Source organism: Malaclemys terrapin, chromosome 4, assembly GCF_027887155.1.
Source record: "Malaclemys terrapin pileata isolate rMalTer1 chromosome 4, rMalTer1.hap1, whole genome shotgun sequence".
Classification (NCBI taxonomy): domain Eukaryota; kingdom Metazoa; phylum Chordata; order Testudines; family Emydidae; genus Malaclemys; species Malaclemys terrapin.
This window is the reverse complement of record NC_071508.1, coordinates 136,465,034-136,609,212: the sequence shown is the minus strand read 5'-3', so window position 1 is coordinate 136,609,212 and position 144,179 is coordinate 136,465,034. Positions and strand designations below refer to the sequence as shown.

The 144,179-nt window shown below is 41.3% G+C and overlaps 1 protein-coding gene across 1 annotated transcript; it reads left to right on the top strand.

Annotated features, from left to right (window-relative positions):
* The first annotated feature begins 29,235 nt into the window (after positions 1 to 29,235).
* On the top strand, positions 29,236 to 124,123 carry JAG2 (jagged canonical Notch ligand 2). Its single transcript, XM_054026786.1, is given in 27 exon segments — positions 29,236 to 29,509; positions 29,512 to 29,610; positions 30,382 to 30,705; positions 68,330 to 68,384; positions 76,310 to 76,564; positions 77,845 to 77,905; positions 92,588 to 92,718; positions 93,149 to 93,268; positions 95,675 to 95,788; positions 97,190 to 97,303; positions 97,941 to 98,054; positions 98,637 to 98,683; positions 99,020 to 99,193; positions 101,981 to 102,131; positions 102,686 to 102,850; positions 103,564 to 103,677; positions 106,614 to 106,727; positions 107,179 to 107,292; positions 108,285 to 108,401; positions 109,532 to 109,559; positions 110,853 to 110,938; positions 113,472 to 113,585; positions 113,786 to 113,901; positions 116,459 to 116,707; positions 117,191 to 117,322; positions 118,394 to 118,550; positions 121,806 to 124,123. Coding segments are annotated over 27 exon segments (3,801 nt in total). The 5' UTR covers positions 29,236 to 29,449; the 3' UTR covers positions 122,282 to 124,123.
* Positions 124,124 to 144,179: the final 20,056 nt, after the last annotated feature.

Genomic DNA, 144,179 nt, shown 5'->3' with positions numbered 1-144,179 from the left:
CACGGGCAGCATTCAACTGCCTTACCCATGAGACCATCTTTCCTCTTTCCAATGCTTCATTCACTAAACACCTTCCAATTTCTGCAACAAAAGAGGTTGGGATCCTACAGACAACAGTCTCCTGTACCACGCAATCCTGATTCATTCTCAGAGCACAGTGTGTTGTGTGTACTAAACGAGGCAGGAGTGCTGAAGAACGGAGCAATTGGAAATGGCGCATGTGCTGTCAGATTGGCATGCAGGAGCTGTGAGAGTCTGGTACATGCTCAGTGCAGACAGAATCTTCTAAAAATTTAGCTGTTTTTGAAGCTTTTCTGTTGCAAAATTGCCACCTTTAAGTCTGTTACTGACTGACCAGAGAGGTTGAAGTGTTCTCCTACTGGTTTTTGAATATTATGATTCCTGATGTCAGATTTGTGTCCATTTATTCTTTCGCATAAAGACTGTCCAGTTTGGCCAATGTACATGGCAGAGGGGCATTGCTGGCACAGGATGGCATATATCACATTGGTAGATGTGCAGGTGAACGAGCCCCTGATGGCATGGCTAATGTGATTAGGTCCTATGATGGTGTCATTTGAATAAATATGTGGACAGAATTGGCATCAGGCTTTGTTGCAAGGATAGGTTCCTGGGTTAGTGTTTTTGTTGTGTGGTGTGTGTGGTTGCTGGTGAGTATTTTCTTCAGGCTGGAGGGCTGTCTGTAAGTAAGGACTGGTCTGTCTCCCAAGATCTGTGAGAGTGAGGGATTTTTACAGACTCCATTGAGAAACTGCTGAGCTTGAATTAATATGCAAACTAGATACCATTAACTTGGGTTTGACTAGAGACTGGGAGTGGCTGGGTCATTACACATAGTGAATCTATTTCCCCGTGTTAAGTATCCTCACACCTTCTTGTCAACTGTCTCAAATGGGCCATCTTGATTATCACTACAAATGTTTTTTTTTCTCCTGCTGATAATAGCTAATCTTAATTAATTAGCCTCTTACAGTTGGTATGGCTACTTCCACATTTTCATGTTCTCTGTATGTATATATATCTTCTTACTATATGTTCCATACTATGCATCTGATGAATTGGGCTGTAGCCCACAAAAGCTTATGCTCAAATAAATTTGTTAGTCTCTAAGGCCTGGTCTACACTAGGCGTTTATGTCGAAGTTAGCGCCGTTACATCGAATTAACCCTGCACCCGTCCACACCGCGAAGGTATTTAGTTCGACATAGAGGTCTCTTTAATTCGACTTCTGTACTCCTCCCCGACGAGGGGAGTAGCGCTAAATTCGACATGGCCATGTCGAATTAGGCTAGGTGTGGATGGAAATCGACGCTAATAGCTCCGGGAGCTATCCCACAGTGCACCACTCTGTTGACGCTCTGGACAGCAGTACGAGCTCGGATGCTCTGAACTGCCACACAGGAAAAGCCCCGGGAAAATTTGAATTTGAATTCCTTTTCCTGTCTGGCCAGTTTGAATCTCATTTCCTGTCTGGACATCGTGGCGAGCTCAGCAGCACTGGCAACGATGCAGAGCTCTCCAGCAGTGATGGCCGTGCAATCTCAGAATAGAAAGAGGGCCCCAGCATGGACTGATCGGGAAGTCTTGGATCTCATCGCTGTGTGGGGCGATGAGTCCGTGCTTTCCGAGCTGCGATCCAAAAGACGGAATGCAAAGATCTACGAGAAGATCTCTAAAGACATGGCAGAGAGAGGATACAGCCGGGATGTAACGCAGTGCCGCGTGAAAATCAAGGAGCTGAGACAAGGCTACCAGAAGACCAAAGAGGCAAACGGACGCTCCGGATCCCATCCCCAGACATCCTGTTTCTACGAGGCACTGCATTCCATCCTCGGTGCGGCCGCCACCACTACCCCACCAGTGACCGTGGACTCTGAGGATGGGATAGTGTCCACGGCTGGATCCTCGGACATGTTAGCGGACGGGGAAGATGAGGAAGGAGATGAGGAGGACGAGGCAGTCGACAGCGCTCACAATGCTGATTTCCCCGACAGCCAGGATCTCTTCATCACCCTTACAGAGATCCCCTACCAACCCTCCCCAGCCGTTACCCCGGACACAGAATCTGGGGAAGGATCAGCCAGTAAGTGTTGTAAAAATCTAAACATTTATTTGTAACAGAACAGGAATATTAACAATTTAAAAAATGGGTTTCTCATGATTAGTTTGATTAGCTTAACGGTTCAGTCATGGGCAGTGCAACTATTGAAAAAAAATCTAGCAATGTCCGGTTTTGCATGATTGTCCTGCCCAAGCCGCTCTACTGGTTAGTCACTGCTACAGCAGCTACAGTAAAATGCGGTCTATATGTCCGGGGATGGAGCAGAAATCCTCCTGTGACATCTCGAGGAAGCTCTCCTGGAGGTAATTGGAAATCCGCTGCATTAGGTTCTTGGGGAGAGCGGCCTTATTGGGTCCTCCGTAGTAGGACACGTTGCCACGCCACGAGACTATCAAGTACTCTGGAATCATTGCTCTGCACAGCATGGCGGCATACGGCCCTGGTCTTTGCAGGCTTTCCCGGAGCATTCTCTCTTTCTCGCTGTCAGAGATCCTCATGAGGGTGATGTCGCTCATGATGACCTGCTTTGAATGAGGTAGGGGAATGTTAGTGTTGGGACTGCTTTGCCGTTCCTTTACAGAACTGTAACCGCTGGTTTGCAGCCACGCGGTGGAGGCGGGAGAGGGGCAGCCAAAAGGGATCGTTCCCGGGGACAGCCGCGAGGGTGTGGGACAGGAGCAGACTTCCTGCTTGCCGAATTGCTGGCAGCAGGGACCGACATTGATTTCAATGTGAAATGAGGCCATTGCTAATATTAAAGTTTTAAGCTGCCACAAGTCTACGACTTACCATGTCTGCCTGCAACAGAAATTCCGTTCTCCTGAGAGGCTTCTCAAATGTGCTGTAGAAGACCCCAGGCACTGAATGCGAAGGCCGAGAATTCGACCTTGTGCTGAGTGCGCATGTGATAGGTGCTGTGCATGGTCTTGTTAACAGAGAAAGACTATGTTCTTTGTTCACAACTACATTTATCTTTCTGAGGAATTCACTCCCTTTTTCCCATTCCCACAGCCCCATCTGCGACTGTCTCACAACCTAGCCTGTCATCACACTCCCAGAGGCTAGCGCGGATTAGGCATAAGAAGAAGAGGACACGGGAGGACATGTTCTCGGAGCTTATAGCCTGCTCCAGAGCCCAGGCAGCACAGCAGACCCAGTGGCGGGAGAACTTGACCCGAATGCACCAAGCCAACATGGATCGGGAGGAGAGGTGGCGTCAGGAAGACCAGCAGGCGACTCAAACCCTGCTTGGACTAATGAGGGAGCAAACGGACACGCTCCGGCGCCTTGTGGATGTTCTGCAGGAACGGAGGCAGGAGGACAGAGCCCCGCTGCAGTCCATCTCTAACCGCCCTCCCCCGCCACCAAGTCCCATACTCCCCTCACCCAAAGTGCACAGAAGGAGAGGCGGCAGAGTCCCTGCTAACTCTCACTCCACCCCTGCAGAGAGCTCGAGCAGCAGAAGGCTCTCATTCCCCAAAATTTGACAAGTTCTTTCCTTCCCGCCTGACACAAGCCCCCGTCCAAGTTTCACTTTCCCAGTTCCATGTTTGGTTGATAATAAAAAATACGTTTCTGTTAACTACTGTTTCCATCATGTTCTTTTGGAGGAGGGGGGGATAGGGGGTTGGTAATTCGACAGGACAGTCACCTTTGGCAGGGTATATAGTCGGGGGCAGGCACAGCAGCAGGGCACATACATAGTGCAGTGATGCAGTGACTAGTTACCCTGGTTAGTCTGGGAGGTTGTTTTCATGTTATGTGGTGGGGGGTGGGTTGCTCTGTGACTTTGTGGCAGGGGAGGGCAGTTACAGATCTTAAGCGGCGGTCCTTAGGCAGGATCACAGAGCCACACAGCAGGGGATCTGTAACCGTCCTCCCCCTGCCACAAAGTCACATAGACCCCCCCATACACACAGTCCCTATCAGGAGGGGTGACAGGCTCCGTTGAAACAACCATCCCACTGCAGCGGAGCCTGTCAATCCTTGAGTTTAGAAGCTGCATTCGTGCCACTACAGTACACCCGCTCCGCACCACAGTCTGCGTCCCAAATTTAAAAAATTCCCGCGAATACAGTATTAAAGAAAACGGTGTGCTTTAACAAAGTAGAACTATTTTTATTTTGAAACGTGTGTTGGAAGTGGGGTGAAGGGGGTATGTAACTGGATAGGATAGTCAACATTAACTGGGTAAAGAAACGGGGGCAGGTTTAGCTTCTCAATACACAAACTTTAAAGTCACAGGTTACCCTGCTCACTCAGGAACTTTGCTTTCAAAGCCTTCCGGATGCACAGCGCTTCCCGCTGGTCTCTTCTAATCGCCCGGCTGTCTGGCTGTGAGTAATCAGCAGCCAGGCTATTTTCCTCAACCTCCCACCCCGCCATAAAGGTCTCCCCCTTGCTCTCACAGAGATTGTGGAGCACACAGCAAGCTGCAATAACAATGGGGATACTGGTTTCGCTGAGATCACAGCGAGTCAGTAAGCTTCTCCATCTCCCCTTGAGACGGCCAAAAGCACACTCCACCACCATTCTGCACTTGCTCAGCCGGTAGTTGAAGAGTTCTTTTTCACTGTCCAGGGCGCCAGTATAGGGCTTCATGAGCCAGGGCATTAGCGGGTAGGCTGGGTCCCCGAGGATGACTATAGGCATCTCCACATCCCCAAGAGTTATTTTGTGGTCCGGGAAGTAAATACCTTGCTGCAGCCGTCTAAACAGACCAGAGTTCCTGAAAACACGAGCGTCATGAACCTTGCCCGGCCATCCCACGTAGATGTTGGTAAAACGTCCCCTGTGGTCCACCAGTGCTTGCAGCACCATGGAAAAGTAGCCCTTTCTGTTAATGTACTGGCTGGCCTGGTGTTCCGGTGCCAGGATAGGGATGTGAGTTCCATCTATGGCCCCACCGCAGTTTGGGAATCCCATCGCTGCGAAGCCATCTATGATCGCCTCCACGTTTCCCAGGGTGACTACCTTTGGCAGCAGTACATCAACGATTGCCTTGGCTACTTGCATCACAACAACCCCCACGGTAGATTTGCCCACCCCAAACTGGTTCGCAACTGACCGGTAGCTGTCTGGCGTTGCAAGCTTCCACAGGGCTATGGCCACTCGCTTCTGGACAGTCAGGGCTGCTCGCATCCGGGTGTCATTGCGCTTCAGGGCAGGGGACAGCAACTCACAAAGTTCCAGGAAAGTTCCCTTCCGCATGCGAAAGTTTCGCAGCCACTGGGATTCATCCCAGACCTGCAGCACTATGCGGTCCCACCACTCAGTGCTTGTTTCCCGTGCCCAGAATCTCCTTTCCACGGCATCAACATGACCCATTGCCACCGTGATGTTCTCGGCGCTGGGTCCCCTGCTTTCTGAGAGGTCTGTGCTACTCTCAGACTTCAGGCCATCACCGCGTTGACGTAGCCTCCTCGCCTGACTTTTCTGCATCTGCCTCAGGGAAAGGTGTATGATAAGTTGCGAGGCGTTGAGAGCGGCCACAACTGCAGTGATGGTTGCAGCAGGCTCCATGCTCGCAGTGCTGTGGCGTCCGCGCTGTCACTGACTAGAAAAGTGCGCGAACTGATTTCCCGCCGGCGCTTTCAGGGAGGGAGGGCGGGAGTGATGGACGGATGACGACAGTTACCCAAAAGCACCCTGGACACATTTTTTTTACCCAGAAGGCATTTGCGGCTCCACCCAGAATTCCAATGGGCAGCGGGGACTCCGGGAACTGTGGGATAGCTGACCACAGTGCACCACTTCCAATGTCGACGCTTTCCCCGTTAGTGTGGACTCACAAAGTCGAATTACTGTCCTTAGTGTGGACACACACGTTCGACTTTGCAATATCGATTCCAAAAATTCGATTTAAGTAAAATCGAACTACTCTCGTAGTGTAGACAAGGCCTAAGGTGCCACAAGTACTCCTGTTCTTTTGAGGGAGGAGTGAATCCCTTTCCCTGTCTTGATGGTACTCAAGTTAGGCCTCAAGTGGGCAAAGGCTTATGCACATTCTTGATTATATGCACATCAATAGTCCCACTGACTGCTCAGATGAGTAAAGTTGTGCACATTCATAAATCTTTGCAGGATCTGCCCCCCAGTATCTATATTATCAGGGGCAGGATAAGGGTGAGTAATTAAGGTTATTTAAATGTGCATTTTTCCTTGCTAGAAATTTTGTAATGTGTAGTTTTAACTTTGCATTGATTAACTATCTGATGTTCTGGCCTTTACCCTTTCATTTACTGATATATATTTACAGCTTTAACTCTAGCTAAATTAAGCTGTTTAGCTAGGAAATTGCTGTTCATTGTTTAATGTCACCCACACATATCTCTTTGGCAACTCTGTATATGAATTTCTACAGCTAAAACAGCAGAGAGAGGGAAAGCGATAGAGACTGCGATGTTGTGCTATTGCAGCCACTTCCAATGTAACCTTCTTTTTCAAAATGTCATAGCTCAGTACATTCTCAGCTCTCCAATACATTTCCACATCCTAGTGGCCTTAGACAAAGCTCAGCTGATCTTCAAAACATAGTGAAAAAGCAGAAATCCAAGGCTGATGTTTCTGCTGCTGCTTTATCCAGTGTTACTGGCAAACTGTGGTTCAAAACAACACTTCTTAATGCGCTGCCTGGTGTCAATGCTAATTCCTGACCTGAAAAAAAACCAAGACCCAGTGTACTAGCCTTCCACAAGGCCCGAGCTCGTAAGGCATTGAAATACACCCAGCTGGCCGACACCCTGAGAGCCCAGGGCTACGAGGTTCAGATCCATGCCCTGATCGTGGGAGCCCTGGTTGCGTGGGACCCTCACAAAAAACCGGTCCTGAGACCATGCGGAGTCGGTCGGCGCTATGCCCGGCTCATGAGACAGCTCATGGTGTCCGGCACCATCAGGGGGTCCAGAGACACACACACGGAGCACATCACGGGACACCGTCAGTACCAGGTTGAGTAATTGAGAATGTAACCCACTTCCTTCCTTCCCTGACGAACCAAGGGACGCACCCCACCCATGTACTTATTCACTACACCAGTACTGACTTAGACTCTGAATGCATTCTATGGGTGGTGTACCTGAGACTACTTATCCACTGACATTTTAAAGACTCCCACACCCCAATCTGGGACTATGCTGGTTATGAACTATGTATGTATCCGGTGAACCTTGTAACCGACACTTTTAATCCCTCATAACCCAAGCCTGACCCCAGATGTACAGTTCCTTCCTTCTTAACTTGTGTAGATTTGATCTTAAACATTAACTTTAATAAAATGTTTATATCCTCCAGTAGACCAAGCAGGATCTCTAGTCAGGGCCAGCTCTGGCTTTTTTGCCGCCCAAGGCAAAAAAGCCTCCTGCCCCCTCCCCCCACCCCCGCCTCGGAGTGTGGCAGGGGAAGGCGCCGAGCCCGGCCGCGGCTCCGCTCTCCCGGGCGGCCAGAGCGCCGGGGGGATGGCGGAGAGCCCGCCACGGCTCAGCTCTCCCCGGCGGCCAGAGCGCCGCGGGGAGGGCGGCGAGACCAGTCGCAGTCCCACTCTCGGGCCGGAGCGCCGCGCCGCCCCCCTCCAGGTGCCGCCCCAAGCACATGCTTGGTGGGCTGGTGCCTGGAGCCGGCCCTGTCTCTAGTAGCTATAAGAACCTGATGTTGTGTAAGTCAAAGTAGTTTGCGTTCTGGTACAATGCTCATCCAGTTCCAGCCCAAACCAACCCCTGTGTGGTGGAGGAAAGACAGTGAATGTGACACAAGAACAGTCTGTGGAGAACTGCTAATAGACTATCTTATCTCTCTATCTGCAAAAGCCATTGGTGATCACGATTTCCCCTTCTACCCATTCTGAACTCCCATCAGTATAAACAGACTGATATGGCTCCTGGAGAGAAAATACAAGAAAAAACATGTATCTGTCTGATATTCACAGTTGTATGTATGGCTCTGAGAAGCCAGCGGCACAACATAATTTGCAAAGTGCAACTCTGCAGATGGGTTGTGAAGAGAGCTCTTAGAAAGTTGGCTTTACAGTTTAGAAACGTTCTTGGTTTTTACTCACCTCATTGTCATTTAATTTTCTTTTAGCTGAGATTGCTCTTTTCACTTCAGACTTCCTTTTAGCAGAACCATACTCAGGCAATGTCACACTGGAGAACTCTGACCCACATGCCAACTTTGGAGGGCCTCTTCCTACACCCTTAGCCAATACTTCAACAGATACTGGAATATATATACTGTTTAATTGATTTTATGCAGAAGACACTAAGATCCTATGGCGATGGGTGACAGTACAGAGCCCTAAGATCAGACAAGACATAGAGTATATGCAGCATTTTATTGTTTTGCTTTTTAAGTCCAAAGGAAAGGAGAGAAGCAATGAGGAGGAGACATGGATTTCAGCTGAGTCTTCTGTGTGTCTGTGCATATGCAGAGAGTACTGGCAGTGTTGCCAACTGCCATTTAGTGAACCAGATGGACCTTGAAAATGCAAAATATCTATAAACTCCAGAGAGCCTGTGTTATTAGAGTTTGGCCAACTGCCTGATTGTTTTCTATTGGTCTCTGTCATTGCATGGTACAAAGATGTCATAAGAACATAAGAACGGCCGTACCGGATCAGACCAAAGGTCCATCTAGCCCAGTAGCCTGTCTACCGACAGTGGCCAATGCCAAGTGCCCCAGAGGGAGTGGACCAACAGGCAATGATCAAGTGATCTCTCTCCTGCCATCTATCTCCATCCTCTGACAAACAGAGGCTAGGAACACTATTCCTTACCCGTCCTGGCTAATAGCCATTAATGGACTTCACCATGAATTTATCCAGTTCTCTTTTAAACGCTGTTATAGTCCTAGCCTTCACAACCTCCTCAGGTAAGGAGTTCCACAAGTTGACTGTGCGCTGCGTGAAGAAGAACTTCCTTGTATTTGTTTTAAACCTGCTGCCTATTAATTTCATTTGGTGACCCCTAGTTCTTGTATTATGGGAATAAGTAAATAACTTTTCCTTATCCACTTTCTCCATATCACTCAAGATTTTGTATACCTCTATCATATCCCCCCTTAGTCTCCTCTTTTCCAAGCTGAAGAGTCCTGGCCTCTTTAATCTCTCCTCATATGGGACCCGTTCCAAACCCCCTAATCATTTTAGTTGCCCTTTTTTGAACCTTTTCTAGTGCCAGTATATCTTTTTTTAGATGAGGAGACCACATCTGTACGCAGTATTCGAGATGTGGGCGTACCATTGATTTATATAAGGACAATAATGTATTCTCAGTCTTATTCTCTATCCCCTTTTTAATGATCCCTAACATCCTGTTTGCTTTTTTGACCGCCTCTGCACACTGCGCGGACATCTTCAGAGAACTATCCACGATGACTCCAAGATCTTTTTCCTGACTTATTGTAGCTAAATTAACTCCCATCATATTGTATGTATAGTTGGGGTTATTTTTTCCAATGTGGATTACTTTACATTTATCCACATTAAATTTCATTTGCCATTTTGTTGCCTAATCACTTAGTTTTGTGAGATCTTTTTGAAGTTCATCACAGTCTGCTTTGATCTTAACTATCTTGAGCAGTTTAGTATCATCTGCAAACTTTGTCCCAACTCCACGTTACTTTCTAGATTTTATGCCTGATTCTACTGCTATTAAAGTAACTGACTTGGAGCAGCCTAAACAGTAGGAGTATTGTAACCAACAACAAAACCAGAGTGCATATGATTGCAATGTTTTGATATTTGGTAAACCTTTATAGAATACTTTGTAATGCTTTTATAGAATTGTTTGCAGGGGTACATTTTAATACACAATTTTCTCTCTCTGCTTCTTTTTCTTGTTTTTTGAAAAACATGGTTAACATATGAACTACATCAGTATAATCCTGAATTATTCTATATGGGTTTTACTCAAATAGAGGTGGAATCAGTTTTAAATGTCACACTTTTGAATGTTATTGTAGCATGCAATTTGCAATAAAAATCCACAAATATAAAAGCTAAAAAGAAAAGTTGCTTCTTTCAAACATTAGGACAGCTATAGAAACAGTTAATTGGAGTTTTAAAATCATTAACACTGAATTTTAAATAAAGTGAATACAGGCTTCAGGACTACCAATTACTTTTCTTCTGCATGGATGCAAGAGATTGGTTCTTTTGCTGAAAAGGAGAATTCTGATGATTCTGCTGCAAATGCTTCCCCTTTTAAATATACTGTAACAAGACATAACCGGTCTGGGTTAAGTGCTTAGGGGTGGAGAGTGCTCTGTGGAAGCATTATGGGTGCTGGATGGCTGAGAGCTGGGCAAAAGGCTCTGTGTAGGACACAGGATGATGGGTCTTAGGGGATGGTGTCAGAGGCTCTGTAAAGTGGTGAGGGTGACCAGTGCCTGAGGGGAGGTGCTGGGTGTGTGGGGGATGCAGGGTACTAAGGGGAGAGGGGTGCTGGCAATCTGGGGGTGAAGGCATTGGTGGTGGGTACCTGCAAAAGGTGAAGGATGCAGGGGGCTGTGAGTCTAGGGGGATGCAAGGAGCTGGTGGGTGCTCAGTGTCTAGGAGGATGCAGGGAACTGGGTTGTGGATGCCTGAAAGAGGTAGAGGATGCAGGGGGCTCAGTGCTGGGCATCTAGATGGATGCAAGGGCCTGGGGGGATGGCAGATGCTTGGCGTCTAGCAGGGTTGTGGGTACTGGGTGTCTGCGGGAGGGATTATGCAGGAGGCAGAGTGTTGGTGTCTGAGGAAAGCAGGAGGTGGGGAGGCAGGGGTGCCTCCCCTCCTTCCCTGTACATCCCCCGGTCAGGAGCAGGTACCCAGTACCCAACCACAGGAACAAACTAGAATTTTCCTGAGGGGGGACCGAGAGGCATGTGTGTGTGAATGGGATTTCCTCCTTCACATTGCTGCAACCTCCCCTTCCCCCTCGTCTCTCGCCAGAGAGATCAGGACCTCTCCCTCCATGTCCCACTGTAGAGACATGAACCAGCAGGGACTTCTCCCTCCCAGGCTAAGGTCGGGGGCGGTGGGCTCCCCCCATAGTGCTTGGCTGCCCCTGACTCTTACCTGCCAAGCCCAATGAGACTATCTGCAGACAGAGGCTCTGTCTTCGATGCTGCTGCTCCTCGAGCATCAACAGCAACCAGCTAAGCAGTGGCTGCCATGTGCTGCTGCCTACAACTACCCGAGAAGTGACTGGCACCTCCTCAGCTCCTCCTCCCCCCATGCAGTGCTCATGCGCAGATGCCGCCAATTCCAAGCAAGGCTGCCTGTGTCTGACTGGAAATGAAGCCCCGTCCCTAAGCCTGGGCAAAGCAGACGTTGCAAAACTATCAACAGATTTAGTAAAAAAATCAGTTTACTGAGTTGTCATAGCAAAGCTTGGCAAATCTTTCGGAGACCTAAAAGGTCACTAGATTTAATGGCAAATCTGCTAAATTGGCAACACTACAGAGTAGGGCGAGGGGCGGGGGAGGGGGGTCCTACTTAGAAGAGACATCAAGAGGCAGAGTGTGGTAGTTACAGTACTAGACATTCTCAGTAGCTATTTCTGAAGCTGCACAGAATATTTCCATTAAGGGTAAGTAGTCTTGCAGGTTCTGCATATTTACCATCTAAGAGCTGAGCCAATGGGAGCTTAGGGGGGAAAGGTTATAAATACAGGAGTTGGAGGCAGCCCTTCGCACTCAACAGTTGACTGATGAAGGATTAAGACGTGTTGGTTGTAGCCAAGCACCGTCTACCACTTTGGATTGTGACTACAGATTCTCTGTCTTGCTAGAAACTAAGGAGACACCGTCAGCTATTAGCTCAGGGTCTGGAATTGTTGCTGGTTGTGAGGACTTTGGACTGTTGTGTTGCTGAGGAGATTCTGAAGTGTTTGGAGGGGACCTGCGGAGGCTACCATTTTCCTCAGGCTCTGGAGCATCCAGGTGACACACGAGTTTGGAGGCCACGTCATAGAGACTGAGAAATCATCGGTGTGAGAAGATCGGGGGTGGGGATGTGTTTTATACTGAAGTATAAAAGGGTACATGTTCAAACAGTGAGATATATGTATAGCAACAACATGGGGAAGTCTGTATAAGGAACAACTGTAGACTTGCTGCTACTAGTGTTAAGAAGTTACTGAAAAATATTCCAAATACCGTTTGCAAATGTTTGTATATGTATTAAATGTTCACTAAGAAATTGTATGGTACTCTCTCTGAGGCTGGCTGGCAGCTGTTGTTAACACCCACCTTCAGGGTTCTGCAAACTACAGCTCTGAGGTCTAACTCTGTGTAATACTTTTTTTTTAAAAGTCCTGAAAAGACACAACTGTGGCCTATACTTCTGCAGAGAGATAAGCGGAGATGCAGGAAAATGGGAAGTATAAGTGTAACCTACACACCTCCTGGGTGTGGTGTTTTGTCCCATCTAGTGGCACTGAGACCACTTAGCGATTAATGAGTCTGTTACAGCCTTAGCTAAGGGCCATGTGGCTTTTAGCTCATACGGTGGAGGCTCATACACTGAGGTCCCAGGTTCGATGCCACCCGGTGATGACCGGGGTCTGTCAGTGTTACATAAGCATCCCTCTAGGCCATTGCATCAGGAAAACGTAAAATCAGAGTTTGTAAATGTAACACAGCTCTTGATTCTATATGTACTTCTGGCCTGGAATGATTCCCATATGAAAAGCAGTGGAACACCATGAGTTGCAGGAAGTGTACAGGTATGAAATGCCCTCAGTTTGCAGAGATCTTGACTCTGTGGTGTTGAAACTTGGGAGTCCATGTAAATTTGTGATGGAGTCCATGTGTTTTTGTACAAGGTGCCCAAATAGCAATTGAACTGGCACCACTGGATGCTTGTTTTTAGAAAATGAATAATGAAGTGGGAATGTAGTGTGTTACCTTCCTGTGATCTAAACATAGGGGAGCAGATCTTGCCCTAGTGTAAATTCTCATCAGGGATCTGCACCAGGGAACAGAAATGGGTATTGTGACGTGTATAGCCCTTAACTTCAGGTTTGCTTTGGGGACCAGTCCCTCTAAACCAGGGGTGGGCAAACTATGGCCCACAGGCTGCTTCCGGCCCATCAGACATTTTTATCTGGTTCTCGAGCTCCCACCAGGGAGTGGGATCAGGGGCTTGCTCTGCTCTGTCCACCTGGCACTCCCCAGCCCCTGACTCTCAATTCCCTTGATGAGCACCATCTTCTGCCACACTGAGCAGGTGCGACTTCACTGTGCTGTTTCTGGGATCGGAACCCCACCCCTATGTGGCAGCCCTTCCTCCCCACACGGCAGCACACTCAATCCTCTCCCAGTCTCCTATGGCCTCACCTTCGAGAGCTTTGAAACTGCCAGGGCTGTACCCGTCCCAGCTAGGGTGCCTCTGCCCGAGGCGGTGCCTGGTACAGCCGTCTTGGTGGCACTGCCAGCAGGGCCCCTAGGAGTCCCCGGTACAGCCCCTGTAGAGCCCCCTCTGGCCCCATGCCACACCTCATAAGTCTCCCCTTCCCCCACCTTGGTAACATCCCTTATAGAGCTCCCCATGCTACACCCCATAGAGTCCCCCTCCCCCACCAGGCATTCATGGCCCCCCATACAATGTCCATACCCAGATGCAGCTCTCAGGCCAATAAATTTGTCCACTCCTGCTCTAAACGAAAAGCTTGATAACTAAGAATAAACCAGCCTGAAATGTTCCATGACATTTAACTTTGAATGGACTCCTGGGGTTGCTCTTCCACTGCTTGGCACCTTGTGTATTCCTTTGCACCTGTGAAAATTGAGTGCAAAGTGGGTGCAAAACATTCCTGCTCTGATTTGGTAGCATTTCTGATCCACTTTGCACAGCTGTGAATGATTACACAAGGCCCAAAACAATGGAGAATCAGGCCCTGGTATGAATTAATCACACTGCAGAATTTGTACTGGGATTTTGAATATCTCAAAGGTCAGGAGTGTTTGGACCTGGGGGGGAGGGGGTGTTGGTCCGTTATAAAGATAGGAGCTATTTTCAAAATCAGATTTAGGTCCAGACTGAAAAATCTCAAAGTTCTGAGGTATTAGCTTTGTTTAGGGCACATCTCATGTCATTCGGTCTGGAAAGAGTTTAGTTCTTAACCTTTCTCCGTATGCAAGCCAAGGGCCAGATCAGTCCTCTCTTGTTATTATTATGAAAGGACATTAAGCTTAGACCATGTGGTGTCTAGCCACAATGGTGATGGGCACATTAAAAATACTGTAAAAGTAAATTAGATCTGACTGTAGTAAATTGGACTGGAGAACTGAGTTATTTTCTTTAAAACAAAAAGCCCATTCAATGTTTGTGTCTGGTTTGAACATAGTTCAGAGGCCCTGTGATCAATCTGGACCATGAAAAGAACCCTCTGGTACATTTGGTGGCAAGCAACCAATAAGGGAGTTAGTGAGGTGCTGTAAATCAGTTTATCATGTAGCAACAATCATTTGTGAAAATGTCTTTGTAGCAACAGACAAGTCTATTTGATGGTAGCACTGAGTAATGTAAATGAGGATTAATTAATGATTTCCCGCAGTGATGTTGGCAGTGATGGTGCTGTATTCATGTAATTTAATTTCTATTGACAGGGCTGCTAATGAAAATGGATACAGATGGGTGTATCTTACAGCAGGCTAGTTCTTTCACAGAAGCGATTTTGCTAGCTGTTAGCTGGACTTGTTCAATGGTGGGAAAGATGTAATGAAAGGCGACCAGTGAGAGAACAGAAAATAATGGGGTTTATTGGCTGGTTTGTACCAACAGCACTACTCACTTTCTACAACTGCTTTCCTCAATGCTTTGAAAGATAGTTCAGAAATAGCCACACGTAAATGGGTCTAGAGTACTGCTATGAGGCTGCTGTCATAGAAGCAAAGGGACAGAAGGAAGTTTTGGCATCAAACACCTCACCCCTCCTACCTCGCTAATGTTGACATATTTTTAACTCTCTCTAATTGCTTCTTTGTTCTAGATAGTTGATTCCACAGATTGATTACTCGTTGAGTCAAGATATTTCTCTTAAATTTCCTCTGTTCCCAGACCCTGGTTGGCTTAACTTTGTGTTCCTGTGTTCTGGAGCTAGGAATAAGTTCAAAAAGTTCTGCCCAAGGCTGATCGTACAGTCCTTACTTCAAAAGGAGTTTTACCCTTGTAAAGACTGCATCATCAGCAGCAAGAAGATGTGACTCCTCTTTCTCTCCATTTCGTACATTTCGAAAATGTCTCTAACCAATACAAGCGAGTACTATACATTTGCACTTCTATAGTGCCTTCTCTTGATTTCAGTAAGAACTGTGGGTGTTCAGCACCTCTGAAAATCAGGCCCTTGGCATTTAAATTTGGGCACCCAAAATTGAAGGATATGGGTGATATCCTGGCCACCTTAAAGTCAGTGGGGGTTTTGCTATTGACTTCAACGGGGCCAGGATTTCTTCCCATTTTTGAAAATTTGGACTGAAGTGAGCCAAGAGTAGAGCCCAAATTTCCTGACTCCTCCTCCTGTGCCATCACAGCAAGACAAAAAAGCCTCTGGGAAGCCCAAGAGAGTCCTGGACTGAGCGAACTTCCTGGAAGCATCATTACTTAAAGACTGAGATACCTTATCATTGTTACTTTCCCCAAGCCAATTGCTCATCAGGCTGATGCTTTAAGGTACATCAGTTACCCCTACAGTTCACCCAGTTGCAAAATGGGTACCTGATCCATGGGGTTAGGGCAATCAAAGGCAGTCCAACATGACGCTGGCCACATCACTCCTTTGGATACCATGGGCTATGAAACTGATGTGCCTTATCACTGTGACAGAAGCAATTCCATAGATGACTGGAGGAGCTTTCTGGACCACCGTTTGAGAGCTGCAAATTTTAGAAAACCTTGTGTGTCCTGGAAATTAATCTAGTACCATTACAGGGTTTGTCCCGTGTTTGTTTGTTCCCTGTTTTGGATCTTTGACAAATATTTGAAAAGCCATTTACACTGTGGCTTTTACCAGGAAGTGACTGCCTGCTACCTCTGTGGTGGTGTACCATTCATGGGTTTTTTCTAACCACCTGCTGACACTTTTTCTGCTAGTTGGTAAACACTTTCACTTAAACTGTTAATCTCCTTCCAGGAGATGTGACCAGTATAACTCCTCTCACTCCGCTGGATGTATGTCAAGAACATCCATTATACCCTCAGCTTCGGAAGCACTCCCTTGTTGGTTTTATGATAATGACCGTGTGTCACAATCCACCATCAACATTCATACCCCACATAGAATTTCTAACCATACTTCAAAAAGAAGAACAGGAGTACTTGTGGCACCTTAGAGACTAACAAATTTATTAGAGCATAAGCTTTCGTGGATTACAGCCCACTTCAATAAATTTGTTAGTCTCTAAGGTGCCACAAGTACTCCTGTTCTTCTTTTTGCGGATACAGACTAACACGGCTGTTACTCTGAAACTAACCATACTTCGTTTGCCAAATGCTATAATTGTATGTTTTATATGTGGAGATATTAGAGGCAGGATGGCATTGTTCAGTTTACAGCATTTCACTGCAATTTCAATCTACTCTTTCATGCCTAAGATGTAAACAGACAGCCTATTTAATAAGCAGCGAAATTCTGTCAATACTGGTAGTTGCTATGGAGAGAATTCTGTGCTGTGCTGTACTATTTGGTCACTATAAACCGACAAAAATGTAGGTGTTTGTGACAAGATAATCTGCTCCCTTAAACACAGTGGTGCCTAGGGGTCAACCCCCCCTCATCATGTGGCATGGCCCTTTAAGATTTGGGGAGGTTTTGATGTATGCACAATCCTAGGAAATAAGAGGTATTGGTAGAAAGGAAGCAGTCTTGGGCATAAGTAATATTTGGGAGAAAGTTAGTTACTGTTTCTTTCAGGGATCAGGAGCCTTGCAGAGTGGGCGGGGCAAGGTTACCTTTCCCTGACCAATTGGGGATGAGCTGGACAAGGGGATTGGCATAGATGCTGCCTCCTCCCTCAAAGCAGGGCAGACCAGACAGGACACCAGCAGGGGATGGTCTGCCTGCTGAACCCTCCTACTATGGGCGTGAAGGACTAATTTTAGGAAAAGGGCCAGGTGGAGGAGAACCTTGCTGAGGTCCCACACCTGACCTAAATTACAACCCAGTTCCAAGGAGGACAGCTGGCTTAAGGAGGGACAGAGAATAAAGTAGAAACTCAACTCCAGGAAAGGGGGCTGGGTAGGGTTGCAAACCCTCCAGGATTGTCCTGGAGTCTCCAAGAATTAAAGATTAATCTTTAATTAAAGATTGTCATGTGATGAAACCTCCAGGAATAAATTCAACCAAAATTGGCAACCCGAGGGCTAGGGAACCTCCCAGACAGGAGCAAGAAACCAGCACCCAGAGTGGGTGTGAACTAGCGTGACTAATGGAGTGAGTTACACTTTGTAGGAAGTCTTAATCAGACCCAATGAAGTGGGAACATTGATTTAAAGGACCCAAGGGGGCACTGACAGGACCATGAGGGCCCACAAAGGGGGGGCATTTTGGGGATCAGTACCCTGTGACAGAATTTCAGATGTATATTACAATATCCACTATGCTATATTTGAAATGCATCATAGGAGATAAGCTAAAATAATCAAAATACTCAAAAAATCTAGCAACGAAGCAGTCAAAACCAAATACTTGTGAAAGTGACCATAGGAGAGTGACTCAGTGATTTAGGTAAGAGAATATGAAATTGTGGGATCAGCTGTTCAAATCCAGGAGTACTGAAGTTACTGTCTGATGACTGTTTGTGAAATTAGCTGACATTTCCAGCACAGTCCCAAGTAGATACGGCTTCACATCAAAAATTCACTAGCACAACTGTCACTAGTTGGCATTCTCCTTGGCCGTCCCAGCAGAGAGGGCAAGGAGTGAACAGATAGAGAATTAACTGCTCTTTCAGCCCCAGCGGTAGTCTGGGCAGAACAGAGTTGTGTGGGGGTGATGTTGGGTTGCTTGATCTGCCTCTGGATGTGCTGTTTCTTTTCTGTGCAAGAAAGAGTCAAGTCTCCAGGACTGTCAAGTCACCAATTTTCAAATGCAGGAAATGCACTTAATATAGTATGTTAAATGCAAAGAAAGTAAGAGGTTAATAAGTGAAGGTGGCTGGAGTTCATAATGGCTGCGGATGTTTACCTTTCATTGGTAGAAATAGAACATTATTTTGTGATTTGGCACAGAGGTATTTTAGCAGCCTATAAAAGGTAAACTTGGTATTATAGCCAGCCACTTGTACTGTACAAATAAGAGCTGTGAATGCATTCTGGAAGTAATGTCAAAGAGGACCAGATGGGAAATGAGCAACATTCATTCTAATTTAACAGACAGCTAACTCAGTACTTGCATCAACACATTTAGCATTTTTAGTCCGATTCCATTCAGAACAGATTTTCAATATCCTTTCCAAACACAGGAAATGGAAGGAATGGCTAGTCCTTTGTCAGTTATCATTCTTTGTTAATTGGAAAGGTTTGTCTTTCAAAGCCAGGTGTCACTGCACTTGTACCTGTTACGCTCACAAAATCCTGCACTGTAGCATGTGCATATTGGTCTAACTACACGTTTGTGTGCAAACATGAAGGCTTTTTGTGTGGTACCCCTATTATGCTTTACTTTGAATGTTTGTAACATAAAGACAGTCAAGATACTCAATATTAGATTTTGCTTTTAAAAATGTTAACTTACATCTGTCCTATTGCAAGATTGATCGAGTGGGACTAGTGGAAACCTGGAGGGGGAAAAAAGGGATTTTTTCCTGAATTAAACAGACTTCACCATCTTGTTATTAAACACAGACACAACTTTTCCTCCTTTTTTCTTAACTATAAAAAGGAAGTTAAATGCAAAGAAACCATGGACCAAATCTTGAACTTCATATTCACATTTTATTCAGGCCTTTTATGTGGCATTTTTAACTTCAGGGGGACTCTTTTCTGAGAAGAGTTCAGGATCCTTGTGTTAAAGTTGTGCAGTTAAAATTAAAAAAAGTCCAAACGGGCCACAGCACTATTAACTCAGTGCCATTTTAAAGCCTGTGTTTTATGGTGCTTTGGTGGTTTGCATTTAAAATAGGAAATCAATTACTTATTATGAAGAATAAAGCACAACTTTAATGTTACATTGACAAACCTATCTTCACTTAATTCTAAAATATTCTTTGTCGGGGAAATCTATTCACATAACCAACACCTGATACTTAGTCTATTCTTCTTTTAAATACTGAAGCAAAGGAAAGCCTGGAAAATACTGAGGTTAGACTGATCAGCCTTTTGGCTCCTTGTGGCCTTAAAATCTGTGAATCTGATAACTGATAGTTCCACATGCAGGTTGACATGGTACAAAAATGTTTTTCGTTTGATTAAAGCATCTGATTTAATGGGTCCTTTTAGTCCCTTAGTTTTATCCTACATACTAACCCTGGGCTTCTCCTAGGCTATTCTCCTGTTTTCACCAAAAAATCACATCGGAAGGTGCTATATGTTACCCTAGGCCAGTAATCTGTCTGGAGGCCACCACAAATCTTCTTTATCTGTCTCAATATACATAGAGTGTGTACAGATGGTATGTGAAGAAGTCACTCTGAGAAGGAGAATAGGATCTCTAACTTTCCAAGTGAATGATCTGCCATTGATCTAAAGGAGCAGCTGGGCTAACTCAGCTCAGCAGGGACTCTGTTATAGTTGGGGTAGATGGAATTCTGCAGCATTCCAGGGCTTATTTCTGCAGCAAGTGCGAGATAATTTTGTGACAGATTTTACCAAAATTTTCTGTTGTTCTGTGGATGTGCCAACATGTAACCATCTGTGATTCTGCACCCACGGATCTCTACAGCATTGCATACAGGCTGGTTTTTCACAATCCCCCATAGCCACAGAGTTAGCGAAGCAAATATTTGCCATGCAATTTATTTAACTTTTTTTTCAGCACTCTTGGGGCTAGTGAATACATCCATGGAGAGTCTATATGGGTGACTAAATGAGCATGCGTTGGATCTCCTGTCAAATCACTGCTGGTAATATCCACCTACCTGCTTCACAGTGGTGCTGTGTGCATTAAGCAGTTAGGTCCTGATCTTTCTGCTCACATAGGTAAAGTTTTGCATGTGCTTAAGTGTTTGCAAGATTGAGGCTTTAATAGTTGTACAGCATTTTGAACAATGTAATATTGTTATAGTATAGAAATGCTGGGCGGGGAGTGGTTATTGCCAGAAAAATGAGCAGGGGGGGAAAAATCCTAAACTACAATCGTGTGCACACTGAATCCACCATGGCAATGGATACAGGTTTCACTTTATGCTAACAGCCTCTGATAAGCCAAGGTGGCAAATATTTGTTGGGACTAATGTAATGAAACCTATGATATGTCTTGACATCACTATCTAAGCTGGCTAAGACAAATCAACTTCAAGCTTTACAGGAAAGCGAGTAGTAAAAAAAATGCTTTTAAAAGGCTTTTAAATAATATCCTATCCCTTAACAAAATTACAGCAGTAGTTTCCTCCTTTAATAGCACTCTTCTCCGGGGTAATCTTGTTTTAGTTATGGTTTGTGACAGGCAGACGCCAATGGCTAAATCATCTGACACCCCTAGGGCTTAGTTCACCTGGCTCTAGGAAAAGAATGGGATTCTATTTTGGGGCAAGAGACCTCAGCTGGAAGAGAGAGTCCATATTTGCATTTGCTTCTTCCTTCTACTCCTCCACCCCACAAAACTTCTTGCAAAAAGCAATGTCAGCCACTGGCCAAAAGAAAGGGCAAAGCCTGAATCTAATCCTGATGAAAGTAAGTGCTCATGGAGGCAATGGGTATAAGCAATTCAAACCAAGAATTCTTGTGTGGAAATTCATTTCTCTTAGACACACAATGGCCCCAAATAAACCCCAGAGGTACTTTAATCTATCTGCTCCCATTACTGTATGTGATTTTAAGTATCAATTTCCCATAAAAGTGACTATGTAAAAATGATACCATCTGATCCGTCAGGGCCCTGATTCTGCAGTGAGCTCCCCTGTGCTATTGAAAAAATCATTGTAGGATTGAAGCCCAGATCTGATTTTGGGTGTATTCAGAGTCCATTCTGCTGACTTTGGTGACAAATAAGTTTTTACTCATGTTATCCCCACAGATCTGAACCAGCTAGTTTCTGTTCTTTCTTGTGCTTTAGGAACATAATTGCTTACTCAATTCTAGCCAGTTTCAAGCCCTTTGATGGTAACAGGATGGCACAGATGTAACTGAGAGCCTCAACTGACCATTGATAATTTGGCCTGCAGCACCTTTATTGATGGTGATGCTCTATGAGAAGAGGGAACCCAACTTGACTTGCAGATCCCATGTGGACTTTGCAGGGCTGGCAGTTTAGATAGAAAGATATTTTAACTGTAAATTGAGCATATTTTACACAGAAATCACCTAGACACAATAAATGTGGAAGACCGTGATACCAGTTTTATAATCAAAATAAAAGGGAAGGATGTGCAGAAGGGAGAGCAGAAAGGTCACACAAAGGTGCACATTAAATAAAATTATATGCTGGACACCAGCTTCAAATAAATATATGTTGTAACAACAGGTACAATGGGACACAACCTAAAAAAATGTCTGGCATTACTTGTGTGTGTGGGGGGGAGGAGGGTTCTATTATACACCCTTAATAGCATAGCATCTGAGAGCCCTTCCATTAGTGCATTATGTGATATCACTAACTTCTGTCACGTGTGACTTATTCTCTTGCTCTCATTCTCTCCCCCGGGGGAGAATCGTGGGTGCAGAATAGTGTTTCGTTTTGGGAGGATATATTTAAAAACTTTTAACTGTACACAAAGGCAGGTTGAAGCACTTGGAGAAGAAGACGGTGAAGTTTGTGATGTGAGTTTGTTCCACAGTCTGGGATAAGCCAGCAGGACAGTTCTGTCTTCTGCAAGGACAAGCTTTACTCTTATGGGAGAAAGTTCTGTTGTGCCTGAGGAGCAGAGCGGTCAACTGTGAAAGTGTTTAGATATCCTAAACTTGGGCCATTGAGCATCTTGATGATAAGGACCAAGACCTTGAACTTGATTCGATTTTCTATGGGAAACCAATGTAGGCAGTGGGGGACAGGTCTGAGGTGGTACTTGTATCCTGTGTGGTTGAGGAGATGCACTGCAGTGTTCTGTACTAGTTGCAATTTCCTACGGGTGGATGGCTTCATGTCCAAGTATATTGCATAGCTATAGTCCAGACAGTGACAAAGATGTGTGTAACCACAGCCATGTCATCATCTGCAAGGCTAGGATAGAGTCTCCTAGCCAAGACTCGAGTATTACTTGAGGATGCTGACATCTGAGAGCTTCGTGTCAATAAGGAATCCAGGAGCATTTCTAAACTTTGGACTGAATTGACCAATTGAGGGTGTTTGCCTTCAACCTAAGAAGGTGGCACTGTAGCTGTACTGTACTTTGCTGTGTTCACCAGCATAACCTCCATCTTGCTAGGGTTCAGCTTCAAGCAGCTGTTCTTCATCCATGAGCGTCTCTTGTCCATCTTGGTGCTAGTATGACTAGTTGTCCTTTTTGAGGTACAGGGGATCAGCACTTTATACCATCCTAGTCCCACTTGGGTGAATCTGGTCCCTTGTCTTGTGTTAGTAACTCCAATCAAACAATATCCTTCAAGTTCAGGCTGCTTTGTTTCCATGCAGAAAGATGCTTGTAAAAACACTAAATGGGCCAAACAAAGTCCAGGGATAAGACATAGTTAGATTCCGTCATGTCCACAGCAAAGCTCAAAAGTGTCAAGCCAAGTTTCTGACAGGAAAAGAAATTTCTCTCCTCCCATTACCTTTTAACACCAACTGTCTTCTTGAAGAGCCTTCCCCACTCTTATTAGTAGACTCAGCCCACCACACTTTCCTCTGGGAGTGTGCTGGATGATGAAGGAAGGAATTTTTCAAGCTGGTTCTGTCCTGCAATTTTCTGCGCTTAGGACAAGAAACTGTGGTCCTCCTTGTACCCTGAAGGAAAAGGTTAACCCCTTCCCTGCTAAGCTTTTAATGGAGTCTATATACATCATCGCAACTTCCAACATGCTCCTCCTGCCCTTAACCTTCCCAGTGGATAAATTCTGGCTTGGGTTAATCCTATGAGGGTTCCCATTTTACATACAACAAGACAAGTGAATAGAGTGAACACTGTCTCCTGTGTCTTCATAGGTGCCAAGTTTTCTGCAGCTCCATGTCACAGCTTATACAAACGATTTAATGAGCCAATGTGCACATTTGCAAGTTATTTGCATATAATCATAAAAAAAAAGTGTGAGAGGCCCAAATCCTGCCCCAGAGCATTGGGAGCAAGTAGGAGCGGAATCCCACCCTGTCTTGAAGGAGTTGGTAGCTGAGCCCCTCCTCTGCCACAGGAACCAATGCTCTCTGGTTTCCTTTGGCGTGTAGAATGCATAGATGCCAAATTTAAGTTTAAAACATGTTTAAATAAAGCACAGTCTCTCCCAGTCGCATTTCCACAGGGGTTGTGCTGCTTCCTTATACCGTCCATAGCTCACACTTACCAGTATGGATTGTAGGTGGAATAGGAATGAGCCAATGGAAAGAGGCTGAGGGAGGGGAAGAGACTGTGCATTGAGATGTTAAACCTCAGCTCAGCAGCCACTGATTCCACAAAGAGAGGGCAAAGAAGGGGCATCTGGGAGCCTGCGTCTCCCAGAAGGGAGAAGCAGAAGAGGGTGCAGGAGGGAAGGGGAGTCCCAGAGCCCCCTCCCCCAGGCAGAGCGTAGGCGTCTCTTGGCACAGATCACCGTGCTCCAAGCACTGAGCAGACAGCATACTGCCTACCAGCCAGGTGCATGGCCTATTAAGGTGAAGGAGGAACCAGAGGGGTGCAGTTTAATGAATCTAGGGTGTTGGTGCCAAGGCCAGTTGTGTGAGTGGTGAGGGAGCTATGATGGGTAGCTGCAGGGGTAAATGGTGTGTGGAGGGTAGTCAGATAATTACTCGTGCTGGGGTAAGTAACTGGAGGAGCAGAAGTTGGTGATGAGGGTAACCTAGGCCCACAAAGGAAGCCCCCGTTGCTTCCCCACTGGGATCCAGCAGGGGGAGTAGCAAGTTGGGAGACAGAAAGGGCTGCCTGCTCAACAGGCACCACAGCCATGTGGAGTAACAACTGTGAGCAAAACACCTGCTGCTGCTTCTCTGCAGCCCAGCCAGACACATGACAGTCAGGATAAGAGGTAGGATTGGGTGACAGTCAGGCTGGGTTGCAGGGGTGTGTATAATGTGAGGTGTGTGACACTTGGCAGAGCTGTGCACCCTTTCACCTTGGGTTCTGGGTTCAAATCTAGTCTGGGACCCTAAACACTGCTCCATGTGCCTTCTCAAGCAGCCTGCAGGATCAGGGCTTGATCAAAAGTGACTGAAAACTGTTACCCTTTGGGGGTAGATCTTGCTGTTATGGCTCACCTAAAACACCCACTGACCTTAGCATGCTGTGTGAAAGAAACTCCCAGGGCTGTCCGATACCCTTTGGTACATGGATTTTGTGATCTCAGTACAGTTCTCAGGGGACACTTGTCTGCATCCCAAAAACCACCACCACTATTGGCTATTTCAGGAGAGAAGACAATGAGCAAATAGGACTCACCTGCCTCCCTTTAGAGGTGGTCTCTCCGGGCCAGGTCTAACGCACACTATTTGAGCCATGAGGACGCTTCCTCTGATACTGCTTGTGCAATACTTGTTCTGTGAATAGCGAGCGTCCGAGCCCAGGGCTGGGAACAGAGCACATTTCTAAGGAACTAAATTCACAAATGAAAAACATTTTCATCAGCACCTCTGTGGCATGTGAACATTACCTTCACCTGCTCAAAAAACTAGCATTACACACACAAATGTCTCCGTGTAGAAGAAGAAAGTGAAAAGCTATGGCACTCTGAGAAAATACAGTTTGACGCAAGTTCATGCTCAATAGCTACAGTAAAATACAGTAAAATCAGGAAAACATGTGATTCAGGCTGCGACGCAATAGGGAATAGTTAAAACTGTGGAGAAAGGCATAACCAGAAAAGAAAATGAATTAGGAAGTAGCTCATCTCGGTCTGTTCTGTTTGAAGTCTGGTTATAGTTGAGAAAGAGATTTTTAAATGGTGTCATATCATTGCACATCTTCTCCCCTATACGTGTCCTTTTGCCAGACTATCTGATCACCTGATAAGAGTTACCCCTGGGGAACAGAGGCACAGAAAGTAGAAAGATGAAGCAACTTGCCCAAGGCAGTGAGTGACAGAGCAAGGAAGTGAGGCGGGGTCTCCAGAGTCCCAGGACAGTGCTGTAACTACTGCACCCTCTTTCCTCTTTGTGCTATATTTTCTTTGCTTAGTGATAAAAATACATGTATTCTTTTCCCACACGCATACTGGCTTTAGAATGCTGAAATAGATGTGTGATACTTGTAATGATGATATATACAAATAGAATGGCCTTAGCATTTTGCTGCTCGCCACTTCAGTATAACCAATTCCCAGCTACCATGCTCTCATCACTAGACAGAGAGCAGTGCTTAGTACCTCTCCCCAGCAGCCACGGAGAAGCTTTAAAGCTAAATAACACTTTCCCCTTCCTTTTGGAACCTGGGAAGGGAAAGAGGTGGGAGGATGGGGGTTAGTGGAGGTTTTGCCTGGCAATAAAATGTAATAACCTTAAAATATCACTGACTCTTGTTCCTCCTCCAGCTCCCCTTTGCTGAAAATTACCCTATGCCTCTTTCTAAAGATAGCATTATGTCTTGAGGAGGATTTGTGCACACACCATAGATAAAAGTGCCAAGGCTATCTTAACCAATAGACAGATGGATGCAGCTATGATGAGGGACATCTATGGGGGGTGGAGGGGGAAGGGGTCGGAGAGCATAAATGAAAATGAATATTCATCTCTTGAGGCTTGAGCTATTTTAATTTAGAGGGGAAAGTAGAAAATCAGGAGTAACTGGCGGATTGAAGGAAGCTTCCTGAAGTCAAGTCAGGTGAGTAATGATAGCTGTGGGGGTGGCTGGGTGGGTCCAGAACAGCAGGGCAATGGGTACCTGTAGCAGACTCTGATGAGTGGGAAAAGGGGTGGCGGAGGAGAAACAGGCCTATCGGTGGGTAAGCAGAAAGGCACAGCAGCAAAGGAAGATGGGGAGGGCAGGAAGACTTTGGTGAGTGGCTGGCCAGCTGGCATACATATCGCAGCTGCTGTTGTGTCAGCCTAGGGAAGAAGCTGCAGCTGCGTGCTGGCCATGAATAGTGGAGAAGTGGTGCACTGGCTGGCTGCTGGAGGGAATGAGGAGTCAGGCTGGGTCTCTGCAAAGAAAGGAGGAGGTTTTCAGCACAGTGGGAGTGCTACAGCCCTTTGATTTCTGAGCTGTTTGTTCCCAGTAGTCCACTTTACTGGATCATCAGTAATAAAAGGTTAATGTGAAGAGGAGTGGCAGAAAATGTTAGGGCCTAAAGGTTGAGCCAGTCTTCTATAATGTATCTGTAACACACCGGAGCTCTGTGGTCAGAAGAAATCAAACCTGCTATTTTAGCACCAAAACCTCTGCCCCGGAGCTAAAGGAGAAATCCTCTACTGTGCTACTCTTATCGCAGGCTCTTACACTTTCTTGAGCCAGCCTCTAGAGGAGGACAGGATCACACCACTTAGTCATCTGTTCTATATATTATAGGCTGGGCTAGCAGCATCCCCCTTTTATTAAGGTTGCCCAGCCCTTCCCATTATAAGACCCTGTTTTCAGTTGCTTGTAACTTTGTGAAACTTTAACCATTTTGGATGGTTTCCATGCTGGGTATCTGCTTCAGGCTGAACTGTTCTGGAAAATTTCAGCCAAAGTGGTTCAGGTCTACACTACCGCTTACGTCAATCTAACTTACGTCACTCAAGGGCGTGAAAAAGACATCCCTCTGAGCGACCTACGTGCTGTCCACACCGGTACTATGTCTGTGGGAGATGCTCTCCCGTCAGCATAGAGCATCTTCACCAGACGTGCTACAGCAGCTGTGCCGATGTAGCGCTTCTAGTGTAAACCTGCCCTAAGAATGAGGCTAGGGAAAAATACATTGTTTTGCCCATGTTAAAAAAGTTCTTGAGACATTTTCTTTGAACAGTGCTCCCAGGCTTTCTGAGATGAGAGGCTGGGGGTGGAGACTGGGTTTGGGAGCCAGTGGGGGTGGGGAGGCTGGGAGTCAGTGAGGGAAACTGGAAAAAATGGAAGCCAGTTGGCCCGGGGGGGGGGGGGGGGGGCACAACACTGAAATCAAAGAAGGAGCTGGGGGAGGGGCATATTGGGCCTGGCTGGACAAAGAGACTGGGACAAGGAGCCAGGGAGGTTGAGACTGGATGAGGAGCCCAGCAGGGGGAGAACTAGGACTGGGTGGGCAAGGAGACTGGTGACAAAGAATTTGGATGAGAGTTGGGGAAACTGGAAGTGGGATGAGAATCCTGAGTCGTGGAGGGTGAGATTGGGTAGGCAGGGAGAATAGGACTAGGATAAGGAGCTAGGAGTAGGGAAGAGACAGAAACAATTTTACAGATTGGGAGCTGAGGCACAGAGATTAAGATCAAAAATTGCCACCCATTTTGGGTGCCCAATTTGAGATGCCTAGGCCCTGATTTTTCAGAGTCATAACATTTCATGTGTTTAAAGCACAATTCCAATTGACTTCAGTTGCAGCTGTGAGTATTCAGCACTTCTGCAAATCAGACCCCAGCATTTCTAGTCAGGCACCCAGGAAATGAGGAACACACAATCAGTGACTACCTGTGAGAAGTATGGTTGAAGTGACTTGCCTAGCATTGCACAGGAAATCTGTGGTGCAGACAGGAATAGAATCCAGTTCTCCATTCAACTGCTTTAACAATGAGGCCCTCCTTTCTCTTCCTACAAACCTCTGACTCATTCATTCAACACCTTCCAACTTCTGCAACAAATGAAGTAGGGATCCTACAGACAACAGTCTCCTTCTCTCCAATACCCTGATTCATCCCCAGAACAGGTCTGTAGCATACGCAGAATAAAGCAGGGGTCCTGCGGAAAAAAGTGACCCCGCAATTAAGGACTGTGTCAAAATGCATGGGCATAAGGGGGCCAAATTAAGAGTGCACAGGCAACTCTACTGCCTCTGCTGTTCTGAGATTGCTCAAGCAGAGTGAAATTAACAAAACTCTGCTCAGTTTGGTCGGTACTGTTCAGAACCATGTAGAGGGCAGTAAAAGGGCAAGATTCGTGTCAATTTCACTCTGCGGCGGCTGCTGCTTGGGAAAGCTGTGGACAACAGCAGAAGTCGGGACTATAGCCATTCAGAAAGGAGGACGACCACAAAAATGGAGGAGCAGAAATTGGAGTCGCCCCTTTTAGTAGCTAGGAGGGTGGTAGATGGGGGGCAGAGCAGCCGGCCTTCTCCCAGCTAGCAGGAAACTTGGGAGAAGTAGAGTAGTATCAACGTCTTCCCCGCGGCCAGGGGCTCTTGGGTGGTGAGTAAGACAAGGAAAATCCATGTTCCTTTTTATCAGCCAGAGGGTAACGTCACATGTCTCATTACCCAAAGGCGGATTGAAGAAAAAAAAAGGGGGGGGGACTCCCCGAACTTCCTCCAGCCTTTCCCTTGCCAGCAGCAGGTGGGGCCAGGGAAGGGAAGAGGACTGGGCCGCTAAGCGGTGCATTAGCCCTAGCTGCTGTCTTATCGCTCCCTCCCAGTTTGCTCTGGGCTTGCTACGGTCTGGTAAAGTTTTCCACCCCCAGACACACCCGCTGGACGATTGATGGCGCACCTCTCACAATCCACAGGGCACGCAGCTGTGACCGCGCCGTAGTGGATAGGGCACCCCCGGCGCGCAGGTGGCTGCATGTGCGCGCACGAGAAGTACTGGTGCGTACAGCGCGCACTCCCGATCCCTGCGGCTAGTCGGCATGCACCCCTGGGCTATGGTTAGCGCGCACGCCCTCGGGCTGTGCCCATCTCCGGCGGTCTCCCAGTCCCCAGCCCTTTAAGAACAGGAGCAGCGCCGTGTGGCCACACCCGCCTGCTCCTGGGTTGGGCCCGTCCCCCTCATTAATATGAAGGCAGAGGCGCCGGTGACTAATGGGTAATGAAGCTGTCACTCTGGCACCTACTTGTTGGGTGTTTGTGCAGTGCGGGCGCGCAGAGAGCGAGCCGAGCTGCCTGCGAACCAGCGCTGCTGCTGCGGCGGGAGCACTCTAGGCGGTCCGTGCTGACAGCCCATGCCCTGCACCTCTCGGGGCGGTGGGGAAAGCTTCCCGGGCAGCAGAGAGCGCACAGGAGGCTCCGCCTTGTGCATGTAAAGACCTTCGCCGTCGATGCTCCGAGCAGCGGCCGGTCCATGGCTGGTTTCCTCGCCCGTCTCTGATCAAGCACCATTCGGCTCGGAGCAGCAGGCATGCTGGGTTCTAGCAGGCGGCACTGGGCTCCCCTCACAGCAGCACTGAGCCTGGTGTTGCTCCTAACTTTGTGGGTGCAGGTAAGAAGATTGGCGGTTGCAGAGTGGTGGGGAAATGTCCTGGGGGCTGCAGCAGAAGGCTTTCCTCCCTGAAAGGGATTTACCTTCCCACCAAATGGGGTGCGGTGGAGGAGAGGGAATGCATTTAATGTCGTAGGCAGAGGTATCTGTCTTTTTAGCATTGCCCCTTTTGGGGCATGGCTCCTAGACCTAAAACCCTGATCTCATTGTGGGGGTTGCCATGGCTTCTTTCTGTCTGTGTAGCCTTTCAATCAGTCTCCTGTTCATGGCATTAGATCCGTGGGTTTAAACGAGGGGGGAGGAAATCAATATGCTGTGTTAGAAGAACATCTACAACTTGCAGCTACATGTCCTTCACACCCATTTTATTTTAAGCGGTTCTGTATGAAAACGAAGGATTGCATTTGCAGAGATCATAATTACTGTTGTATTTCAGGAGTTGGGTGCTCACTTCTGTATACATCTCCTCTTCATACCTTTATCAATAATTTATTCAGCCTTGAGGGATTTTAAAATGTCTATATCCCTTGCAGTGGATTATTTATGTACAGTACTTTTGCAGTGCAGTTACCTAGTGCAGCTGTTTGTATTGCTGCAGTAACAGCTATACAGTTCTAGATGTATTATTTTATAGGAAATAGAATTTTAATAGCAAAACGCTTTACTGGAAGGCTTGGGAGGAAACCTTGTATTGGCTGATTGCAAACTTCCATGCACTTTCCCAAGACGCTATAGTAATGAGGTTGACTCCCCTTTGATTTTTATTTTTAGGTGTCCCAATCCACGGGCTATTTCGAGCTGCAGCTTAACGCGGTGAAGAATGTAAACGGAGAATTGTTGAATGGGGAATGTTGTGATGGCATGAAAAGTCCCCAGAACCTGAACTGTACCCGGGATGAATGTGATACTTATGTGAAAGTTTGTTTAAAGGAATATCAGGCCAAGATCACGCCCATTGGACCTTGCAACTACGGATCCGGATCTACCCCAGTTCTCGGTGGAAATACTTTTTATTTGAACAGCAACAAATATTCTCATCAGGGCAAAAATCATGACGTGGGCAGGATTGTTATACCTTTTCAGTTTGCATGGCCGGTAGGTTGACTCTCATCCCTTTTTCTATAACATTTTAATTTCCTCAAAGCAAAACCCTTTTTCTTGGTGCATTGAATAGGCTGGAAGGAATAAACTAGGAAATAGGGGGTTTTCCCCGATGGTTGCTAATTGATGGCTGAACAGTTATGACCTCCCTGTGTTCGTTTCTCCACTTTCTAATTTAAGTTGCCTTTTTCCTTCCACCCTGCGCTGCAGTCCCTCTAGTAAACTACTGAAGGGAGTGTGTGCTCTTTGCTTGTGGAGGTTAGAGGAGGTATGGAAGGTGATGGTTACCCGGTTTAATATTAACGCTTGCTGTTTGCATGTACATTTGCAAAGCTGGGGTTTCCCCTATTCACCAGCAACGATTTCATTGGTCTTGCAGATCGGGATCTATAGGGCTAGGGGAGCTGTATTACATCCCTTATGTGATGATAGGGAGGCATTCGAGAAACGCTTGCAACAGGCTGCAGTCTAGTGACTCGGAGTATTTGTGGCAGTAGTAGATATAAAGCACAGGCTGCAGTGTAATAATAAATAAATCCCATAAGTACCTACATAAGGGTGTTTCAGTCCTGCAGGAGCAGCTGGGGAATCAGTTGCGTGCCCGCTCCTGCTTTTCGCAGATTCCAGGTGTGGGCACTAAGCCATGCAAAACGCATTTGCCTCTGCATGGAAGGAGATACGTTGTTTTTGGCTGCAGGACCTGCAGCTTTGCACAGACTTAGAGCCTCCCCTGTTTGTGGCGCAAGGTGCCGCCTGCTTGTAGTTAAATGGGGCATGCATTGAAGGGAGCCTCCCGGCAGGGGGCGCGTGCACCACGGTGAGCCTAGGGCGTGGGGAGGCGAGGCGGCAACCGCTGCACTGGCCCCAGGCTATGGGGAGTGAGTGGAGAGCGCGTGCGGCGGCTCGCGAAGGGCGCGAGCTGCTCGGCTTCTGGAACTAGACCGGCCCCGGGGGCGGGAGGAAGTGGCTGGCGGGCGGCCGTTGGAGCAGCAGTGGGCGGGGCCGAGGCTGGGAGGGGAAGCCGTTGGCCTGGTAGGCGTGTGGGGTACGCGGCGCCTAGACGCCAGGAGCCCTGCCCCACCCACCTACCGGCGGAGGCTGGGAACCGTCCCCTGTGGGCGGGGCTGAGGCAGGGCGGTGGGCTTGGGCCGGTCACGCCCCCCCCCTCCCCGGGAGCTGCCCTCGGTCTCAGGGCTCCTGACAGCGCCCTGCCCGGGGGTGTGGGGCTGCAGCCGCCAAGAGTGACGCTGCCTGGCGCTGAGGGGGGGGCGCGAAATCCAAGGACGGGCCTCCCTGGCGTGGGGGAGGGGAAGAGGGGTCGGTGTCACGTGGCAGGGAGCGGGGTGAGTTCGGGAGAGGCTGCGAGCAGGGAGCCAACTCCAGCCTTTCCGGCCCGCGCCAGGCAGGTGGGATCCTGCAGGCCCCGCTCGGCAGCTGCCAAGGGCAGCTTTGCTGTGGGGGTGCGGCTTGGCTAGTGTCGGAGTTGTGGGGACTCGTCATGGCAGCGTGTCCCAGGCTAGGAGCCTCACACTGGAGGATGAACCCGGGCTATGGCAGTTCTCGGGCCGAGCACATTGTTGGTACTGAACAACAAAGGACTGGATCCATGCTTGCCTTGGGCTGTGCAAAGCTTGTAAGATTTTCCTCTTCTGGAAATCCTCAGGCGTTGGAAGTGTTAAATGATGAAGCCAAGACTGGTCATGCTAAAGAAATAAGTCCCACACCATTTAAATCCTCAGTAGTACTGAAGACTCATCCTGCGAACAGTTCCCACTAATGGGGGAGCTGGTCAGTTTTAAACAGGCTTTTTGTAGTGCAGAAGGGAGAGGGGATACTTCAGATTAGAAAGATACTTTAACTTTTCGCTGTTTAAATCCACATGAAGAACTTTGGAATGGATACAAGCTCTTACATGTTGATCTCTGTGTACAAAGTGGCTTAGCTTCTAATGGCCAATGCAACTCTTAACTCTTTCCTAGTCTTCTATTGAATTATAAGGCTCCCTGCTGATGGACTATGGTGAATACTATATAAATGATACTTGGGATGACTGAACAGCTAGCTGAAATGTGATAAAGGATTAAATAAAGATGCTTTCTGTCTTAAAGTCAGCTGTAAAATACAGGTGAGGTGAAATTATAAACTTGGCTTTGAGTAAGCTAAGTGAGCAACATTAGCACCTGAAAACGTTTTATATTTGAGGTGCATGAAGAAGTAGAGGTAATTTAGCTCATTATTTTATTGTGCCAGTTTCAAGTACTACTTCTTGAAACTGGCAGAGAATTGGGTAGTCTTCATAATACAGGTTCTGAGCTCAATTCTCTGTTTGTTGTCAAAATAAGCGCATTCCTATCTTGCAGCTACCATCTACTGTGTTTCTGTATCCTGAAGAAGTCCTAAAATTTAACAGGGCTTTCTACTTCAGACAAACTTAGTACAGTACTTCCAGCACCCAAGTAATATCTGTCAACCATTAAATCCTTTACACCACTACCCACACCACTTTATGGAAGCACTGAAGCTGAAACACTTGGTGTTTCATTTCCAGTGTGTCTTTGCAGCTGTTGCAAAGCAACCCGTAATTTATTTAAACAGTGCAACCAGTCACAAAATGCAGTTTGGTGGGTGGCTTGCATTTTGAGTTTAGAAGGAATAAAGTCCTCTCCCTGCCCACCCTTAACTCTAAAAATAACTGTAGACTGGCTGTACTACAGCTTTAAAAACTACCCAAGCTGTTTTATATGCTGCATTTAAACTGGTATGTTGTAGCCTCATCACGAGTGTCAAGCTTTGAGGAAGGTATTGGGAATGCCAGACTTCCGTGATACATTGTACAATTAGACCTGTGATGAACAAGAGTAAATTGAAAGACTTCCCAGTTCATGTAAGACTTTTTTTTTATTTTAACATAAATGCTAGAAATAACTGCATTTTTGAGCTGAATTGTGTTCATTGGTGAATAGTCCTCAAGAAGTTGGCTTTAATGACTCAAACATCAAATTCTTAAAACTGCCATTTTCAAAACAAGTCACTTTGTGTAAACTCTCCATATTGGCATACCTATCACTTGCTGTACTCTTATCATGAGGCTAGTTTTATGCACATCAGTGTGCACATACTCATACCAGTAATGAGTAATGTCACTTACTGATCAAGTTGGAGGAGATGCCACTAAAGAGGGCAAGAAAGCATATCCTTAACTTACATAAAATGCACTTGGTTTGGCATCTACTGTCACCAAGGGACTTGAAGCCTAAAACTTCTTGTGTAAGCCAGGGGGAAAAAATATAAAAATCTTTGGATAAAAGATCACCTAATATTAATAAATTGGTATATGTGCACTTACTGGTCAGCATATTACTGGCCACTAATTGAAGGCTTGGTTGCCTAGTTAAGGAGACTGTTTTTAACTTCTTAGTATTGATTAGGACAAATTGAACACTGAGGAAAACTTGTCTCTAATATTCTTCCCTCTGTGTAATCTCTTAATATCGCAAATTAACAATGGCTGTAAATGAAATGTATATAACTGTTAATAGAAACACCCTTTTCAGCTGTTAAGATGCTTTATTGTAATAAAACATACTACTTTTCAATTAGATTTGCATATTTCAAGTCTCTTTTAAAAGGACAGTCTTCTTTAGAGTAGTCTGAGGTATGACCACTCTGTTCTATAAAGCTGAAACACCTGAGTTCAGTGATCCCTACAAGGTGATATGAAGTGTCAGTTGTTGCTCGTTTCCTGTTAGGGGTGTGTGGTTTTTTTTTTATTATTATTATTAAACCTTTGTAGCTTGATCTGTTTTCAAGAGAAGGTTGGGATATTGCCAAAAAGTTCTTAAAATTGCTACCTTGGGATATATATGTCTTTTGCAGAAATTTGGCAGTGGGAGAAATTGAGGAACAGCTAGAACAATACAGCTGTCTTCTTCACCCACCCACCTCAACTCTCCCCTCCCTCCTCTAAAATTTGAGAAGCTTAACATGTAAAAGATTATCAATAAACAAATTTAACTTCATTAAAATAAAAGTACTTCTCAAGTTAAAAGAACTACATAAAATGTTATAACTGAAATATTAAAGATTCATAAATATAAACTGCATAGATGGCAATAATTGCTTCTAAACCACTGTCATCTTATTTTGTGTTCTAAGTATAGAAGTGTCAACATTTGACTAAAATACTACTGAAAACTGACTTCATTGCAAGGCATGTTGAAAATCAAAAGTGTTCAATCTTGAATGCAATTGGGATGCTTCTGTATGCAGAAGTTCAGCTCTACTGGATTTTTATATTTAAAAGCTCACATTCCACAAACTTTTAAAGTGGTAGGTTCTTTGCCCAATGCATTGTGTTAACCTACATTACTGGGAACTGTCTGCATTAAGAGATCATGAGAAACGTCACATTTATAGTTGAGTCTAATCTCTTGCTGCAGAACAGGCTCTTCCTAAATTGATGGATTGATTCTGGAATAAGTTTGCCATGGCAACTGGTAAGTGACATGTAAGAAATAAGTGATAGGTAGCTTTCAGACTTTCTGAAATAGCCCCAGTTAAAGAGATACTATCAAACATCTTGAAGATGCAGGAATATAATAATTGGTCCTGCATTTCCACAAAATGCATAGGCTTCAATTAATTTTAAAAATTGGTTTTGTACCTTGATCAGGAGAGAAGCATTGAAAGGTGTATTATATATGAATGGGGCTAACCCAGCACAGCCTGTTTAACTGGTGGAGTATTGACTAATGGTTAGAGCAAAAGGTTGGGAGTTGGGTCACTTAATACTGACTCTCCATCACATTGGTAAGGCTTAGTGTTTGGAAGGAGCTCCTAAGAATCTTAGTTGGAAGATACACATAATCATTATCAAAATAACCAGTATCTAATTATCCAAGGCTAGGTTCTTGCTTAATATCGCAAATTAACAATGGCTGTAAATGAAATGTTTATATTTCTCAAAAAGAGGGTCTGTCTTCTCTCTGCCCCCCCCCCCCTCCACCTACCTGTTAGGGGCTTACTTGTGTCTGCTCTGTAAGAGGTCAGCTCCTCTGACAGTCAAGCTGTATGTGTAAGGTCTCTGCCAAGAAGATGGGCATGTATGCCAATGTTTTGCAAATATCTTGTAGGCTATTGTGCACAAAAAAAAGTGTAGCACCTTAACACACTAGATCACATCTTGACCTATCAGAGGGCTAACTGATATCCTAGAATGGTGACCAGGACTTCTCCACCTGTGGGTTGCAACAAAACAGTGTTGGGATTGCTACCATTCCTCTGTCCTCTTATGAAATAGTATTTCAGCCCCTATGGTGGCAGAGAACCTTGCAAGTGTGAACCAGTGTAAACCGCTGCAGTGATTCCTGGCTGAAACAATAGCTCTAAAAGGTGTGAACTGTTGCATTCAAGGCTTCATTGTGTCTGGTCTTCTGTAGCCATGCAATCTCGCACCTCTTCATCATTCCATGAAATGGTGAATTCCATGGCAAAAATGTTTCACTTTTCTGCACCAGGCACTAAATATATTGGTACTCTATCTGGCCGTGCAGTTGAGTTAAACATGCAGGTGTATTATACTGACCGGTCTTGAAGTTGAAAATTTTGAACAGAGAGAATGGAAAACCAGTAGTTGCCCCCCCCATTTTTCAGACCCTTGAATGTGATGGTCAGGTAAGAGCATATTACACCAGTGTGCTGTCAAACTCTCTAGGTAAAATTCAAAGTGCTGATTTTGTCTCCAAAATCCTGAATCCTGAGTGGTTAGGCTTTTTTCTATTTGTTACCTCCAGGAACTTGCCAGAAGTTTAGTGTGCCATATGCTTTTGGAATGTGGCCAGGATTTCCATAAGTGTTTCAGCTCTTATCTAGCCTGTAAGGGTCCTTCTCAGTCAAAATTTTGTAGGACTGAGGGGAACTTTCAGGTATTGGATCTTATGTATGAAAGTGTGGTGTTTTTTTAACTCTTAAGTTTTATATGCTGTACCCAGATACTAGGGTGATCCGTCTCATCCAGATGTCTGGAATTGTTTATGCTTTAGATCAAGTTTGAACTAGAGTGTGGAATATATCCTACCCAAAAGTGTTGAAAGACTAACTTGGCTGCATCAGTACATCTAAGATCCATGTGACACTACACCTTTAATATATAATTTAAACCTGTTCTTTAGATGTTCTCTACTACTTAAGCATAATCCTGCACATACAGTTAGCTCAGGTAGACTCCCCTAACTCAAAATCTGAGAGCTGCATGGTTGTAGCAAGGGCAGAATTAAAGATTGGAAGAGATTGGATTGAAATTTACCTGGACTCCTTGCTGCCTTTTGGGCACCCAAATAGCTTTGGTTGGAAAATGCCTCTCCCACCCCTGGCTAGGAAACTGCATCCCATCTTCTCAGTTCTGAGTCTGGCTGCAGTGAGCCATTCTTTTGTCGCTCAGGCACGGATTACCATAATGCAATGAACTTGGGATCTCTGATCAGCAAGGCTTTCTTCACTGGATTCCCATTGATTACTGGATCAAATTCAAGGTCATGCCATTTTCAGTCTTCCATGGGACCAGCCCAAGTTAATGATGCAAACTAAATGCCTTTCGAATGAAATGTAAAACCTCCTACTTTTGACAAGCTGTCTCTTAACCCCTTTGACACTCAAGTTTTAAAACAACAAAACTTGATATAGAATAGAGTGGGTGAGGGGAAAGAGAGAAAGTGAACATAAGATCATCTAACAAACTAAAGTTCTCAGAGATAGGTGCAATATAAGCACATTATATGAATTAGGCCAGTATAACAGGAAATTAATATGAAAAATGAAGTAGTTGGTAGCTACACATTGGTTGCAAACATAAAATATCTATGCAACTTAACTTGACTGTAGCTTTTTTTTAATGGAAGTCTGTGCTGACCATACAGTTTCCCTATAAACCAGGGGTGGCCAAAATTACTGACCCTCCAAACCACATGACAATCTTCAGATGTTCGAGAGCCAGGGCATATCTGCTGAGGCTCGGGATTCAGCCCTGTGGGAGGCGTCTGCCAGGGTTGGGGTTTCAGCCACACTCCTGCTGAAGCCCTGAGATCCCCCTCCCTGCTGCGCAGAAGCCCTTACCCCACCACCACCCTGCTGCAAGGCCGAGGCCCCAACTCACCCACCCAGTCTGGTACATGGAGACTCGGGGGGGAGGGGGCGGAGGGACGGGGGCGTGAGGGGCTCCACGAGCCGTACTTCAACTGTAAAAGAGCTTGTAAGCCACGGTTTGGCCACCCCTGCTATAAACTCTTAAGACTTGCCACAAACTGTTCATATTAGTAAGGTGGGTGTAAATCTACTCTGTGCTAGCCTGCTGTGCATGTAGTGTTGAGGTGGACACTACTGCCCCTCACTAAAAGTTCCCTAGTGTGCATCAATCTACTATTTCGAAGCAGAATAGATCCAAGTGTGGTAGGGAACTTTTAGTGTGCAGCAGCAATGTTCACATGGACACTTAATGTGGGGTATATTTGCACCCCAGCTTGCCACAAAATAGGTGTTTGTGTAGGCAAGCTCCTAGTTTAATAATCTTTCAAATGAAATATTTACTCTTAAGTGCCTTTTTGTGGCACTTTGGCTAGGCAATTTGAGAACCTTCTAGTAGTACTGTAATAACCATCACAGAAAGTTTTCTGACTCTAAAAGGACATGCTATGCTAATAGCCCAAAATGATACTTCCAGATAATCATAACTTATGGATGTGCATCAGAAATCATCCCCTGCAGCCTCTCTGCTATGCATTTATGAATACATAGACTGGGGTGTACAAGGAAATCTTGCTCTGTTTCCTATGGGTTAGTGGATAAATGCGTTTGGATAAATTTCCAGCTGCTTAGTACTTGTCTTCACAGCTCTTACTCCTCTTGGGATTGTGTGTGTGTGTGTGTGTGTGTGTGAAGGACTATTTCAGTATGTAAACAGTATCCCTTCTGTATTAGATCAGAGAGCTTTTGAGTTAAATCTTGCATGTTCACTGTTGATGATAATATAGCAATGATCTAGGCTAGGGGTTCTCGCATCAATTTTTTTGGTGGCCTCAGAGTGCGGCCACCAACACACTGACACTTTTTCCCCCTAAAATTATTTATTTTTTTCCTAAAGTTAATTAAGTAATAGGCACATATATACTTTTCACGTTCTTGTTTTTTATTATTTTTTATTTATTTATTGTTTCTTTTGCTTTTTTGGTAGAAGTGGGTGTCTGTACAACAATTCTGAAGTAAATTTGAAAATGCTTTGACATAATAAGTCCAAATAATAATTAAACATGTCTGGGAAGGGGAGCGGAGGGGAGGGGAGGCATGGCTGTGGCATTGCAGCTTGCCCAGAGTAGAAAGTATGAAGAGAGAAGTTTTGTGTAACTATAGAAAAGTCCTCTCTTCCAAATTTCAATGGAAAGGTAACCCTTGATGTCCTCTGCATATTTCAGACATAACTGAACCTATTATTTCTTGTAAAAATAACTTGCAGTGCAGAGAGATTAGTGGCCTGCCAGCTGTTCTATTATACTTTCTTAACCTTTCTTCCTTCATATGTCCTTAAGAGTACTTTGAATAACTCTTCAGATAGTAGTAATAGAAGGACAGTTTAAACTTAGTCCTGCCTTAGTGCAGGGGGCTGGACTAGATGGTCCCTTCCAGTCTTGCATTTCTATGATATCTGTGCCTCTGAAAGCTTATTTAATTCTAACATTTAAAACTTCTTTGACACACCAATGTTTTACTAAAGTTCTCTTCTGTAAGGATACTGAAGCTTAATTCAGACTATGCAGGCTTTAGTATTATAGATGTGAAAGAAATTCTGATTGCCAGGTATCCATCCATTTCAGAAGGCACTCCAGGCAGTGCATCAAGGAGATCGTTACACTCTTGTTGCAGTATACAGGACATGTGCATTGATCCGTTTATTCTAATATATAGTCCATCTGCAATCAAAGAATCCTATTAAAAAAAATAAACCTAGGATAGAGGGAGGGGAAGGAGGTTCTTATCGGTCACAATTTATTATTGTAGAAGCTCTGTATCATTTCCACTTATAATACTGTCTTGAGCAGTTTGACCCTATTATGAAGTGTGAAGCCACTCTGGCTATGTCTACAGCAAGAAAAGTATTTTTACAAGGAGATAACTATAAAAGGTTATAAAAACTAAGCATAGACAGGACAAAATGTAGTTTTACCTCAACCAACTTTATTTTAAAGTAATTGTGACTAGATGCAGCACTGTCCTTTGATCTGCCGATAGTTGTAGATACTCTTGTGCCTATAAATTTCTCTTTCCTCTGCCCCGCCCCCCCCCATCCCCAAGTAAGTGGAATAAAACTAATGATCATATGTCAACTTTGTGTAGATGCTGATTGAAAAGTCCTTGGCAGAAGCAAGCAATGATGCTACTCCATGGGCGGGGGGGATGTGGTACAGTAGTAGAAGAAAAACTTACTTTCTGCTGTTTCTTCTTCTTTCCCCACCCTATTGGTTTACTTAAAGCAGCCAGGAAGCTCCTAGGTTGAAAGAGGAAATATTTTTTTCCAGGAATGGGATGGGGGCAAGGGTGGGGCTTCAAATGTATCAAAACTTAGCAGAGGATCATCTAAAAGATGGAGCTGCTGAACAGGGTCTAGAGAGAGCACCTCTTCAGGAATCCTGCCATCCTGCTCCTTTCAGTGGAGGTGTGTCAGAGTGCTAAGCTTCGTACTAGTGAGTTGTCCTGGCCCTTGCTCCTGGTACCACCATTCACTTCTGGTTAGTAGGTATCTAAATCATTTTGATTGTTGCTTTTAATTTAGTAGGGATCAACTCATAACAAAATGTCATATGGAACATTCTTGGGTGAATTTTAGAATAGAGGCCATCAGAAATCCACTGAGACTGTGTTTGTGGGTCAGTTCAGTCCTCAGTGGCATATATCCAAATTCCTACTTGGATAATTTCATTCTTGCTACCTAAGTTAACTGCTTTTTAATTGGATACAACATACTATTTAGTCTCAACTCTTGCCATAGTGTTGCTCTGCCAGCAGTGTTCCACATTGAAATGGCTGCATTTTATGGTGGATAAAATAATCCTTTTACCCATCTCACAAGTTCTGGGGGCTTAAATACTCTTGGGGGATCATGAAGTATAATCTCCAAATCCTATGGTTTGCTTGGAAACATGTCCGTACTGCTGCTTGCGGTATAAAGATGCTTTTCTTATATAAAGTCCTACTGAAGACCATTCACTGTTGCAAAAATTCTTGTTTTGTGAACCAGGCTTTTACCTCTTTATAGAGTCTGACTGGAATGGACCAATGTGATCATCTCCTTTGACCTTCTCTATAGTACAGGCCATAGAACTTCCCCCAAAATAATTCCTAGAGCATATTTTATAGAAACAACATCCAGTCTTGATTTTAAAATTGTAAGCAATGGAGAATCCACCATGACACTGTAAATTATTCCAGTGATTAATTACTCTGATTATATAGTGACTTTCTTCCCAAAGGATCCAACTACAAACACTTAGCCCCTAGTTTGAGTGGTTTTAGCTTGGCAGTTCATCTAAACAAATTGAGGGGAAGAAAATGGATTATTTCAGCAGTCAGCATTTCAGTTGTTAGCTAAATGAAATAAAGGGAAAGGCATATAGTGAAGAGCTTTCCTGATCTCTGGCATCAGAAAGAATTCTCAGCTGAAATGTGTAGTGAGCATGGATATTATCCATGGCTAAAACTATTATTTGTTGCCTAATAGCAGTGAGAATCCTCTATTAGATGAAAGGGGCATGGCATTTCAAGGATAAATGACAATCTTGGCCTTACTTGATTAGAGCTTACAGAGGTTGCTAAGAAACAGACTAATAGTTCTTGAATAACCAATTATATGCCCCTTGGACAGATGCACAGGTGCTTGCTCTCTGAAGTAACTTTTATTTATTTATTTATTTAAAAACTTGGGATAAGACTGGCGTATTAAGCAGGCTGTAAATAGATTGCAGTTTACTTAAGTTTTAAAGTGTATATATTTTTAAAAAATTGTCCCTTGTTGCACATCTTGTCTGGTGGGTTTTTTATTCCCTGTATTATTCTTTAGACTGTACTGTATTTAGCATTCATGTATATATTTTTTATTTTCAAAGGGGAATCTTCCTCTTACCTTTTTATTCCCCCTGAATAGTCATCTCTGCTGCTATAGTTTCTAACATGCTTTTTGCTTTAAGATACTGGAAATTGTTCCAGTCCCCTATCTTAGGTTTAAAACTAGATACATGTGAAACTTAAATTTCTTGCCCTTCAGTGTCTACTTGTTATGACTCGTCTCTTCACTAATCTTCCTGGGTAACTATTGCTTGTGTACTTCCTTGGACTGCTAGTGCCCTTTTTCTGGGAAAGGGTCTCTTCTATTATTCGTGCAGAGCAAACCAGTCTACCTTGCTTTTTTTTTAATAATATCTGATAAAATCTGCCCCACATTCTGGAAATAATTTTGTACAGTGCAAGTGTTCTTAGGGATTAATTGCAATTTGAATGGTGAGCTTTGTCTTGCTGGGATTTCAATCCATAGTGTCTTTGCTCATATAGTATTTGCCCTTTTGGATTTTTAACTGTTGTGTATATGAACACTGCATAGGTAAAGGAATGATGTAAGTGAGGTTTTATGGACCTACATTAGAGTTATGAACTGACTGGTCAACCACACACCTCATTTGGAACTGGAAGTATGCAATCAGGCAGTAGCGCAGAGGAGAGGAAGAAGGGGAAAAAAAAGCAAATACAGTATAGTACAGTATTAAACATAAACGACTAAAAAAATGTAAAAATTTGACAAGGTAGGGAAACTTTCTGTGCTTGTTTTATTTAAATTAAGATGGTTACAAGCAGCATTTTCTTCCACATAGTAAAGTTTCAAAGCTGCATTAAGTCAAAGAACAGCCATAACGTTTTGTTCAGTTACAAACATTTCAGAGTTACACACAACCTCCATTCCTGAGGTGTTTGTAGTGCTGAGGTTCTACTGTACTTAGTTTCTGGCGATCGGGATAACCAACTTCTAGGTCCTTTTTGATAGCCCATAGTGCTTCCACAGCATTACCTTTTAACTGGAAAGGAAGATGCAAATATTAAACATTTAAAGTACAGCTTCAGTTAGCAAAGTATACATGTGTATTCCTTCTCAAAATAAGCAATGAACAGCTTTTCCAATATGAAATTCACACTGACTACAGAATGAATTTTGGTACAGTAACATTATTTCTAAAGTCTTCTAATAGCTTGTATTATAAACCATCATTTAAGAAAAATGTGGTGGTGGGGCGGAATAGGGAGGTGAGATCCGTTAGCCTTGTGCAGCTGTAAAGTCATCTAGAGGGGGGTGGGAAATAATTTACACTTGTGATCCAAGAACCGCTTAATGCCAGCTGGCAAAGGGGCACAGAGGGGGTCAGGGTTGCCAGCCCTCCAGGATTATTTTTAATTAAAGATCATCATGTGATGCAACCTCCAGGAATATGTCCAATCAAAATTGGCAACCTTAGGGGGGTGCATAGAGTTTACAAGTATTTTCTGAGACTGGTATATTACATCCTGGTTCACCAAAGAACATCCTGTAGGATATCAAAGGAAAACAGCAAAAACGAGGAGTCCTTGTGGCGCCTTAGAGACTAACAAATTTATTTGGGCATAAGCTTTCGTGGGCTAGAACCCACTTCATCACAAAAGCTTATGCCGAAATAAATTTGTTAGTCTCTAAGGTGCCACAAGGACTCCTCGATTTTGCTGATACAGACTAATACGGCTACCACTCTGAAAGGAAAACAGGTGTCACTGGTTAGGAATATTGTCATAAATTTTATGTACTGCTACTATGTAAGGAGGGGTGTGTGTGTGTGTATTTTATACTTTACACACACACACACACACACACACACACACACACACACACACACACTATATTTATATATATATATAAATAAATAAAAAACTGGTTTCCTGTCAGAGCAGAGATGTTTATCCGTCTGTTGCAATGTAAAGTGAGTATTGTCTCACTCGCAATCATCAGTCTGAGTGAGCTAAATGCAGATGAAGGATTGAGGAAGAGAAGGAACAGCAGGGGAAAAAAGCCTTATCTGAGGGTGCATGTCAAAGGTTTATTGGACTATAACTAGGGGACAGGTAAAGCACCCTGTTATCCTGCACCTAAGAAGTGAATGGACCTCATGTTTACAATCAGCCTTTTGCAGTGTTTCCAGCCAAGGCTAAGCATAAGAAAAGGCTGCTCTAGACAGGAGGTTAGCCTGTTTGTTTAGGCTCTAGAAAGCATGTATTGATTTTGTTCTATATGTAACCCTTCCATTTCCATTATCTTCACTCATTCTCTTGAATCCTGAGCTTTGATGATAAACTTGCAGTTTTCACTATAAATATCTGTGCTGTGGCGTCTGTACAAGGAGCTGATCGTAAATTGAACTAATCAAGAAAGTGTGTGTGCTGTTCCCACTGGGGGCAGCAGACCTAGTAAGTGTTCAGTGAATGAGGGGCTGTCCACTTCAAGGGAATGCTTCAAAGGGTTTTGGGAACTGAGGTGCACCTATTGTTAATTTGTGAGGCAAAGTAAGGGCTGGCATAGCCCAGAGAGGATTATTTGGGTGACTAGCAGGCAGGAGGTGTCAGGGAACTGGCATCTAGTTAAGCACAAGCTAGTCTCACTGGAGGCAGGGGGTAACAAGGTGAATCACAGTCCTGAATATCCTGAGAACTATCACCATATTTATATAGTGCCTTTTGTTTGAGGCTTTCAAAGCTTTGTACTTCACACTGCACAGATGTGCTATGAAGTAAGGCCGTATTACTTTTTTTATTACAGAGAGGAAAATGGGGTGCTAAATGACTTGCACATTTAAAAAAACAAACTTTGGAAGAGAAACTGGCTCTCTGGACTCAAATCCCTGTGCTTTAACCACTAGGTCCTGCTGCCCCTCATGAGAACTACCAGCCAAAGTATCATGGATTGTAATTGTCACAAATAACATCAAAAGCTGCTATTCTGCAAAATCAAGTATTCCTACTTATTAGCTTGCCAAGAAACTGGATTGAGCAACCATGAATAAGGAAGCTGTGACAAACTGGACACTTTTTCAGCTTAAAAACACACTACTTTTTTTTTTTTGTTTTGTTTTAGTGGTTGCATGTTTTGCTGTTACTAATTGTGACCAATGCTGTGCTAGGAGTGCGTGGAAATAGTTTTTAAGTTATAGGACTAGATTTAAAAAGTGATGAAGAGCTGTTAACATCTTGATGGTTGTAAGTGGCTTCATTCCAGTTCTTCACTTGGCCATATCACAGAAGCAGTAGCAATTGGTACTCTTTTAGGAACTAGCTTGAAGCCAAGGATTGGGGAAAACTCGTTCAAATACTTGCCCTTTCAAAATAGGGGTGATTTCATATTGATAGTACAGAGTTTTTGTTTTTATTTTTAAGCTGCTTACATAGGGACATGTCCGGTATCGCACGTTTGAATGGATAAATGTTTCATCTTTTAGCAGGAAGTTCTAATTACTTAAAAACAGGTCTCTTGTCTTGCTGGATGTGTATGTAGAATGAGGATTTGTTAAAAAGCATACATCTAACTTTTTTGTTTAATATTTGTTAATTACTTGTAGCACTGTAGTTTAATAGCTTAACACTTTATTTTAGAATATTAAAATTGCTAAGAATTAAAAAATAACTCACTCTTGCAAAAATGTTTGCCATACATTGGAGAAACTATAAGACATTTATATTTTGATTATACGTTTACCTTTTAGTATACACAGTTGCAATACAAAATACAATGCATGCAGGTGTTCTCTGTTTAGAACAGTAATTAAAGTACATTATTACATGGCTAGTTTAATTCCCTCTTGACTTGAAGTTGAAATTATAATGATGCACAGCTTGAAACACCCAGAGGACCTGATAATATCCATGCCACATGGAGCATAGGGGGGAGGGGAAGAACAGTATTAATTACTAGTTCAGCTCTGAATTCTAAATATCGGCATGAAATAATTATGTAAACCATTAATGGCTCTTCATGGTCATTACATACACTTGAAAGAGACAATTTAGCTTCTTTTTCATCAGCATAAGAAGAGAATGCAGGAGGCATGTTTCCCTGTAACAGCTACAGGTCATGGAGAACTTGCATATCAAAACTTAAAGTGACTTTTGAGAAGTGAATAGAAGGTAGATGACCCTTCATGTCCACAACAGGTCAAAAGGATGGTAGTAAGGCTGGAATTTTTTTTTTTTTTTGAATATTCAAATATTTGAGTAAAAATGGTGTTGACTGCACTTCACACAAGACTGCATCACACTTGTTTTGTATTGCAAGTTTTCTAACTTCATAGATGCTTCATTTATATATTTCTGCTATTGGCGCACTCCATGTGAATTCCTGGAAATGGCTTGAAGCTCACTTCAATCAGCTGGCATGGAGAGCACTAAATCTTAAATAATTGTGTAGTCATGAAAGCATCTAGGATGGAAGTAGAGAAGGAAATTGCTCTAGGCTGTTATGACCAGGCAAAGAGCATGTCTATTGTCTTCATCCATCATGTCTCTCCTCTGAAGACAATATCCTCTTCAGAAAACTAGTGGAAGGAGAAATCTTTGGCTGTGTCTGAAACCAAAGTTCAAAGTGGTTAAAAAGATATTAGCATAACAATTTTAAAAACACTTTCTGTTGAACTAGTGACTATGATTTCTTAAATTAACTTTAACATGATTAACTATATATATAAAAAGATTGTTTCTACTTTGAATAGTAAAGAGGGACATAAAAATTAACTTTCTGTGACCACTTTAAAAAAAATTAGATGATACATTTCAGTTTTTGTGTGCGCACACTCTCCTCTCACCACTTCAGAAGTATTTATGAAGAGTGACATTGGGGGAGGATTCACAGGATTCACTCACTTAGGAATCTGATAGAATAGAAAAAATTGGAGTCATGTGACTTAAGCCTATTGATGAGCTTGAATCCCAGCTCTTTTTTAAATTTGGAAATAGAAGTTAAGTTTGAGGGGACAAGGATGTTACTACTTGTATGGTGGTAGTCCTACATACAACAGCTATTAAAATGTGTGCAATTCATTGGACCATCAGTTTTGTTTCCAGCAACTTGCACTAGCATTTCTAATATTGGTCAGCATCCTTTCTGAGGTGTAAAAAGAAAGCTTTGTTGAATTGACTTATACCCTCATTTTTGTTTATAATAAAAAAGCTGTAGTTTGAGATTTTGGGCTGACTTAAGTTAGCTATTTACTATGTTGCCAAAATATTAAGTATTCAAAACTGTTATAAAAGATTATACTTAAGGATGTTATACAGAAACATGACTACTTCACTATCCTCTCATACGAGTACAAGTGGCTTTTACTTCATTAGCTAACTGAAGGAAGATCGGGGGTTGGGGGCGAGGCTCTAGTGTTGCTTTCCCAAACATATATTTTCTTGCTGCATTAGCTTTGTTTCCTGTTCTGGCTCCAGCAAGTGGAAGTAATTCTCATGCTGTCTCCTGGCTTTGTTTTGGAAGCTGATAAGTGTTAAGCCTGGGAAATAAGGCTATGTTTCAGTTTGTACCTTAGGGCACGTCTTTGCTACCCGCTGGATCAGGGTATCTATCTATCTATTAGGGATCGACTTATCGTGTCCAGTGAAGACACGATAAAATCGATCCCCGATGGCACTGCCATCGACTCTGGAAATCCACCGCAGCAAGAGGCGGAAGCGGAGTCGTCGGCGCAGCAGCGGTCGACTCGCCGCCGTCCTCACAGCCAGGTAAGTCGACCTAAAATACGCAACTTCAGCTATGTGAATAGCTCCCCCCCCCTCCCCCAGTATAGACCTAGCCTTACTTTGCTTGAGTAGCTTCTCTTTCCTGACATCACACACAGATTCTTCACAAGTGCTATGAACAGTGTGTCCTATTTCTCTGACATCTGGAAGAAATGGCACTGCAGGGGAGGTTCTTGCTTCTTTTACAGGAGGAGCTCTTACTCCCGATGCATGCAGCTTACTAGGGAGCACTGGTCCTGCATAGTGGACCTCTGAAGGCATGTCCATGTCTCAGGCGGAGTCAGTCAAACACTGCCCCTCAGGCTGAGGACATACAAAATGTGGTGGGATCCTGCTCTCTTTAGTGGAAGAAGTGTTTGGCATTACTAGATGTGAATGCTGAGTTCCTGGAAATTTCTCCAGCCTCTGAAAGAAGCCCCTGAGAAGACTGTTCCTCACAGTACCTGTGTATTAATCAAAACCTCTCCCAGCATGATAGTGCTTATGGCTTTACTGAATAATGTGACTTCTTGGAATTTAGTACAGAAATGTTAATCTAGTTGTTTGAGAACTATAAAACCTGGGGTTAGGCCTCTGTGCAGTCTTGGATCCAGAAGGCATGTATTTCTCCTCCCCCAAATGTAATTGGGTTTGGCTTCGGTCTTGACTCATTATTATTCCCTCCCTGTCTCTTAATTCTGAAGCTGTACTCTGACCTGGCCCTATTTGACAGCTGATGCCAGGTGAACCCTCCTGGGGCTATTCTTTGGAATGCATCTATATCTGCATGACTCTTCTTCTTTTTTTTTTCCCCCCCCCTTTAATTTTATATTGTTTTTTGTTTTTAATGTGGCATGTACTGAATGAAATAAAAACTGGCTAACTGATCTCAAAATGTAACTGTAAACAGTTAGTAATTGGCGTTTTGAACAGGGCCTCACAGGATTCAGTTGTTGGCCTTATGTTTGTTTTTCTCAGTGACCTGGGAAATAAACCATAAAATCATCACTGAAAGAGTTTGCAGATGACCCAAGAAATTGTGAGAGTGGTAAATAATGAAGACAGGTTACTAATACAGAACAGAGAAGAGCCATGAGAACAGAGAATCGTAAGACTGGAAGGGACCAGGAAAGGTCTTCTAGTCCAGTCCCCTGCATTCAAGGCAGGACTAAATATTACCTAGAGCATCCCTGACAAGTGTTTGTCTAACCTGCTCTTAAAAATCTCCAATGACAGATTCCACAACCTCCCAAGGCAATTTATTCCAGTGCTTAACCACCCTGACAGGAAGTTTTTCCTAATGTCCCACCTAGACCTTGCTGCAATTTAAGCCCATTATTTCTTGTCCTATCCTCAGATTAAGGAGAACAATTTTTCTTCCCGCTCTTTGTAATAATCTTTTTTTTTTTTTTTTTTTTTATGTACTTGAAAACTTATGTCCCTCTTCAATGGTCTCTTCCAGACTAAACCAACCCAATTTTTTTCGGTCTCCCTTCATAGGGTCATGTGTTCTAGATCTTTAATCATTTTTGTTGAAGTGTGGTTTGAATGATTGAAGCATGGGAAAATATGTCCTTATAGTGATCAGTTAAAGAGAAGGTTAGGGAGCTCAGTCTAAGTAGCCTTAAGCAGTGGCTTGATCACTCGGTAGGTGCCTACATGCGGGAACAGAAATGAGATGGCAGGCTCTTCAGTCTAACAGGTAGCAATTCAGGCTATCTAATGGCCCCTGCCAGGAATTCAGGTAATCAACCCTTTTCCTTCAGGAAGAGACTGGATAGAAAAATATTCCCTGGTTGAAGTACCTTGGGCTGATTCTAGGCACTTGTTAAAGTATCTGGAGACTTCATATTTATGGATGACAACACTTCAATCTGTGACTGAAGTGGTTCATTAGGGGAATTCTCTGCCATCAACTTCTGGGATGCCTACATGCTGTTTCTAATTTAGCTTCAAGGTACTATCAAGTTTGTCTCCGTCACTGGAATTTCCAGATTGTCCTAGTGCCTCATGACTTCAGGTGATGAGTTCCTTGCCAGCCATACTAAATTGTTCTACATAAGAACAGCCATACTGGGTCAAACAAAAAGTCCATCTAGACCAATATCCTGTCCTCTGACAGTGACCAATGCCAGGTGCCCCAGAGGAAATGAACAGGCAATCAAGTGATCCATCCCCTGTTGCCCATTCCCAGCTTCTGGCAAACACAGGCTAGGGACACCATCCCTGCCCATCCTGGCTAATAGCCATTGATGGACCTCCATGACTTTGTCTAGGTCTTTTTTTGAACCCTGTTGTAGTCTTGGGCTTCACAACATCCTCTGGCAAAAAGCTTTACAGGCTGACTGTGTGTGAAGAAATACTTCCTTTTGTTTGTTTTAACCTGCTGCCTATTAATTTCATTTGGTGACCCCTAGCTCTTGTGTTATGAGAGGGAGTAAATAACACTTCTGTATTTACTTTCTCCACACCAGTCATGATTTCATAGTCCTCTGTCATATCCCCCGAGTCGTCTCTTTTTAAAGCTAAAAAGTCCCAGTCTTATTAATCTCTCCTCATACGGAAGCCATTCCATACTCCTAATCATTTTTATTGCCCTTTTCTGAACCTTTTCCAATTCCTCTTTTGAGATGATGCATGCAATATTCAAGATGTGGGCATACCATGGATTATATAGAGGCAATGATATTTTCTGTCGTCTTATCTATCCCTTAATGATTCCCAAACGTAGTTAGCTTCTTCTTTTTTTTTTTTTTTTTTTTTTTTTTTTTGGACTGCCACTGCACATTGAGTGGATGGTTTCAGAGAACTATCCACAATGACTCCAAGATCTTTTTGAGTGGTAACAGCTAATTTAGATCCCATCATTTTATATGTGTAGTTGAGATTGATTTCTCGTGTGCATTACTTTGGAGTTATCAACTTTGGGCAACAAAATGACAGGTGAAATTCAATCACCCAGTTTTGTGAGATCCCTTTGGAATTCTTTGCAGTTTCCTTTGGACTTAACTATCTTGAGTAATTTTGTATTATGCAAATTTTCCCACTTCACTGATTACCCCTTTTTCCAGATCATTTATGAATATGTTGAACAGTACTGCTCCCTGTACAGCTGTGGCAGACACCACTATTTACCTCTCCATTCTGAAAACTGACCATTTGTTCCTACCCTTTGTTTCCTATCTTTTAGCTAGTTACCAGTCCATGAGAGGACCTTCCCTCTTATCCCATGACAGCTTACTTTGCTTAAGGGCCTTTAGTGACAGATCTTGTCAAAGGCTTTCTGAAAATCTAAGTACATTATATCCACTGGATCACCCTTGTCCACGTGCTTGTTGACCCCCCTCAAAGAATTCTAGCAGATTTGGGAGGCATGATTTCCCGTTACAAAGGGGAATGTTGACTCTTCCCCAACAAATTATGTTCATCTGTGTCTGATAATTCTGTTCTTTACTATAGTTTCAACTACTTTGCCTGGTACTGCAGTTGGGCTTACTGGCCTGTAATTACCAGGATTGCCTCAGGAGCCTTTTTTAAAAATTTGGTGTCACATTAGCTATTTTCTAGTCATCTGGTACAGAAGCTGATTTAAATGATCATAGAATATCAGGGTTGGAAGGGACCTCAGGAGGTCATCTAGTCCAACCCCCTGCTCAAAGCAGGACCAATTCCCAACTAAATCATCCCAGCCAGGGCTTTGTCAAGCCAGGCCTTAAAAACCTCCAAGGAAGGAGATTCCACCACCTCCCTAGGTAACGCATTCCAGTGCTTCACCACCCTCCTAGTGAAATAGTGTTTCCTAATATGCAACCTAGACCTCCCCCACTGCAACTTGAGACCATTGCTCCTTGTTCTGTCATCTGCCACCACTGAGAACAGCTGAGCTCCATCCTCTTTGGAACCCCCCTTCAGGTAGTTGAAAGCAGCTATCAAATCCCCCCCTCATTCTTCTCTTCTGGAGACTAAACAATCCCAGTTCCCTCAGCCTCTCCTCCTAAGTCATGTGCTCCAGACCCCTAATCATTTTTGTTGCCCTCCGCTGGACTCTTTCCAATTTTTCCACATCCTTCTTGTAGTGTGGGGCCCAAAACTGGACATAGTACTCCAGATGAGGCCTCACGAATGTCAAATAAAGGGGAATGATCACGTTTCTCGATCTGCTGGCAGTGCCCCTACTTATACAGCCCAAAATGCCATTCGCCTTCTTGGCAACAAGAGCACACTGTTGACTCATATCTAGCTTCTCGTTCACTGTGACCCCTAGGTCCTCTTCTGCAGAACTGCTACCTAGCCATTCGGTTCCTAGTCTGTAGCAGTGCATAGTATTCTTCAGTCCTAAGTGCAGGACTCTGCACTTGTCCTTGTTGAACCTCATCAGGTTTCTTTTGGCCCAATCCTCTAATTTGTCTAGGTCCCTCTGTATCCGATCCCTCCCTCCAGTGTATCTACCACGCCTCCCAGTTTAGTATCCTCTGCAAACTTGTTGAGAGTGCAGGCCACACCATCCTCCAGATCATTAATAAAGATATTAAACAAAACCGGCCCCAGGACCGACCCTTGGGGCACTCCACTTAAAACCGGCTGCCAACTAGACATGGAGCCATTGATCACTACCCGTTGAGCCCGACGATCTAGCCAGCTTTCTATCCACCGTACAGTCCATTCATCCAGCCCATACTTCTTTAACTTGGCGGCAAGAATACTGTGGGAGACCGTATCAAAAGCTTTGCTAAAGTCAAGGAATAACACATCCACTGCTTTCCCCTCATCCACAGAGTCAGTTATCTCATCATAGAAGGCAATTAGGTTAGTCAGGCACGACTTCCCCTTGGTGAATCCATGCTGACTGTTCCTGATCACTTCCCTCTCCTCTAAGTGTTTCAGAATTGAGTCCTTGAGGACCTGCTCCATGATTTTTCCAGGGACTGAGGTGAGGCTGACTGGCCTGTAGTTCCCCGGATCCTCCTCCTTCCCTTTTTTAAAGATGGGCACTACATTAGCCTTTTTCCAGTCATCTGGGACCTCCCCCGATCGCCACAAGTTTTCAAAGATGATGGCCAATGGCTCCGCATTCACATCCGCCAACTCCTTTAGCACCCTCGGATGCAGCGCATCCGGCCCCAAGGATTTGTGCTCATCCAGTTTTTCTAAATAGTCCTGAACCACTTTTCTCCACGGAAGGCTGGTCACCTGCTCCCCGAACTGTGCTGCCCAGTCCAGCAGTCTGGGAGCTGACCTTGTTTGTGAAGACCGAGGCAAAAAAAGCATTGAGTACATTAGATTTTTCCACATCCTTTGTCACTAGGTTGCCTCCCTCATTCAGTAAGGGGCCCACACTTTCTTTGACTTTCTTCTTGTTGCTAACATACCTGAAGAAACCCTTCTTGTTACTCTTAACATCTCTTGCTAGCTGCAACTCCAAATGCGATTTTGGCCTTCCTGATTTCATTCTTGCATGCCTGAGCAATATTTTTATACTCCTCCCTGGTCATTTGTCCAATCTTCCACTTCTTGTAAGCTTTTTTGCGTTTAAGGTCAGCAAGGATTTCACTGTTAAGCCAAGCTGGTCGCCTTCCATATTTACTATTCTTTCTACACATTGGGATGGTTTGTTCCTGCAACTGCAATAAGGATTCTTTAAAATACAACCAGCTCTCCTGGACCCCTTTGCCCTTCATGTTAATCTCCCATCTGTTCCCTGAGGGAGTCAGTCTGCTTTTCTGAAGTCCAGGGTCTGTATTCTGCTGCTCTCCTTTCTTCCTTGTCAGGATCCTGAACATGACATCTCATGGTCACTGCCTCCCAGGTTTCCATCCACTTTTGTTTCCCCTACTAATTCTTCCCTGTTTGTGAGCAGCAGGTCAAGAAAAGCTCTGCCCCTAGTTGGTTCCTCCAGCACTTGCACCAGGAAATTGTCCCCTACACTTTCCAAAAACTTCCTGGATTGTCTGTGCACCGCTGTATTGCTCTCCCAGCAGATATCAGGGTGATTAAAGTCTCCCATGAGAACCAGGGCCTGCGATCTAGCAACTTCTGTTAGTTGCCGGAAGAAAGCCTCATCCACCTCATCCCCCTGGTCTGGTGGTCTATAGCAGACTCCAACCACAACATCACCCTTGTTGCTCACACTTCTCAACTTTATCCAGAGACTCTCAGGTTTTTCTGCAGTTTCATACAGAAGCTTTGAGCAGTCATACTCCTCTCTTACATACAATGCCACTCCCCCACCTTTTCTGCCCTGCCTGTCCTTCCTGAACAGTTTATATCTATCCATGACAGTATTCCAGTCATGTGAGTTATCCCACAAAGCCTCTGTTATTCCAATCGCATCATAGTTCCTTGACTGTGCCAGGACTTCCAGTTCTGACTGCTTGTTTCCCAGGCTTCTTGCATTTGTGTATAGGCACTTAAGATAACTCATCGATCGTCCCTCTTTCTCAGTATGAGACTGGAGTCCTCCCCTCTTGCGCTCTCCTGCTCGTGCTTCCTCCCAGGATCCCATTTCCCCACTTACCTCAGGACTTTGGTCTCCTTCCCCCGGTGAACCTAGTTTAAAGCCCTCCTCACTAGGTTAGCCAGCCTGCTTGCGAAGATGCTCTTCCCTCTCTTCGTTAGGTGGAGCCCATCTCTGCCTAGCACTATTCCGTTCTTGGAACACCATCCCATGGTCGAAGAATCCAAAGCCTTCTCTCTGACACCACCTGCGTAGCCATTCGTTGACTTCCACGATTCGACAGTCTCTACCCAGGCCTTTTCCTTGCACAGGGAGGATGGACGAGAACACCACTTGCGCCTCAAACTCCTTTATCCTTCTTCCCAGAGCCACACAGTCTGCAGTGATCCGCTCAAGGTCATTCTTGGCAGTATCATTGGTGCCCACGTGGAGAAGCAGGAAGGGGTAGCGATCCGAGGGCTTGATGAGTCTCGGCAGTCTCTCCATCACATCGTGTATCCTAGCTCCTGGCAAGCAGCAGACCTCTCAGTTTTCCCGATCGGGACAGCAGATAGATGACTCAGTCCCCCTGAGGAGGGAGTCCCCGACCACCACCACCCTCCTCCTCCTCTTCGGAGTGGTGGTTGGGGAACCCGCATCCCTAGGACAGTGCATCTTTTGCCTTCCAATCGGTGGAGTCTCCTTCTGCCCCCTTCCCTCAAATGTGTCCTCTCGTCCACTCTCCGCATTAGTACCTATAGAGAGAACATGGAAACGATTGCTCACCTATATCTCCATTGCTGGTACATGGACGCTCCTCTTTCTTCTTCTGGAGGTTGCATGCTGCCAAACTTGCGCCTGCTCTGAATCTTCAGAACTTTGTGGCCATAGAAGCATCTCCTGACGTCTGTCCAGGAAATCTTCATTTTCCCTTATGCAATGCAGAGTTGATATTTGTTTCTCCAGACCTTGAACCTTCTCTTCCAATATGGAGACCAGCTTGCACTTTATACAGACAAATGATAGGTTGCATACCACCGTTAATAGGTCTGCAATTTCACATTTGAGTTCCTTCAGAATTCTTGTGTGAATTCCATCTGATCCTGGTGCCTTATTACTGTTTAATTTATCAATTTGTTCCAAAACTACCTCCTAATGACAGCTCAGTCTGGGACAATTCTTCAGATTTGTCACCTAAAAAGAATGGCTCAGATTTGGGAATCTCTCTCACATCTTCCGCGTTGAAGACCAATGTAAAGAATTCATTTAGTTTCCCTGCAATGGCCTGATCTTCCTTGAGTGCTCCTTCAGCATCTCGATCTAGTGTCCCCACTGGTTGCATAGTAGGCTTCCTGCTTCTGATGTACTTAAAAATTTCTCTGCTATTTTTGAGTCTTTGGCTAGCTGTTCTTCAAATTCTTTTTTTGGTCTTCCTAATTATATTTTTACACTTCATTTGCCAGAGTTTATGCTCCTTTGTTTTCCTCAATAAGATTTAACTTCCACTTTTTAAAGGATGCTTTTTTGCTCCTCTATCTACCCTCACTATCTGGGTGACAGATTGGTAAAGGAGAAAACAAAAGAAGTAGCTTTTGTTTCCTGAGACTCTTTAAAATAGGAGAAAAATCCTTGGATGAAATCCTGGCCCAGTCGAAGTCAGTCAGGCCTGTATTTCACCCCTGTTTTTGACTGGTTACAGTGATGTGAAGGAGCATGGCTGTCTGATTAACAGTCCTTGCAGAGTTTGGCCTCAAGATTAGGTTTGATATTTGGCTCAGCAATATGGGTATCAAGCTGGTCCCAGGTTTTTGAACAGACTGACAACCCTGGGTCCAATTACTGAGTAGACTGAGGCTGGGGAAATAACAGTTAACCTTTAGCAAAGCCTTGTCATGAAATTGTTCAAGACTATCATAACAGGATAGTTACAGTTTAAGGGTGCATGTCTACAGCGAGTTTCTCAATGTAGCTGTTTGAGTTTCCTCTTTCTGTACACTTATTTTTCTCCTGAGACCTAAAAAATGGAATTTTGTTGAAATTACAACAGACTGGTAAGTAAGCACATGTTTAGTTTAGTTAGTCTCTTATTTTTGTATTATTGTAGCACCTAGGAGTCACACTCCTGGACCAAAATCCAATTGTGCTAGGTGCTTTATAAACAGAGAACAAAAAAATCCCTTCCCCTAGGGGTGCTGCATAAACAGTGAAACGGATGTCTCAGTTGATGACACAAATGTATGTTGCTGGTGGACAAATCTGCATAAGATGTTTCTTTTAATTTAAAACAAAAAAATCTTCTCTTAACAAAACACTGGTTGGTTGGATCACCTTTCTGTAATGTAGATCCTGACTAAGTCTAGACTTGTCTTGGTGTTAAACAAACAAACCAAAAAATAGCTTTCCTGGTTATGTGGCTAGCTGTCAATGGATGATTGTCCATCTAGATCAGTGGTTCCCAAACTTGTTCCGCCGCTTTATTCAGGGAAAGCCCCTGGCGGGCCGGGCCAGTTTGTTTACCTGCCGCGTCCGCAGGTTTGGCCGATCGCAGCTCCCACTGGCTGCGGTTGGCTGCTCCAGGCCAATGGGAGTTGCTGGAAGTGGCGGCCAGTACGCCCCTCGGCCTGCACCGCTTCCAGCAGCTCCCAATGGCCTGGAGCAGCAAAGCATGGCCACTGGGAGCCGTGATTGGCCGAACCTGCAGACGTGGCAGGTAAACAAACTGACCGGCCCACCAGGGGCTTTCCCTGCACAAGCAGTGGAACAAGTTTGGGAGCCACTGATCTAGATGAACTTGTCTTGTGGAGAAGTTAATCATCTGCATATGAAACTTCCATTTCTTCTTTATTTTCCTTTACATGTAGTAAAGGAGCCTCAAATTAACAGTTCTAAACACTTCCGGCCTTATTCAGAGCTTGTGTACTTAGTCAGTAACTGTATCAATCCCACAATTTTTTTTTTTACTATTTATAAAGTCTGTTTTCAGCTCTTATTGTGATGTATTTTAAGTAGCAAAGCCAGCACCCTCTTTTGCACAGACATTTTTACAGGTAACTACCATTTAGTGGACTCCTGTACACATGCAGTGCACTCTGGTTTCGTATGGTGGCTTTTACTAACTTTAATGGTGAGAACATGTACATAGCCTTACAGAAATCACTGTAATATCAAGCTGCTTTGTGACTTTGTTCTGTGTCATAATTACCTTTGAATTTGTTGGGGGTGGGGTGAGGTGGAGAATCTTTTAGTATCTCAGACTGAAAGTTCCCTTCCTTAAAAGTCATAAATACAATTCTATAACTCAGAATTTTCAAAACTTTACTTAAGGATTTGACTAGTTTGGTGTGGAATAAACTATTAGCATACTGCAAATGTCTCTTTGGTTGGGTAAGGAGAAAAGCAAATCTCTGACACCACCTGGTCAACCATGGGATTGGTAGTTAGTTTGTAAGCACTACTTGCTTTACCACAATGCTGGCATTAGCAGAATTTAAGGTATAGTTTGTTCATGGAACTAGATAGTCAAACTTTGAGACAAGCATGTGTTTTGACAGGCAAAAATTCTTAATCTGAAGAGGAGGAAAGTACTTGCAGAATTAGATGTGGAAACATACCTAAAGTCATACAGGATTACGTGAGGTATTTTCACCCAACCTAGAAATGTAGTTAAACGTATAAACTCAAGTTTCGGATGATGATTTCAATTTGGCCACAGTCTTATTTTGAGCGACAAATGTAAAATTGACTGTTAAAGTGGGAGTACAATAGATTGCACACACAGCTGTCAGAATTGCTGTAGAAAAGTAATGAGAAGGATTAACTTTGTGTAAGTCAGTCTAGAAAAGTTTTAAATAGACTAACCTCTTGATTCTCTGGCCCATATAATCAGAACACTGTTAAATTTATTTATGAGCTACTTTACACAAGTGTTTTTCTACTTAAATGATTCTTCAAGTACATGACTGAAGACTCTAAGATCATGCCATGTTGCCACTATGAGGCTAGTCTATAGGGTTCATGATAAACTAAAGAATTGCCTTTGTTGGACAGGTTGGAACTCTGAATACACAACTCTTCCAGCTAGTGTCATAGACATCACCAGTCTAACAGAAAGGAAAAGAGTCAGAAGGGGACAGCTTGGACTGTACAATGAGTGTTTGTCAGTCCCATACCATGTCTCTATATCAGACAGCCTCTGTGGAAGAAAGTATCACAGGGATCCTCGTATCTGGATAACTCAGAACATCTGGGATTGTCTAGCTTAGTCAAAGTGTAGGGAGAGGATACAATTAAAAATGGACTTCCAAACACTGATGTCCAAATTGTAGTGGCTAGAGTTGTGACCGCCTGGAATCAGGAGCCCACATACTTGGAACTTGGCCTGTCCAAGAACAGGAGTTATGTAAACAGGCTGGAGATTACAGCCTAGACACGGAGCATTCTTCTCTCTACTTCCTGTCGCTCCCTCAGGAGTGCACTCTGTCCCATGTGAGCTTTTTGGTTGCCATGTACTTGGCAGGAAAGGAGAATACTTAATGATGTAATGAGTCTCCTTGGTTAATCCAGAGACCACTCATAAGGATTTGGGAGTGAAAGATCAGACCTTCCTCTAGGGAGATGTTGGGAGGGAATCTCTTTGCTATTGGACTAAACAAGAAGCTAATGTCTGTATTCTCATGGCTCAGATAAAGAACTGCATTAGCAAGGGAACATGTTCTTCAATCACTGGAGAAGGAGGCTGCTATATGCCTTTGCACCAATTGCTCTGGCAGCAAAGGTACTGGCAAAACTGAGTTGAAACAAAATTTGATCCTAATATCCCTATACTGGTGCAGACAAGTGTGGTTGTGAACTGTTTCAGATAGCAATGCAAAGTGTCCAAGCTGTGATTCAGGCCTTGGATCCCTCAAAACTGGGGTGCCTTACTTCATCCCAGCCCCAGAGTCTTCGTTGATAGCTTGGCTTGTAAAGGAGTGTGTATAGATGGAGGAAATTGTGTTTCAGCGCAGGTGAGTAATGTCCTTCTGGTGGATGCCAGAGGGGGGACAATTGCCAATGGAAAAAGCTTGCAGACCAATGTGGAGTCCTCTGTTCCCCCTGTGCAAAAACTGAGTGATGGAGTACTTTAATTTTTGAGCCTAACTTTAAAGGACAGCTCTCTCCAGACATTTTGGCCTATCCTGAACTTACTGAAAGTAGATCAGTGTCTGTGGCTTAAAATAAAATGAATCCCTGTCCTATAAGAGATTAATGAGGTCCTAACAAAGTGGCTAAAAATGCCTCTTCTTCCCCCCCCACCCCTTGAAACTCTCTGAAACAGTATGTCTTCCTGACCACTGACTGACTTGCATAGTGAGTTTCAGGCTCTAATTATTGAACCATTGACATTGAATATCGGACTTATGGTAATGCAGTGCTATGGATTTGGCATCTTGGAGGGAAATCTACAATATCACACTCCATCTTTAATGCGTCTATTTGTCTGACTGTGTTCTTCCAACTAATGTATGCCCATCGCTGTGCATTTGATGAAAGATCTTTTTGGTGTGCTACTTGGAATGGACTAAAGCACTCAGTTCCTTGTTCATGTATATGTGGTGGTTTTTGTTTTTTAAATACCCATTTAACAGCATTGTCCAACAAAGTGCTATGTCTGCGTAGATGTCAGTGTTTCACATTGTTACCTCTGTCTTAAAGTTACATATGCTAGCCCATCATTGTGGCATCTGAGTACCTTCCGCATACAATTAATATCAGCAGCAAAGTCTGTGGTGGATTTCATGGAGCCTCTGGATCGCCTCTTTTGGAGTAAAAATTCTGTTTGGGTGTTTTTTTGTTTGTTTTGTTTGTTTGTTTCAAGATTTTATTTGGGTAGATGGGTGTGTCAATATCATTCTTATTATGGTCGAAAGGCTTATTTGAAGAGGAAGATGCGTGGTTTTGTTTGTTTGTTTTCTCAACACTTTTCTTAGATTGATGAATCCAGAGTCTGAAGAATTTGACCTGGCCATGGACCTAAGTTCCAGAGCCTTTCAGCTGGTTTTTTGTTTTTGTTTTTGTTTTTTTTTTGTATCCGCCAAGAGGCACGTAACCATCTTTGTAGTTCTTGACCTAGCTTGAAAATAGGTTTTAACAAAGCTTGTTTAAAATTGAGGTAAGGCTGCTACCACTATCTGTTACAGATGTCTGTAAAAATAGCTATTTGATCCCCCTCTTAATACACAAAGTATAATTGCTTGGCTTTGGCTTCCAAAAAGGAATCTTTATTTGGGACTCCCAGGCCTGGGACTTTTTTCCAAGGTAAGGGGAGTGGTGGTGGTTAGGATGTTCCTTCTCTTCAGCTGGCCAAGTCTTGCACGTAGGGTTTGTTGCAATTTTAACTTCACATCTAGAACATCCATAAAGTTTCTTGCTTTCCAGGAGTGATACGAACAAGACATGTTTTTTTTGTATTCTAAGCGAAGGAAAAAGTTACTTCTCTTCAGTTTATCTGAAGAGATCACTGCAGGATTCTCTAGCCTCAATTCTAACACCACTTTTTTTTTTTTTTTTAATCTAATTCTTGCACCTTGTTTTTTTTCTCTTGGGCACATCTTATCAAGATCTTGAACTAGCTGTTCTTTGCCTCCCATGCGGTTGAGTGAACTAACTGGATTGTTTTGGAGAGCAGCATCTGTACCCAATCCCCTTGCTATCGAACAATGAGTAGGAGCCTGGATAGTGTTCTGTCTCCCTAACCTAAAGGGTTCTCTTAAGGCCTCTTTCCCTCCCACCCCATTCTTAAGAGCTGAGAGATTCAACCATACTGCACTGGATTAATAGGTCCAGCTGGACAGGAAGCAATGGTGAGAGGTTCTTTCTATTAGTTCACTGACCCTTGGTAACTATAGAGTCAGAATAATACTGCTCTGTGAAGTGCAAGAGGTCTGAAGTGAGGCAACCAAAATGATGGAATTGAGCATCTCTACAACATAAAAGCATCTATTTTTTTTTTCTTTCCTTTGAGGCATGCCAGGGATAAGTGATGTTACTCGATACTGGTGGGATTTTGCTTCACTGAAGATTGCAGACTGTGAAACTAGAGTAGACAATGCATACAGAAAAGTGCTAATTTAACCATGGAACAGAAAATATACATGTTGTAACATTTGGATGTAGAGAGGTTCACTGGTCAATCTTTTCCATTTTATAATGCATTCATTGTTTCCTCCAACCTTCTGATCCTATTAAAATATTGATTAAACTGTTTTAGTGACAGAATCCCAAATGCAGTTAAAATACCATTAATTAAGGGTAAGTCCCTTTTAATATACAGTGGCTTGTTATGGAATCTGAAACGGGAAACAATGCATCTAGTGTCACTTCCAGCTAACAGACTTAAAATTTGCAGTTGTACCAAAAAAAAAAAAAAAAAATCTTTTGAACGTGAGGGGGAGGGGTACAAATTAGCTAACAACTTGAGGTTTCAGTCTAATCTGTGGTGTGTACATCAGCAGGCTAAGTATGATTGATTGAAATGAATCTTTCTTGGTATGTTAATGTCCTTGAAATTGGGATTTGATCCATTGTGTGGTGGTTGCTTTTTGAGAATATATCATAAGTGTTAAAGGTTTAACCCATGAAAAGACATTGCCAAACAAAACTAATTTTAGTTTTGGGTCTGTTTAATGAAAATCATTCAACAAGTGGATTTGGTCAACATGAAGCCATAAAATCATCCTGAAGACATTGATTCAGTTTTATTTAATGCATCTCTTCAGAAAGCTGAACAAGTAGTCAGTTCTCTAGTTCACAGACGGTAGTATTTCTTGGAGGAAAATAGAAACTGAACATTTGCATAACTGGTAGCCTTTGACACATTCTCAGTTGCTTCATTCACGTGAACACTTGATTGGGTTTAATCACTTTCTTCTTGAAAGAGAAACTTGCACATCAAAGTCAATAAAAATGAGACTTTACTTCTAGTGCTATCAGCTGTTCATACCATCTTCATATGTCAGTAACTCACATTAGGTGTTGATTTGGGGGGAGGAGGAATTGTCTTCTAGTGTACTATTTGCTACCACAATGATGAACAGTAAATGCTATCTGATATCAAACAGCTTCCATTAATTGCTTCACATAACATACAAGTTGATATTTTATCAGTTTTTTAACTTCATACTGGTTAGAAAATGTGCAGTAGTTTTGACTTTTTTCAAAGTAGTTTCACTAGACCTATTGCTTCTGAGAGGTTTTTATAATTGCTTATTTAGTAAAATATTTTAGAAAACCTAAGTCTCTATGCAAGAACTGACAGGTTGCATTAATAGGGAAATCTTGTCTAGACTACTAGCTGACATTCTAATTTAAAAGTAACCCTAAATCGCTTGATCTAGTTCTGACTTTTTGGAGCTACGCTTCTGGCTGGTGCTTTAATAGTGTTATATTAAAATCCCCTTTTAAAAAGAGATCAACTGTAAATAAGGGTTGGCCTGTGGGAAAGAGCCGTGCTACTACTGACTTCCATAAATCTCCCCCAAATTGTTGCCTTTAGAAATACAGAACATTGTTTGCTATAAAACACCTTGTATTGGAGAAGGAATTTTGCCTTGCATATGGCAGTATATACCACATTTATATATAATGTCATTAATGCAGTCACATGGCTACTGAATAACTTTTGATAGTTGGGCTATAATCTTAGGTGCCTGAAGATGCAGCATATATCCTTCAGAGGTAATTGGAGGGTGTAGTAGCTCTATGTATGTCAGATGGATATCTGCTGTTATTTTAACTGGGGATGCAAAAAGGCTAATACAAAGTTTATTTCATAGAATAGACCCATTAGCTTGAAAAAAGTGTGTGTGTGGGGTGGTTTGTTTTGCAGATGTTGAAACTGTAATAGTTGTATGTGCACTAAATTGAGGACTAAGTTATGGAGTTGTCTCTTGTTTTAGTGTTAACTGTATCCTAGATGAGACCTCTTCCCACCACAAAAATTAATTCCTTTTGTTTAAACATATTGAATGTTTGGAGTTGAGGATGGGGTTAGAAGCTGAGATGGCCATGCGTATTGGTATATTTTTCTAGAGAGGTAGAAGAGCAAACACCGAGTTGGAGCATAGTTTGATTTGTAGAGGCTCTGATACCACACTCATAACCAAACAGCTGAATAAAATAATGATTATGCAGAAGCACTCATGCTCTTGTCCACAGCCAAGTAGAAATCAGGAAATTTCATAACTGAGAACTGCCCTAACTGAGAACGTCATTTTAGTATAATGAAAGAACTATTGAAAGAAAACTACAGATGAACAAATGTAGTACTTGATAGCATTTTTAATATGAAACTTTTTGGCAATGCCTTCTAATATTTCATATACTTACATAGATACAGTGGTAGTTTAAAAAAAAAAAAGACATTCATAATCCAGCTATTTTGTATGAGGCAGAAGTAGATCTGAAAGACCAGTTGAGAGTGTGGGATACCAGCAAGTCTCCAAATTTAATGGTATTGGTCCTTTCTTCATCACTTTTCTGGCCCTATTTATGTCTTGCGTTTTGAGAATGTCGCTTTTAAACATCATTTTGGGGCGGTGGGGCAGGGAGAAAGTACTTTTTAATATAGTTCCTCAGTTTTACAAGACTGTCTTGCACCTTTCAATTGTCTAAATTATTAATTAATACAAATATATAAGAATGTTAAATTTGAGTCCAAAACTTAAGTTGCACATGTAGGATCATGCAATTTGTGACTGTCAAATAAAACTATATACCATTTTTCTGAACCTTACATGCGTAGCATCGTACAATTTCATTCTTGTATGCTTCTAATTTCCTTGTCATATTGGTGTGGCATATCTTATTTTAGCATTTTGGGCACCTCTGTGTTATAAATTTTTTCTCTTTAGCCAACATGCAGCCTTGCCTTGGTGCAATTCAGGGAATGAGGCAGTTTGCCTAAGCTGATTTTGGTGACCTGTGTATGCCAGGAAATTTCTGTTGCTCCAAATATTGTAAATACTGTGTGTGTGTGTATATATGTATATGTGTGTGTATATATACAGTACAAGAAGCTGCAAGTTGATATAAGGTTGTTACAAAACTTATGGATTTTTCATTACTTTAGAAATCTTATACTACTGTGTAAGTATAGACTGGAGGCACTGCACCTTCAGCTGTGGGATTCCCTATTACACACAGTTTTAAACAGCTAATAGATTCTATATTGCATCTGAAATACAAACCTAATTTGTGTCAGAATCGCTACCACTGAGTATCTACCTTGTATGAGTTGGACTCTTAATAATCATGAGACCTTTGGGTTCCAATGGACTTGACAAAGCTATTGCATACTCTCATTTTAAGAAATGTGGAAGAATAGCATATTGCTAGTTTGAGGTCTGGAATTGGGGATGTTAGTGTATGCAGGTTAATAATTAGTGCACTTAATGTAAGGACAGTGATTCCTGGAATGGGTCATGCTGAACACATGTTTGAAATAAAGATTCAGAGAAGCTGTAGAATAACTAAACTGGACTTTACCTCAAACTTTCCTAGAATCTAGACTAAACTGTAGCCATCTGAATAGATTGCAATTTAAAGAACTTTTATGGACAGCAGAGACTACTTTTGAGTAACATTCAAGATGGGTGGGGACTTTGCAGAACCCTTTTCAGATTGGTGTAAACAGAGATCATTGTATATGCAGAAGGCACCTCTGGGTTACTGCATGTGCAAAAAGTGAGACAACCTGAACCTTTAGTCTTGACGGCCTAAAAATCAGGCCCTAAAACATGTAGCCCATTGTTTTAATGCAATTAAAACTGGATGTAATGGCACACTAATGGTAGGAAGACCTTTAAGAGGTAAAACTATAGACTAGAAAACTCTGATCCCTTACATTTTTATGTAATATAAATTAATAAAAGCAGGAACCTAAGCAAAATTCTGAGTTGGGGTTTGGGGGAAGGAATAGATGTTACCAAGCAGGGCCGGATTTAGGGGCAGGCAACCCAGGGGACCACTGAGGGTGCTGGGCTTGGGGTGTTTTTTTTGTTGTTGTTGTTGTTAGTGACAAAAGGGAAAATGGAATGTTTGTTTCAGGTATTCTGTATGTGGATTCATTTTTCACTAACCTCCGAATGTTCTGGACCTCTGTAGAATCTCATGGAACCTTCCAGACTTTCTGAGAATTACGCCTTCCTTGAACCTCCTAGAATGTTGTCAGCCAGACCCTTGTGGGCATACAGGGATGGGGTGTTGCCAATTAGTCAATGAGGTATAAAAACAAAGTGAGAGTCCAGCTGCAATATTGTGAACCTTGTTTTATTGTGTAATTGTGAAAGTGTACACTTGTTTTAAAACTCGAAGAGTTTAAGTAGCAACTAATAAAGGGCATATTTAATGAGACACCAGAGATATCTATCAAACTCCTATCTATGCAACAGTATTTCTTTTATACTGTTACATGGTAAGCATGGCAAAAGAAGTAATGTTTGACAGTCGCGAGTGGGGAATGCAACTTTTCAAAGCTCAGGCTCATTAAAACATATCTTTGGTGGATGATGACTAAGAGATTGACAGCCTGCTCTTTTATTCCTTGAAAATGCAGTTGGCCAGTCTTTGGAGCGCTCTGATTCTGTGCTTCAGTTCACAAGGGTAAAGGCGAGAAAAGCGACCTTCTAGAACTAGGGTTAACGTTCTAAGGCTGTCGCCTACTGTAACACTATTTAATACTGGTCCACCCGATCTTGGTGCCCAGTTAAATTTCTCGAGGTTAGTACACTTCAGTTATTATTAAAATGTTTCTATAATCTTAGAGGAAAACATTTTTACTTGCTTATATATGGCATGAATAATAGAGTTACAGATCCTAGTGTGCAAATTTATCATCTTAGATGACAGGGATAAATTATGCGTGCAAATTGTGCATCAAAGTTGTGAAATGGGCCACAAATGTAATAAAAAATAAGGTATTCAAAAGTTTAACAAAGGGGGGGGGGCGATGGGGACTCTGAAGATGCTCCTCACCTGTAGTGCCATTCGATCTAAGACCGGTATTTGAGCTCACATTCAAAAGCAAGAGAGCAATAGAGAAACTATGTAATACATCAAAGATTATAATATCCTTACTAGAATAACGTTCAGTCAGAGGGCTGCCAGAATATATGCTGAGAATCTCTTAACCACTAGAATACAACTTTCATGGAGTATTTGTCTATCCCTGTTGTATGTAGTTTCTGAGATTTTACATTTATACTCCAAATGAATAGTAGCCGTGTAAGAAATGTGCGTTTAGATAGGTCTTAAAACTTTGAGTAGCACAGCTACATATCATTTCAACTGTTCCTCACAGGATCCTTCTTACCACCAGTTTAATAATAATTAATAAAAAGGGGGTGGGGGAAGGTCTTTTGGAAATGTAATGGCTGCTATTACGCTTTGAACAAGTGATGAATTGTCTTTTTCCTAGCTATGCTCTTACCAGCTGTCCTTTTCCAAAGCAATCTCTCACAAAAAAGATCCACTTCCCTGCCCCACACTGTTGTTGTCCCCTTGTTACTTCCTCCAGTCAGAAATTGGGCTAACTCTTTCCTGGTACTTTGGTAAATGAAAAGTTATTTATACTAAAATTATCAGTTGACAAGCTGCAAAGTGCAGGAGTCTGCAGAATTCTAGAGAGACCCCTCAAACCATAACAAACTGCATTTTTAGCTGAAAGTGCATGAGGCGCATTTATTCAGAGATTGTAACCAATGTCCCCAATATTCACATAACTCTCAGCATTTTTGTATCTAAGAAATGAGGTCTAGAAGATGCATGTCTAAATAGGCTCTGCTGACTTCTTGTAGTATACCTACAGAAACCAAAACAATTGGCATTTTTTAAAATACTCTATTTTTATCTTCTAGGGGTGCTGCACAAGTTATGCTTTTAAAGCATGTAAACTTTGGAGTCTTAACAAGCTCTTTTGAGAGGGGCTAAGTGCTAAAGAACTATGGTCAAACACTGGTATACGTCTGCTAATGTAAAGGTAGGGTAGCCCTAGATAGCCTTCCTTGCTGCCTCCTTCCAAAAATAACCATGTAAATTGACCCAGATCCCTTTTCCTAACAAGGGGCCTTCTATTTGAAAACTGAACTTGTCCAGGTCACTTCAACTCTGTAACTGCTGTACTTAAGGAATGTTGCACATACTAAATTTTGTACAACTAAGTGTGGTATATGAGAACTTGAGACTTTTTTTTATGCCTCTAATTTATGCATAAAGTGTATGAATATTGTATGTTTCCCATAAGAGTTCTGGGGTGCAGTTGCACAGCTGGTTTTGTTTTAGTTACATTTATATGAGCACTTCAGTTTGATGTAAACAAGACTGTAAGATAATATAGTATAGATAAACAGCTATTCTCAGTTGAAACTAAGATCTAGTAAATATTTAGACCTACAAATAGGACTCTAGTTTCCCTGCTGAGTAAGTACAGCACTTAAATGTGCTAGACAGTTATGATCCGACTAATTAGATACTGTGGGTGTAAACAATATTCAAGACTGTTGAAAGCTTTTAACTTTAAAGCTTTCTTCTTCCCCACTGCTGCCTCCAAACTATAGCTACTTCATTCTAGATCACAAAACCTGGGAAGTGTTGCTTTCACTCTTTTTTTTCCTAGAAAGGGAACACGTTGTTCACCAAAGAATGTTTTTTTCCCTCCTTCCCCCACCGCCCCCCATATATGCTCTGTTTAATTTTGCTGACGAGCCCTGCCTTTTCTAGGTGCATTCTTCACACTTCCCCTTTTATGAAAAGATCAGTCAAAATTTTTGGTAGGTCTTAATAATGAAACACTCTAAATCTAAATCAGGGATCAGTTTAGAATATTGGATTTTTGGACATCTTCATGGTGGTTTTCCTCTTAATTTATTTTTTTTAGCCTAAACACTTATTCGCTATTTCTTGTAGCTAGTAGTTCCATACAACTGAAGTGAAGTGTCTTTTTGGTTTTGTTTTGTTTATTTATTTAAAATAGGATTAATTTATACAGTTGTGGTGGTCGGCCTAATTGGAACTAAAACTTACGTTGGCTATAGAGGGTCTTCATATGTGTTTTGTTTTAGTGCTGTTTTATATTGCTTAAACCAGCTCTGCTTCACAAACTAATGCTGCTAATGCAATATTTTAAGTAGTATCTTTGAAGAGTTTCACATTCCAAAAAAAGTGAAGTTTTTGAGATTGCTTTGCTTTGAACCTTGGATCTTTCTTGGCAGTAACACACGCTGTTTCCAAATCACGGTTTCTGGCTGGCTTTGTAAATATGGATGGGTGGGTGGGTTGGTTGGTTTTGTTTAACCGGTATCTAACTAGTGTTTTGTTTCTTTTCAGAGATCATTCACATTAATAATAGAAGCTTGGGACTGGGATAACGAAACAAAAAATGGTGAGTGTTTATGAAGAACTTCCATATTTCACTCATCCAAAAGTGTATTTACACAATGTACAGCAAAATTGTGCACGTTTGAAACTGGAATCTTGGATTTGGGAAGCATTTTCTGAATGCATGTGTCCTGGGATATTGCATTGAAAACTGGAAGTTTACCAGGGAAAAATGTAGGTTAATAGTCACTAAAACTTCTAATGTGGCTCATTGTTAAAGGTAAATGAAACCTCTGAAAGCATAATAATCAGGGGCAGACATCCATAAGCGCACGCACACACACACACACACACACACACACAATGAATAGTAGTTCTCTGTGATAAGTGGAAAACTTGTTAGAAGCCTGATGGAAGGAAAATGTGACTCCTAGTTTTGTCAAGCTATTTGAGGGACTGGATGATGGCAAGTGAATATATTCTAGTCATTGGTTCCTGATGCCCTGTAGTTTTCAATTGTATTTCAAGACTTGCTTGTCTTTGAATGCTCTTGTTACTATGGAATTGTGCCCACACAATTGACCCCCCCCCCCCACACACACACACACACACACACACTCTCTCTCTCTCTCTCTCTCTCTCTCTCTCTCTCTCTCTTTTTCTTTGATCTCTGCAACTCCTACTTAACTAACTCTATTTCTCTCATCCTCCATCCATCAAAAGAAAGCTTACTTAAATATGATTGACCTCTCTAGCTAACGTTCACCATACTTTTGTGGTGTGATTTTTATATTTATATATAAATATTATGCAATTCCTTTTCTACGTTGTTTTTGCCCTATAATTTCATTAGTACTTCGTCACTCTTTTTGGTTTTTTAAAAAAAAAAAAAATTATTTACTAACTGGCTGGTGCAGACAACATGGGCAGGATGTCCCCTTGCTGTTTCTTGAAAAATAGAGCGTACTGTAACATTTAAAATGGACTGAGTAAACTGGTCACCATTTCTTCTCCCAATAGCATAAAAGAATCTAATTTGAACACCCTGTTTAGGAGAACATATAAATATGATACCCTGTAACTTTTTGTCTTGATTAGTGGTGCTGGGTTTTGAATGTTAAGAGTAGTTAAAGCTTCATGACTTCTATGATGGGTACTGTTAAAGCTGATTTAAATTTAGAGGAAGGTAAAAGAGAGAGGTTGGAAATCTCAAAAACTTTGGCAAAATATTTCACTTTTCAGACTAGCTCAGGGCTCCCTCCCCCCCACTTTTGTATCAGCCCATTTAAGAGGACAACCATGATTATTCAAGTAGTAGATGGATGCCTTCCTAAATGAGACCTAAAGCATAGGTTCTAGTTAAGCTTGGGTAATATGATGAAGTTAAGATTTTAGAGTAAATGCTCTAAGGCTTGATACAAACCTTTTTGCTCTAGTAACAGATATTTAAAACTCTGTGCTATATTGTATAACAAAACTAAAAGCACTTCAGCTGCACTAAAGAATGTAGTTACAAATCAAAACAGTGGTTTGATAACTTTATATCTGGGAGACCTATATTAGGGTAGCTGGCTTGCCAACGTGAACCTGACCAAAGAGAAACACTTGTCTGTTTCAGATATTAAACACTGAATTTTGTCTTGCACTGGTATCATTCCAGAATGCACTCAAAATTGGATATATTTTGAGTGATTGGATGCTAAATTGTTTTGTGCTAAACTGAAGTAATCTACTCTGTTCTCTTGGATTGGCTCTTGTGAACTTGAAACCACTAAGAATCCAGCTGGTAGTGGCACTAATAGCAGTCCATACCAATGCATTTAGGAGCATAATTAGATGTTCATTTTTTTTTAACTTCCTTAGCATCTGTAATAAGTTCATATTTGTAAGGTGCTTTGAGAACACATCTATGCGAAATATCTTTGTTAAATTCTGGCAGAACTATGTTGCTTATAGAATTGAAAATAGAATCAAGCTGATTTTAAAACTTTATATTTTGTGCTACTAGCACTAACTAAGCCAGGTTCTGCTACTAATCTGTGCTAACACTACGGTCTGTGAAAGCTCCCTGTCCCCTCCAGGTTCCAGGGATGACGACTGGAGTAGGCAGTAGTGCAGCCTGAATGGGTTCAGCTCACCTCTATCTCTGGACCATAGCTCTGTGCAAAATGGAGGAATTCAAGTGCGGTATAAATCCAGTCTCTACTTTTGAAAACTTCAAAAGATACATTTAAATCTCTAGAAGGAACTGAAGTAGCAGCCATGCAGTAAAGCTTCACACTAGCATACTCAAATTACATAGTGCTATCTGGCAAATCCCCTCAGAGGTGGAGAAGGAAAGAACTATCCATTGAGCATGCATGGAGCCCTCTACTTTCAGAGGGGGAGATGTGGTGTCACATCTAGTATACATTTGACGTGTCTTAGATATTTATAAACATGAGCTGATGAAACCTCAGTGCTTCTGTGACACTTTTGTAACTTCTTGCAATGTCTTGTACATTCAGAACTTAAAATGACTTTGAATTTTAAAGGAAGCTTAGTGGAAAGGTAATCGGTGGTTTTGGGGCCTGAGGGAATGGCTGATGTTTTTACAATCTTGTAAAACACATATACAGGAAGACTTTATTATAATAAACTTCATTGAGTCTAGAAAAACACTTGTGGACTGAGCGATAGTCCATAAGCATTTTTTGGTATCTGTCAGTGATGGAGTTTCATAACCTGTAGAAGACCACAGAATTGTCAGAATACAGTTTGCAGCGCTAAAGAAAGTGCTAATGTGTAGGCATACAAGTGCAGTTGAGTAGAGTAAATTTCCTTCATTCTTGGGTGCATGCTAATGTAGTTAGTTTGACTGACATCTGAAACCCCAAAACAAAACCTTAAATCTGAATTTGTGAAGCCGTTATCAATCCCATAACCTGACAAGGCACCAATTAAACAAAATACCAGATTTGTGAAGTGAAGCTATTTATCATCCCCTTAATGTTGTAACTCTGCAATTTAAGCTTGCTATTTTAGGGTTCTAGGAAAGACTCTTTAACATTGGAGGTTTTAAAGAACATTCTTTATCTAATGAGGCTTAGAGACCCTATTTTATAAGCAGGCCAAAAACTACCAGATCTTCTACTTGTACTTCCTGTCTTTTTCTCTTCCATCCCCTTCCCTTTTTGTGCTTTGTTTCTCTTCTGCTTCCTCTCAAATTTTCCTAGCCCAGTATCTTGTTAAAAAATTGATGCTTCAAAGAGTTGCTGTAAGCAGCATTACTTTACTTGTGATTGGAAGAAAGTGGATGTGCTGAGGTTCTTGGGTTTTTTGTTTGTTGGTTTGTTTTTTGGGTGGAAGGAACGGACAAATTGCATGGATGTAAAACTGATGTATAGGTCTAGCTTAGCTTCTCTCCTCTCAGACATAACAGGCCCTCCTGTCCACTTTCCAGCTGTCATTTGATTTAGTCTTGTCTGCAAAGGGATTAAACTGCATTAATTGTGTGCACCCTCTCATTCAGAATTAAAGTGGCCTTAATTCAGTAAACCAGTTATCATACAAGTCCCACATGGGGATTTAATGCAGTTTAACTAATCTACTTCTAATTCACACCATTAGTTAATTTGGATTAAATTTCATGAGTGGCCTCAAGTAGACAAGCCTTTAGATAGAATCATTTTCTTTTCTACTAGGAGTGGGAAGGAAGGTTGTCTTTGGCCCAGCGTAGGCCCTTAGGAAAGCAAGCTAGTGTCTGCTTGATAAAGTAGTTTGGAATTTAACTACCTGCCAGCCTCCTACTTGAGGGTCCTGGCATATTTCCTTCTTTACTGCAAGCCTCTGTGAAGAGGGGATAGACTCACATTCACTTTCCTCTCCTATAAGATCAGTCATAAAATATAAGAAGGCCAGAGGCAAAACACTGGCTGTTGTCTTCCAGATCCTCCCTTGAAGGGCTGCAAGGTCTCAGCCAGAGCCTGTGGAAGTGAGTGGTTCAGAAGAGACTAATTTCTCCAGAACCTATTTTCTGATATGGCAGAACCGTATTGAAATTAACAGCAGGTTTCTGGGTATCTATTTCCTTGCAGATGTCTGGTAGGTGGTGTCTAGGCACCAGCCAGTAACTACATTTTTGTTAATGTAAAACCCATGACAGCGGCAGATCTGGGGATAAACAGGGAAATCATTCTTCTGTTTTTTGTTTTGGTTTCTTGAGTAGGTAGAATCTATGGCACAGCTACCGATTGCAGATACAGCTATGGCATCTCTGTCAAAGCCATCTTTTGCGGGGATTCCTTTCCTAAAGACCAGGTGGGCTGCGAGGTCTAATATTAACTCAGAAGAAACTCTAAGAGCATCAGCTGCTATCATGCAAGCCTCTCTGCCACCTTTATTTTCCAAAGAAATAGGCTTATGGGAAAACTGATTTCTGATCACAGAAAAAAGTCCAATTACTATTGAGTATGGTGTCTCTTGTTTGTCTCTGTCGCATACACTTCCTTTAACCGGTAAGACTTGCAGCAAGATAAGTTTCTTAAATACCCTGCCAAGTAACCCTAGCTCAGAACTAGGAAAAGTCCCTTTTGCCAAATTTACAGAAGTAAAGTTTCGTAGGCTGCCTGGAGACTGGTTAGACAAGGTCATAAAATAAACTTTAAAAGGCAACTCCTTGATGAGATACAGGAGTTTTTGGCCTAGCAGTGGAAGAGCCATGTTAGTATTCTTCCACCACTCTTCCTTTGGATAGGCCAGCTCCTGACTACATATCGCAGTCCTTGTTTTAAAACACACATGGCATTAAGGGGCCTTCTTCATCTCTACTCTTGAAGTAGACTATGATCCTGATAACACCGGAACTCTGAGAGCTGATTAACAACTTTTTTCCTCCCTTCCCCCACCTTACCTCCTCTACTTGGCCCAGAGCCAATTCCTTGTATTTCCTAAATAAATACTTATCTAGGCTTCTAAATAATCTCTCAGGCAGGAGCTCCAGGAAGAATTCCCAAAAATGAAAATATTTTCCAGGATGGCTATAACTTATTCTGAAAGAAGGCAAAGTGGGGAATTTGGGGCATTTGAACCTCACTTCTGATTCATGAACAAAGTTCTGCATGGAAATGCTAGCAACAACTCTTCCAGAAATAATCAATATTTTAATGCCTTAACTGAATCTAATGAATGTGCACTAGCCCACTTATGTTTAATGAGGTTTCATTACCAAAGCTACTCCTTTTAGTTCAGGCCTTAAGTCAGGTGGATAGCAATACCTCGGCAGGTTTTTCCAAGAGTATATGGTGGTAGTCATTGCAGCTCTTAGTTTGTAGACACTATGTAGATTTCTCACACTTGGAAAACAGTTATCAATGCATTTTTACTTGAGCCACCATGATAGTCAGTCCTTGGGGTCATGTAGGTTCTTAACTGAGGAAGAGTGCCATTGTACTAAGCTGAAGGATAAACAACATAGCAGTTGGAGTGGATTCTACATCCTTCTACCACTTGGTTCTGTTCCTGCAGTTTAAATAAATTAAAAAAAAAAAGTGTAAATATATCTCCATGTGTACGTACTCATGTATATGTGGAGATATATATATGTGGATCTCACTGTCACTAACTTTTTCACATGTAATACCCCACACTAGGTTTTAATATGTCCTTATTTGGCTTTGAAGTTTCTTCTTTGCAGAGCTTTAGGGTGGCCCATCCGAGGTGTATATTCTGCCTATTCTGATCTGTCCATGTGCTGCAGCAGAAGAAAAAAACCCACGTAAAAGGACTTATGGGCATGTCCTTAAAGAACAGCAATAGGCAGATATTTGAACTTGTCTATCTTATAAATTCAATTTTTAATACAAGCCAGTCTCAACAGACTTAAATCGCTTTCTTGTGTGGATTTTTACTGTTTCAGATCTTCCTACTTTTTATATTTACTGCTAACTTTTTAAAAATATTTACTGGGCTGGAGGAAGTGAGCATAACTAGCCCCAAATCCTACTGAAACTTGAGCGCCTTGTCATGCTTGAACTAAACTTGCATAATTCTTGCATCTGAATTCTTTAATTTTTGAAGGGAAGATGTAGATGTCATACACTAATGACAGAACTTAAGAGGAAATGCTATTACATTGTTTTTTGGGAGGGGGCAGGACTTCTACTTCCAGAGACTATACTTCTATAGTCGTCTTCTTCTAATGTTTGAATGTCTTTTATTTGAAAAATGTTCATTCTAGTCCCACTGAAGTCCTCTAGTCTTTACCAAAGAGGTATAACTATGGCAACAGACATACAAGAGGCCCCATACTGTCACAGTGTGCTTAGCCATGATAAGGGCAACAGGGTCACAGGTCTCATGTTCATCTTCTAAGACTGCCAGCAAGACTGTTATGCTAATTATGATTGTCTATTAGTAATGGGATAGACAACACAAACCTACTTTGCATAGGGTGCTGAAACCGTGTAGTAGTAACAGTGTCATTCACTACCAGCTAGGGTGACTAAACAGCAAGTGTGAAAAATCGGGATGGGGGTGGGCGGTAATAGGATCCTATGTAAGACAAAGACCCAACAATCGGGACTGTCCCTATATAATTGGGACATCTGGTCACCCTACTACCAGCCTGGGCTGGGCTAGGTGTGAGCCATAAACCTGGAGATATGGGATTTGATCTTTCCATGTGGAAACTGTCTACTCATCTTAGCTTTCCTTTTGTGCTTTATTTTTATTTATTTGAAACATTTGGTGTTCAAAGAAAACAAATGCTAAAGTATCTTTATTTAGCACATTTTGTTATGTATGAAGTCAGTACATTCATGACCACTTCAGGGGTTGTTATAACCTCTTCACGGGAGTAAAAGTAGTATGTGCAATTTTAGATGACTTTTTTCTAGATTAACTTCAGTAAGTGATAATACCATGTGATTAACCTTTCATTTTAGGATTTTATATACATAACATCTGGAGTAGGGGAAGTAATGCTTATTATCGTTTCTAAACACTGAATGCTAGCTAAAGCTCTCTTCTGGCGAACAAATACATTAATTTTTTTTGTATTGCTTATGAAAACTTTCAATGCTGGCAATCATTAAGTCTTCTAACTATATAATATGTATAATGGTAGCAGTTCCTTAAATCTGTGTCCTATAACCCTCTTGTCGGGTGAGACTACTTAAGGCATGAAGTCCACTCAGTCCTTTAATTCACTGAGATTGCCACCTGCCATGCTTTTATTTATTTATTTATTTATTTATTTAATTTATTTTAGACTCTCTTTTCCTAGAGAAGAATATGAAAGTTACACAATGGTGAAATGCTATTCATTTAACTGTACTGGAAAAAATGAACAAGTGATAAAGTAATCCTGAATATTCCATATATTACCTTGAGTTTACTCTCTCTAATTCTAGATGTCTTGCTTCCAAATAACACATGCAGTCTCACTTTGGCACTTTTTAAGTCCTGGATTTCAAATTTTGGAGGGAGGTTCCATGAGGTGGATGAGCTTTTTACATACATAAAACAGGATTTATTGAGGGATACAATTGTATGCACCTATTTAGAGCAACCTAGCTGAACATACTATGGGCTTTTTTGTTGTTGTTTTTTTTTTTGTTTAATTACTCGTATCAGAGAACCCCTATTCCAACAATTTATTTACTGGATTTATGCAGATTTTGCAGTTTAAGAATAAAGAACAGAGCCTCATATGAAGCTAAACTTGTTGATTGACATTGTGTGAGTATGGTGTATTTGGAAGCATTGACAAAAAGCCATTTCCTATTGATTATATTCTATTTCTTAAAGTCCTATAACTTTGCGAGGCAGAGAAATAAATTTGGGGTTAGTAGCCCTTTAGCAACTTAAGTGTTTTTTGTTTGTGTTTTTGGTTTTTTTTTGTGTGTGCTGAAGGTCTTTCTAACAAATTAATACAGGAAAAAAAGTAATTTTGCGTAGTGTGCATCCGGCTTGCAATATATTAGGGTTTTTGTTTTCTCTTTATAAAAGATGAAGAGCTGTTAATAGAGAGAGTGTCGTATGCTGGTATGATCAACCCTGAGGATCGGTGGAAGACACTACCATTTAAGGGGCATGTAGCTCATTTTGAAGTGCAAATAAGAGTGAAATGTGATGAGAATTACTACAGCACGCGGTGCAATAAATTTTGCGGACCTCGTAATGACTTTGTTGGTCACTACACGTGTGACCAATATGGAAACAAAGCCTGCATGGAAGGTTGGATGGGAGACGAATGTAAACAAGGTAATACTTTGTTTACTATTTTACATAATTGTTGTTGAAACAAGAAGTCATATTGAGGTTGAATCTTTTTTAGCATGCTGCGCCAACTATACTGCCATGTGCACTAGCACAATACAAATAGATTTGCTTTGTTGTTAGAGCTGGGCAAATAATGGGTTTTTCAGTTTGCTGGCAATTCCAAAAAAATCATTTAGAATTGAACCATAAGCTAACTTGATCATTCTCTTTTCCTGGCCCAATGCCTATTCACTATCCCTATGAATGACTATGAATTGCCACTATGAATGCAAGCACTATTTTGTTGCTGGACGCTTCTTTTGCTTTTAAAAAACAACAAAATAAAAAAACCCGACTTGCTCTAGTAAGAGTGAAGTGAGACTCTTGGGCAGAATCTGATAAAGGGATCCAGTTGCTGTAGAGAGGACTTGTCTGCCTATCAAATCAGGTCTTTAAACCAGTGAATTAAATGCCCTTTTAACTTAAACTGAAGGTACTGGTTAACTTTGTTCAAGGAGCTAACTTTTTAAGAAAAAATGATACATTATAGCTTAATAACAGATTTCTAAACTGAAGAGAGCTTTAATAACATTTTACAGTACCAGATTCAGTAATACTATGTACGTTTTTTCCAGTCCTGGAAAAATGTCCTTGTAACTCTTGAAAATGAGGATAAAGCTGTTTAAAGTTTAATGTATACAAAGCTGTTAATGTTCAAGTGCAGTCCTTCTTAAATATACCTGGAATGTTCAATTTAGTCCCACAGCAGTTTTCCTCCTATCTTTCAGTGAGTAACTAGCACTAAAATTGTTTGTTTTTTCACTTATGACAGAATTAAAGTGATGAGAGAACACCAGTTTATAGCTATTTTAGCCAATATTGTATAATTTTTGAAGGTGTACTGGTCTTTAGTTCTACATTTCTTATTTTAAAAGGTTGAGTAACTTAAAATGTCTGAACCCATGTAACAAATCAAATTAATTGGTATAACATTAAAACTGTAATCCATGTTTTGTAGATCCATGCTAAACAAGAGTCTACCTCAGTTGGTTTTATAAAAACAGCTAGCTTGAAGAGCTAGAATTTTTTTTATTTTTATTTTTTTTTAAATAGTTGTGCTGTTGATGTCTGGAAGAATTAATTGAAAGGAAAAGGATGAGCAATGAATAAGCTACTCCATTATGAAATTGCTTTAATTGCTGGACTAGGAGCTAGTGTTTCTGTATTAACTGAAGTCTTACTGCCCATACTAACTGAAGTCTAAACCTTTTTTCTATTCACAGCTGTATGTAAACAAGGATGTAATTTACTCCATGGGGGTTGCAGTGTACCTGGGGAATGCAAGTAAGTATATGTACTTGGCTATTTTAGTGTGAAGGAAGAACACTGGCTTTCCAGGACTTTGCTTTTAAGAGTGATTTTAGCAATTAGGCAGTGTACATAAAATAAAAATTGGCTGGATGGGTATAGATATGGATTATATTCCGTCTATGCAATATTAAGTTGCATTTATTTCAGACTTTTAGTTTCACAGAACTTGTTACTTTCAGAGGTTGTCTGCTTCTGTGTTTGTGACTGAAGGGATTTGCCAAAAACACAGTTGGGATTAGATGAGGCACTTCAAACAAGAACCAGCACTGTGTTCTATTTAAAGATCACCTGCAATAGCAGAAAATTTATTAGCCTGCTCTAACTTTGAATATTTCTAGGTCTCCCATAGGTCTCATCCAGGTCTTCTGGAAAAACAGACAGTCTTTCACTTCAATTGGTTTTTATTTATTTATGTTTTAAAGAATGGGTTGTATGGGTAGATGGTATTTTCCCAACTCCAGCACAAAAGGTACATTCTGGATCAGTGCCAAACTCAACCCTTTTCTTGAGGTCCTATTTTTCAATTGAGATAACACTAAATAAAACACCGCCTATGCATTCTACTCCCAGCCAGGCCTGTTCTTAGTGTTTCTTGCAGGTATGTCTCAGACTCTATTTCCCTCTGGGTTGAACCACGTAACTCTACTCTGAAAATAAAAGGAAGGTGAACAGGTAGTGCCTGCCACAGTGGACATGAATTGGTTATCACTTCCATGCAGGAGTTCTAACATCTGTTAACAGGGTCGGTCAAGAGAACCAGTGCTACCTTATTGCAGCTGGCTTTGTAAATCTACTTGTCCCAACTCTTCAAAACTTGCCGCTTGTACAAGTACTCAAAAATGTTTGTGGCCAAAGCATAAGCATCAGTCTATTCTCCTGTAATTATGTACTACTTGCCAGCTTATCAAAACACTGAGTTCTTTGTTAATTAGACACATTCTTTATTTGTTAAGAAAATATCTTGCAGCTCTCAACATGAAAGTCTTGGCTGACTGAGGTTAGTTCCTGTTTTGTGGAATACAAAGAAAAAAAAGCTTGGGAGGGGAGTTATATAACCTACTAAACTTCCCCTCCCTCCCCCAAATTTTTTCTTTTCTTTTCTTTTTCTCCCTTATGACTGGAGAGGTGTTAACAGGCCGCTTACCTTGAAGGGTTCCTTGAAATATATTTTAACTACCTATGCTAAAGAATCTGTTCCACTTTGTATTTAGCTGTGATGCTCTGAGTTCTTTTCCCAGACCTGAAGAAGAGCTCTGTATAAATTCGAAAGTGTCTGTCTCCATCAGAAGTTGGTTCAATAAAAGATATTACCTCACCTATCTTGTATCCCTAATATCCTGGGATCAACACCGCTACAACAACGCTCCATACAATGTTATAAAATGCATTTATGACTTCACTGCCACCAGTTCAGACTATGACTTTGACTTGGGAAAATGACCATCAGCTTATATTGGGACTGTTCCCCAATGTGAAAACTCTTGAGGAAGAAAACTGAGCAAGTACTTTCCTGAATTTTGGTTCAGGTGGGTGGGGCATCTTCAGAGCCTTATTGATGTCCAGGTAGTGGTGGGATGTGAGAAGGCATCTAAGGGAATACCAGTTGAGATGAAAAGACAATACAAACCTAGGCTAGGTCTCCCATGTAGCTGCTCTATGCTGATGGGAGAGAGCTCTCCCATTGGCATAACTACCTCCCCCTCAACAAGCGGCGGTCGCTGTGTCGGCAGAGCATTGTCCACACTGGCGCTTTTGTCGGTGAAACTTATGTTAGTCAGCGGTGTATCTCCTCCCTCCCCCACCAACAAAAGTTTTACCAAAAAAAGTACTAGTGTAGACATACCTTGCTTTGCCTAAGGCTAATACCTTTTTTTACAAGGAGAGAGAAAAGCTAGACAGATAACCATGTAGGAGAGGTAGTGTCAGTACCCTCCTCTTGCTGAAACAAATAAAGGCTAACAGGAATGTGTTCTAGCAGAAGAGAGTGAAAGAAAATACCTTTGAAAGATTCAAAGGGGGAGAACACTTAGGACCCTAAAGATTAGGTTGAGGCTCCCGAGAGACCAGATGCTTTTGAAGGGGGATTTTTTGAAGGGGTAGCTTTAAAACTAAAGGAGGGAATCCTGTTACATATCCCCTTGGTTTCTAAAGAACATGAAGAGCTGTTTCCTTAATATTTGATATCTGTATGGCTCTTCTAAGATACCCCAGTTGAGTTAAATTTCAGAAAAGTAGAATCCCAGTTTCTTTTAAGGGCCCTGACTATAGGCTCTTCCCATTATTCTGGTCGGTCTAGTTAGTCACTCCTATATATTCAGGAAGTTTAAACAGCAGCCTCTCTTTTTCTGGAATAGAAGATAGCAGAAGACAGTTTAGGTGTAAAAATACTACAGTTGGATTGTATTCCCCCTGCCAGATTCTGGACAGATGTGAAAATACACCTAAGGTCTCAACAGAAAGTGGCAAACACTACCAATTTGGTTGTCTTAATGTACCCTCTACCCACATGCACCTCATTTGAAAGCTGCTTATGTCTACTATAAGATGCAGTATGATGTGGAGCTATCAAGTGGTGCCGTTTCCATAGAAATGGAGATAAACAATGACACCGTCAACACATGCAAGTATTTCAGTGGTCCCTTTCATTTGTTTCTTAGTTTAATGACTCTGTATTATTTCAAGACACGAAATTGGATTTCTTTGACCTCAGAGCATCACAATAACTAAAGAGTAAAACAAAATCTAATAATAAACTTGAACAGGTATCCTGGAAATGTAATAACATTGGTGACATTTCTAGTCACCATCATTATTGTCATTTTGTTTATCGTTATGATCTCTGCTGAGTTACCAAGTCTTTATTGCTTGGCACGCACATATTTCTGTGCAGGAAATCTTGTTCTGACTACAGACCCAGTTGATCATGCAGCAATTCCCTACTGGTACAGGCACAAATAAGGTCTTGTAGAAACTCAGATTCTATTGGGCCCTTGAAGAATACATGAAGTAGTTCATCACCCACACTTTTCCATCTATGTTGCAATGATTTATCTATGTGTGAAGATATCCCAGTCTTTGCCAAGATGCTCTCTTGATATAGTCTTCAAAACTGTCCTCACGTGGTGAGTGTTTGGCCAGTGACTTGTCCTTGTTGATGGCTAGATTGAGGCGCAAACAATTCAGATTTCTGTGGGTCTCCTTTCCTTTCCTGCTCTAGTCATCTACCAACTTCCTTGCTGCACAAATTGCAGCTTATCCATCACCCTCTCCCAGTTTGGCAAGATCTCTGAAGCAGTGGGCTCTTTGTCATCCCTATTTGATATTGGTGGGGAAAAAAATTCTGTAATGTTGTCAAAACAGTCACATCCTGTTAATACTTGTACAGCAGGAAGCATGTTACAGAAGTCAAGAGAGTGCTGCACAAGTTGCATGCACAGATGTGAAGTGATGCATGTCCATTGTGCTGGTAATGGCACCTATTTCAATCCATGTTATGTATGTGTTCTATTTTTGGAAAGTAGTGAACAGCAAGGACCAAAACATGTGTATCACATGACCTAATTACCATGGTTCCTTTGGTATCAGGAGACCATACTTGCACATAAAGTATGCAGAAGCATCCTTATGACCGCTTCCTGTTGAGTACCTTCTTGGGCTTCTTCAGCACCTCTGCTGATGATGGACTTTGCTGCTTTACAATTGGAAAAGCCTCCAGCTACAAGGAGTATTTGTGTTCGGTGTGCTCCTACATTATCATGTGCATTTAAACCATATATTCATGAAGGAATTTTACAAGTGACTGCTTGTTGAATGCCATATTTAGGAACTCTTTCCATGGAGGCACAGGGCGTCCACCAATCACCTGGTATCTTTTGTGGCATCTTTAGATCCTGTCTGGTGTGGTCTTTCCGCAGTTTTCGGTTACTTTGTCATATCTGTCAAAGACTTCAGTTACAGAATTAGCTTTGTCAAAATCTTTCAGGACCTGCCTCAAGTACTCAGCAGCCAGTTAATCAAATGTGTGGAATTTCTCTGGCCATCATTTGTATAATAGCCATGGCATCTCTGATGTACACCATGGTTTCTTTGTTGCATACTCCTAGCTCATGGATTCTTCCAGCTGATGCCCTAATTGAGTGTCTGGTATTCTTGTTGGTTCATCAGCATGGAAGAGGTACATAGGCACAGGTCCTATTGGGTGACTTAGAACAGTTGCTATTGAAACATAATCTCTGCATCTTGCTAAGGACAGGGCTCTGTGGAAGACCATTTTTGGACTGATAGCTACTGTGATTGTCCCTGTCTTGCCAGACTTGTATTTGGTGGTTTTGGCCACGGCAGCAAATGTTGTGATGCCAGGTTTCTTAACTGTCTGAAGAAGCTACATGTCCCATCAGAATCAGCTGTTCCTCTCTCTCAAATCTCTCCATTTGTTCTTCACCAACATCTGCTATTTTAGTAGAGACTCTTCTATGTCTGATGTCACATGCAGTCCATTAGATATGTTGATAAGCACCTTTTTGGCTGTGACTTCGTGTCAAATGGGTTTGTCATATTGTGGATGACATGGTTGGGAAGAGGTAGAACATTCTTTTCATCCCCTCTTCAGTGCAGAGTCAAGGACTTTTTTGTAGATGTATGTTTGCTGCTACTTGTTTGGCCATTTCTTTCACAGGTTTTGCATATTCATAATATAAAGCTGTGTACGTTCATCTCGAACACTGTAGCTGACCCGTACATAAGCATAACTGAATTAAAAAGCTAGTTCCTAGAATATTTCAAAGACTAGTACTGAATGCAGAGCCAGCTACAAACTAAAACCTTCTTCCAGGCAGACTACATGTTACAATGTATGTACAAAAGCTTACAAATGGAGAAGCATTACATTAGGAATTCACATACATTTATCTTCCCACTGTGCAGTACAAACTATGGGCATGCAATCTATTGCTACTGGTGCACAATCTTCAGCGTAAGCTTGATCTAGTCAGCAAATTTCAATTGGAATACAGACGCCCCCCCGATTTACGCAATCGTTCCATTCCAGAAAGCCTTGCGTAACTCAAATTTTGCGTAACTCTGAAACGTATACCGGTACGTTACACACAAATTTCTGCAACTCGAAAATCCTATTTCTGGCTTACGGAACTTTTTCCGTAAGTGCGAATTTGTGTAAGTCGGCTCTTGCGTAACCCGGGGAGCGTCTGTATAAAAAATGTTTTCCTTGCAAAATACTTTGCTAATTAAGAATATGCCATGTGAAACATTTCATGTTAGTATATTGTAAAATGTAGATATTTGCCTTTTTTCTGTATGTTAAACTTGTAATACATCATAGTTTTGGCACCTTAAGGGGTTTGGAATTAACTTAAATAGCAAAACTGTAGTCATAATCATGTTGCAGTATTTCTAGAACTTCAAAAACCGACCTTTTCTCATTTTGGATACCATTGTTTCACCTCGCCTACAGTTTTACAGCACCACTTGACAGCTCTTCTTCTGAACATACCATTGGAAAGCTTATTTTATGTATATGATGGAGGGGGGTGAGGGTGTAGATCTGGCCCTCTTTGGAGACTTGCCTCAGACCTACAACTGATGGCACCAATCCATGAAATTGGTTAGCAAATAGAGAGACTGTTAAAATCAGCGAAGGTATCAAAGATTAGTAGTAGGTCGATACTACAGTTTTTATACCCTGTTTTTAAAAAAAAAAAAAAAAAGTTGCCCTTGATCTGCATGTCCATCAGAGATATTGGACTGATCTATAGAAGTTAATACAATGACACTAAATCTCCCATTAATGCAACAAGTCTTGAAATATGTTTCTATAAATGATTTGTTACTGATTGGACAAGCCAACCTCACAGTTGGTACTTAGTGTACCTCATTCTTGCATGCTATGGCAGAAATCGGTGTATGTTAGAAAAGAACACTTTGACTAGATGGTAGAAAATTTCTATAAAAAAGTGGAGTGAATTTTAAACAAGGCTTGCAGGCGTGACCTTTTGTTGTTTACAGCCTTGCAAGGAAGACTATTTGTTTAGATGTACTTGGGATAATTGTGTTTGGAGCTATTGAATTATAATCTAAATTCCTTCTTCGGATTTTTGGACTATTGCCACCCTCATTTAACAGGTAAAAACAATGACTGCTTTCTAATTCTAAAGGGAAATGAAAAATGGGAGGAAGGCGAATGGGTGTGAGAGGCGTGGAAGTCTGCTGGTGCCAGTAGTCTGGCTCATAAACTGATTTGCCTTATTCTCAAACTTCACAATTGTTTTTATATACAGAAAAATTGCAAACTCTGTTTTTCATCTCTGATTTAGTGTGAGGATTCTAATTACAGCTTTTTACTGAAGTCGTTTTTTTGCTTTTTTTACTCTTGATATCAAGTAATTCAAAGTGATTCCTTGGACTAAGTGCTTCTGTAGAGGCAGACATTAGAACTGTAGCGGTCTGATGTAGCCATTCAGCTGGTAAATAACTAAATTCTCAGTTATGCCTTTGGCAGCAGCAGGACTGTCATCCTTATCTGCTGGAAAGCTTTCTTGCCTCTGATTTTTTTTTCCTAAGTCCTTTTGTTGGTGTTGCTTACGCTATTTATCAATGTATCTTTCTGTCTGGTTAGCAAGGTAGGGAGGAAAACAAAAATACAGGTCTTCATTTTAACTTGTTTTGGGAATCCCGATAGCAAGCCCCTGTAAAAAGTTATCTTGAGAACTAATGGTCTGATGTGTCTTGTGGTTGGGGGGTGAGGAAGAGGATTTTTCAGATTTTTATTTTCTTCTTCTCTTGAGAAAGTGGTTATTATGCTGGCACCTCATTCTAGAATAAGTGTCAAAATGGAGTTGAGCAATTTTAAAATATTTTATAGGGCATAACATATATGCAGGAATTCTACTTGGTAAGGAATGTGCTGTGCTTCAGAAATGTTTTTCCTCATGTGGGGGTGATTTTACTGCAGAGTCAGTTCAGAAGAAACAACAGTGAAAAGCTTGCTCAGATGACAGGCAAAATGACATTGATATCAAACCAATTGCTTCTTGTATAGACCGGAATCCGCTGCTAAAAACGGATAAAATAGCTAGATTTGGGACCACTAATCTGTTTTAAAAACTGGGTTTTTCTTAAATTGCAGATTAAGTGGTCTTGTTGATCAGTGACTTCACAGTACCTTGAACTGATTCACATCACAGACCATTGCTTAAAAGTTCAGGTGGTGGGGGGCAATTTGTTTTCTGGTCTGTGTGGGTGTGTGGTGTTTTTTTACAGTTTGGACAACAGCAGATCTTCAATACTAGATTGTATTGTTTGTGCTACACAGCAACGGGTTAACTTTGATGTAACAGTTAGTTAGTTGTTGAGGTAACCTTTTTCAGAGTAACTGGGCTCTGCACACCACAGTGATCCTGGATGGCCAGAGATATGGGGGAACCTAAAGGCTAGTTCTTCGAGATAGGTTATCTGAGTCTTTTGGTACCATTTTCAACGAGTTGTCAGTACACTTAATAATTTAATCTCTCATTTCCTCATGATCCACTTTGGCACGTGTTTGGAGAAGTTCCAGGTATCTCTAGTATCCGAGCTACATTGTTCCCATCTTGCCAGAATGGTAGTGCTGTGTATAAAGTTTGTGTACTTTCCTTTTGTTTGTTTTAAGCTTTTACAGAGAACCTTGCTTCAAAAACAATTTAAAGGGGCCAAATCTCAGTATTCAATATGTTGTTAAAGTGAAACTTTATCAGCATAGAACTATGGTAGGTGTATATCATGCATCTGTTTAAAAAAAAAAAATAATTTCTAAAGGATAAAGAAAAACGTGTCCTATAGAGGATGTTTAGACTGAGTCAAATGGACTAGAATGAGATTTTGGCCAGCATTGTTTATTGGGGTGGTGTCAGTGCCCCAGCTACACTTGCTTCCCCTATCCGAGGGATAAAGAGCAGATGGGCCCAATCATTCTTCATTTCCTTCTTACTGCCTGTGATTATAAGAGGGAACCCTTGGCAGTGTCCAGTGCTTTTTGCACACTATGTAATTTAGGTCCTCTCTTTGTGTGTATATGTGTCGGTATAATTAGTACTAGTGTAAATAGTACAGTTGTAGTTAGTGTAGTTTTAGGATTAGTTGTTTAAAGGCTGTTGGCTAATACAAATACAACAGTAATAATAATAAAAAAAAAGTGTTAGGGCCTTCCCTCACACCGGGGTTTAGAACCTCTGACTGAAGCAAAGTCTCCCAGGCTTCAAAACTTTCCTCTTTTTAATGTGGTTACCCTGCTGCATGCCTGGCGCTCAAGGTGCCTTTTCTGTTTTGGGGTAGAGGACCTATTCTATAAAATAATAATTAATAATAAATTCTCAAGAAGTGTTCAGTTTGGCATTCTTTCTGGAAAAGAACTCAGAAGGCGAGGGAGGCCCAATTTAAGCTCCCCTCCCCCCTTGGATCAGTCAATGAGTGCCCCCCAGATCTGGAGGGGAAAAGCCTCTAACAGACCTGAGCAGACATCACTGAGCACTCCTCATTGAGCTAGTACAATAACAGGTCTTAAAATGTGGATCCCCAATTCAGTGTCCGCTTCTAGTAACTAGATCACATTGTCTCCTAATATATAACAATTTAACTCTTAAATTAAGCAGACTCTTTATATCTATTTTAAGTAAATAACTATACATGACTATTGTTTTGGCTTGTGCAACACCATCCTGTGTACGTCATCAGAAAATTTAGTGGATTTTTTTCCCACCCACTGAATGATGCATTTTGCTTCTGTCATTAGCATCACTGAATTGGCTTTGTTTTCCTGCCATGAATGTTTTGGCTAAAATTTCTAATTGAAGTGTAAGTGCGGGAGGAGTTCTATTATTTGTCAGGAAGGTTCTGTAGGGGAAAAAATACACATGTGAGTAACAGGACACAGTTGTGATGTTTGCTTCTGCCTTGCAGGATGTAGGATTTTTATTTTTGGCTGAAGTGTTTCAGCTCAGCCTTTAGAAGCGTCATAAGTTCCTTCCGCTTCCTTGAACTGCTTTAACCAAAAGAGTGGTAGGAGCCTAATGTTCCCCAGCCAGCCAGGATACATGGTAGTGGGATATTGAAGTATAACTGTAGTGGAGAAGTACCTGTTAATGCAGATATAAGGAAAGGAATCCAACATATTGTATTGAGGCGTTTTATCAGTCTATAGAAGTGTGGACTGCAAATTGGCATAAATCTGTGCCCCCAAAAAAGTGTGTGTGTGGTGGTGGTTGTTATTAAAGCCATTCAATTCCATGTTACTCTTTTTCCTAAAGAGAGACTAATAAAGCAAAGTGGTGGGACTCAAGATCACTAGATTCAGCCCACTTGTGGTTAATTTCTTTTAGAGACAATTAGCCTTTAAGGTGGGCCTTAGCTCTGAGTGCAAATACCTTTTTTCCTCATCTTTGTTTTGAACATTGATAATAGAGATTTGTTACCACCAGTACTTGACATATTTAGCCAGAACATGAAGCCTACTAGCCAAAAGTAGATGCAAAAAATTAATTGGACTCCCCAAGGGAGGTCCATATGCAATTCCAAGCCCAGCTGCTTTCAGTTGTTGAGATTCCTGTCAAGGTGCTATCCCTGGATCCTATGCATGGAGTCTGACTCATGTGACAGTCTGACATCTGAAACACTCCCCTGGCTTCTGCAAGGGAGGAGCTCTCAAAATTAAGATGTCCCTCTTTGTAAGTCAGTTTCACTGCTCTGGCCACCCAGACCTGAAGAAGAGTTCTGTGTAACTTGAAAGCTTGTGTCTCTTGCCAACAGAAGTTGGTCCAATCAATAAATAAAGTGTGTGTGTGTGTGTGTGTGTGTGATATATAAAACCTCTCACACTTTTTTCTCTCTGGTCAAATGTTAGTTTTGTTCAACGGTACCGTATGTTACGAGTTTTGTCAAGTGAAACTTAAGCTCAGCTACTTCTCTTATTGGGAAAGATCTGTGCAGCTAAATCCTGACTTCCTGCTAGGTGAGAAACTGATAATTTTTAACTAATTCCAGTGTACAATAGGCTGTTCTATAGCCTCAAAGTCATTGGCCTATTTTAAACACCGGTAGGAATAACCTGATTGGTAGGTGGATAAGAGGGGGATAAGATCCAAGTGACTTCAGTGAGTCTACTTTGCAAACACTTACATGAAACAGCCAAGTGAACAGGATCATGCATTGGCAGCTTTATAATTCAATGTGCTTAACCTAGAATCTGGTTTTGAAAACTAGGAGCCCAATAATACAAGATGCAAGCACCATCAGAGAGGTGCCAAGAACCCTTAACCCCTACTAAGGTCAATAGACTGAGCACATCTTGGCACTTTGCCAGATCAGACCCTTCAACTGCATGTGGTTACTAAATGTCTTGTTTTGGTAAATACTGCTCTTCCACAAATGAAGGTTTGAAAAAATTGGGTCTTAACTTTGTATAGTCTTCACACTTTTAAAACTAATCTTTGTAGTAGAATATTAAAACTCCAATTAAAGAAACCTATCTCAGCCACATTGTCACCTGTTACTGCCTTTCAATGCTTTTTGCTGTTGTTTCTGAATACAATTTGGGGCTGCAGTGTGTACCAGATGCTATCTTTTTATTATTTATTTTTATTTTATTTTATTGATTGACTCTTGTGGGATATCTTGACCTTGTGTCAGCTGTTTCAGAGAGCCTTAATGCACTCAGACTTGGCATTTCTACAAATGTATTGGCTGTAACATCCTCATTTACCTATTTCATGCCACGCTTACTAGTAATGTGGTGGTTAGGGGTTGGACTAGATAACCTCCTGAGGTCCCTTCCAACCCTGATAGTCTATTATTCTAATCTGAACAAATATTTTATACAAACTTAAATATATTGATGATACAATTCTTGCTGATATATCTTAAAATAACTGAGTGTGTGGTAATCTACAGCACAATTGTTTCCTTTGGTTGCTTTTATTTAGTTTGTGAAATTTGATGTCCCTACATGTTTTGCTAATATTTTGTTCTTTAAAGTAGCCTACTTCAGCCTTAATCTAAACTGTAGGTTTCCATTGTTACCAATCCCTCTGTAGTCTAAAGAAAATGCAGCCCTTTTCATTTGCTTTTGAAAGCAGCTAAGCTAGGTTTGTAGAACTGTTCATTATTTTTATGGGCTTTTTAATTAAAATTACTGAAGATCATTCCGATACGTGCCTGTTGCTCTCCCTTTGTTGATCTTAAACCTGACGTAGCGGACCTGTCTGATCTGAGACTTGATGCGTATGCTGCAACCTTCCTTCAGGAAATCACTAAACTAGAACAATCTATTTATGGTAACTTCCTTTGTACTGTTAGTAACCCAGAAATTTAGATTAAGCTATCTGATTTGCTTTTGCATAGCCATGATCATAAAGTTAGTGCTAGTAAAATTGGCAGAAAAGGGAAGGGAGAAAGGGACAAGAAATTAACCCCAATCAAGAATCTTGGATTTTCTGAGTCTAGGTTGTTGTACAGGGTGAATTCCACTTTAAATAGGAAAAATGGTTTACAATATTCATAATCGGGTTCAAAATTAATCCTAGGATTATGGAAACTTCAAGTATGCTTTTCCATTCATAATGGCAGAAATTTAATCTAGTCCACTGTTGGCTGCATAAACTGCTTCTCTTTAGGCTTTGTTTACTGGGGTGAAATAGATTAATTCTGTTTTTTCTAAATATAACTCCACTCTCCTCTAAATCTTTGGGTTTTTTTTATCACGGTGAACTGACGTTCTTATCCTTAATGCTTTGACATGATTTTCTCACAAGTTTCAATACACAAGCTGTTGAACAAGTTTTTCTTTTTATCACATTTTGCTCTAGGAGTGAGCAGAGATCCATGTAAAAGTTATCTTTCAAGAAGGAAGTGGAATTAAAGCTGTTCTAGCACCTGCTAATGTAGGATGCGACCAGACTTCCTGTTTGAGAGGAAATCCTAATTTATTCTTCCTTGTAAACTGAAGACTGATCAGTTTACCACATAGTAACCTTTTGACTCGTAAACATAGTGTTCCTTTGGTTGGACTGCTGGTAGCTTGTAGAAATGATTTCCCTAGGGCTATTATGGTAACTCAACTTACACCGGAAACAAAGTTTACAGTTAATGTCATGAACAAGTAGTAACCCTTTCCTACCAAATAAGCATTTTTATGTGTTCTAGCAGGGGCTAAAACCACTTTTTTTAATTCCATTTTTCAGAAGATAATTTACATTGCCCTCTCCATGCTCCTAGAGCACTATCCCAATTTCTCGTAGCCCATTTAAATAGGAATTACTGAAACACACTTTCCTGTCCTAAGGACAGGTATCAGAGTAGCAGCCATGTTGCATCCGAAGAAGTGGGCTGTAGTCCACGAAAGCTTATGCTCTAATAAATTTGTTAGTCTCTAAGGTGCCACAAGTACTCCTGTTCTTTTTCCTGTCCTAGTCGCATTGACATGCCACATTTGTCAGTAGGTATTTATTCTTTGGATTAAAACAGATTTTGTGTTGGCAATAATGAACCAAGTTACAGAAGCTGAAGTGTGTTGAGAATGCACTTAAATATCAGAATTGTATTCTCAAAATTTAAAACATTAAAGAAATCATGCATGCTTTACTATAAGTAGGTATCCTAGCATTGGAAACAGCTGTACTCTGTGGCTATGTAATTGGTACTGCCTAGAGGAAAGAAGATGAATTTTTAGTATGAACTAGCTTTCTAATTATATTTCTTATTTCACTATACAACATTTTAACACAGGAGGAGAGAACTGCTATAGAGCTTGTATATTCTACAGATTCCTGGCAACCCCCATTTATCTGAATCTTTTCATTATCTGAATAAACTTTGTCTCCTGAAATAAGTAGATAACTGTTTACTATTACAAATTGTGGGGATTACAATGTAAGTAGGAAGTATCAGAGCAATCTCTAGCACTGTCACTTGCACAGTATCGTTCACGAAAAAAGCTACCTTTGTAACTAAATACAGAAGAGCAGAAATTCAGAGCTTTAAGCAAGGAGTAGTTTGTGTTGGTATTAACACAGAGGACAGCATTATCATGCTGCCAACATATGGTCTCAGAAACCACAACCCCTTATTAAACAGTCTAATATATTAGTCCCTAGTGAATGGGGATTCCCTGTTTGAGTTTCCTCTTCCACTCACAAGATGGCTACAAATGTTAGTGCCATTCTTTTACTGCATTCCAAAGGGGTACTGATACTGAGACACTGACATTGATATGAAAAATGTAGCTTCGTTGGCTGGCACTCCTCCCTCACAGAGCATATGGGGATTATATCCATACAATGTAGTCTAACAGAGATCTTTCTAATGAGACTTTCTGGATATAGTGAAGCATATTTAACAGCCAGTTCAACAGACAACCAGTTTAAATTAACTGTCAGATAGGATTGTATTGGAAGATTTAGATGGTCCTTTTTAAGAGAGTATCTGAGGTAAGGAAGGAATTCTTGCTGTTTTTGTTGGTGGTAATTTAAGATAAGTACACCTGCTCTCTTGGGGCAGTCTCTTTAATGCTAATTCAGAGAGTTTCCTTCTGACTTAAAGCCATAACTTCTGTTTGGAGACTTAAGTTTGTTTTTTTTAAAGAGTAAGACAAAACTTCCCTATAGAGCACACAGGTATTTTTGTTAACAGAATTCTGGCCTTGTAGTTTTCAGAGTAGCAGCCGTGTTAGTCTGTATCCGCAAAAAGAAGAACAGGAGTACTTGTGGCACCTTAGAGACTAACAAATTTATTAGAGCATAAGCTTTCGTGGACTACAGCCCACATATGCATCCGAAGAAGTGGGCTGTAGTCCACGAAAGCTTATGCTCTAATAAATTTGTTAGTCTCTAAGGTGCCACAAGTACTCCTGTTCTTCTTTTGGCCTTGTAGTATGTCTCATTGTTACAAACAATCCAATCTGAAGGGAAAGGTTTTTGAAGAAACCTAGTTTAAAGTTTTGTTACCAAGTGTTAATTGCTTTTAATTTTTGTGTATTTCTCAAGTGTTCATTACTTTATTTTGTCTGCTCCAAGTAAGGAGGACACTAGAATAAGCTGCTAAAGAACAGTGGGAACATAACAAACTAAATCTGCAGAAAGAGTTCTTAAAATAACTCAGAGAAAATTGACAAGACAGCTGCATCTTTGATCACCCCCAGGTCTTGAAATAAGTGTCGTACTCTAGAACAAATTAGCTAATCTCTCACCAGCCATCTTCACAAAACAAAAATACAATGTATGCCTCTTTGTCCACTAAAAGAATTTGCAGTCTTCATTTCTAATAATTAAGTTATGCAGCCCATCTTTACACTACCGTAAGGCATGATAATTTCTAACTGTGTAGGGGCTGGATCTCTTGTGAAAGAACAGGTATGTATGTGTGCGTACTGTTTAGAATAAGTTACTGTGATATTTTGGGAGTTTGCTTTCTTGTTCCTAGTGAATTATGGTAAAGAGGCATACCACTCTTCAACTAGGCAAATTGCAGAACAAGTTCTAAAAGAGAATAACACTTCAATATTCTGTTACATTTATCATTCATTATTTAAAACAAGTGGATTGTTCAACATGTAACGCTTTGAATACCTGTACTGCAGATAATTAAGCACGTTAAACATGTGCACTTACTTCTTAGGTGTCATTATGGTTGGCAAGGACAGTTCTGTGATGAGTGTGTCCGCTACCCAGGCTGTGCTCATGGGAGCTGTAAAGAACCATGGCAGTGTAATTGTGAAACCAACTGGGGTGGTCTGCTGTGTAACAAAGGTACTTAATGTTAATTTACGGGAAAAAATAATAAAATTGCTTGATTAACTGGTAACTTATTAATTGTTTGCAATGTGCAGTTATCTGAACACATCTGTCACTAATCTTTTTTTGTGGCGGATGACTGTTCAACCATCATAAGAATAAAACATTTTAAAGCCAGGGGCTCAGAATGATACATTTTACCCTCTTACTGATACAGTTGTCCCTTGTCCATCCTTTCTTATTCCACGGAGAGCAATGGGATGACAGGCTTGCTAGTGATTGATGACTTGAAGTCAAAATGGATTAAGGGGGAGGAGGACATAATGTTATTCAAGCCAGGAAGGCGTTGTATGTCTGCCTGTAGTCTCTTGACTGTGAACTAAAACAGTAACTTTGGATTTATGTTACACCTGTCAACTGGCATTTTCTTTTCTTCTGTGTCCAGATTTAAACTACTGTGGAAATCACCATCCATGCTTGAATGGCGGAACCTGTATGAACACCGAACCAGATGAATATCACTGTGCTTGCCCAGATGGTTACTCTGGAAAGAATTGTGAAATTGGTACTGATGACCATTGCATGCATCTACTTGAATTTGAAGCTATGTTAAGCAGTTGTAGAGAGGAATGGAAGCTGTGTGCTCTTGGTGGTGGTCTAAGCAGCCTGCTGGTTTCCCTGCAGTGATACATCTCTCCCATCTAAGCCACATATGGAGAGAGGAAGGAATTATTTCGTACATTTAAAGCTACCTTCCCTTTCAAAGGGAGTCATCAAAAGATCCCTTCCAAAATCCCATTTTTTTTTTTTCCTTTCTGGGAAGCAGGAAGAGGATTTCTCCACACACCTGCAAATTCAGATCCTTGGAGGGAGGGGTACAGATGACGCTAGGTAGCAACAACCTGCTGTCTTCCTTCTTAAAGGTCTAATCCAAAAACTACTGAGGACAATGGAAAGTCTTCTGCTGGCTGCAGTGAAGAGGCCCAGTGTGTCTCCTTTCTTACCTTTTTGTTTGTTTGGGTTTTTTTGGTTTTGTTCTTATGCTGCCTCCCCTTCCTCCCCCCAATATTAAACTGTACCATGCTATTTTGGGAAGGGGTGCAGGTGCACCTTTTTCTGCTGTACTCTCTCCCTCTCTTCCTCCTGTGCACACGTGCGCATACACACCTGGATCATCTTAAGGATGCTACAGGCGTTTGTGAAAGTCACTTCTAGCTCTGACCCCTGTAGTAAAGTAGACGTCTACCTGGGCAGGTATTCTAACTGTGATCAAAGAAAAGGGAGGAAGGCACTTAAATATTTTTGTTTAAAATATTACTTTTAGAAAGTCAAAAATTAGCCACTTATTCTCCTGACCCTCACTTTGAAGAAAAGAAACAGCATTTCCCACAAAGGTATATCGCAGTTTGGATCCCATTCCGCAGGGTTAAACTACGTTTGAAAACTCTGCTCAAGGCTGCTAATGAGTATTCTCAAGAACAGTTGATACTAAAATGTTAGTTACAAAACTATGTTCATGGGAGCATAGAGTTTTTCAAGCGTAATTCTATTGCAATCTCTTCCCCTCTAGCCTCCCTGATGTCAGTCTCGCAGCTCTGAGCCTATCAGATTCCACTCTGAAAATTACTTCCTCTCCCACAGTTTCATAGATACGCTATATTTTCCTTTATTCTATCTTCCCTGGCTTTTTGGCTGTTCATGTTCAAGACTGTACTGTACTATGGTCAGTTTATCCTTGAATCTTCTGTATACATCTCATTTCTTGTTCTTACCATTGACCCCTGTACTCTCATCCCTGCCCATTTTAATTGATGGGCTATCACTCTGCTCACTGAATTCTTCAGACCACTCTGTAGACCTCTTCTTTTTGTTGCCAAACATCCTAAACCCCTTCAAAAATCTCACTTCAGCTGTTGTTCCGCTGCTAAACTCCAGTGCTCACCACTGGAGCTTCCAATTGCTACTCCAGCATCTACTCTCAATTAGAAGGCGGCATGCGAGCTGACTTTCAGTGGCACTCACACTGCCCGAGCCCTGGCCAGCGGTCCAGGGGGCTTTGCATTTTAATTTAATTTTAAATGAAGCTTCTTAAACATTTTAAAAACATTTTTAAAAAAAAAAAAGTAAATAAACTTTACATACAACAGTAGTATAGTTATATATTATTTGACTTCTAGAAAGAGACCTTCTAAAAACGTTTAAATGTATTACCGGCACACGAAATCTTAAAGTGAATAAATGAAGACTCGGCACCCCACTTGCTGACCCCTGACCTAAATGATCCAGAGTTTAACTTGATTTTAAAACAACTATTTCTCTGGTTGTGATAAACCTTCCAAAAATAATCCAGTGCATTGCTGTCCTGAGTTTGCAGGCAGCTGTACTTTATAGGTTCCAAGGCCAGAAGAGAGCACTGTGATCATTTTAGTCTGACCTCCTGTATATTATCAGCCATCGGACTCCCCAAAATAATTCCCAAAGAACAACAGCAGAGTGAAATTACTCTGTAAATGAGACCTTTCTCACTTGAACTGTTGCTGTTTATCAGTAGAGAAAGGCACTGGAGCAGTTCAGAAGTGAAAGGTCAAAAAGCAGAGGCTGTGGAGAGAGTGGCAGGGAGAAATAGATTAGTGGAGATATCTCTAAGTGTCGGGTGGTTCTGAGACATTAGTTGGTCTTCCTTTTGCTTCCTAGCAGTTATAGGAGGTGAGAGGCTGATTTGAAAGATGGTGCCCCTGAGCAGGGTCCAGGTTCAGTCCCCCTGATAGGAATCTAGCACCCTTCCCATCACAGCAGGTAAGGATGGAAGAGCCTGAGCTTCCCATCTGTGCAGGCATCCTTCCTTTTTATGTTTCCGCTGGCTAGTGAGTTAGTTTTGACTAGAAGGTGTGCAATAAAAATAATCTTAGACCCTGGTTGAGGTGTTCCTGTGTAATCATTCTACTTAGGAAGACTTTCTTTTCTCTTTTAGCTGAGCATGCATGTGTATCAAACCCTTGTGCTAATGGTGGAAGCTGCCATGAAATTTCATCGGGCTTCAAATGCCATTGTCCATCAGGGTGGAGCGGACCAACATGTGCTGTTGGTAGGTACAATTCAGCTGATTTTAGCATATTGGGCTTGAAGGATTGTTGTACACTTTGCTGAATAAGCCTGCCACGTGGTAAAGTGGGTAACATGCTGTACCAGTTGATTTTTGTTCAGTAGTTGTGAATTCCAAACTGTTTTATCATGTATTTCTATGGCATTGTTCTTGAGTTACTTAGAAAAACAGGAAGGCATTGAAAGAAGCAGCTATTTTTGCAGTATAGGACTAAAAGTTAACAAAAGTCTAACTAAGGACATGTTTGCATTACAAACGTACATCAGACTTGCATACAAACTTCATGGGTGTGAAAGATCTGCACGGCTGATCGACATAGTTATACCGTTCTAACCCCCCACGGTAGACAGTGCTATTCAACAGGAGAGCTTCTCCCATCAACATAGCTAGGACCTCTTGCAGAGGTGGCCTAACCATGCCGACAGGAGAAGCTTCCAGCAGCATAGTAGCATCTTCACAAAAGTGGTACAGCGGCACTGCTGCAGTGGTGTGTGTGTGTGTGTGTGTGTGTGTGTGGACAAGCCCTAAGTCTAACTACCCACTTTCTGTAATGGTGTATGTATGTTATGCCCCAAGTTTCCTTGCACCTAAATAAATCAATCTTCCCGCATTGGAATAAACGTTATGAAGTGTTTCTCTTCAAACTGCTTAACTTATAATTTATATGTAAATAGTTTGTACTCCATTCTATATGGGTTGCTAATTAGTGATGTTTTAACTCCATAACCACACAGGAGCACCACTTAAATTAACTTAAGAGCAGAATCTGTCTTGTTGCTGACTTCATATTAGAGATCTGAAAGCCTTTTTAGTTGGAATACGTGGAATTAACCAATTCATAGTGGGTAGAGTGTACTAGTTCATCTGCCTTAGGGAATGTTTTGTTCGGTTTGCTTTAACTGAAGGTAACCTGTGAAGGAGTACCTAAACCTTTTAATCTGTGCTAGTAGATTCCGTGAGTCTTTTTACTTTAGGAGGGCAGAGATCGTCCTAAAACTTTTGGAATCATAAATTTATAAACAATGGTGTACACAGCACTGTACAGTGGGAGAACTGTGTTTAAATGGCAGGCTTCAGTCCCCAAAGAGATTTTAGCTTTATTGGGATATAGTGGGAAAATACAGAACAGTATACTACCAAAACCAAAAAAGATCGCCGTATGTCACAATATTGAGGTGTCCTAGATCACAAATAGAAAGTCCTGAAACTTTTTTCACATTTGAGGTTAAATAAGAACAAAGGTTGAGATTTTCTAGGCAGTGCAGAGGATTTATCCACACTGTTCACTTAAGATGTGTGACTAAATCCCCTGCTCACTTTTGAAAAAAACTCAATTCATACATTTCAAAACTGTTTTATATCGGCTACCTTTTCATTTTCCAGATATTGACGAATGTGAGTCTAACCCTTGTGCTCGTGGAGGGACCTGTGTTGATCGTGTTAATGGCTTTGAATGTATATGTCCACAACAGTGGATTGGAGCAACCTGCCAGCTTGGTAAGTAATTGCTTTTTATGGCTCTTGAAGACCATTCCACACTTTGCATTTACTCATTGGGTTTTTTTAAAGGGTTTTTTGTATTCAGCTCTATTATGTCAGGATAGATATTTCGGTGAACTTGTAAGATATGGGTCATTTACTCTTGATGTCTTGGTTCCTGCTTAATAGTTTTGGTAGCAAAACTGGACATGAAAAGCAAACACTAGTTCCTATAAGCATCTAAGCCCAGACCTACATACAATTGTAACAGATATTCGAGGATGCCTGTTAACTTTTCTGATTCAAAATACAATAGTGGTGATGGTAGCTCCTTCTTAATGGTGGCAATGGCTGATTTATAATTAGCGTGACAGTAATTTACTCAGGGAAAAGCCTTCTCTCACTTCCATAACTAACACTATCTGTGAGATTTGTCGAAGGGGAAGATGTTTCTTTTACTAGGCATGTAAAAGAATGTAAATGAATTTGCATTGAAAAGCTACAATATAAAGATTATTTTCTTGGCATACATAGGTAAAATTCTACTGTTTCTTGTAACTGGTGCTTGGATTGCATGGAGGCTTTGCTTGGTGCAAAGGGGATCTGTTTCTGGGTTTGTTCTTTACTCTCTTCTTTCTTTTATCTTGTTTCACAGATGCTAATGAGTGTGAGGGGAAACCCTGTCTTAATGCTTACTCTTGCAAAAATCTCATTGGTGGATATTACTGTGACTGCATTCCAGGATGGAAAGGAGTAAATTGTCATATCAGTTAGTATTTCTTCTTTTAGTTTGTGTACATATATCGACCCCAGGATAACTTGGTTCTTTTTTAAAGAGCATCACACATAATGGTAGCATAGTTCTAAGTGACTGAAGGGAAAAGAACTTTTATGCTGTTTCAAAATGTCTCTGTAGCTTTCCTAACTTTTGGCAAACTAAACGGAGTGCATATTGAAGTCTATAGAAATGCTTTATTTATTGATATAAAGCATTTATTGGATCTAAAGCGTTTGATTTCCGCTGTGGAATTGGACTAAAACTGTAAACATACAAACACACCATATACTGGGTGATATAGTTTAAAATACAATCTTTCTGTTCTACCTTAGAAGAATGTTGTATCAAATAATGAATGTAATTGATATGATACTTTAGTTTGTATTCTGATTTAAACATGAATGAGTTTTAAGGCAGTCAAAAATTAAACCTATTTACCCCTAAGAATCCTGTCAAAATCCTTCCCTCAAAATAATTAGTACTGACTTTTTAAAATTATATTCTGGACCTTAGACTTCAAGGGGTCCAACTTCTGCTGTAAATCTTAATGTCTTTGTATATTTTTTTCAATAGATATTAATGACTGTCATGGACAATGTGAACATGGAGGGACTTGTAAGGTAATCTTTCCTTATAAAATATATTAATCACATTAACTTTTGTAAGGGAAAAGGTGCTCATCTTTAAAATCTTAAAATCAGAATTCATATTAATTAGCACTTGTATGCAATATATGTATCTACAGATTAGTTCAATAAGAAGCAGGAGGAGAGACTAACTGCTTGTGTATTGCTTAATTCATGAGTTAGATTTTGGCTCCATTAAAAGATATAAATCAATCTGTCGATGCTGTTTGTAAATACAGTATTCAAGCTCAATCTTGAAAATCTGAGGTACACCATACTTTACAATAAACATTTCTTTCCAATCTTGTCCTTTCCTCCCCCTCTATGTAGGATGAAGTGAATGGTTACCATTGCTTATGCCCTCATGGTTATCAAGGGAAAAACTGTGAGACAGAAATAAATGAATGTGCAAGCAATCCATGTCAAAATGGAGGACGCTGTGAGGACCTGGTCAATGGATTCCGTTGTCTATGTCAGCAGGGCTTTGCAGGAGCTTTCTGTGAGGTGAGAGTGATGTTGAAACTGCAGTAATAGCTTTGATGGATTGAGTTCTGGAAAGAAACGTATCTCAAGTTTAAATTAGAGCAGCCCAAGGCCAGAGCATTACAGATTAATGCAGCTGTTACTTGATACTCTGTGTGAATAAGCAAATTTAGTGAGTGGTATAGTGGCTGTAACATTTAAAGCTACAGCCTAATGCGAGTAACTGTAAAGCGTTGTAAGCACATGTATTGGTGAATCTTTCTAAGTGTTTAAGAAATAACGAATCTTAAAACAAGTCTAACAATTTTGCTCTGAATTTCTTTCTGAAGACCTCCTGCCCTTTTGATATACTAAAACATATGTATTTAAGCCTGATCCTGCAGACACTTAAGCCTGTTCTTAAACTTACTTGTGAGTAGTCTTTTTGACTTCACTGGGACTATGTGCTTAAAGATAAGCATGTGGGTAGGTGTTTGTTTCATAGAATTATAGAAATGTAGAGCTGGAGGTCATCAAATCCAGCCCCCTGCACTGAGGCAGGACCCAAGTAAACCTCGATCATCCCTGACAGGTGTTCGTCAGCATATTTTTTTAAAAAGCACCAATCATGGGGGTTCCACAACATTCATTGGGAGCCTATTCCAGAGCTTGATTATCCTTATAGTTAGAAAGTTTTTCTACTACCTAACCTAAATCTCCCCTGCTGTAGATTAAGTCCCTTACTTCTCGTCTTACCTTCAGTGGACTTGGAGAATAGTTGATCACCAGCTTCTTTATAACAGCCCATAACATAGTCTTCAAATATTTTCCGGTCCCCACCTCAGTCTTCTTTTCTCAAGACTAAACATGCCCACTCTTTTTTTTTTTTTTTTTTTTTTTTTTTAATTTATTTATATAAACAAACAAACTTACTTCATAGAATGGTTTTCTAAGCCGTTTATCGTTTTTGTTGCTCTGCTCTGGACTCTCTGATTTGTCCACATCTTTCCTAAGGTGTGGCACCCAGAATTGAATACAGTAGTCCTGCTGAGGCCTCACCAGTCCTGAGTAGAGTGCAGAATCTGGATCTTAAACCTGATATTGCACCAGAAGTGTGTGGAGATGATGCTTGCAGCAGGGTTTAGAACTTTCATACAAAAGCATGAGTAAGAATTAAAACAGCTCATGATGCTGAAGATTTGTTTTTGTGGGGAGGACACTCAGCCCTTTCTAAACAAAACCTAGAATTCTTCCCCTTAACATCCAGTATCTAGTTTTTATTTTCAGTCGTGTGAATTTCTGAGCAGTCACACAAGCATTGATGCAACTGTAGAAGAGCAACATCCACCAGTGAGGGTAGATTAAAATTTAGGGATAGGGTTGCGCCAGATTTTTTTTCATGGAGGATCTCTGTTCTTCAATTTAATAAAATATTGCAAAAGTAATTCCTCTGCTTGAAATACAACTACTTTACAGTACCAATACCCTGTCTTTTCTTCTTTAAAATTTTAAAATGAGTTGACAGTAATAGCTGTGGACCAGTTCTTAAACTGATCCGTTAACTCACGGCTCAGATGCTATTTCTGCATGGTCTGATCATTTGAATGCTATTCCTTTTGCATGGTTTCTAGTACAATGTATAAGTTTATCCAACCTGATGAATAATAGAGGGAGTTGGCTGACTGCCATGAGTGTTGCAGGAAATCTCTACTGCTGATTCCAGATGCTGAAGTAGCAGCTACTGAACTTGAATTGAGAAAGGGAAATTTACTCTAATGGAAGGAAACAAATGGGAACTTCTGATAGAACAAGATCTGAGAATATCTTTCTCAGAATCTAAATGCTTTTTGTAGTCTGCATGAAATGCTCTCTAAAAGAATAGAGCAAAATAGCTTGCTGAAAACTCTAATTTCAGTTGCACATGCTGCATTGAATTGAAACACGTCTACGATATTTGAGCCTTTACGTTTGTTTACTTTTTTATTATTTTTTTTTTGGCTACAGACCGTTTTTTCAGACTCTCTATAAAGTTGTCAGAATTACATGCAAATAATGAAAACTCTGCAGTGAAGCTAATAAATCTCCTTTTTTTTCCTTTTTCTTCAGGAGAACACTAAAACAGGACAGGACTTAGCTTTTCCTAAAGAAAAACAGGCCCTTGAGAATAGCAGTTAGTAGGAGAGGTACCATGGTATAGGGTACTTTTGCTTTCACTGACATGCAAGGGCTGTTTTAAGCAAATGTAGCAGACATAAGACGACTGTATATTAAGATGAATCACTTCCTTAAAAGGATGTGTCTGTGTAAAGGTTTACATGCTGAGAGTTTTTTGTCTAAGTTTGGATTTTCATCCTAATGGTAGTAACAGACACAGGATTTAAGAGATCTTTTAAACCACCTCTCTTAAATATGCACATTCATGGTTATAGTATTGAGTATTAGAGAGCATACATAGAGAAATAGTAAAGGGTAGCAATCACATATGACATTTCTTGAGTTTAAATTTAGTATTTTAGTTATGCATCATTTCGTACCCTTTTTTTGCGCATTCAGCTTGTTGACAAAACTAAACTATTACAAACAAGTCCTTGTTGAATCTTCAAAATGATCCTTTATAGTAGTAACAGAACTGCTTTGCAGTGGACTTGACTAAAGTAACTTGCAGCCTGTATCCAAGCTGTAGAATGGCATGCAGTATAGACAACTTATAAACATTGTGTTTAATATTAATTTCCTGATAAAATACTTCATCTGTGTCTATGGCAACATTGATAATGCTGCTTACTGTGCTGGGAAATAGTTCCTGATAGCAGATTCCCTTTATTACAGATGGATATTGATTTCTGTGAACCTAACCCTTGCCAGAATGGGGCTAAATGCTATGATCTAGGAGGAGATTATTACTGTGCCTGCTCTGATGACTATGATGGAAAGAATTGTTCTCACCTCAAGGACCACTGCAAGAACAGTTCTTGCAAAGGTATGTGCTGTCCCCCAGGAATTCATTACTTGGGCAGTCGTGTAGAACACAATGGGAGGAAAAATGCAGAGGATTATAGGGTGGCAGGGAGTAGTGTCTCTTGTCGAAGTGCTATAGTTAGACTATGTATGCAGTGTAGCTGTAGCAGTGTCAGTTCCAGATTATTAGAGAGAACAAGGTTGGTGAGATAATATCTTTCATTGGGCCAGCTGCTGTTGGTGAGAGAGACAAGCTTTCAAGCCACACAGCTGTAGAAGAGCTGTGTGTGGCTCAAAAGTTTGTCTGTCACCAGCAGAAGTTAGACCATGTCAAGTACGTGATGGCTGGGGGAATAGGAAATATGCTTGTAATCTTGTGTATTACTTGCAGGGTGGTGCAAGATAACTTTCTCTTAATATTATAATCTTAGAATGTGCATAAAATGTCTTCCAATAAGATATGAACAATGTGTTCACTACTCTAAGATTAAAAAAGCCACAGTTCTTGGTTGGCACAATCTTTTCTATATATAGCTAATGCTGTTAAGAATAACTGATTTACCTTTTTATTCTTAGTAATAGACAGCTGTACAATAGAAGTATTCACAAATGCTACGCAGGAAGGTATCCGTTTCATTTCATCGAATGTTTGCGGGCCTCATGGACGGTGCATTAGTCAGCCAGGAGGGAATTTTACTTGTGCCTGTGAGAGGGGTTTTACTGGAACGTACTGCCATGAAAGTAAGTGGAAGTCTGTCCCGTTTGTCTGTCTTTTTAAAGAGCTTGAAGGCTTAGATTTTTTTTTTTTAAATCATTAGAGGAACATTGCTTTGAAATTTTCTTTTAAAAATGGACAATTAATGTTCTACAGAGTGCTTCACTTCTAGGTCACTTGTTCAAACCCACGTCCCCTTGGTAATGACTGAAAGTCATTATGATACTATTTTAGTTTTCTCTGTAAAACGAGTTGTGGTTTTAATCCAGATTTTAGGGAATGGGTGTCTTCATTACAAATGGCACCCTCATGGGCAATCCCTTCACAGGAAGCTATGGATTCATTAGACGTAGCGTGTGAACTTTCTTGGAACAGGTTTTGAGGCATGTTGGTGAGGCAGCGTAAGAGAGCCTGCTGTGCACTGTTAGCATTTTTGGTACCGTGACTTAGAGTATTTGCCAGATGGAAGGAAATTCCCAGAATCAACAGTGAGACTATGATTAGAACCATTAACAATTTTTGAAAAGTGTAAGAGTGTGTATGTGTGTGTGTGTGCGCGCAAGTGCGCCATTTGTATGTAGACAAATGGAGCACATAAGTTCCAGAGCTGTCAATCTGGCACACACTCTGTTGGACCTAGCTCTTTAAAATGTTTAACACGAACCTGAAACTGTCTTCTGCATTTAATGCACTGATTAAAATAGTCCCAATTCTAACCCTGTGTTGACTTTCTCTTTAGATATCAATGATTGTCTTGGAAAACCTTGCAAGAATGGCGGGACTTGCATTGATGAAGTAGATTCATTTAGGTGTTTCTGCCTAAGTGGCTGGGAAGGAGAATTGTGTGACACAAGTGGGTACAACTAAAAATTTCCAGCTTTAACATATTTTTTGAGGCATTTAGTCTGCAGTTAATAATGTTGGAATTGAGTTTCTCTGACTATTCTATAGAACCATGGCATTTCCTATTCCACTTGCCAAACGACTGTTTAGGAGGCTTTAAGAGTGCAGCTTCTAAGGGGATCAGTTATTTAAATGTGAATGTAACCTGATTTTGCAATAATGTGCTTTTTGATAAAAGCTTTCAGTAATTATCACTCTTCATCCTGTTAACTAACACTTTCTAAATAGTTAGAGGAAACCATATGCTGGTCCTTAGAATATTCTTGCAACACAGTTGTCACCATACCAAAAGCAATCTGATAGTCCAGGTGTAGTAAAAATCAAACAAACCTGTGATCTGAATCAGTTTTTTATGGTGGTATGATGGAAATCTAGATTAATGCCCAGACTTGGACCACAACTAAATCTTAAGTGCTAGAGGTTGGAAGAATGGAATAGCTCAAACAGTCTGCATTGCAGAGATGTTCATGTTTTCTTCAATTAAATTCTAAAATAGGATCATAAATCCTCCTGCTGATGCATCCAGAAGTACTATTAGAGCACAAACCAAAATATGCCAGCCAGAGGCTGTCTAGGATAGTTACTTGTAATTGATGTACTGGAGTATCCTGGGTAACTGCCCCAGAGCAGGGGTTTTTTTGTTTGTTTGTTTGTTTGTTTGTTTTCCCCCAAGGACTTCTGCTTCAGAGGTATGCCATCCACCCCACTAATGAGAACCCAGTGAGTCATCTAATACTGTAGATTAAATATATAGCAAAAATTGAACTAGCATATTTTAAAAAAGCATAACCATAACAATTTGATGTAATTTGAGTTTGGAAGGAAAGAACTAACTTAAATATAACCTAGATTTTAGAAAGCAACAGAGGGTCCTGTGGCACCTTTGAGACTAACAGAAGTACTGGGAGCATAAGCTTTCGTGGGTAAGAACCTCACTTCTTCAGATGCAAGAAGTGAGGTTCTTACCCACGAAAGCTTATGCTCCCAGTACTTCTGTTAGTCTCAAAGGTGCCACAGGACCCTCTGTTGCTTTTTACAGATTCAGACTAACACGGCTACCCCTCTGATACTAGATTTTAGAATGTACTATCAATTGTTACCAAGTTATATCCTATCTGGATCTTTTTCCATGAGGGGAAAAACTTCCCCTCTTGAATGAGTAGGGCTTATGTTCCTACCACTTTGGACTGATGAACGCGAAGAGCGTAATATTTGATCAGTACTTGGGTGGATTACTGCAAAGGAGAAAGGAGTTTGTATTTTAGTAGATCTCTCTTCCCTCTGAATTAGAAAAGCATTTCTAAACCTTGGATTTAGGGGCTTACTAGGGTATTGCAGGTGCCATCTTTCAGATGAGATGTGAAACAAGGGCCTTTAACCCTTTGGTCCTTTTGCAAGACATGTTAACGTGGTGTCTTGGCTAAATTCCATCTTAGATAATTGTTCTGCCTACAAAAATTTGCTCCTGTTCAACAGAAAAAAGCATTCTTCTCTTCCTGTTCTAAAACTCCCAGGTAGTATTGATGGTGCCAGTTGATGATTTTATCTCATCCAAAAAATTTATCAGAGGGGCCAAGTATTTAAATTAACAAATACTGAACACCACTTAGAGGTCTGGGTTGAGGCCCATTGGTAGGGCAGCATGGGCCTGATCCAGAGCCCCATGAAGCCTGTTGGAATTTTCCCACTGATTTCAGTCGGCTTCAGATCAAGCCCTGTGTGAGGAAGCTTGCTCTAACGGTGCCTGTGCAGTACCTGTTCTATGGGTAGTAAAAGCTCGGTCTCCAGATTGGTCAGTATAGTACCTTCCCCAAAATTGTTTTGAATCTGAAATATCCTTAAAGGAAAATTTCAGAGTAACAGCCGTGTTAGTCTGTATCCGCAAAAAGAAGAACAGGAGTACTTGTGGCACCTTAGAGACTAACAAATTTATTAGAGCATAAGCTTTCGTGGACTACAGCCCACTTCTTCGGATGCATATAGAATGGAACATATAATGAGGAGATATATATACACACATACAGAGATATATGCCATCATGTGCCAGCAATGCCCCTCTGCCATGTACATTGGCCAAACCGGACAGTCTCTACGCAAAAGAATTAATGGACACAAATCTGACATCAGGAATCAAAATACTCAAAAACCAGTGGGAGAACACTTTAACCTGTCTGGTCATTCAGTGACAGACCTGCGGGTGGCTATATTACAACAGAAAAACTTCAAAAACAGACTCCAAAGAGAGACTGCAGAGCTAGAATTGATATGCAAACTAGACACAATCAACTCCGGTTTGAATAAGGACTGGGAATGGCTGAGCCATTACAAACGTTGACTATCTCCCCTTGTAAGTACTCTCACACTTCTTATCACACTGTCTGTACTCGGCTAGCTTGATTATCACTTCAAAAGTTTTTTTTTTTTTTTTTTTCTCTTAATTAATTGGCCTCTCAGAGTTGGTAAGACAACTCCCACCTGTTTATGCTCTCTGTATGTGTGTATATATATCTCCTCATTATATGTTCCATTCTATATGCATCCGAAGAAGTGGGCTGTAGTCCACGAAAGCTTATGCTCTAATAAATTTGTTAGCCTCTAAGGTGCCACAAGTACTCCTGTTCTTCTTTTTAAAGGAAAATGTAAACATCTAAGGCCTCTTTAATTCATGGTTTTCAGTCTTAAACTCTTGATTCTCATGTCATCTTTTTGCTGCTGTTTGTGCCAAGGTCTGAAGCTTTCTTTGCAATTCTGACCCGTTCTTATCTCTGTCTGGAGACATTTTATCTCTTTACAAAAGACAATATACGGTACCTAACTTTTAAAAACCAAAACTCCTCTATCCTAGTCTACTGCATTTTGTTGAGCATTTTGAATTTTTTTTAATAGATTTTAACGACTGTTCCCCTAATCCGTGTCACAATGGAGGCCGATGTATTGACTTGGTGAATGACTTCTATTGTGAATGTAAAAATGGTTGGAAAGGCAAAACTTGCCATTCACGTAAGTGTTTACTTTGTTCATATTCATCTTTTGTGCACATACTTGTATTCTTTCTCCTGTGGAGGGGGAAACTACCAGTTTTCTGAAATGGATTTGAGACCGCACCTGTGGAGGAATCAAAGTCCATATTCATAATCTCCTTCCCAGTCCAAAACTGAACCTTTTAAAAAACAAACCAAAAAAAACCCTCTTGTGCAACATGTTAGGCTGTTGAATCAACAGTGCAAGAAAAAGACATTTCCTTGATTTCATTACAATACCAGAGCAAATGGAACTGTGCACTTTTCTTAATGGTATTTACTTTATATTTCAAAGTTTGTTCTAAAAAATAGAAATCAAACTACATCCAAACATCCTCTGCAATGTCTGTCACAGAAAATGTTTAATATCTTGGTTAACTTCCATTCACTCTTGATGTGCTGCTTAGTTCTTGTTTTGTTGTGGCTCCTAGGTGAATATCAGTGTGATGCCAATACCTGTAGCAATGGAGGAACATGTTATGATGATGGAGACACTTTTAGATGTTCATGTGCTCCAGAATGGAAAGGGAGCACTTGCAACATTGGTAAGCTTTTAACTTTACTCACTGATGTGTGGTACAGTCCAAAATGGCTGAGCCAGAGAGGATTCTAGATGGCTCTCAAATGTTTGGTAATTGGGAGGGGCTAGTTCAAGTCCAACCCAGTGACCATATGCTTTTAATACTTTTCATTTCATGTAGACCCTGAATATGAATTTTGTCACTTCTATCCAGTATTCAGTAGAATGTCCATATAATAAAAAATATGTATTACAATTAGCACTAAGACGCCTACCTACTAAGATTTCCAGGAAAAGATGGAAAGAGCATGGAGAAGCGTGGTAGAAGTTCATTGGGAGCAATGTGGGAAAGCTTGCATTGCTGCGTTGGGTGTTTTGTGTGGGGCTGGGTTTTCGTTTTGTTTCTTTTTTTTTGGTACCGATGATGTGAACAAATGGAAGATGTCAGTCTCCGTATCTAAAGAGCTGTTTTCATGAGTACTAAACTTCCAGTAGGAATGTGAGATGAAAAATTAGATAAAGACAGCACAGTTTTAGTCATTCCATTGGGCTCTGGTTCCATTTCGTATATATCGTACTCATGTTTAAGTTATAGAATTTTAAATCACAGCTTGGCATTCATATTTACCACACTGTGTCCTTAGATGTTGACACAGGAAGAGTATGAGGCCAAGCAACTAGCAAGACTTTTGGATTGGACACTTATATGGATAACAAGAATATCCAGAGCTAGTCATAACAAAAATTTGAAAGGTATATTAAACCTCATGCTTAAGGCAATCTCTGACTAATAGAGATCAGGATCATACCTAAGATGGGGATATAATATTCTAGATCTACCTACTTCTAGGTTCCTAAACCTTCCCTTGTATCGTCTGGTACTGGCCACTGACCAGATGGACCTGGACTCTGATCCAGTATGGCAATTCCCCATTTTGGTTGGTTCATAGGTTCAAAGTTTGAAATCTAGATTTTTGATACTGGTTTACATAATTGTTTTGTTTGTTTAAATCAAAGCTCAAAACAGCAGCTGTATTCCTAACCCTTGCATGAATGGGGGAACATGTGTTGGCAGTGGCGATTCTTTTTCTTGCATCTGTAAAGAAGGATGGGAAGGACGGACATGCACACAGAGTAAGACTTCACTTTTTTTCCACTAAGATATTAGGAGTGTCCGGTACAAAGCCGTTTAAAAACCTGCTTTGGTTTAGTTATGTTCAGGTGCCAACATATATGAATCATTCAGGCTAGAGGGGACAGAGCTTGTCTAATGAACTGAGAACTTGTTTGTTTTGCATCTAATTTTTGCCAACATAAACGTTTAATTTCCTATGAGAAATGATCTTTGAAAGTTTTTATTTCCAAAACTTTACAAAGATATTTTTTTTTCTCTCTGAATATTTGTCTCTAAAACTAGTAGCAGGTGGAAAAGCAGACTAAACTATATATCCTGTTATGAATGCTAAAATGGTTGGCTTTTATTTTCCTTTTAGTATAACATTTCACTATTTTAGTGACATACCAACAGGATGATTTGTTTAGGTGGGGCAAAGCTTGCATTTCTGCTGCTTCAAGACATAACATGAAGAAAACATTGCATCTGAACTACATTTTCACCTTATTTCAACTCTGAAATTATGTCTTGATTAGATTGTTCAAAGTTGAATATACTGGTGGTATTAACCCTAAAAACTCTGAATTTGCTTATAATTGCAAAGTTTTGTAAAATAAATGCAATAAAGTTTAAAAAAAAAAAAACTGGCTAAATTGCAAACATGCATATGAAAGGTCAAAGGAGTAGTGCTCCTTTAAGAAACTAGAGGCTGGTTTAATTAGCAATAGCCAATACCATTATAATTGTCAATGTAGTCTTGCTGTCTGTTCCTGAGTTTAGCTGCTATCCCATAGCACTTTAATCTCTGAAGTTGTGATCTATCCAACTGAGACAAGAGTTCAAAGGTCACTGAATTAAATGGCCAGATAGAATCTTTAGCATTTGTCACTTTTATATTGTATGTAAAAGCTAATATTAAACCATTTTACTGTTCTGTTATGGAGTTTCACCTGAAAACAACCCTTTTTGTAGTTAGTGTATTCATACCATATTACAATTCCTTTATTGCAGATGAAAATAAAAAATTCTTTTGGCTTACTATGTTTTTTCCTTTAGGTTTTTAGTTTTATTATAGATTTAGTTTTACAGATTATAATTGGCATGCTACATATTTTAAAATTCATACAATTCATTTACTCTTCTATTATAGATACCAATGACTGCAACCCCCATCCATGGTAAGCACTAAAAACCTTCTGTTCATTCTTTTATTTTCATAGCACTTGAACATATTGTTATGTTACTCTTAAAAATATTCATACTTCCGTGAATCAAAATTGCACTCTAAACATAATTAGACCTGGGCTTATAAAGAAAACATTCTAAACATTCTTGCTGAAACTTCTAACAAAATATGCTTTTTTGTGCTCCTTTTTGTTTTTGCTTTCTGCCAACAATAGAGAAATTTAGAGTTCACTGGTGAAAATGTTTATAAGAATTAATTTCCAAGTCTTGTGTTAGTATTCATGCCAAAAGTACTTTTGAAAGCTCATCCAGTCAAAAAATAGAAGTATTAAATAGCATTTTATGTAGTGAATCTCAACTAAGAGCAAAATTAAAATATTTGCTATCAAGTTTGAATGAAAAATGTGAAGATACTCCCTGAAAGAAGAATGTAGCCATCACAAATTTTAGTCCACCCATATTATTCATTGAAAATTATTTGCTTAGCTCTTACTATAATATATACAAGAAATTTATATCCCATTTAAGATCAAATATTGGTTCTGAATCTTCTAAAATGTCTTAGTGAAATTTTGATCAGTAGCAGGATATTCATACACACAATCTCTCGACACTGAAAATACAGGTTCCTTTGTCCATTGTCTAACACATTTTGCTACTAACAATGCTACTCCCATAACTTTTTGTTTTATGTAAAATCTAAGTTTTTAAAATGCAGACATCTGGGTTAAGCAAACATCCAGGAAATCTTGCAAGTTCTCATTTTCTGATCCAAATTCTGCATTTTGTACACTTCCAAACAAACTGGGAGAAAAACCTTCAATTTCTATTTTACATCTTGTGCACAGCCATTGTCTTTTTCCTGAGTTGTGTTCATATCTTTATAAATGTTCCTAATTATACTTTTTCCCACAGTTTCTATAATATTGTTTTTTCAGATGTGTTATTAAGCAATATAATTTATCTAACAGTATCCCAGATATCCTTTCTCTTAGTGGGAACAGATCATCCCTTTAAACAGCAGCAGAAGGTTTAATTAACAAAGGTTTAATTAGAGAGACCAGCAAAACAATGCATATGGTTTATTAAATAGACTCATATTATGAATTAGCAAGGATTTTTAATTCCATATTGTTGAACAGTGAGAAAATACCATGAATAGGAACAATAGAAATTTGCATTTGAACAGACTGTTATGTGAAAGAACTAGGGTTTTTGCTTATCTTTAGGTTTGTGAATCTACCCTGAGAGCATTCATTGTAATGATAGGTTTATTATTTTTACAGTTACAATGGAGGCATCTGTGTAGATGGTGTGAATTGGTTTCGATGTGAATGTGCTCCCGGGTTTGCTGGTCCTGACTGCAGAATTAGTAAGTACCTGTATGGCTGAAGGACTGAGAGGTCATGCCATCAAGACCCAAAATCTTTGTTATCTTGACCCTTTGACATTTCATGCATTAAGCTTAGGTCAGCTGTACCCCAAATAATGAAGCAGAAGCTAACTGAATTATTCATAGACACTGATCCTCACCTTGTAAATAATGGGCTCTTTTTGTCTGGGACAGAATCCCTTTATTCATTTGATAAATGCAACTAAAATGACTTGGCTTAAATAGTACTCAAAAGATCTGTTGCTGGATTTTATGTAGGTGTTTTGTTTTGGGTTTTTTTTCCTGCCATTAGCTTTGTAGTGAGAGAGAACAGTTTAGCATATTTTTATGCTTAAACCATAACAAATGCCTTCTTTGTGGTAATAACTTTGGATTCCTATTGCTGATGTAATGGGTTGGAAATTTCATAGCTAACCGAAATAAAAAGATGAGGGCAGAGTATAGTCACATAAGGAGTAACACATGGAACATGTAGCACCACATTTACAAGCTTATCTTAAGGACAGTTTTTAGTGCTATCCTTCAATACGGACCATGAGAACTGTAAAAATTAAATGATGTGTTTTGTGTGGCTTGTAAAGTGAGGAAATGGAAGACCAAAAGAATATGACCCTTGCATTGAAACATTAACTTTGTAGTTAATTTAAATAAAAACCCAAAATCGTTAATACTGTGTAACCCACACTGATAGTGTGCCTCTTTCTATATGTGGTCTTGCCACGAAGAGGGACACTGTCTCTGTACCTGTGCACCTGGTCCTTCAGCTCAAGCAATAGAGATTCATGCCTTTAGGCCCAGAATTCCTGGGTTTACTCTCTCAAGATGATCCAACAGGGGGTGTCAAGTGTGGAGCCCGGTGTTACCTTGACAACTGTCACCCCACTTATAACGATGCCCTTGGTTGGATTTTCTGCAGATATTGAACCTGGGACATCTGTACCTAAACGCATGAGCAGGTCCATTAGCTCAGAGGCTGAAGTTATGGGGTGGCCTAGTTATGGGTGGGGGATAAAGCTATACTCTAGTAGCATGGTTACAGCTGTATCTGTTACAGGGTTCCTGATTTGCACTCTTCCTTATTTACTCTGTAGTAAGTGAGAGAATTGAACCATAAATCTTTCTTCAGGGTGACAGTGGTGGTACTGAGTGAATGCTGATCAACATATATATGGTGATTTGATAGACTTAACTTTCTGTTTGAAAGGAACAAGGAGTGGTAACATACTCTACTTGCTTGGTTTAGGTACTATTATATTCTCCTAAAACCCCAACCAACTGTACGATTTCGCTAAGAATCTAGCACAGAATGGTAAACAACTCCCTTGGCCCTCCAGGAGGGCATCAGAGACAGTGAGAACTACATGTACTTCCGCTGTCACTTGTCATTTTCCATTAGCTATGCTGATAACTATCATGTTGCTGTTCCATACCACTTTCACTTCCAGTTACAAACTACAACTTAAAAACCACACTCGCTTATATAATGATGGTGAATCTAGGGAATAAATTTGTTTTATAAGTTTAAAATATCGTTTCGAATGTTTGTTTGGGAAAGGGAGAAATGCTGAGAAGACACCGTACGCGTTTTCCTTTCCAACAACAGTCAAGTCTACGCTACAGCTGCACTGATGCAGCTGCGCTGCTGTAGCGTGTCTGATGCAGACACGCTCCGCTGACAGGAGAGCACTCTCCTATCGGCATGAGTACTCCACCTCGGCGAGAAACATCCGCTATGTCGGTGGGAGAGTGTCTCCCGCTGACATAGCGCCGGTATGGACAGCACACAACTTCCATCGCTTGGGGAGGGAGGGGCGATGTAAGTTAGATGGACTTAACCGATAGTGTAGACCTTCCCTCACTGTTCATGGTTTTGCAACTTTAAGTATCTGCGTATATCCTGATATTAAAGGACGTGTTGTGTAAGTGACAGCTGTTAGTTTCTTTAGCATTACAAAAAATACACTTCCCTGTGCATCTACATATGCATTTGATTCCTAGCCCTTTTTTTAAAGGGGTGGATTTTTATGGCCAAGCGTATGAGTTTCTTTTCAGAAATCCTTGCTCTGATTGCAAGAGAGATTCTAAAAATCTTTTTAAAGTAAGATAATTAGCTCCACTTTTGTTTTCCTCTCCTGTTGACATTAACAGAAGTTACATGGGTGTATGGGGAAGAGACTAGACTCATCAATGTTACTTTTCATCGTTTGATGGGCCAAATTATACTAACACAGTCCATTTGTTTTAAACACAGCCAAGCCAATTTACTACTTAGTGCTTGAATTCAGATGCCTACATTAATGGACATGCGTTTTAATAAGGCTCAGCGTGCTGAGACTAAGCAGCTGTTGCATGTAGCACAAAAGTCAAATTATTTCTTGCACAGACCCACAGCAAAACATTCCTTCCAAGTGAGGATGGCAGATCTTGTCCTGTTTGATTGCTTGTAATTAGGCATATCATGAAACATGCTGAATCTTTGCCACTGATTATTTTACTTGTTGATTTTGTTTAGACATTGATGAATGCCAGTCCTCCCCTTGTGCATACGGTGCCACCTGTATAGATGAAATAAATGGATATAGATGCACCTGTCCTCCTGGAAGAGTTGGCCCTAGATGCCAAGAAGGTAACTTTAAAAAAAAAAAAAAAAAAAAAAAAACTATTAGAAGATTAACTCAGAAAGCAACTGAGTATTTCATAACTAACACAGTTTTTATAGTTTATGCTATTCGCTCTTCTTGTAGATAAATCAAATTAATTTAGATCTATTTAGTTTTCAGTTCAGTGCTTAAAAGACTAACTGTACTTTAATTTTTTTTTTTTAAGTAATTGGTTTTGGAAAATCTTGCTGGCTTAAAGGAATGTCATTTCCTCACGGCAGCAGATGGGATCAAGAATGTAACAACTGCCACTGTTTGGATGGACATATTGACTGCACCAAGGTATAAATATTCTTCTGAAATACTCTTTTTAGCTGTACTTTTGTACCTGGATTTCTTCATGTGCAAGTTACTAGTCTTTAGTCCCCTTCCTTCCGTATTCTTTCCCCATGTACATTGCCCCTACTATATACTATAATATATGTATCATATTGGGTAAGGTAATAGTGGTAAAGATGCATGATAAATTCAATTTGAGTGCATCATCTGCCCACTAATTTGTCTCCACTGTGCTATATCTAACATTCTAAACTTCTGAGCTGCTTTCAGACTATCACTAGAATACAGTACGTGTGTTCAGGACTGTACAGTTGGACTTGCAGTACTAACACAGACTGGCTTTTCAGCTGGAGAGCTATGAAAAATAGTACCAATGTTGCTCACTGCTTGTGAGTTATACAGCTAATTTCAGATGAGCACCAATAATATCTGCAAAAAGAAGAACAGGAGTACTTGTGGCACCTTAGAGACTAACAAATTTATTAGAGCATAAGCTTTCCACGAAAGCTTATGCTCTAATAAATTTGTTAGTCTCTAAGGTGCCACAAGTACTCCTGTTCTTCTTTTTGCGGATACAGACTAACACGGCTGCTACTCTGAAACCAATAATATCTGTAATACTAGACCACAATATAGTCTCCTACAAAATTTGTAGGAAAAAAACCAAGTTTTTTTTTTTTTTTTTAAGATTGCTAAACAGTTTGCAGATTGGTTCAGCAGTAAAGCTAGCTGCCTTTATATTCTTTGTCCAGCTACACATGCGTCAAGGGCAAAGAAATTATAACTAAGATTTTCTAGATCATTTTCAGATAGTTTATCATGTGAATTTGAGATCTGATATATTTTAAAAACAGGATGATTACTAGCTTCTTGGAGGCTCATTATGATAGTCCTAGTGAAAATTAGTGGGTGTAGTGCAAGTGAGGTGATCAAAGGTGCACTAAAATGGAATTTATCACAGTAAATAAACAGCTTGTTTTTGTGGCTCTTTCATACATAATGGAATAAAATATATGCTTCCTTAATATCCAGAGACACAAGGTGGGTGAGGTAATATCTTTTACCTAAAGAAGAGCTCTGTGTAAGCTTGAAAGCGTGTCTCTCTCCTCAGTAGAAGTTGGTCCAGTGAAAGATATTACCTCTAACGTCCTGGGACTGACATGGCTATGACAAGACTGCCTACATCCTTACTATCCAGTCTAGACTTCCGAGGGCACCATATGTGCTCCTAGGAGAAGAATCTGTATAACATTAGGGTACATCATTTACAGGTGTATACAGTTAAAATGTAGCTGTGCTTGAGGTGTTCTATACCTCCCAGTAACTGTGTGTGCCTATAGTCTTCCTTCCTAGGAAAACGGACTGAAGTGTGTTAGTGAGGTAGCAGGTACTTATTCACCCGAGTGTCTCTTCCCACCCCAAAGTTAAGACTGACTGAGATGTTATCAGGAAGAAGTAACATGACCCAATGCAGCGGTTCTCAACGAGGAGTCTGGGGCCCCCTGGGGGGCCACAGGCAGGTTTCAGCAGGTCTTCCAAAATAAATCCGATTGCAGGGCCAACATGAGACTCTCTGGGGCCCCAGGGCAGAAAGCTGAATCCTGAGCCAAAGCTGAAGCCCGAACCCTTCCTGCCAGGTTGAAGCTGGAGCCTGAGCAACTTCGCTTCGCAGGGCCCTGGGCAATTGCTCTGCCTGCTAACCCCTAATGTCAGCCCTAGCTTTTAATCTCCTGGAACACAGTTGTGGCATGGGTGGGCCATGGAATTTTTATAGCATCTTAAGGGGGAGGGAGTTCAGAAGGACAAAGGTTGAGAACCCCTGGCCTAGTGGATAGAATACTCCTCAAGCTTAGGAGGAGGTCCACAAAATATCTGCAGGACTAACTATTGTCATCCTTCGAATTCCTCCTTAGAACTCTTTGTAGCTATCGCAGAAAAGATGTGACACCACATAGGCTGCTGGTGTGCTGAGCCTATTGCCCATCACACGGACCAAAAGTGTCTCACTGTTTCCTTCCACTTCCCTCTCTGTGTGTTCTGTTTCCATCGGTTAGTTTGTAAGCTCTCTGGAGCAGGGACTCGCTCTCTTGTTCTGTGTTTGTATGGTGCCTAGCACAATGGGGTCCTTGTCCTAGGAGCTATACAAATAATAATCGCAGCTCTGCCACTAATGTGCCGGATGACCTTGGGCCCCTGGGCCTCATTTTCCCAAAAATGTGGTTAATGATACTTAGCATCTTTTTTTTTTTAAAGTGCTTTGTATGAAAAGTCTTGTAAGGCTGTGTTGGTGATGGTATGATCATCATTGTCACACTAGGAAAACATGGCCAAGCTTTTATCATGAGTATAAATCTGAAGCACACTATTAAAGAGAGATACAGTAGTTAAAACTACAGCATATGACGTGTGGAAATAACTGTTTTTCAGTAAGAATAAAAGTAGAGTTTCATCATTACCATTTTCTGTGGATTACTGTAATTCCTGTAAATTCTAGTTATAATGCACTATTGTAGCTAATCAACAATAACTAACAGAAGTTTTCATCTCCTTTAATTTCTAGGTGTGGTGTGGGGGTAAACCATGTTTACTACAAAAACATCAGGATCATGCAAATAATTGGTGTCCCATTGGTCAAGAATGCCAAGAAATAATGTATATCAAATGTTTTCAACCACCTTGTACCAACTGGGGAGAATGCAGCACATCAGAGCCTCTACCTGTCAATATCAAGTGTCCGCCTAGTTCTGGATATTTAGACAATAATTGTGCCAGAATTACTTTAATTTTTAACAGAGACAAGGTACCCCAGGTGAGAACAAAATTGTTATACTTGTCTAATAGTATAGAAACACTGGATTCTGGTGTATATCCTGTGTAGGTGCATATAAAACATACTTATTATCAATGTCTGATACTGCCGTCTGTTTACAAAACTTTTATCATGTGTATAGCAGTACTGTGAGAACTTTGCTCCATGATGATGTCATTCAGCCACAGTGCACGCAAAAAACCCCACTGTAATTTGGAGGGCTAAATAAGGCTTATTTTAATATTTCTCCTTTAAACATGTATATAAAACTGGGTAAGTACTTACCAGTATATGCTGTTCAAACTGCTCTGGTTCTGTCCAAATATTGCTAGAGCAGACCAGAGAATCTGTCCCATGCTTGTTTTTGCCAGAATTCATATAACGATGTAAAATAAATTGATGATAAAGCTGTATACACCAGTAGCCTTTTAAATGCAAATTTTAACTTGCACTAAAAGATAAATCATATCTTACTTCTAATAGGGCACTACCATTGAAAACATTTGCTCTGAAATTCGATATTTACCAGCCACTCGGAGTGTTTCTAGGGACAGGACTTTGATAGTATTGTGTGATCTATCCTACTCCACAGAGAATGCAGTGGAAGTTGCTATTGTAAGTACTAGACTGTTCTCCTGAACTAAACATGAAAATTGTTTGTCTAGTTAGATTGATTTGAATGTGTTTTATTTACTCTTCCCATGTTCAAACACAGAAACAAGTATCCATATTAAGGTTTCACTATAATTTTGTTTATTACCTCATGGGTCTGTATTAAAACACTCAGTTCTCACATTGGCAGAAAATTGCTGTTATCTTATTGTTTATGCTAAGTTGTCTATTTGAAATAAGTTCAGTACAATTACTAGTGCATGGTGACCCAAATCACAAAAACAATCACCTGGCATGATTATTGACAATCTCAGCAGAGACACTAAGCTGTCCTTGAGGGCAAAAAGTTATTGGTGGGGCACATAAGCAGAGTAAAGAAACTTTTCATGACCGCCGTACGTTTACTGTGGGTAAAGAGAACTTCAGCCTCCAGGATGCTCAGAGGAAACACTGAAAACATTAGTGGAGGGAGCCCTGGGGGCGATCTGTCAGGGATATGAGTCAGCTAAGTGGTAATTGATTGACTCAGATCTGCTGAACTATTTGATTCCTTGTAAGGGAGTTTGGGCAGGATCTTTTTTGTAAGTTTCTTTTAGGTAGAAGCACAGTACATGCAGCCGGAAGGTGCCGTATCAGACTATCTTTGCTTACCAGTGCCAGTAAAAAGCATACTGAGCTATGATGCAAATAGGGGGACCTGTAAAGTTTAAATATAATGGATTGTCATTAGTGCAAGCTAATATCGAGAGATCTTGAAACCCTTTACACCATGACTAAGTTTGGCTTGGTGGTGTAAGCAATATAGAGGTCTGCTGCCTTTACTTGCCATATAGCAGGAGACAGTGTCTTCCTGCCATGTGACCGATTTAGAGTATAGTATTGTCCTAATGTTTGCATAATACTTCAAACTGAACCAGCCACCCTGTGGAAATAGTAAATTAGGATGTGCTAAACTGCTTCCAGTGTAACTATCAATCTGTACGTCTAATTTAAATTAAGATTAATCATTGATATAGAGAAGTGTCGATCTGGAATTATTATTAAAAAATGATTTTGTCATTTTTCCCCTCTTAGTCTTTTATCCCACACCAAGATGAGCAAGACAACAGTCTAATACAGAACGCTGCTAATACAATAGTAAATGCAATCACCAAACGGCAAAACAGCACTGCTATGCTGGCAGTTACTGAAGTCAAAGTAGAGACCATAGTTGTTGGGCATTCGTCATCAGGTAAGGGGAAGAAACATTAGTGTTTTAAGTATACTCCCTACTCTGACGTTACCAGTTTTATGACTTTCTTCCTATGTCCTGCCAGGAGGGCAATAGCAGTCAATCATAAAGAAGCTGTTTTGTCACCTTCTCTCTGCTTCATTTTTGTAGCAGGATCCCAGTTTCCTGCCTCATAACAAATGTGTTGTTTAACGGCACCCTGAATTGTCCGTCTGTCTCTCTCTGTCTGTCTCTCCTCCCACCCCCAGCTTGTTCTAGATGACAAAACAGGGGAAAGGGCACCAGTGGAACATATATTATCACTTTCAAAGCCTCCATCCCAGGAGCAGAAAATGTCATGATATGAGCAGCCTTGCAAGATGCTGAGCATCCTCAATGCCTAATCACGTCAATAAGAGTTAAAGCTACTCGCGCTTCCTAACATCTGGCCTGATACAATCGGTCATTGCTCTTCATATTCATTTGGACCGTATCATGGTTCTCTGCCTCTAGGGATATGGCACAGCTGCATGGATCCTTCACTTGGCGATACAGCCCTAAGCCTATGTGAGGGCAGGTGCAGAACATCTAGATGCTAGGTGTCTCACACCAGCAGTCCCTCCCAGCACAAGAGACACATAGGAAGCAGTTGTGGAAAATCCCTAATGGACTCTTTCCTCTCTAACAAGGAATCCCAGAATGGGAGCCTTACGGTGACAGGAGATATACCCAGTCTCTTCCTAACTTCTCCAGGGTCTCATCCAAGGAGTCCTTCTACCAACAGTCTTGGTCAGTCACATGTATGACCTCCTTTCTTTCACTACTGGGGTGGGGAAGGGGTTATGTTCCATCCTTGAAAAATGTCTCAGATTTCTTGCTCATGTATTCCCTAAGTCCTGAGGTGCCCAAAAAAACAACTGCATACTTCATCTCTTTCTTGGACAGGAATTCTCTAGAGGAGGTAGAATTGGATCCAGACTCTGATCCCAGGCTGTCATCTCCTGCTCCCAGGAGAGTCATTCTTGAGGAATGGGATCACTTAGTCTCCCACATCTCCAACAGATTAGAAAGCCCCAGAGGATGAAGCCAGTCTAACTATAAGAGGCTCATCAAATACTCCCTCCCATCCTTAAAATGGTCAGTGCAGTGTGCTTGGCTCCTGATTGCTCCATCTCTTCCTAAGAACATGCATGGAATCTACAAATTAAATATTGCTGTTTGTGGTCTTTGGCCTACTTTAAAGTTAATTTGGCAACAGTATCCCGTTCTTAACTCAACTGCCTCTGAAAGCCAATATCTCTATCCATGACTATCTGAATCATAAGGTATATGGGATGATAAGGCACATCTTTTTGAGATAGGAGATTCTGAGCTAAACACTTCATCTACCTCTCATACACTTAAATCTAAGCAGGCAGACCATCCTGTGGCTAGTCATGGGACAGAGTCACCTACCTGAATGGGGACTCCTTCCAAGACCTCTTGTATTCAGGTGACCATGGGCACAACCCCCTACTTAAGTGGTGACTCAACATTGGTCGGGCGGAGGGAGGAATGAGAATGCAAGCTTAATATCCTCATCTTATCAGTGAAGTTGGTGGGAATGGCCCTCCTCTCCTTGAAGTATTCTGCCTTCAGCCACCATCTAATTGAATTTCACAGCACAGCAGTGACTTCTTCCTCTGTGACCCAGGGAAAAGAAGCAAAACTCTGTAGAAGTCTGTCATTCTCCAAATGGATGAAATATAATATGGGCCCTCTACATTCCAAGTTGACTCAACCCTCCAGTCTGAATGGCTAAGCTGCATTTGATGTTCTGATATGCAGGGCAGATTCGCAAACCCTCCTCATTGGCTGCCTCATTCACAATAAACTGAAACTGAGGCTTTTACATAAGAAAATAGCTTGTCAAAAAAAAACCTTCTGAACAAATTTTTTCTTTCTTCGAAAAGGCAAGACAAACATGCAAATCCATCTCTTTGGCATTTGTTTAAGAAGGAAGTGTGTTCCAGATCTTGGTGTAGCTAGGGACCATGGTCATATAACAGTTATCTTGGAGAACACTCACCCATAGTCGTGAGTGTTCTCCATGACTTAATTCTTCCTGATCTTAAGTTTATCTAAGGAAACTAACGGCATGGTATTCCTGCTACTGGAGTCTGACTGCATAGTGTTGGCTGGCATAGGATATGACTAGAATCTTGCATGATCATTCCCTAGCAATACCCCAGCTGTCAAAGAAAAGCACAAAGTATCCCATCCTTTGAATTCTCTTGAAACTTCCTCTTCTGTATTTGCCTCTAATACTGCTTCCCTTCCTGACTTTGGAGAAGTAAACAGAAAATTATCCTCCATTGGATGTAAAAGTAGCTAGCAAAAATACATTTCCAAAGCAAATGATCTCCCAGAGGTTGATTTTAAAAGAACCTAGTTTGCAGGGAAAATAGCCTGTTCTCTGCCATATTTCTGTATTCATGTAGCTGTGGAAGCACTCACTGGGGCTTGCTGGAAAGGGAAAGGAGAAACTGCTACTTTGATTGACTGTTACCTTTTTGCATATCACACTACAAGGTATGTTTGTACTGACAGAATGCAGTCACAGCAAATATCAATAATTAACTTTGAACAAATGAAAAACTTGTACTTTTTTCTGCTTGTTAGTTTTACTTCTAAGAGTGCTAGATGTAATGTGTTTTTTAATTCACATGATCAATGTTCAGGGTATTAAGCAAGCAAGTTTTAAAAGAAACCAACCATATGACACATTTGAAAAGAATATAGTTTCCGTTAACTCAAGTGAGGGTATACAGAGTGCTTTATCTATATACAGGAGTATTTGGATAGTTACATTTACTAGAAAATAGCTGTATCATCAGTAGTACATACGTTCATATAAAGCCATGCAGTAAAGAGAGAGAGAGAAACCATGAATACATAGTTCATATGTAACTTTACTTCCTGAAAGGTAACTGGAAGAAAGCCAATCAGAGACCAACTAATCAATGTAGTGCTAATAGGGTTTCATACCACTGCTATACTCTCATGTAGCAATGTCCAGTAGAACAGAAATCTCCTCTGATTTTCTGCAATCCTATTTCTCAAAAGGACTAGAGTTTCAAGCAGAAAATTAACTTAATATATTGTGGCAATTCCATCCTTTCCAAAAGGATTCTGAGAGGGATGTACCTACAGCATATGTATGGATATTTCTTATTGCAGATGCTCAGCATTGTCTAGTTTTAATAACCAGGCTTTCTGTTTTGGTTTGTCCCCTAGATTATCTGGTTCCAATACTCTGTGTAGTTTTTAGTATTGTATGGCTGACTTGTATAATCATCTGTGTGTGGTGGACTCGAAAGAGAAGAAAAGAGCGAGAGAGAAGTCGCCCACCTAGAGAAGAGAGTACCAACAACCAATGGGCACCTTTAAATCCCATAAGAAATCCTATAGACAAACCTTACAGTAACAAAGACATTCGTTATGAATGCAAAAATTTTATATCTCCTCAAAAAAGAACTTGTGATGCAGTGGAGGAGTATGTAGAGTATGAGGAAGAGGAGGAGGAGGAGGAGGAAAGAGAGGTCATGGAAATGGACAAATTCCTCACAAATAAACTCACAATGCCTTTGTCAGCAAAGGCATCTGACATGTCAGAGAGCAGTCCAATAAAGAGATCCCATCATATAAGCAAAATGGACAACAGATCTGTAAAAAATGTGAATGCATCAAACTTTGAAGGCGGTAGAGGCTAACTTGTATTCAAAACATAGGCGTACTGTGCCTACACTTAATGGGGAGGGGGAAATTGACATCTCCACTTTGCATCAAGGACTAAAATATCTGGAGTCAAATGTTCATAGTTTCTTTATTTTGCGTAAAAAAAAAAAAAAAAAAAAAAAGTTTAAATAAATAAAAATAATAATAAAATAAAAAAAGTTTATTTTGTTTCTTTAGCCTTGTATAAATTATTCAATGACTGTCAGATGAAAAAGAGTAATCTTTGATAGTTGCTATTTTTGTAAAGTTTACTTGTAATACACTCGCTGTATGGCAGAGGAGAGAGGTTGTATTTTCAATATATGTGTAAAGTTTATTACAAGAGACTGTACACTGTTTACAGAATGTATTTCTTTTTATTACTTGCTCTAATTTAATGGTGGCTTTAAAACCTCCTGGTTGAGGAAATTGTGTGAACTTAAACTGTTTCTTGACTTCAAATCTCTATTAATGGCAGCTCACTGCACTTGTTACGTTAGTAGCTTCTGTAAGTTTATTTCAGATTTGCCTTACACACTTTGTAACAGGAACAAAAATTATAGAGATCTTTCAACTGTGGTTTAAAAGTGGCCTTTTTTATTTTTTGTTTTAATTACTTTAGAATTGCAGTATTGAAGCATGTGACAAGTGCCTTGAGATTAAACTTTTTCTATAGCAACTGTCAAAGACTGCCATACCAATATAGTTAAATTTTGAGAACTGTTTCCCTAACTGACATGGTTTATTTTGTAATTGTGAAAATGCTTCTTTTGTAAATATGTATATATTAAATGAATCACTCTGTATATTTGATTTAATAACTTAAAATATTTTGGTCTTTTTTTATGTCATTCCTTTTAATTTATGTTGTCGAAAGGGAGGTTTTATGGCAGTTTATAAAACTTTTTTTTGTATTATGTCCAGATTAGAAGAAGATGTTAGTTAATACAATCAATGTTAGGAATCTGTTGGTCATTTATATTTACATTGGAACACAATCATTATTACGTGTAAATAGGTCCAGAAACGTTTATTTTACCCAAGTTCTTCCCATCTCAAGAACACTAGAGGGTGCATATACTGTACAGTACAACATAGCAAGGCATTGTTTTTCTTTTGTGAATGTTAATTACATGTGGTATTACATATTTTTTGCATTTAAATACAGGCCTAATGAAGGGAACAATATTTTCCTCATTCTTGTTTCTGTTGTGCTTATTCATCTATCGCTCTAAGAAATAGGTTGGCAAAGTCAGAAGATGGAGTACCTCAAGAGAAATGGTTGTTCATAATGGAAGACTTGTGCATTTTGTTTTTGACTTTTTAAAAGCTTTATTATTGCTATAACTGGGCAAACTATACGTTTATTTTTAATTACTGGAAAAACCATAACACTACATACGCTTAGTTATCTTACCAGTGAGAAGAGCGGATGTTTATCTGAAAGTATAAACCCTGGCCAATGAACAATGTAAACATGAATGTTTTTGAAACCAATTATTTTATACATGAACGCAGGAATTGTTTTGCAGGATCTTCTGTTTAGTACATTTTGTTTGACATGTTCTTAAATAACTTTCAGAAGAAAACTATTTATTAAAGCATTTTATAACAATGTTTGTTGTAACTTTTTTTACTTTGTGCTAAATATTCAAAACTTATTTTGATAACCTGGTTTAGAAGGTAGCTTTAGAAAGGGTACTATCCTTCACATGTTCCCCAGTATAATCCTAAGTATTTAAACCAAAAATACTTTTTCTGCTACCCTTGTAACTTTTTGTACTGTAAATGCTGCTGTCTTCCACAATCTAATAAAATGATTCCCTCATTGTGTGTAATATATTTTAAACTGTGTTTGCTTTCAAAATGCATTCTATACGCTCATGGTTCTACTGAACTACCACATCAGACTTCGAAGGGCAGAGTAGTGGGTTCAGTTTCTATTTCAATAAGTCTGTTTTACTTTGCTTCTGCAGCAGCACTTTCAAATTTGAGTCCGGCGGGAGGTGAGATTAACAAGGAACCAGAGTGCTGCTTTAGCTGTGGGTTGTTCTATAGCCATGAGTAACTGGCTTCCTGTGAACATCTGCACACTTAGCGCAAGATACTGCTACCACTTTTTCCTGTCTGATTGGCTGCCTTGATGCTCCATCAAAATGGAATACTTTACTGTTCAACATAACAGCTAGCTCTAGAAGCGGAACCTGGTGGCACTACTGTATCCACCTTTAGCTTTTAGATCAAATTCCAGACTTCATCCTTGGCCATCTCTATTTCAGAAGCACTAAGCCTGCTTTTAGCTGATATGCTACCTATCAGGACTGAGCACCGTATGGAGGGGCTCCAACCTCCACTGTTGGCTAATGTAAACGGCAGCCTTTCTACTGCTATATTCCCCTGCTTCCTCAATTGAAGATGGGAGACTCTAAAACATTCTACAGTGTGATGCAAGTACTTGCAGTGAATGTAAAGCTTTTTTTTCTTTTTTAAAGAAAGCGAAAAGCTACTCTCCTAAACAGACCTCCATCTCTCTGCAGCTGTCCAGTCCTTGAACTAGACACCATATTAGTATATGGTCTGCTTTAGGTACAACTGTCTCCTTGCCAATTGTAATAACTTACATGGCTTAAACCTAGGTGACTTATTTGATTAATGCAAACCGATGCCTCTAACATACTACAGTAGAACCTCACAGGTATGAACTGACCAGTCAACCGCACACCTCATTTGGAACTGGAAGTACACAATCAGGCAGCAGCAAAGACATGTTTTTAAAAAGCGAGTACAGTACTGTTAAATGTAAACTACTAAAAAATAAATGGGAAGCAGCATTTTTCTTCTGCATAGTAAAGTTTCAAAGCTGTATTAAATCAACGTTCAGTTCTAAACTTTTGAAAGAACAGCCATAACTTTTTGTTCAGAGTTACGAACAACCTCCATTCCTGAAGTATTCCTAACTCTGAGGTTCTACTGTAAATAGTTCCTCGACTGACTATTTCTGTAGTAAAATATGGAACTCAGTGTTGTTTCCCTAGCACCTGATCTGGGGGTAGGGAGAACAGGGGCACTGGAGTCTATAGATCCTGAAAGTTCATCTTTCAATCTTCATACAGTTAATACATTTTCACTGAAGAACTAATATTGTTTGACTTAAACTAGAGCTGTTTCTGAGATACTTCAGGAATTATCTGCTTTTACTTTAGGCTAATAAGCCTGATTCCTGCAGTGGGGTGCATGAACCCTACAAATTTGGTTCCCCAAAAAACATCCAAAGCTATAATGAACAGACTTCACTCCCCTTATGACTTCTTAAAGCCAATCTTTGGTTTTTCCAGAATTTCCCATCTGCTAGAAGATATCCCTGCGCCACATCAGTTGGGGATCAGCACTAGCTGCATATGACTGTCCAAGAACTCCTTTGGGAACTCCTACCAATGTCTGTGGCTACCTGCTGCAGAGGGCGGGGAAAGACTTCTGTATTAGAAGTTAGTGCTGATCTAATAATTGAGGGGGTGTTTTTACTGGCTGCTTTGGATGACTGATGTCCAAATACAATCGCAAAGACTTTTACAACTGCAGCAGAATGAGAAATTACATAGTATTTTATATGCCTCTTGCTATCCACCATAGAGCTTGGAGTTGGGTCTTAACAAATGGTATTTGTAAAGCTAATTTTGCTTATTTAAATAATGATGTACCATGCCAAGTAAGTAGACAATGTTTGAGATCACTAAGCAATATAAAACATTGCATTTGACATACAAATCTAATAGCTCGTGTGCCTACCAGAGGTAAAAGTTGCTAGTGTTTTGAACAGCTTCATCAGGGTAGGGTTCACTTTACACATTCCAAAGTGAAAACATATCCGTGCCAAAAAAAGCTAGTGCATTTTATGTGCATAAACGATTATAAAGAATGAAACAATGAGGTGGGAGAATTACAAGACTGTTTCCAATATTCCCCAAAACAAGTATTAACCTAGTGTCTTGTATGTTGCCTGTTTATAAATGAGACTGTAAAGGCTGGTAGCAAGTTAATATTAATTGAAATACCTGACCTTTCCTATATTTAGAAAAGCTTCACTCTGGTATTTTCTTCAACGGGCCAATGTGACCCAATACACATCCACCCCAATATATCTAGGGTGTCACAGCAAAATATGTGGTGTAGACTATTGGTGTTGCTCTCCATCTTGTTCAAGGAGCACTCCCATTTGGGTATACTTCTTGTTTTCCTGCATGATTTCAGATTGCATGATCTAGGTGATCCATGCTAAACCTGATGGATTCCCTACTACATAAATGGCATTGTTCCATGATACTTGCATGTGGTGACAAGACAGATTACTTGGAATGAGGCACCTGGACAGAAAGGAAGGAAGAGGAGGTATATTTTTGAGAATTGTCTTTTAAAGAGGAGAGAGGGCTAGCTTTTAAGCTTTATATTTAAAATTTGTTTTAGTGTTGTTAAACAATAGAAATCTGTAGGAAACATAAAGGCTCAGTCCACTTTTAAGGATTTTTTAAGTTGCATCTCTTCTCCCCCACCCCTTCTAAACTCCTGTCTGTCATCTGTATTGTTTCCTTGTATTTTAATCTTTCACATAAATTTCTGCAGTGTGCCACCAATGTGTTTGCTACTATAGATATTTTTTTAACATTATGCCAACATCACATTATTTTGAGTAAAACCGCTAAAAGTGATCATGTTTTAGTCTCATCGGTGACCTATCTGTGGAATGAGAATTTTGTACTGCATGACTTTTAATATGTAGTCTTTCAAGTATATTCATAGGGAAACCTTGTATACATCCCCTTTTGGGGTTTTCTGAAAGTAATTCCACTTTTATGCTCCAATGTGCTTCTGACCTGGAACTTACTGAGTTTTGTTGCTTGTGGTTCTTTTGGCCATTTGCCGTCTGCTGTTTGTTTTTGTTCTTCAACGGGCCAGTTAATTAATCCCCTTGAGTTCAAATTGTGCTTGAGTGAAAAGTTGATTGTAGAAAAATAACTTGATGTTGCCCTTTATTATATTAATGAACTACATGAAATTTATGGAAGGGCATTTCCCAGTAAATGCGTAGAGTAACCAGACAGAGCATAGCTCATGACATGGGGCTCTGAGGCAGACTTATTATTTATATATTTATGTGCCTCCTGCAGGGGCAGCGTAGAATCTCTCCCAAGAATGAGTAGCTTTCTCATTTATACCTTTGACTGCTAATTGCCCAAGGTGTAAGGGTCCACAGAATGATCCTAATAAACAGTGGGTGAGCACGGAGACGGTGTCTTTCTCTTTCCTGTGGCTGCTGTAGAGTAACAAAGCTGCTTCAAACTACCCAGACAGTTAAAACTCCTAGTAAAATAGATGCTGGTTGTGATCTAATGTACCTTACTTTGTTGGGCATTCGTTCTGAGGGTTTTTTGGGAGGAAGGAGGTCTTGTACTCCACTTTCCCTCCCTTCTCAAAGGCGAACTGGCAGAAGGGAGGTGTAATTTGAATGATCGTTTTTGGATATCACTTAGGTCTCTTGTATTTATTTTTAATGCTACTTTTTAAACATCCATATGTTCTTGTTAAACTTTTTTTTTATTGTTGTAGGGCTCAGAATAAAGAAGTAGATAGTAAAATAGTTCAAGAATAAGGACATAGTATGAAGGGCTATAACAATTTTGACATAACCTTTTACCACTACCTCACATATCCACCCACACACAGTGCCTAATTTTAGAAAAACGACATTTCTTTCAACATAAGTCATTGTCAAATAACTTTTTTTACAAATCTGCAAAATCTGCTCTTCTGCTTTTCTTTCCCTGGGGTACTAGTCTAACAGACATTTAGTAAAAAGGGGTATGTGAGTATATGAAAATGTGGGTAGGTATTGTCTTCCTAAATGGTAAAAAAATGTCAAGGCATTACAGCTCCGCTTCCTGTTGGAAAAGAGATCTGTGTTGCAGACTCAGGATATTTTCTTAGTGTAGCTTTGTATGTAAAACAATATATAGACCAGTCCTGGAACAGAGCTACTCACAAATGACATGTAGGCAATCACCAATGCCTGGCTCTATAGGATCAACTCTGCCCTAAAAATTGACAGATTAGGCAAATTAAAACAGAGAAAACAGCTCCCCCCAAAACAATCTATTACAAAACTAACAATGCAGCATTTTTTCACACTTTTATACAATTTTGCAAGTTATTTAACAGCACCATCGGATTTATACTGTTATGGCAGGAGTCTACGTTCCATAGTTAAGGTTGAGTTTTACACCTAAAGCAGGGATTCAAATACACTATATTCTTCATACATAAAATATCCTCCCCCAAATTGGAGTACTTACTCTGAGTAAAGAACACTTTTTTTTGCAGAATTTTCAGGTAAATTAATTAGCTTGAGTAAAAGTTAATTGGGTCATTTTAAGAAATTTACCACTGGGCATTGGACAGTTTTTTCTCCCAAATGATATTTGCAACAGACTAACAAAGCCACTTCAAACTTCCCTTACAGTTAAAACTCACTGAAAGTTTCTGCATAGGTTATGTTTGGAAAGGCTTCCGTGTCTTGGATTTGTAGCAATTATTTTCCCATGACTCTTCATAACTGAAAGCCCTGAGAGACACCAGAGAAAAGAAAAATTAACATTTGATTTTTCTAAAAATCCATTTAATATGGGATCAAAAGTGCAATACTACACTGCCCCAATCATGATCTTATAGTTGTGTGTTGGTGTCACTATAGGAAATAATTAAGATTGTTTGAGTGTCCGAACTATGGATTTCCATACCTGAAAGAAATACAACATGCCTGGATTTCAACCTTAACTCTGAATTTCATGGGTTTATAATGCTTGATTTTTTTGGGATAATTCCGACATTCCTGTTGTGTGTATTATCCTAAATTATTGATATGCACTCTCAATCTTCACTCCATTTTAAAGTAGTTTTTGTCTGGAAATAGATATAATTGAGGGTACGGCCGCACAGCTCTGGATATGCAGGACTTCTTGTCAGCATGAATTTTGGATGGTTACATTACTCATATATTCTAAAGCCGAAAGGAAGTTATGCAGATCCCCTCCTACAAGTGCCAGTAAAATTTACTTGCATATCACACTACACCATCAGGTGTTCTTTATATACCATATATGTAGGAGTTGATAATCTCCACTTCACAGCCTATGCAGGCCTGTGAGTTAGCACAGGTGCAATACATAAAGCAGTTCCTGAGCTAAGACTCAATTTTGCCTCTTCCAGGCCTCAGACAGCTGTAATATGGAGGGGTGTGTGTGTGTGTAGAGCTTTAAAATAGGCAGCTGTTTGAAGCTGCTTGGTGGTTGTAATGTTGGAATGAATCCTGGGGTAAGGCAGTAGGGGACAGAACAGGTGAGGCATTCAAAGATGCATGTTAAATTAGTTTATCACATGAACATAACCTCCCCAGATGTAATTTCCAATGTGTAGGTGTATATAGGTGTTTATATATGAGAGAGTTGGGCCCAACCCCAACTGTTTGGGTCTGTAGCTCAACTTCTTTGTTTAATCCAGAATTTTTGAATCTAGTTCAAGTGACTGTCGTGATTACTGAATTACTCCAAACAGAGCACACATCAGGTCTATGCTAAAATGCCCTGTTATTTCTGTTACTCTCTCCTACTTCCCTCCAATCCCCTACCTGCTCGTTTACATTGTCCACAGGCTATGTCTTACCATCATTATCCTACGCTGGTTGGAACAGGGACCATTGCTCACTCCAGGTTTGTAGAATACTTGGCACAATGGAGTCCCAACTTGGTCAAGTTCTCTAGGTGCTGCTGTTGCTTGTCACATCCTCCTACTGCTCCCTGCCTCATTTGTGCACTTGTGATTGCCCGATCATTGCACACAGCCAGGCCACTAGAAGTGCATTTGTGCTCAAGCAACTGTCGTAGTGGGAGATGCCTCCTATTTGAGGATGTTTGTTACAGACAAAGGTAGTGGGGCCAGTGATGTCCTCCCAGTTGATCATCACAGCTGTAGACTGGCCAACTCCAGTGTGGAGTCGATTTTTAAGGCAATGCCATATAGTGCAGAGCTGAGCTGCACTGGGTGGTATGAGCTGGGCTGGCAGGAGCTGGGGCACACGGGCTATAGGATAGTTCCCTGCTCTTCTTTGCTGTAACTGAACCCTTGTCTGTTTGGGTGACAATGTGAGGGGACTAGCGGTGGCCAGAGAACTTTGTTGTGGCTTCAGTTGACTCACATAGAGGAAGAAGTCTTGGATCTGCACATTGCCTTATGCGCTCAAATCTAGTAGCAACTTCCCAGCGCATATCAGGAGGGAGTAATACCTGCAAGGCTGTTGACGTGGCTAGGCTTAAGCTATCCTGTAATATAGCAGCAGACAATGTAAAGTACAGGGTCCAGCTTCTTTGTGTGAGGGGATTCTGCCCACACTGCACAAACATATTCAGCAGAGGAATAGCAACGTTCCAGTGCTGTTGATCAGAGTGAACAGGTCTGCTATCCACTCTGATGTAAGCAGCTCGCTGAGAATGCTTCGCATGCTAACCTCGGCTTTAGTTTTTGCTATGTGAGCTCTAAAAGAGATTGTCTGGTGAAGACTAACATCAAGGGATATGAGATTTGTGGAGTGAGTAAATTTCATCCCAAGCCAGCTGATGTTGAGTTAGCATTTGGCCTCTTGGTTTTTGAGACTGAATGCACTGAATTGCATCTTTGCTGGGGGAGTATGCAGTTAGTTGGCTGCATAGTACTTGTCTAGGATGTTAAGTGCATTCACCAGAGTACTCTGTAGTATACCAAACTCCTTGCACTGGGTCATGACCCACAGGTCATCTATGTAGATAAAGGTCCTTGTGCTGGGGTAGCTTGGCTACTCGTTTGTATAAATATTAAATAATGTAGGCGCTAAGACACTTCCTCATGGGATGCAATTCTTCTGTCATGGCTTTCGGCTCCGTTTGCCACAAAAGTTCACGAAGAATCTTCTGTTCTCCAGTATGGTCTGTATTAGCTTTGTGAAGTGGTGGTTCTTCATTACCATAACTATCTTGGCAAGGAGTCCACAATGATTGACTGTATTGTTAAGCACCTGAGAGATCAACAAACCCCGCTCCCATAATCAATCCCCTTTCATATCAATCTCTGATAAGTTGTCAAGTTCAGAAGCTGTCCAGTATGACAGACGTGGATGAAAGCCAGCCTGTTCGTTGATACAAAATGGTGTGATAGCTGCTAGAAGGCGCTATAACAGTAGTTACTTAAACAATTTTAAAATATCACACGGGAGTGAGGTCAAAAGGTTTTTGATCAGATGGTTCTTTCCAAGCCTTCAAGAGGGCCTTTGCTGTGGCTTGTCCGATTTTTGGTATGTGGAGCTAGATGAGATAGGTTTTGAATATACTCAGGAGCCACTTCGTTGGGGATTTGAAATTTTTTGATGTAGATGCTACTACATTATGAATAGCAGTTCATAAGTTCAGGACTTTCAGATTCAGGACTTTCAGATTCAGGGCTGAAGTATGGTAATGTTCAGGTCTGGGTTCGGGTTCAGGTCTCTGTGTAAAACACACCCACCTTATTGATGATTACTGGGATCTGTGATATCCTGCTTCTTTCAGCTGGTGGTTTTTTGAGACTTTTTGAAGAAGAAAATACTGGCATAAGGTGAGGCTCTCCCAGGTACTGCTGGTCATACTTGAGCCCTCCTACTGTCCCAATATAATTTCCTCTCGTCCCGCAGAGGTACTGAGCACATACACCTCTTATTACAGTGAATGGGAGCCATGGGCGCTCAAGCCCCTCTGAAATTCAGTTCTCTGCAGTCTCCTTCAAGTGGAGATGGTGCTGTGTGAGAAACTAGCAAATACTGAGCCTGTCTTGAGTCTGCCCTATGGCGGTCTGTGACATTGTGGCTCAAGAATGGTTTTCAGTGAGAGTTTGGCTGTAGCCCTGGCTGGGAATTCCTGTGAGTGTGTGCCATGTAGAATTTTGAAGCCGAGCTAGATGCTCTCTTTTTTGGAGATGTTGCTGCTGTTCCATCTGGTGCTGCACATTCCCATCAGTGATTGCACAAGACTCTGCAAGGTTGTAGGGATCTCTTCAGGGTTGCATTTATTGATGTACTTATTTGGGTAGGTATATCTAGTATGATTGGCCATTTACTCCAGCAGAATGAGCAGGGAAGGGGGATGACATGGGCCAGGGTTTGCCCCCTTATTCCTCTACCTTCCAGTGGAGTTCAGCACACAGGGACCCAAGATCTATTGGAGGCCTGATCATCTGGCTGGAGGCTCAATGTGTCACTGTTTGCCTTGGGGAAGCTTCTCAAGTCCTAGCTCCACCTGGGAGTTAACAAAGCACTTTGTGAGAGTGGAGGTCAATCATCCTACTGTCCTGTCCTCCATTTTGGACTTTTTTTCCCCAAACAAAGGTGCTGGTGCAATGAGTTTTGAGAAGCAGATAAGAAACTAGGAGAAGTACAGACGGGCTGGGGGTATAGTGAAGGGAGCCACCAAGTTACTGCCAGCTGGAGGTGGGGGAGCGGTGAGGGACAGCATTGGTGGGGCACAGAGGAGGGTAAAAGCAGGGATGATGGTGTATAGGCTTCTTGTCTAGCTTCTCCATGCTCAGGGTAGAAAGAAAAATAATTCCAACTTCCCTCCCTTGGAGTTCTCTGAAACGTGGGAATAGCTGAGGGCATTTTCAGGTTCTCTGACACATGTTCATGTCAGATTTATTGCTCTCCAAAACGTACATAACACATGCTGTTTGCCAGCCTGGCAAAAACAACCACTTTTGATACCACCCAAGTGTTTTTGAAACCTCTTTAGGACCTGGGAGAGAGGGGGAGCCAAAAAATTGCATTGCTCAGCATCCCACTACTATCAGATCGAGTCCTGTTTGAGATAGAAAAGTGACCAAGTTGGAACTGCCATTGGAACTCTTCCTATGTGCAGAAATGGGTGACACACCAAGGAAACCTTTGGCCAAAAGGTTGTCTAGGATCAGTGTTTAAATTCTTCTAGTTCACTGCAGCCCAGAGCTAGATAATTTGAGGGAATCATTCACCATCTCTCACAAATGTGCTGTCCGCTCACCTTCATTTTTGGGACAACCTTTTCTTTTGAAGTGCCAATTTTGGCAACGGCCTCATTACTTGTACAACAGGCTCAGGAATGTAGGTATGAGCCAAGGTATGGTGGTGTGGTTTGAGGGTCAGATTAACTCTGATCAGATACTCCTTTTATTCAGAACACTGCTAGACTTCAGCCTATCCACCCCTGATGATGCAAGGATAATGGTCAGGTTTAAACTGCCATCTATTGTTTAATTGACTAGCATGTCAAGTGCCCCATGGGATTTGACTTTGGAAGGAAGGATGCCCAGTAGTTAGGGCCATAATTTGAGGCTGGAGAGATCTGGGTTTAATTCCTGGCTCTACCATGGACTTCCTTTGTGACCCTGGGCAAGCGGATTAGTAGCTCAGCAAGCTGAGGATAATAGCCTTGACTCACTTCACAGATGTGTTGTGAGGAGAAATGATGATCAGATTGTGAGGCAACCATATAAACACCTAAGAGATGTATAGAAATTGCTGAACCTCCAATTTCTACAGCCTACTGATTTTTTTCAACTGTTTTCTTCAATATTACAGATGATACACAGCTTTCTAATTCAGTTTCATATTACTTTAAGATACTGCATAAGCATTCCTAATCAGTCTGACTGTTTTTCCTCCCTAGTAAATCAACTTTAAAACAAGACGTCATGCTACAGTGTTTTCTAATTGTAATGAACGCATTTATATGTTAGTAGTAGTATATTTATCCCAATATGACTTTTACCATAAGCCCCGCATTTGACTGTGAGCACTCTTACAAGAGTTTGTGTTGTACTGGAAAGTGAATTAAAAACAATAAGCTCAAGGAATAGCAAAATCCATCCATCTGTCTGAAAAATATTTGGGCGCGTCTTCTAACGTTCGAGTGACGTGCATTGGTCTCCTGTTCTGATCTGATTGAAGTCAATGAATAACATTCCTGCTCCTCAGTCATCAGTAATAAATAATTGATGCCCAAACGTTTATGGCTCTCAATGCCATGTAATCTGGCTTCTCTTAAGGCTTTTAAAAGCCTAATGCATGAGCTCTGCAGCTCTTTGGTCTTTTAAACCTGAGTTTAGCTGGTAAGCATTTTAGTGTGTGAGATGCCCTGACATGGATAAATAGAGGTGATTTCAATGCGAATGACCCCTGGAGTTGGGTGAATGCTGCAGAAAAATATCTGAGCATCCATCTGTCAGGTTTTCTGGAGGCCCCCGTAACTGTGCTATCTATGCGCTTTCCGATTCAAGACAGCACTGAGGGTTCCCTCATTGAAATACTCTCAAAGCCTCCCTTGTTTCTGAGGGGCTATTTGGCCGTAGGACTTTTCACATATAAGTTTGCACGAAAATACCCACTAGCACCAGAAACCTAATGTTCTGGTCACCCAATCAGGTATTGGAAACGGTACATGTCATATAACTGACCAATCATTTAATTTGCCTTAAAAAATAAAAATAGCGAAGGCTGAACCAGTGGCCACTTTCTGAACAAGCTGAAGGCAGAAAGATTTCTTCAAACAACGGCAGAAAGGGAATGGTCTGTACAATTCAATCAGGCAATTTGCAGAAGGAAAAATTAAGCTTCACGGCATGAATATATTGCACTCTGTGAACAGTTTGACCAGCTGTAGCCACCACTATAGGGAGGGCCTTGCTCTACTACTGTGTGATGGATGTAAGACTTGTGTAGTTGTGAGCACTCAGCCCTGATCAGATGACAGAGATGGTCCAGCAGGCATGTGTTTGTATGGTGTGTCACTTGAATGGCGCATGCCTCAGGCTACAGAGCTGTTTGCCCATCAGGCGAGTTTATAACCCAGGTGAGTTTATTACCAAGGCTAGAATTACCCTGGAGGATTCCAGCCACAGATTCTGAAAAGGGGACAGAAATGGAAAACTCACAGGATCTGCCAGCTGCAGGTTAACATTTTTATTTTTTTTATTTTTTATACAGTCTAAATACGGTGGAGATTTTTACAGTGCTGCATTTGAACATTTAAGTAATTAGGAGCAAATGAAAAGCTAAGGGAAGCTGGACGATCTCTTCTCACTTAGAGAACTGGCAAATACTCGCAGACAAATGACAGAATAGGCTTGGTGGTCCTAGATCCTGCCTTGTCCACACACTTTGAAGTGCGATGTGTCTGCCTCTCTAGTTTTGCTTGGATTGCTGATTGCTTCTGAAGGCAGATATGAAGCCAACCTCTCCCTTGAAAGGGTCCCATTGACAAACCTCACACATTTAGGCATTCCTAACACACCCAATACATAAGATGACACCAACTCAGCTGATTTGAGGGAGGTGTTCTGACAGCCTGATGACATTACTTTCAGTACAGATAAGCCCGGGAGGTTATCTCAAGCGCAGCGATATCCTTTAAAAAAGTGAGGAGGAGAATCTACTTTGCACCATGTCACCATGGATAAAAACCTTTTGATGAGTGACAGCACTAGTTAGTGTATTCCAAAATCCAATGCCTTCTAAGGGCATCTGAATATGAAGAGGTGCAGCCAGATACAAACACCAGTCAATGGAAGCAGACCTAATATAGGGCCAACATTTTCAAGCTCGGGTGACTAAATTTATGCAAAGTATCGGGGGTAGCCGTGTTAGTCTGTATCTACAAAAACAACAAGGAGTCTGGTGGCACCTTAAAGACTAACAGATTTATTTGGGCATAAGCTTTCGTGAGTAAATTTATGCACCTACATCTATATGTAGGCACCTAAATACGTAGCCTGTTTGCCAAAGGAGCTGAGCACCATGTGCGCCCATTGACTTAAATGTAATACCGGGGTGCCCACTTTTGTAAATGTCAGGTCACTTTTAAGTAGCTGCCTAAATGTAGGTATTTGGTTTTGAAAATATTACGTTGGCGTTTGCGCTATTTTTACTATTGGGCATCTGTTGCTAAACTTGGATACCTGTGCAAACTCTTCCAGAACATGGAGAGTGTTGATTTTCCAGAGGTCTGGTTCAGGCGCATCTCCAGTCATTTTTATATTGCTCCTTAACCCTGCTACAAATAAACAGAATTTAGCTGGCAACATTGGTTTAGCTTAAGTGAGGGGATTTGTAGAGTCTCATGTCAAGCGTTTAGCCAAATCTCTCTGAGTGAGGCCATTTAGTGGCCCATTCCTTCCACCCACAAAACTCCATATGGGCATTCTGAGTGCCTAAGGAATCAAAGATCTGGTCCATCAATGTAGCCATTCCCGGAGTAAATATCCTGTTGCTTATGAACCTCACAATATAAGCCAATGCTGATTGGCCAAAACTGACATCGCTCCTAGAATACTGTCTTTAAAAGCACCACATGCAGGAGAATGTCCTAAAAAGACTATTCTCCTCTCTTCCTGCTCCTTTCGGTGTGTGGAGTAGCGGTACGTAATTTATGGAGCTAGGTAAGTGCTGGCAGCCAGCTCCATACTTCTGTCCCTTTATCATATCCTGTTGTTGCTTTCCAGTGAAAAATACCAGCAGACATTCAAGGTTATTTCCGTTTCATGGTATACTGTGTTTGCAGCCTGATTACATTGACACCACTTAGAAGTTTCCTGGTGTGCTCTAACTTTACTGCTCTTGCATCGTGGATTTCTCTTTAGAGACAATATAGCATTAAGGCTGAAAAATTTGGTTGAAATAGTCCTGTATTTTCTGACCAGGCTTTGACTTTTTTCCAGCTTCTTGTTTTTGTTTTTGCTGTCTTCTGCAATACTTAAATTGAATTGCCCCGACTGTCTGCTCCTCAGATGTTTTAGTTCATGTGCTTGACAGACATTTGATACTAAATAGAACCAAGAACAGGATTCAAAAAAGGCGTTTATATGAACAGCCAGAGCTATAATAGCAAGAATTCTCACACACCATGTGCACACATGAGTTTTGGAAGGGTTACAAAACTCTCATACTTCAGGGTATAAGCCAATCTATATCTAAAATAGGTTAGGAAGTAAGTTTTCCCCTTGGGCTAGCTATTTCATGCCTGTTTCTGCAGAATTTCTTGCATTTCTCTAAGAAACATCTGGCCTAGGTCGTGCATGAGTCTGATTTGGACAGAGGGTACTGGATTAGCTGAATCACAGCTCTGATCTGGTTTGGCTGCTCTTAATTCTTTTTATATTCTGGACTATAAACAGTATGGATTGAAGCTTTGGCTTTTCTCTTCTATGTCTTAAAATGCATGAAAGGGATTAGGATTCAATTTGTTCTCCACTCTGAATACTTGTTCTTCAAGTGCATGTTAAGCTCAGCTAATATTAAGAACATAAGAACGGCCATACTGGGTCAGACCAAAGGTCCATCTAGCCCAATGTCCTGTCTTCTGACAGTGGCCAGTGCCAGATGTTTCAGAGGGAATGAACAGAACAGTGCAATTATTGAGTGATCCATCCCCTGTCATCCACTACCAGCTTCTGGCAGTCAGAGGCTTAGGAACACTCAAAGTATAGGGTTGTGTCCCTGACCATCTGACCATTGATGGACCTATCCTCCATGAACTTTTCTAATTCTCTTTTTAATCCAGTTATGTTTTTGGCCTTCACAACATCCCATCACAATGAGTTCCACAGGTTGTCTGTGTTTTGTGAAGAAGTACTTGTTTGTTTGTTTTAAACCTGCTGCCTATTAATTTCATCAGGTGACTCCAGGTTTTTGTGTTATGTAAAGAGGTAAATAATACTTCCTTATTCATTTTCTACACATGCCTTATGACTTTATAGAGCTCTGTCATATCCTTCCTTCCTTCACCTCTTTTCTAAGTTGAGCAGTGTCAATCCTTTTAATCTCTCCTCAGATGGAAGCTGTTCCATACCCCAAGTCATTTTTATTGCCCTACCATAGGTGCCAACTCTGTGGGTGCTCCAGGGGTGGAGCACCTATGGAGAAAAATTTAGCAGGTGCTTAGCACCCACCGGCAGCCAAGCTCCCCACTCTCCCCTCCACCCCCCAGTACATCTCCCCCACCATCGACCCCACTGATCACTCCTCCCCATCCCTCCCAGTGCCTCCCGCCCGCCGTGAACAGCTGTTTCACAGCATTCAGGTCAGCTCTGGGAGGGAGGGGGAGGAGGAGGGGATGCTGCACACTTGGGGGAGGGGCGGGAAGAGGCAGGGGCTTGGGAGAAGGGGTGGAGTGGGGGAGGGACCTGCGCAGGGGAAGGTTGAGCACTCCCCGGGTAGAGGATAAGTCGGCGCCTATGTGCCCTTCTCTGAACTTTTTCCAATTCTAATGTATCTTTTTTGAGATAGGACGACCAGAACTGCATGCATTATTCAAGGTGTGAGCATACCATGGAGTTACGTAGTGGTATTATGAAATTTTCTGTCTATCTATCCCTTTCCTAATGGTTCCTAACATTGTTAGCTTTCTTGACTGCTGCTGCACATTGAGTGTGTTTTCAGAGAACTATCCATGATAGCTTTTCCGGTCCCTGGAAAAATCATGGAGCAAGGAATCAATTTTGAAGCATTTAGAGGAGAGGAAAGTGATCAGGAATAGTCAGCATGGATTCACCAAGGACAAGTCATGCCTGACTAACCTAATTGCCTTCTATGATGAGATAACTGGGTCTGTGAATGAGGGGAAAGCAGTGGGCGTGTTATTCCTTGACTTTAGCAAAGCTTTTGATACGGTCTCCCACAGTATTCTTGCCAGCAAGTTAAAGAAGTATGGGCTAGATGAATGAACTATAAGGTGGATAGAAAGCTGACTAGATCATCGGGCTCAACGGGTAGTGATCAATGGCTCCATATCTAGTTGGCATCCGATATCAAGTAGAGTTCCCCAAGGGTCGGTCCTGGGGTCGGTTTTGTTCAATATCTTCATTAATGATCTGGAGGATGGCATGGATTGCACCCTCAGCAAGTTTGCAGATGACTCTAAACTGGGAGGAGTAGTAGATACACTGGAGGGTAGGGATAGGATACAGAGGGACCTAGACAAATTTAGAGGATTGGGCCAAAAGAAATCTGATGAGGTTCAACAAGGACAAGTACAGAGTCCTGCACTTAAGATGGAAGAATCCCATGCACCGTTACAGACTAGGGACCGAGCGGCTAGGCAGCACTTCTGCAGAAAAGAACCTAGGGTTTACAGTGGATGAGAAGCTGGATATGAATCAACAGTGTGCCTTTGTTGCCAAGAAGGCTAACGGCATTTTGGGCTGTATAAGTAGGAGTATTGCCAGCAGATTGAGGGATGTGATCATTCCCCTCTATTTGGCATTGGTGAGGCCTCATCTGGAGTACTGTGTCCAGTTTTGGGCCTCACACTACAAGAAAGATGTGGAAAAATTGGAGAGAGTCTAGCGGAGGGCAACAAAAATGATTAGGGGGCTGGAGCACATGACTTATGAAGAGAGGCTGAGGGAACTGGGATTATTTAGTCTGCAGAAGAGAAGAATGAGGGGGGATTTGATAGCTGCGTTCAACTACCTGAAAGGGGGTTCCAAAGAGGATGGCTTTAGACTGTTCTTAGTGATACCAGATGACAGAACAAGGAGTAATGGTCTCAAGTTGCAGTGGGGGAGGTTTAGACTGGATATTAGGACAAACTTTTTCACTAGAAGGGTGGTGAAGCACTGGAATGGGTTACCTAGGGAGGTGGTGGAATCTCTTTCCTTAGAAGTTTTTAAGGTCAGGTTTGACAAAGCCCTGGCTGGGATGATTTAGTTGGGGATTGGTCCTGCTTTGAGCAGGGGGTTGGACTAGATGACCTCCTGAGATCCCTTCCAACCCTGATAGTCTATGATTTTATGATACCAAGATCTAGTTTGAGAGCTAGCAGCTAATTTAGGCCCCATCATTGTGTGTGTACAGTTGGGATTATGTTTTCCAGTGTGTACTACTTTACATTTATCAACATTGATTTTATCTGCCATTTTGTTGCCCAGTCACCCAGTTTTGTGAGATCCCTTTGTAACTCTTCGCAGCCTGTTTTGAACTTAACTATCTTGAATAAATCTGTATCATCAGCAAACTTTGCCACCTCACTGTTTATCCTTTTTCCTGATGATTTATGAACAGCCCAGGTTCCAGTACAGATAATTGGGGGGGACCTTGCTATTTACATCACTCCACTGTGTAAATTGACCATTTTTTCCTACCCTTTGTTTCCTAATTTCTAACCAGTTCTGATCAATCAGAGGACCTTTCCTCTTATCCCAGGACTGCTTCCTTTGGTGAGGGACCCTGCCAAAGGCTTTCTGAGTACACTATAGCCATTGGATCACTCTTGTCCACATGCTTACTGACCCGTTCAAAGAAGTCTAATAGATTGGTGAGGCACGATTTCCCATGTTGAATCTTCCCCAACAAATCATGTTCATCTCTTTCTGATAATTCTGTTCTTTACTCTAGTTTCAACCAGTTTGCCTGATACTAAAGTTAGACTTACTGGCCTGTAACAGCCAGTGTCATAGGTCAGCTGGCTTTTCAGGGAGTCATGCGTTCAGCCTCACCTGTAACTAGTTTACCTCTCAGACTAGTGGTCAGGTGATGGAAAGAATCATGTGACTGGATCCAGGCTTGTTGGGAGGAAACCATGTGACTAGGCACCAGGCTCTCGTCTAGGGGAGGACTAAGAATCTTGCACCAAGCCCTGAGATCCAGCAGGAAATATGCTGTGGCTTAAGTGTTCTTCTGTTAACAAACCAGATTCTCACGAGGGGAGAGGTATAGTGAAAATATGGAGTTTGATTCACCGGGGGAAAAGGACATCCGCAGCAAGGGAAGCCAGATTGGGTAAGCCCTGCTGCAGACAGTAACCCAAAGGCATTATCAACTGCTACTAGCAATTGTAACTAATACAGTATAAGTTTATGGCTGTTCCCAGCAGATGTATGCAGATGTCTAGAGAAGGGGAGTTCAACTCTATTTCAGGTTGTACTGTCCACCATAAACCTCTATAGCTCTGAGTCTCATTTACACGGCTCTGGACATATAAAGGGGCTTTAAAGTGGGGAAGGAGAGCCAATCAACACAGTGCCTTAGTGTGGAGAGAAGAATCAAACCCTACAGTTCTCTCCTTTGGCCGCTGTCTCAGTGAAAGCATGCACAGCATGTGCCCTATGAGTTCTACTTCGGATTCTTTTCTCAACTTCTTCAAAGTCATTGGATAACTTCTCTAAAGAAGGCAATTGCCCTGCTTTTTCCTAGACAGTTTAAATAAAGCGAGTCTTTCATACTCATTGCAGCTCTCTTAGAAAGAAACAGTTGATTTAAAGTTTGATTTGAATTTTCTACAAGTTTGGAATGTTTTTACAAAATTGATTTTCAAATGTGTCCTAAACCCGGTTATATTTTGCTAGATTAATTGTAGGTTTATTTTTTACTTGATGTTTAAATGTATATATTTCAGAAGATCAAAATTAGGGGTAAATATCGTTGTAACAAACAATATTGCCTAGATTTTAGTGGGGCTCGTGGTAGAAATCTCCTCATAGGGCTGGTCTACACTGGGGGGGGGGGGGGGAGAGAGATCGATCCAAGATACGCAACTTCAGCTACGCGAATAGCTTACTTCAGCTAATATGCAACTTCAGCTGTGCGAATAGCACAGGCTCAATGGCCGCGGCTCCCCCGTCGACTGCGCTACCGCCGCTCGCTCTGGTGGAGTTCCGGAGTCGACGGTGAGTGTGTTCGGGGATCGATATATCACGTCTTAACGAGACGCGATAAATCGATCCCGGATAAATCGATTGCTACCTGCCGATACGGCGGGTAGTGAAGACGTACCCATAGATGTTGCAGTAGTTGTAATTCATTTTCTTCTTTACATATATACTTGAGACTCCTGAGATAAATTTTCAGATTCCACTGGAGCCTTTCTCCATCAGGTTACCAAATTAAAGGCGTGAAACTCCAAGCTACCCCGGGGTGACGAGACAAACTTTGCTCTCTGGGAAAATGAATTAACCTACTGGAATTCCAGATATGAGGGCCCAGATCCCCAAGTGATAAATCAGTGTAGCTCTGTTGAGCTCAGTGATGCTAGGCTGGTTTACGGTAGGGTGACCAGATGTCCCGATTTTATAGGGACAGTCCTGATTTTGGGGTCTTTTTCTTATAGAAACCCCCTGTCCTGATTTTTCACACTTGCTGTTTGGTCACCCTGGTTTACATTGACTGAAAATCTGGCCCTGTGAATGAGAACCTTGACAGATATCTTACTTTGAATTTTGACAGCAGGTTTTTCCATACAGGACAGTAACCAAAAGCCGCTTACCATAGTCAAACTTAAAGGCTTGTATGTTTGGCTATTTTTCTCTGCTGCTATTCAAATCTTAATGGATATTGAACATTTGCATCTAAACCCAAATATACTCTGATGGTAACAGGAGATTTGGAAACCTTAACTCCACTGTCAGTTCTACAAGGGGGATACACTGTGATATTCTGGCAGTGATCTTCCCATGTGGGCTTGTGTTTAGAGAACGGCTGTTATCTCTTCCACTATAACTACCTGAAATTTATTACGCTTGATTGTCAAGGTTCACCTGTTGGGCTCCTTTACTCCCCTAGCAACTTCTTTGAAGGGATTATTTTGGATTTACAGCAGTGTCAATGAGAAAAATCTGCCCCTCAATCTTGTTTCGCTTTCCTAACTCCGCTAATTATTAGAGATGCTGTCAGGAAGCCTAATCTTCTGTAAGAGCTTTCAACAATAACATTGAGTACATTGTTGTATCTTCTGTACTATTTCCATCTCCTGTGCATTTCCTTTCTCTAGAGAGAAAGGGGTTTGGAGTAACACTCTGCAGTAGATAACAAGGTGGCGGTGAGTGAAGAAAGGAACCGTGTTTTCTACAGTTCTGTCCTGTGAATAGCCCTTGAAAAACAGCACCAGAAGGAGATGCAAATACACGTTGATAAAGAGGGTTGCCAACTGATGAAGGGGCCGATTCTGTTCTCATTGACGTTGATGGTAAAACTCCCATTGACTTCCATTTATTATTTTGTTTCTGCACATGCATCTTGGAGATTTTCATTTACAATGTCACGAGTCCAAGTGAGACAGCTTAGGAAGAGTGAGTAAAGTTAAGCACACAGTGCTTTACAAACTACTGTCACTAAAGACACAAACATAAAGCCCCTTTCACGTGGGAAGAGGAGTTACAGCAAAGGTCTGCTGAGTCCTGCTCCAGTCCAAAGCAGCTGGAAGCAAGACTGGGTGTAGTGCTGTCTTCAGAAGCTATAGCTCCTGTACCACTACCCTTCCTCTCCCATGTAGGTGGGAGTTCCCAGAGGAGTGGTGTCATGGCTGGAACACCGCTGCACTCGGGTAAGCCCTGCTGAAGTCTGCTGAATGACATCTTGGGGCTAGAATCTGCCAGGTGGTTTAGAGCAGCCCTGGAGTTGCCCTAAACTATGTTGGGGACTAACTGGCCCCGGGATTCTAGAAACCACCCCCCAACATCAGCTGTCCATAGTTGACGGTTGAGGCAATTGTCTGCTTGTTTATGTGCATAAATAGCCCTATTTCTGGTGCCATCTTAAAAATGAAACGGCCAGGAACCCACCATATGTGACTGTGTCTATTCAAAACCATCTATCGTCCATTGGTAAGGCAGAAGGCTAAGTAGCCCCTAAAAATGCTCCCATGCAGGGATCTCACCGGATTTGCCCATGTGTCTTTTTCTGGGTGACAGAATAACCACCCAAAATTGCATTTAAATATCTCCATGTTTGTATATTGCCCCTTTAACGTCGTATGCTCCAAGCTGACCGAAACGGCCCCTGCAATGTGGCTGTTTAATGCCCTGTCACCTAGACTGTTTGTAAAG